Source organism: Nelumbo lutea, chromosome 8 (assembly GCF_056320005.1).
Source record: "Nelumbo lutea isolate HS-2025 chromosome 8, American lotus-T2T, whole genome shotgun sequence".
In the NCBI taxonomy this organism is placed as follows: Eukaryota; Viridiplantae; Streptophyta; class Magnoliopsida; order Proteales; family Nelumbonaceae; genus Nelumbo; species Nelumbo lutea.
In genome coordinates, this window is record NC_142691.1 from 12,550,302 (window position 1) to 12,694,480 (window position 144,179).

At 37.4% G+C, this 144,179-nt stretch overlaps 3 protein-coding genes across 9 annotated transcripts; 2 read left to right on the forward strand and 1 right to left on the reverse strand.

Annotated features, from left to right (window-relative positions):
* Positions 1-249: 249 nt before the first annotated feature.
* LOC148842770 (N-terminal acetyltransferase A complex auxiliary subunit NAA15-like) lies at positions 250-53,033 on the forward strand. Of its 2 annotated transcripts, XM_088957201.1 has the most exons (27): positions 250-468; positions 3,642-3,720; positions 13,063-13,145; positions 13,254-13,403; positions 13,664-13,734; positions 15,040-15,155; positions 18,248-18,353; positions 30,552-30,623; positions 30,725-30,840; positions 37,583-37,715; positions 40,790-40,867; positions 41,023-41,076; positions 41,209-41,279; positions 43,498-43,549; positions 43,644-43,739; positions 45,895-46,023; positions 46,193-46,275; positions 46,933-47,163; positions 47,705-47,837; positions 47,918-48,028; positions 48,181-48,312; positions 51,184-51,240; positions 51,338-51,435; positions 51,522-51,580; positions 51,690-51,801; positions 51,918-52,018; positions 52,223-53,033. In XM_088957201.1, the coding sequence occupies exons 6-27, from the start codon at positions 15,046-15,048 to the stop codon at positions 52,384-52,386; spliced, it is 2,298 nt and encodes a 765-aa protein (XP_088813327.1). In that variant the 5' UTR covers positions 250-468; positions 3,642-3,720; positions 13,063-13,145; positions 13,254-13,403; positions 13,664-13,734; positions 15,040-15,045; the 3' UTR covers positions 52,387-53,033. The 2 variants fall into 2 exon arrangements, with proteins under 2 accessions (XP_088813327.1, XP_088813328.1); XM_088957202.1 differs by lacking the exon at positions 13,664-13,734 and having other exon boundaries at positions 257-468.
* A 5,588-nt stretch (positions 53,034-58,621) lies between these two features.
* Positions 58,622-71,011, reverse strand: LOC148842771 (SPOC domain / Transcription elongation factor S-II protein). 5 transcript variants are annotated; one of them, XM_088957415.1, is made up of 6 exons: positions 70,799-71,011; positions 63,217-63,272; positions 61,291-63,116; positions 61,049-61,169; positions 60,065-60,124; positions 58,622-59,945 (listed from the first exon to the last, which is right to left on the reverse strand). In XM_088957415.1, the coding sequence occupies exons 3-6, from the start codon at positions 63,009-63,011 to the stop codon at positions 58,842-58,844; spliced, it is 3,006 nt and encodes a 1,001-aa protein (XP_088813541.1). In that variant the 5' UTR covers positions 63,012-63,116; positions 63,217-63,272; positions 70,799-71,011; the 3' UTR covers positions 58,622-58,841. The 5 variants fall into 5 exon arrangements, with proteins under 5 accessions (XP_088813541.1, XP_088813540.1, XP_088813543.1 ...); XM_088957414.1 differs by adding an exon at positions 63,513-63,819 and having other exon boundaries at positions 61,291-63,272; positions 70,799-71,004; XM_088957417.1 differs by lacking the exon at positions 70,799-71,011 and adding an exon at positions 70,548-70,628.
* Positions 71,012-138,585: 67,574 nt separating this feature from the next.
* Positions 138,586-143,846, forward strand: FATB (fatty acyl-ACP thioesterases B). 2 transcript variants are annotated; one of them, XM_088960098.1, is made up of 7 exons: positions 138,586-139,222; positions 139,958-140,609; positions 140,794-140,927; positions 142,254-142,367; positions 142,534-142,705; positions 142,804-142,872; positions 143,287-143,846. In XM_088960098.1, exons 2-7 carry the CDS (start codon positions 140,103-140,105, stop codon positions 143,554-143,556), a joined length of 1,266 nt encoding a protein of 421 aa, XP_088816224.1. In that variant the 5' UTR covers positions 138,586-139,222; positions 139,958-140,102; the 3' UTR covers positions 143,557-143,846. The 2 variants fall into 2 exon arrangements, with proteins under 2 accessions (XP_088816224.1, XP_088816225.1); XM_088960099.1 differs by lacking the exon at positions 138,586-139,222 and adding an exon at positions 139,231-139,458.
* The last annotated feature ends 333 nt before the right edge of the window (positions 143,847-144,179 follow it).

Genomic DNA, 144,179 nt, shown 5'->3' on the forward strand with positions numbered 1-144,179 from the left:
GTGCGTGTGAGGAGTCTGTGGGGCGCCAGGTGTGAGGATCAGATCCGGTCTCGCGGGATCGATACCCGTCTTCACCCGGGATGGGATGCTACTAAAGTAAAATTACTGACATAAAGTCATCAACTAGGGGTATGTATGTAAATTATAAGAATTAAAGGGGGTTGCTGAGAATTTTGGAAATTGCGCATACTCCCCACCCCAGTGCACCACCGCAGGCCTCGTTTTATTCGGAGTAGCCTAAAAACGAGTAATTTGTTTTGGTTTACACATTTCTTCTCGTTTTGGTTTACTACTCTACCTGCTGTTGGGGGTAGGGTTGCAGCTTATAAAACACCACCTCGCCTCCGGTTGCGCAGCCATAACCTGTGCACACGCAACCTTATCCTGCGCTCCTCTCCATCTCTCTGCATCGAAACAATGGGGGCTTCTCTCCCTCCAAAAGAGGCTAACCTCTTCAAGCTCATTGTCGTAAGTTCTTCTCCTCTTCATTCGTCTTCTTCACTTGTTTTGTAGTAACAATCATCAGGGATCCTAGCTCCTTATAATTTTTATTCTCTGGCTCTCTCTCTCTCTTTTTCATGTTTTCGTAATCTTTCCAAGTTCCCTTCCCACTAAAACCCTAGTTTCTTTAGGTTCTTTAGCTCATACATTTCCTTGAATCTCTGATTCGGTTTTTTTTCCCTGCTTGTTGTGTCCGAACTCTGAATTGTTTCGTTCAAGTCTTATGACTGCTAAGATGGTTGTAAAATGTCTTTGATTTGTTATTGTACGTCGCCTTTGGGTTCTGGAATATTGGATTGCCATATCCGATTAACTTTTCGATGGAAACTTATGCGCTCTCACTGATCACTTAGATTGATCCAAATATGTTATACTGATTACTCGTTCTTTGACATTGTCTTAAACTCTAAATTAAAAATTAATTCTTCTAGTCATAGCTCGTTCGGTGTTTCATCTTTTTCAAAAGCTCAAAACTCTGGTCTTGACTTATTTTCTTTAATGATCAAAATTTTCCTTTTGTTGTTTAATCAGTCAACATCCTTGTTTAGGAAGGTAACTTGTAATTGCAACGCATTCTGTTCGCCTGGGTTTAAGTAACTGATTAATACCCATCTCTCTCTCTCTCTCATGCTGCTGCTCATCCGGACCATGCATAATGATTTCAGCTAAATTAATATACAGTGATCCGTGGTTTTTTCATTACATGTTCAACCATTTCTGTCATCCTTGAGCTTTATAATGCTGCAATTATTCCTCTCATGGTTGTTTGATAGTTTTTTTTATACAATCAGAAATGCATCTATCAATGATAAAAGGAAAAGGGATACTAAATTGAAACTCTAGTAGCGTGGAACATAACAATGTAAAATACAATTCGGGTGCAAATTGGGCACCTGACTTAAAGACTTTCCACTGCATCTGGCTTGGGCCCCTTCAGAATTTAACAATTGTTCAACCAAGGCCCACCGTCCACCCAAGTTGTGTTTTTTTTGATAAGTCACCGCCCACCCAAGTTGCAGCCCTAAATACAATACTTCATGAATATGGACAAAGGAAGGAAATAATTCTATAAGTTATGCTAACCAGTTTTATCAATGTTGAGGTGATGATTAATTGTTTTGGCCTATCTAATTAGTGCCTAGGTGCTGACTAGTTTTTGAAAGAAAAGATATGTTCTAAATTTAAGATGTTGTCACAACCTTGTAAATGGTTTAATGTAAACTACAATTATGGAAGGATGGAATGATATTTGACATTTAGCTTACGGTCTTTGTTTTGCAAGCATAAAAGAAGTGAGGCTGGATATTCTAGGAAAGGAATTACAGCTTTTATGCTGGTAAAAAAAGGAATTACAGCCTTTATTCTCCAAAGAAAGTCTGCAGCCTTGACTAATTGATATGCCCTTTGTTTGTGGCAACTTCATACCATTACCAGTACACTAATAATTGCAAGAAAACTTGAAAGAACTCCACTACGTTATTTTTTTGTGTCTATGATTTTTTTTTTTCTATTTTATATACCACCATCACTCATGTTCTATCACAAGTATTAAAGCAATAGTATGAATATAACAAAATGCAAACACATTTGGTATTATTTCAAATAATTAGAGATACCGACAAACACATGAAGCATTAAAATGGATTTGTGGTTAACTAGGGTGGTTAGTTGGCCTAGTTGATGCTTAGTTGTCCTAGCTCCTAGGTAGCTACATAATGAATACTGACCAACTAATCAGTGATGTAGTTGATCTGGCCCTCAAATTATTAGACGGTTGATTAATCAATGGCTAGTTGAGAGTCGACACTTTGATAACATTCCCCCATTCCTTCTTCCAATACAAGGTTTCATCTTCCGACCACTTATCTAACAACTTATTTGGATGAGGCATTAGCCAATCTAGGATTCCAGAACAAGATGCTCATGATGGAAGATAAAGCCTTTGCATACAAGCAAAATTCTGAGGGTGCATTCACCTTCCTCAGTTGAAGACTTCCAATTTATCACCACTTGGCACTTGGCAGTTCCTTTCTATCACCATGCTACTCCAACCTAAAAGGAAAACCATCTTTAGCCTCGGTTGTTCAAGGCCAATCTGAACAGTTGTTGGTGATTATTTTAAGTTTTCCTCTACTTGTTGTGAAGTATACAAGAGCAAAATAATTTGTTACATAGATGTCATTCTTACTTAATAGGTAAGAAAATATGCTATGATGTTGTTTTCTAAACTTTAAGAGTTAAAACCACGTGATAGAGTGAACTCAAGTAAAATTTAAACTCAGAGAAATTGCAAATGATTCTAATAGATCAACCAAGTCATTTATCGTACAATGAAAAGTAAGATTTAATTTCATGTTTGAACAGAATTTTTAGCTAGCTCAAGGTGGTAATAATGTCCATTAGGCGATCAATAACACTGCTAATCCACATTTAAAATATTATACTATTTCTTGTGCCCCATATGACACTGGTAGTTTTCGTTGGGTATTATGTCTATTCAAGTAATTTTGTGTGTTGGTGCCTGTGGAAATGGAATATGTTGTCAAAATATTAGGAAATGTATGGACATTTTAAACCATGCTTATATTTATGTATATGTGTATCTACCAATATATGTATATGTGTGCATGTATATTAGTTTTTTGATCTCTACTTAACTGGTATAATTACAATTTGCTACAATCTGTACTCAAAACTAAATGTCTCATTTGGTTATTGTTGTGACAACACATCAAAATTAAATGGATGTAGTTAATTTTAAACCATTCACAGTGAATGGTTAAAAACAAAGCAGGTGCATCAATGGTTATTCATGGGCATCAATATGCATCTATGATCTTCATCTCCTCCTCCTCCTCCTTGCCTTGTTTCTAAGGCTATTGGCTGCTAATTTTTTGTCCATATACAAGCTCCAGAATTCTTTTTTATGTATTGCTTGGAGTTGAAATATTTGTATAGCACTGGGTCTGGGTCTTACCAAGAGCACACACATGAATATAGTGGTGGGTGGTGGCTTTTCCAATAAAAATAATTCATTTTTCTAGAAAGAAGACATGCATTGAGTGTAGTAGCTAAACCCAAATCTTCAGATAGATCAATATCTATTGGAACATCCTTCTCACATATTTTAACATTTGCAGAAATCATATGAAACTAAACAATACAAGAAGGGACTGAAAGCTGCAGATGCTATATTAAAAAAGTTTCCAGATCATGGAGGTATGCAGCTTTAGTAAGATATGTACATTCCATGTAGTTGAGTTTCATCAATTTGTTCACTGCTAAGGCTTATGGTTTGGATGTATTGTTTTATTTAGATTTTATCTCATGTTTTGATAGTCAATGGTAAAGGTATTTCATTCAATTCAAAACCAATTCCTAGAGTTGTCAATGGGTCATGTCTACTTGGCAGAGCTGTACTGATTATATAGTCAATAATACATAAAAGGGTCATGGTTTTCTTGTAATTTATGTTATATATTGTGTGTAGAAGGGTAAAATTCATAGACAGTGTAAACGACATTTTTAGTTAAAAACACTTATTTTAGCAACATACTAAGCAGCTTACTTTACTCTCACTTTTTATTAAGGTTATATCAAAATGAAGTTCCTAGTTGTTATTATCATAGGCAACTATAGATGCCATGTGTAGTCTGGTCTGATGATTATCCCCATTAATAATTGGTTTGATTCTGGGTTTGCCATAGAGAACTGATTAAAAATTGGTTTGGGACTGGTCCACCCTGTCCTGATCCAGACCTGATCCATTAACAGTTCTACCAATTTCCCCTATTCACAACAGTGGATGGTAAGATACAAAATCAGCAAGCAGCTGATCACTCTTGTACAAATAAAAGGAAGTCCTTCACACTGTCCCACCACCAGATTCGCTCTAGTGACTCCAGCCTTAGCCAAACTATCAGCCAAGCCATTTGCCAATCTTGGGATCTACCTGAATGAGCAGTTCAGTTTAGCATTTACTGCCCTTGTTCCCTTACCAGAAACCTTAGAACCGAAGGTACTTCTTGGTCAGATGTCATCTGCTTAACTTGACAATCCCCTTCCATTTGTATTCCTGTCTTTCCAGTTAAAGAGACAAGTTTCAATCTTTGTGGCAGAATCATTAATTTTGATGTCAAGCATTTCCAACCCCAGCAGGTCCTCAGAAGCTAAGAATGAAGTTGCCTCTATCATCTATGATCACCCCTCCTATACCAGATTCTCCTGGACTGCTTAAGCTGCATATGTCAAAGTGTGTGTGAGTTCTATCAGGTCATGCACATTTTGTTCTTTGTTTTCAAAGATCCTTGCATTCCTTTGTTTAGATTATATTTGAATAGTGTATAAACTAATTCGCTATTTGTTTCCCATATTCCATATGTAGAAGCATGATATAGGATACCTGATCTTGGACGGCTGGACTGTCTAGTAACTGTTCGGACTTAAATTTTGTTGCTCTGCATAGATGAATTCACACACCTTGAACTTTGAAATTTGTTATTGTAATACATCATAACTTCTCTCTAAAGATGATTTACTATCTACTATCTGAGGTTTGGGTTTATACATGCATGAAAGATTGGAAGTTCTATTTAAACATAAAATCTTCATTTAGTGCCCATACTCAATGGTTTTCCTACATAGAACTGATTTAATAAATTGCATGTTCTTATCTTAAAGTGCTTGTGGCCTCCACTTCTGATCCTGCTGTTAACACTGTGTGAATCTGGATAATGTTGTCAGGGTACTTGTTAGTTTCTTCTATAGACATAGATCAAACTTTTCTATTGTGGATACACAGTGCTGGAAACTGTGAGAAATACAATAGTAGGTACTATGAGTTGTGAACTATTTGACATTTTTCATTCTGATACCTGGTGCGTTTTGAAATAATCAGAAATTATATGATAAATTTCACTGTATTTAGGTAATTTGGAAATAGGAACTAATTTCCAGATAATGCATTGTAACTTTCTGAAACTAGAATGCTATTGTTTTTTATTCTTTATTTTTGTTTCCTTGATAATGCATCATGACTTTTTACCAAAATGGACATTCAAGAATTGTTTTAAAGAGGATTCTTTCACTTCAATCCTCTGTTTGTTGAAATCTGTGATTAGGGGACAAAGGCATCAATGCTATTCACCTGGTGGATTAGCAAATTATATTAGGTGGGGAATATGAGCTGTTGGCTTGGTTGATCGTGGCATGCTTTACCTGTGGTCATGACATCATGGCCTGCAAGCCAAATATTATTCCTCTAATATCTACTATAGTGACCTTAAATCATTGTTCTATGGATGATTCTGAAAGGATTTGATTAGAGACTTGTACATTATGATCTCTGAAGACTCCTTATTCTCAATGGTTACCCAATCTGCATCTAATTAAAGTTTAAATTTACCAAGCCTTCATTTTGTGGGGCCCAAGGCAAGGAGACAGCAGCCCTATGGGAAGAAACAGCCACCACCAAATTCAACCCTCTGAGTATGCCTTCAATAGTAAAAGGTTCAAACATCTTTAATGCTTTGATCCAATACACAACTTTCACTTGGGTGCCCTCTTTTTGATATAACCATTCATTTTTATTAATTATGAAACATAACAAATATGTATTTTAAAGACCCTTTGGAGGGGTAGAAACTACTACCTCTCCTCTTTCTTTTTAATTAAAATTGTGCCCAAAATTCTTGAAGTCCCTACACCCATTGCTTTGCTAGTTCATCTGTCATGCTGTTGGCAGCCCTCAACACCCATATGATTCACTTTAATGTCTCGAGTCAAGCCATCTGATTTTTTTTTCTTTTTTTTTTTTAAATTCATTTCTTTATTGCCATAAGACGGTTTCTCTATGTTGCAACCATCCTGTCACCAGATGTGAGTCACCTTCAATCACTAAGTTCATCAAATTCATATTTCTCACCCATTGCACTCCTTCCATTACAACCATAATCTCAGCCCTTAATGAATCTCCTATCCCAATTGGGCTTGGGAATAGAGCTATGACATTTCCATTTTCATTCTTGAAAACACTTTCCACTCCTGATGGCTGGATTCCCTTTACTACTTTCATCAAAGTTAAGCCTAATAAACCCTGTTTCTGGTGGGATCCATTCTCTATACTCGGTGACCTTTTTGCTTGTTTCCCGTTCATTGAAATCTCTTGCATTACCCAAATAAATGCAGCCCTGGTCAATGATTTAAAAGGCGCGCCCAAGGTTTGAAATGTTGGCCATCCAAATACAAGAAACATGTCGGAAAAGTCAGAAATATCGTATGGAAACATTGTAAAAATTATAGACATAGTGGAAGCATTGTAAATATGCAAAATATAGAATGATATTTTATGAAATGATAAAAGAAGCATAGGCACACCCTTTTAAATTATTATCTTGTTCCAAACCACTAAACAAAGCTAACAAGGTTATAGACAAAATAATACGTTCATGAGTTTCTCTGTAAACCTTAAGATTCATAGCTTCATGGCAGAATGAGTTAAACCAAAATTTAAACTAATAGAAATAGATCAACCAAATAATCTATTACACAAAGAAAAACTAATATTTAACTTCATACTTGAAATCAGTGTTTTAAAAGGTGTGGGAGGTGTATGGATGGAGGCGGGCCTCCAATCAAGGTGCCCCCAAAACACCCCGAGGTGTATGCCAGAGGCGTTGACACCTCTGAGGCGTATGCCTCAGGTGCAAGAGGCGTACACCTCATACGCTTTTTTCATGAGGCATATGCCTCATGTGCCTCATGCACAACTCATGTAAAAAGACAAAAAAGAAAGAAAAAAGAAAAAAAAGGAAAGGAAGGGAAATGAAAAGAACGGGAAGGGGAAGAAACGGAAAGAAAGAGAAAAAAAGAGAAAAAGAAAGAAAAGGAAAGGAAAGGGAAGGGAAGATAAGGGGAAAGAGGCTTACGCCTCCTTGTGTTCAAGAGGCTTACGCCTCTTACGTTCAAAATTACACCTCGTGCCTCTAGATAGTGGAATGCCTCGTGTCACACCTCCGTGTTTTAAAGCATTGCTTGAAATGAATATTTAGTTAGCTTAAAGTGGTAATGGCAAACAATAATATTGTTACTCCTTATATCTACAATATTATCACCAACTTATGTTATAATACAATCTCTTGCACTTCATATAGTGTTGGTAGTTTTCTCTGGGGAATATGTATGTCATGGAAACTATCTATTGTACTCCACATCAATGTTTTAAAATGTGGAGGCATGACGCGAGGCGTTCCACTACCTAGAGGCGTGAGGTGTAGTTCAGAACGCAAGAGGCGTAAGCCTCTTTAAGAGGAGGGGGGGTTAGGTGGAGGATGAAGAGGAAGGGGGATCTCATTTTTTTCATTATTTTAATAAAAATCTTTTATATTAAGAAGAATAAAGATGCATAACATTAGTTGAAAGCGGGGGGGGGGGGGTCTCGCTCGCTCGTTGAAGGGGCAAGGGGCAAACCACTTTCTTTCCCCTTATATTTTCTTTCCTTCCCTTCCCTTTCCTTTTCTCTTTTTTTCTTCTTTTTCTTTTTCTTTTTCCCTTCCCTTTATTTTCTTTTCCTTTCCTTTCCTTTTTTTCTTTTCTCTTTTTTTTTTTTCGTTTTTTTTATATCGAATGTGCATGAGGCGTATGCCTCTAGCACGCCTCATGAAAAAAGCGCAAGAGGTGTACGCCTTAGAGGTGTTAGCGCCTCTGGCATATGCCTCAGGGCGTTTTGAGAGCACCTCGCCTAAAGGTGCGCCTCTAGGTGTACGCCTCCCACACCTTTTAAAACACTACTCCACATAGTGCTGGTAGTGTTAACTGGGGACTATGTCAATGCCAGTAAAATCGCCTCCATGCGTACGCCTCCCATGCCTTTTAAAACACTTCTCCACATAGTGTTGGTAGTGTTAACTAGGGAATATGTCGATGCCAATAAAATTTCATGTCGCTACCCATGGAAATGGAAATATGTTGTGGAAATATTAGGGAAATTAGGGACATTTTAAACCATGGGCGCGCCTAGGTGCATAGGCGAGGAACATTTTAAGGTATGCATTTTGCCTAGGCCCCAATTGGAGAGATCAAATGATGATCACCTTAATTTTGAAGAAGTGGTGATTGGTAGGCTATTGGTGGATCTAGGACAAAGGAGGAAGTTCGATGTGAAAGCTTTGGATGCTGCAGTGGTAGTGATCACCAAGAAACCTCGGGGTTCAAGAATTCACCAATTGGTTCACATTACTAAAGTCTTCTCTCGGCTGAAACTTGGGTTGGTGGGGGTAGGACCTACTAAGAATTTCAAATATGTGTATGAGAGAAAAGGTGCGAAGAAAGTTGGGCTGACTGTTGACAATGGATGTGGGGTTGGGTCTCAGGTTTTTGTCAGATCCGAGCCTCAGGAACAAGATGAGGAGAAAGATGCTATAGGGTCCTTGATTCTGTCAAGGATTTGTTGGTTCTGAACTCTAACAAAAAAGGTGGCAAGGGTAGGAAGGCCATCAAGGAAATTGTTGAAAGAGACAAGGGAGCAGAAGGTGGCTATGGTTCTAGTGGAAGGCTTAGAGATGGTTGGATAGCTCAAAGCATTTGTCTCTGATGCAGCAGCTAAAGGGAAGCAGATTAGATGGAAAGTAAACTTCTCGGTGACAGGCAGAAGGTATGTAATGGAGAGCAAAAGGCATGTAAAGGGATCTTTCATTTCTTTTTCTGAATATTTTGCCAAAGGAAGGAAACAACTGGTCTGTTTCCCTGAAGGGAAAAATAGTCAAGGATGGAAAGGGGTGGCTGATATTTTAACAAACTTCCTAGACAGAAGGAAACTGGAGAAAAGGGAGATGGCAGAAAAAAGTAGTAAATCTCCAGGGTTCATTTATTAACAGTCCTCTCTTGTCTTGGAGGTGGAACCTAAGCAGGATTTCTTTGCTATGGCATACAGCAGTAGTAATCCCTCTTTGATAGCAAATATGAAGAAAGGGCAGTGGGATAGCATGCTAGTGGTTGAAAAATGAGAAGATGGTTCTAGATTGGAGGAAGGCTACTGATCTCTTGAAGTTTAAGCTGAGACTACTGAATACATTTATTTTAACTCCTTTTGATAGTGTTGAGGCAGTGCTGGACCCTCTTGAAAACCTGGTAGATGTTGAAGCTTTATGTATTCAAGATGATTTGGGGACCTTCTGACTATTTAAATGGTCTCCATCTTCCAACTCAAAATCTTTCTCAGTTGAAGATAATGTGGTAGTCATGGTAGTTGGTCTGCCTTTCCATCTTTGGAACCATGAGGTAGCAAATTCCATCGCTTTGTTATGTGGAATTCACCTTGATGGTGAGTTCTGGGGAGATCTACGTTCTGCAGCTCTTCTGTTGAGTGGAGTTAAACCAGAAGAGATGCCGAGGAAGGTGACTATTGGAGTTGATGCATTGTTCTTACCAATGTGGTTAGCCTCCTCCATTGAAGCTGCTTTATGGAGGGAAGCTAGATAGGTTGAAGAAATTGTGCTACATGATTTATCAAAAAAAAGAAAAAGAAATTGGTTCTATGTGGCAGCTTGGGGCCAGAGAACCAAAAGAGTTTGAAAACTTCTACAAAAATAGAAAGACAACCTTTAAGCAGTCCAAAAGAACTGGATTTTGAGGATAGTCAAAAACATGAGAAACAAGGAAAGGACTTGAGAGTCAACAAAACATTTGCACTTGTATTATCTTTTGGTGTCAAATAGAGTTGTTCAAATGGTTTAAACAATTTAAATTCCAAGGGAAGGGGTTCTTTGTTTAGAGTGGTCGAGCCACAAACTAGGGGAGGTAAACCGTCGAGGCAGATTGGGGAGAGTGTAGTTGTAAATAATCATGTGCCTTCCAATTTCACGACTGATGGGCCTTTAAGTTCAAGGTCTGTTGTGCGCCCTGATAGGCCCAACACTAATTTAAATGGGCCAAAACCAATTGACCCATCTGTTAAGCAGGCACACCGCACATGATGTTTTAAAGAAGCACGTGATGGGGAATTTCTAAGGTAGATGGGAAACAACATCTAGCATCGTCTACCTTGAGCTCTGCTAGTCATTCGAATAGCTAAAACCAGACTGCTTGCTCGTTACAGTGGATTCCCTCAAAGAAACTTTTGTGACTCTCGCCGAATCATTGTAATCCAAGGTGTGTTAGCGTAATGAGATAGATAATCTTGAACCAGAGATGTTGATAGATGATGAAGAATGCTCTAATTCAGATACTGGAGAAACCCTTTGCCTAGGAAGCATTTATCTACAAGATGCAAAGGATATCTTTGGTAAAAAGGCAGCTTGTAGAATCAGTAATGCAAAATGTTTTACATCACATTGGCTATTTGGAATAATGCAGTTGGGAAAAATAAAGAGATGGAGAGTTTTACATGCCTGAATGTGTTTTGTATGTCTATTTTATTTTTAAATTTTCATTTGAATATGTTTCGCATGTGATGTTTATGTATTTGAATTTTAGATAATAGACTTTTTAACATTTATTTTAAAATTTAACTTTTTAATTTTAATTAATATTATGTTTACTATTTTATTTTATTATGCTTTTTTGCGCCTTGCTTCAAAAAGACGTGCACCTCAGGTTTAAATTGTCCTTTGCACTTTTTTGCTTTCCTTAAATCATTTCTTGTGATCTTTCTTTTTGCTTTGTAGGAATTGTTATTTCAGCGCTTTAACATTTTAGCCAGTAGAAGAAACACCAATATGTGTTACTTGAGTTTGCTCATTAATTTAAAAAGTAGAACTTTTTTTTTTTTATCAATAACTGTAGTGCTTTATTAGAAATTCAAATCATAGTACAACCAGCAAGGAAGCAGGAGCGATAATCTTTCTTAGCTCTCCCAGTGAATTCTCATTTCAGCAAAACAACTTGCACTTCTTTTAACCCAATGCAATTTTACATCTATGTCCTGTTTAGCCATTTAAATTTCTTCCTTTCATTGTTATAGTTCCAAAGTCTATTACTAGAAAAAGTGGAATATATATTACTACTAAAAAACAGTTTTTGTAAAATATGGAGTACTTGAAACCAAGGTTCAAAATATCGATACGCCCAATATGCCGGTAGTGGCGTATCGGGCAGTATCAGTTGCTTATTTTATTTTATTTTATTTTATTTTTATTTTATTTATTTTTAATCTTGTTCAGAGGGGCCAGTTTAAGGTCTGGCCACCATCTGAACCGGTTGGGACCCCGAAACACCCCCTGTAGGGGCGTATTGGGAAGCCCCAATACAATACGTATCGGCCGATACAGCCCGATACTTTCAACCTTGCTTGAAACTAGCTACTAAAACCAGTTGTCTTGTTGACTACTATCAATGTTTTCAACCTGATATTGACCTGGCCAGTCGTACGACTTAGAAAAACATTAACTGAGTCAATGGCGCAGTGACCCGGCTGGTCAAGCCATTCAACTGTTTGATTTAGTCAGCAGTTCACACCGTTAGAAATTTACTCTTATTTCTGTAATTTATCCATTTCCATCATTAACAACAACAACAATTCTCATTTATTACACATATTTTTGTTTAATATGATGAATATATAATATTACGGACATGCTCAATTTTCTGCATGTTATCTATTTTTTATTTTTTATTTTTTATTATATGGTTTATGATGTCACAGGTTGATCCATTTTGACCCAGATGGTTGAACCAAATGACCTGCCACCCAGAGGGAAAAGTGGTTCCATTTCTGGAACATTTTTTAAAACGTTGCTTGTTATTTTAAAGGAAGCAATAATTTGACAATGGCAGTGCTCTTGTTGCCTCTTGTCTGACTTTTGAAACCGTGAATATTTGTCTTCTGATGAAAAATGAAAACCTGTGGTACTTGTACTCATTTTGCTCAGATGTATCCATATCATTGTGAGTTTATGACATGACATAGGTGTTGGTATAGGATGCCATTGTGAGTATGGTCATGCATCCGCTTATCATGCGCAGCATATAAATTGTTAACTGACTAAGTATTCTACCTCTTCCTTAGACACTTTACATCTTCTCTCTCTCTCTCTCTATTTTTATGAATTCATCATTATCTTAGCTTTATTGCTTATGCTTTCTTTGTTAAATATCAATAGTGAAGGCATCTAAACTATTTAGAATAATATTATTTCCCTACTTGGAAATTGTACATATCTTTATAATACTTATACATGCACAAGTGACTAAATGTATGATCTGTCTGTGTACTTGAGCCTAGTTGATGGACCCATTGTAGACAAATCCCTGTATCCCAGTATTTTAGGACTTTGGGTCAGATAAGTTTCATTCCTAATACAGATTTGTGCACTCAAAAGTCAAACCTTTGTAAGATATCAAAGCAGTTTTCTAGGGAAAGTTTTGGAAGATTTATTGACCAAAAAAAGTTTTGGAAGATTTGCGGGTAATTGACCTAAAGCAAGATGTGCAAGTCTTCATTGTGCTTTTAAGTGTTTCCTCACTCTTCTCTATCTCTCTCACTTCCCCCTATCTTATTTTAATTTATTTGATTTTCCTGAAAATTTGATGGTCTAATTTCTTTCATTCCTTGTAATGTATTTCTAGAAACTTTATCCATGAAGGGATTAACGTTGAACTGCATGGACCGCAAATCAGAAGCATATGAACTTGTTCGGCGTGGATTAAAGGTTAGAATGCTTTATATTTTAGTTTGATGTAAGATTGTTTTTCTGTCAACTTTGGGACTTGATTTATTTGGACAGTATAGATGACTTAATTTCTCTGGTTTAATGCAGAATGACCTTAAAAGCCATGTTTGCTGGCATGTTTATGGTCTCCTATATCGATCAGATAGGGAATACAGGGAGGCAATAAAATGCTACAGGAATGCTTTGAAGATTGATCCAGACAACATTGAAATTCTTCGTGACCTCTCTCTGTTACAGGTTGATATACATTATTCAGTGATCTATCTTTTATCCTTAAATGGTCTTGTAAAATGTATTAAGTGCAAATGGATGCTACTGCACTTTTGTCCATGAATGTATGCACTTACTATATTGTGGTCAAAGAACTAAACTGATGAAACAACAAAAGTTATTTAGCCTTTCTTTACTGTAAGATGCTATAGTGATAAAACTGCCAATATGATAAATAAAAGTCATTTGCTCATGACTGAGAGTCTCTCTTATATTGCTCTGGCCAGGTTATCTGTTCATAAAAGAAATGCCACAGTGACCATAGCAATCCACATTGATAATACCGATCAGGAGCTCTGTAATTTTATTCCCATCTTTGGCACGTTTTATTTAGCTTATTTTTTGCATGTCTATCATAAATATGCTGTTTCTTTTGATTGGAAATGGTAGCTTCATTTCTGTAAAATTAAGATACAATTGTCAACCCCTAAGATAGGAGTTGGGCCCAAGTAATTTGAATTACAGAACTGCCCAGAACAAACTTTCCCTCACTGTCCCTTGTTTGGCTAAGGTATCTTAAATCTGATGTTACAATTACACATCCAAAAAAATCACAATCAGAATCATGGTTCTTAGGGAGTTCATGTCATTTCATATATAGAAATATCTGTTAAACATCCACTACCTTTTAGCTAGAATGTTAGTCTTAAATAATCACTATTTCTGCCTGACTTGTTTTGTGATGCAACTCATCATTGTTGTTTCACACTTGAAGTATATCCTTGACATTCCTGTGTGATTACTGAAGATTTTATGACTTATTGTCTGGTATGAGTTTTACAATGATAGGAGCTTCCTTTGACTTGATTTAGAAGACAGTGGGAGAACTCAGACCCCTTTTAGCTGTTTTCTTGCTTGCTTGAGTTGCTTCCTTGTTTTTAATATTTTTTTTTTGTAATTTGTAACTTTTTATGTTTTTTTGAAAATTTCAAAAATTTTGTGCCTCACTTCAAAAAGCATGCCTTGCCTTGTGACTTGGGTTTAAAAAGGCCCTTGTGCTTTTCTCACCTTGCACATTTAAAACACTGATTTGGGTTGGGGTCATATTGGACTCAGCCTGACACTTTTCCTGTTCTTTTAAGCTCTCACAAATTTTTGGTCTTTGACTACCTAAACTCAAATTCTTAGTCTTAATCTCTCAAAAAATATTTATATTTTGATATTCATTGTAATTAGTAAGACGAAAACAAGAATAATTGAACAAACACTAAATAGGTGATAAAGGTTGTAAATTCCTTTGAATAAGTAGAGTAGTAGCTAGGTTTGAATAAACACAAAAAACAAGATTATTCAATAAACACAAAACTCGTTTACGCATAGTAGTAACTAGGTTTCTTATGTATTTTTGGGGTGTGGTGGGGTTCATTAGATAGGTTTGTTATGGTCTGAGTACCTTCCCTTTCATTACCTTTTTAGAAAAGATTTTAATTTTCAAGTAGTTGATTTCCAATTTGGTTCCTGTTGTTAACCTTTTTAAATAACATTTTGTTCTGTTTCTTTATTATGATACTTCTTATAAGAAATCTTGGTTTTTTATGATAGTGTAGATTGAATTAACTCTTTTTTTTAATTTGTTACTAATGTCTTTTTGCTATCGTGACAGGCACAAATGCGGGATTTGACTGGTTTTGTTGAAACAAGACAACAACTCCTGACCCTGAAACCAAATCATCGGATGAATTGGATAGGTTTTGCCGTTGCCCATCATTTAAATTCTAAGTATGTCTAGAGCCTGCCAAATGGAACTCTTGATTTTGACAAATACATATTGATCTATGCTATTGCTAGCTATTGTTAGACCTGTTATGGTGAAGCTATGAATCAAATTAACTAATGTGAGATCCTCTACTCTGCTGGATTCTATTTTATTTTGTTTGAAAACTTTTGTTTAATAAAGGATGTAAAAGATAGACAAAAAGATTAAAGAACACACATAGAGTAGCACCATCTGCCTTGGATAATTTCACTAATACCTGCTGCACTGGGGGATCCCCAGGGATCCTCCATGGAACTACCATCACATTGAATTCCATACAATGACTGGGGTTTTAAGGACTGATCTTATAGGGAGCTTAAAATGTGAGGATTGGGGAGTTTCTTTCTAGAAGATTTCTGTTAAGATCAACATGGATAATGCCTTGAAACATATTACAGGAAAGCATCCATGACTTAACATGGATGACCTTCTAAGGGCTTCAAGGGGAGTAACCTTATTCTCAAATATTTTTCTATCGTGTTCTTCCCAAAATGCACAATGTGATTACATGAGTTACAGCTTTCCTGTTTAAAATTCTTTTTGATTCCAAATTCCTAGTTGTTTATTGATTAAGAAAATCTCTAATATTATTGGGAGGGCCCAATTATAACTGCAGCCTCTTTCCATGTCAAGTAAAAACTGCTGAGGCCTTCTAATGATGGCATGATTAAAAAAGGTGAGTTTGTTTTTTGGAGTGATTCTTTTGGTTGTGATGTTGAGGGTTTGGGGTTGAATTGTGGTTGGGTGTAGGGTTGTTTTCTTTCTTCTTTAAGGTGACTTCTCACCTTATGGACCATTTGGGCTGAGAGGAACAGTAGAATCTTCAATAAGAAAGGCAAAAGTCCTGAAAACACCATTCAGAGAGCTGTGGGCAAACTGATTTCTTGGTTATCTGTATCTGAGGAATTTAAAAGTCTGAATTTGTCTTTTTTTTATTGTTCTGAGTTCTAGCGGAAAGTGTAACAGCTGTGGTCTTCAGACTGCCCTCTTGGGTCTGATCCCAGCTTGTATGTTTAATTTTTTTTTTGAGTTGAATAAAATTACTTTACCTTTTCCAAAAAAATAAAATTTTATTTTATTTTGAAATTGATTAATAAAAAGGTCAATGATGGTGACATACTATTATTCACTTGATTAGGCCTGTCAATGATACCCAAAATTCTGTGGCCCAATCCAACATCCAATTTGATTATATTATAATATTTATTGATTTTAATATATAAATTTTATATAATTATATTTAAAATTATAAAAGATATTTATATATATTATATTCTATATGAATATATATATATATATATATATATATATAATTTCAGTATGCTATATTTACATTAATTTATTATATAAAAAGTTGAAAAGTAATTAACTTTTTATTTTTATTTTTTGTATTTTAAAATATTAAAGTGGAGTTGGATTAAATCCGTATCTAGTAGGATTCAAATTCGAAAACAAGGTCATCCGATTGGATTTGTATGCAAGTTTCTTTTTTTTTTTTTTGATCAATAACACTTTCATTAATTCATCAATAGAAGATTTACAAAAGGAAGACAAACACGCTTATCTTCCAAGAGCAACAAAGAACCTCAAGAAAAGGAAAAAAAGAAAAAGAAAAGAAAGAAAGAAAGAAAACACACTACAGTTACAGCTTGGCCCAAAAAAGTGAGTCCCTTTCTGCCCCTTGTTTAGCTAAACCGTCAGCTAGGGAATTAGCCGATCTTTTAACCCAACATATCTTAACTTCCATCTCCCGCACCAGCCACTTGAATTTCCTCCTCTCATTATTGTACTTCCATAAACCATTGTGATCTTTAAGCAGCCACCCTATCACCACTTCTGAATCCCCTTCAATTAAGAGTTTCCTGATGTCCAACTCCTTAGCTTTTTGGACTCCTTCCATAACTGCAAAGATCTCAGCTCTAAGGGAGTCACCCACTCCAATTGGGGCTGAGAACATGGCAGAAATGACCCCATTTTCATCCCTAAAAACACCCCCAATCCCTGATTGTCCCAGATTTCCCTTGCTACACCCATCAAAGTTTAGTTTCACGAAACCACTAGGTGGAGGGGTCCAAGCCACACACATTACTGACTTAGTTTGTGTGCAACTTGCAATTTCACCCCACTTCCTCAACAAGTCATCCACAGTGTAGTCTGTGAAAAGCTCCAAAGATTTGTATGCAAGTTTCCAATAATCAGATTCAGCACATCTGATTACAGCCCTACACATGACTGTCAAGTGGTGATTTGCTTGATGGTAGTCACTTTTGGTGCACATGATGATTCCTTGACCACAAGAGAGGCTTGAGTCCTTGCTTCCAGGTTGAACATTTCACCCCTTGTGGTGTGTGGGTTTGCTGGTGCTTTTGCTGATGAGTTGGTGAAGAGTGGGTTGTGAGAGGAGTTTCTTGGGAGTTTTCTGGTCCGTGCTTGTTTATTTCTGGTGTTGCGTGAGTGTTGTTTGTATCTTCTTCATCCCCTTTTTAGTAAGTGTTGTTTTCCATTGATTAGAAAAGGTGATAGTATTTCTACCTCCTTCCAATATTGTTGATGAATTTAATTCAGTCCACATACATTGAAAATACAAAAGGATAAAGACCAGTAGCAAAAGTGGAACAACTTTTACCCAAGAAATAACCTATTTTACTTCTCCTATTACAGTAATTTTCTTATTGTCCTATTAAATTTGTTTCCATGAGTATTTAGTTACTTTGTACTTCTCTATCCAATTATCAGTTTTTCCCCTTAGAATTAGTCATTGTTGCTGAATAAGTTGTATGCCATTGCATGCATTTTTTTCTTCTTTTTTAGAGGGGGAGTAATATCAGAAAGATAATATTGTTTGCAAACCTCCCATGAATTTTGATGACTACCACCTGATTGGTTGCCACATTTATGATAGTGGCTGATTGGTTAAACTCTTCCTGTATCATATCTTTCCAGCATCATAGTCAAGCTTATATATAGATATTTGAATCAAAATTGTACATTTTCATTTTTGGTGCATCTTTATTATCATCTTTTGTTTTTTGCTTTTTCTTTTTTCCATCTTCAGTGGCTCAAAAGCAATTGAAATCCTGGAAGCGTATGAAGGGACACTAGAAGATGATTATCCTCCAGAGAATGAACGTTGTGAGCATGGAGAAATGCTTTTATACAAGGTTTGAACTATGCTGCATATCTAACATGCATAATCATGCTTGCATACCTTTTTCAGCTGCAGTGAGGTTGTGGAATATTTAGTTGTTTTTGTTATTCTGTTTGTTGAGTATTTCTTATAGTGAATATTTGACCATTTTATTTGACTTAAGATAATTCAAAATTTTAATCGACTTCTTGGTATGCCAGAATTTCTTATAGTTGGAACTTTATACCTTTGTTAACCTGCATATGGCTAACCACTTGCTGAATATAGTTCTATGGATGAAGGCATTGTTACTTGATTGTGGTTTGATGTGTGGCCTCCCATGAATTTCTTTTTTGATGTTGAGATCCTTGAGGGATATGATGACCAAAAGGAAGAAGAAAAAGAAGGAAAAAAGAGATACTATGTTTGTTTCAATGTTATAAAACGCAAAGGCATGGTGCTAGACATTCCATTATCCTATGGCTTGAGGAGTAAACTAGAACGCAGGAGGCATAAGCTTCCTGAACATGGATTTTAATTAATAAATAATTATGTGAATGAATAAATATAGTAAACTTCCCAAAAATAGGAAAAATTATGAGAAATTAGAAATTTCATATTTGTAATTTCTAATCATAAGACCATCATGTTTACATATAAAATTAAAGTATCATTACATAGAGAATCATCGTATATAAGTGCCATTTAGCTTGGTTAATAGCTTGTATAAGATCATTGCAAATGTGTTGTCTTTGAGGCTGAAAAGGTTTTGCCAGATATCATTGCACACTACCAAGGAGCTTTTGTGAATGGAAGACAAATCACTGATCAGATTTTAATTGCTAATGAGAGTGTGGAGAACTTTAAGAGGGATAAAAAGAAGGGAGTGGTTTATAAGTTGGACATGGAAAAGGCTTATGACTTGGTGGACTGGGAATTTTTGAGGAAAGTTTTGACTAAATTTGGGTTCGGGGCTAGATGGTGTAAGTGGATCATGGGTTGTGTCCGGAATTGTCATTACTCAGTGCTAGTGAATGGGACAGTGGTAGACTTCTTTCCACCTAGTAGGGGTATAAGACAAGGGGACACCCTTTCTCCTTTCTTGTTCATTATAATTGCGGAGGTTTTGGGGAAATTGATTCACAGAGCAGATTCTAAGGGGTTCATTAGAGGCTGGAGAGTTGGGAGGGCGGAAACCCCTCTTACTCACTTGTAATTTGCTGACGACATGATTCCTTTTTGTGAAGGCGGTAATGTGAGCTTTATTAGGAATTTGAAGTCGGTGATACAACTGTTTGAGCAAATATCCAACTTGAAAGTTAACATTGAGAAAAGTTGTGTTGTGGGGGTGAATTTGGAGGAGGGAGAGATCAGGGAGAGTGTTGAAGTATTGGGGTGTGAAGTATCGGGCTGGCCTTTGAACTACTTAGGGTTGCCTTTAGGGGATAATCCCACGAGGGACAGCTTTTGGAACCCGGTGGTGGAAAGGTTCGAAAAAAGACTAGTGTCATGGAAAAAGAACTACCTCTCTCTTGGTGGGAGATTTACTCTTATTAAGGCCACGCTTGCTAATTTACCTATCTTTTTCCTGTCGGTGTTTAAAATCCCAGTGAAGGTTGCTAATAGATTGGAGAAGTTAATGAGAGATTTTCTGTGGGAATCGGGAGAGGAAAAGAGGGATCATAGAGTGAGCTGGGAGATAGTTTGTAGGAGTAAGACTTGTGGTGGCTTGGGGCTTGGGAATATTAGAAGGAATATGACTCTGTTGGGAAAGTGGTTGTGGAGATTCTCATTGGAGAAGGAGAAGCTATGGGCTAGAATAGTGGCAAGTATTCATGGGCTGGAGCATAATGGATGGGACGCTGGAATCAGAGCTATGACCACAAGCAATTCTCCTTGGAAAGCCATTCATGACCTACTACCGGTTTTCTCCCCTAATATCAGGTATGATTTGAATTCCGGTAAATCCATAAAATTTTGGGAACAAACCTGGGTGGGGAGTGCCCTTTTAAAGGATCAGTTTCCTTCTTTGTTTGCTCTTTCTGATTTGAAAAATGAGCCAATCTCGTCTTTTACCACCCCGTCCTCTTCCATTTCTGGGATTGTGTGGAACTTGGGTCTAAGAAGGGATTTGAGGGACTCAAACTTTGGCATTGTTTTGAGCCTTATTGCAATTCTTGATAATGTTGTCTTAGACCCCACTAGGGTGGATTCTAGAATTTGGACACTTTCTCCCAATGGCATTTTTACTTGTGCTTCTTTCTTCAGTCTTAATTCAGTCCACCAGTCCTACCTCCTCTCCTTTTTCTGTTGATGAGGTTTGGTGCAGAGCAATACCTCCTAGGGTTGGTAGTTTTTTATGGGAAGCCTATCTGGAAAGAATCAACACTGGTGCTTTACTCCAAAAAAAGAGATCCAATACTTGTTTGTCACCTCAGTGGTGTGTTCTTTGTAAAGTGGATGGGGAGACTGGTTTTCACCTACTGGTGTCTTGCCATTTTGCGAGGTTAATTTGGGAATGGGCTTTGTCCCTATTTGGTTTTTGTTGGAACCCCCCATCAGACTTGCAAGGCCTTTTTTCCCCTTCTTTTTTCAGGTGGCGGATAGAAAGGGGAAAGACAATGTGGAGAGGACTAAGGGCTGCGGTATGTTGGACACTTTGGGAAGAAAGAAATTCTAGGATATTCTCAGAAGCTCAGAGAGGACCAGCAGATCTGAGGGCTATCATTCATATTAGGGCGGTACAGTGGCTGTAATCGTTGGAGCTTTTCACAAATTACACTGTGGATGACATGTTGAGGAAGTGGGGTGAAATTGCAAGTTGCACACAAACTAAGTCAGTAATGAGTGTGTCTTGGACCCCTCCACCTAGTGGATTCGTGAAATTAAACTTTGATGGGTGTAGCAGGGGAAGTTTGGGACAATCGGGGATTGGGGGTGTTTTTAGGGATAAAAATGGGGTCATTTCTGCCATGCTCTCAGGCCCAATTGGAGTGGGTGACTCCCTTAGAGCTGAGATCTTTGCAGTTATGGAAGGAGTCCAAAAAGCTAAGGAGTCAAACATCAGGAAACTCTTAATTGAAGTGGATTCAGAGGTGGTGATAGGGTGGCTGCTTAAAGATCACAATGGCTTATGGAAGTACAATAATGAGAGGAGGAAATTGAAGTGGCCGGTGCGGGAGATGGAGGTTAAGATACGTTAGGTTAAAAGATCGGCTAATTCCCTAGCTGACGGTTTAGCTAAACAAGGGGCAGAAAGGGATTCACTTTTTTGGTTTCTTTTTCTTGAGATTCTTTGTTGATCTTGGAAGATAAGCGTGTTTGTCTTCCTTTTGTAAATCTTCTTTGATGAATTAATGTAAGTGTTATTGATAAAAAAAAAATCATCGTATATAAGTATTATCAACTATCAATATATGATTTGCAAAGTGGTGGCATTGTATTCAGGACCTATAGGGGTAGGCGACTCAACACAGGCTGAGCTACTAGCACTTTTACAGGGACTAAAACTTGCCAAATATGCAGATTTTAAAAACTTGGAGATTGAAGGGTACTCAAAGCTGGTGATCTCTTGGGCTAACAACAGGGATATTGCTCCTTGGATATATAGACACTCCCTGAGAGAGATTGAAAGCCCAACAAGGGAATCACATGGATCAGAAGGTCTGCAAATGGGATGGCTGACTCTTTAGAAAAGCAGGGGGTTTACAGGCAACAACTTTTCTAGGCCTTGTTGTAACGCATAGTGAAGGAACACCTTGTGTTCTGCTTTTTGTAATCCTGTATCAATTTTGCTTGCAATTATTAATAAAATTAATCTTTCCATGCCTGATATAAAAACATCACTTGCAAAGTTGCAAATCAAATTTCAAATTTACAGTGCACATAAATTACATAACACTAACATAAAAATGTGTCATCTCATATTTGAATGAAAGCAATCAAAGAAACTTTGCCTCTACTTCTATTCATAATATTTTATTAAGTTTTATAACAAATGAGGATTTCCTCCTCTGTATTCATAATATTTTATTATACATAATAACAAATAAGGGTTTCCTCTGTATTATGCTAATATTTAATAATTGTAATTAGGAACAAAATGAAATGGTATGCCTTTCTAAGCACAACACATGTGTATGCCTTTCTAAGTGTCTCTAGGCTAGGAGCTTATGCCTCAAGTGTGTTCTCTGCATCTCTCTTCTTTGCCTCCAATCATTTCCTTAGAGCCTTGCACCTCCAAGCATGTGCCTCCAGCTCTTTTTCATAACACTGGTCAGTGGAGGCTTATGAAGATGGGCCCAAAGTTAATACTTTGTGTTGGCAACCTATTTCGATCTGTGATAGGATAGGCCTTTCTTGCATGCGGAATGGCGGTGGAGGAAAGCTTTAGGCTGGCGTGGAGGTGGGGAAAAGATTCGAGCCTTGAAACGAAGAGATTCATCTTCGAGCAGGGACGAGCAAGGGGTAAAGAGTACCTGAAAGTTAGGGAAGGTAGTAGGGCTACGGTCCTTTTACCAAAGGAAGCCTGTTTCTGGCTGAAAGGCTTCATAAATGGAACAATTAACTCAATCAAGACAGAAGGGAGGAAAAATTCTTTCGGCTACTCTTGAAAAAGATATGAAACGGTTCTGAAGAGGAACGACAGTGGCTGGTTTTTTACAGTTTCTGAAAACTTTGGCATTAATAAAAAGTAGATGATTTTCGTGCTTGAAGGTCTAAGGAAACTAGGGTGGGCCTCCTTTGCTGGCAGTCTTCAATCTTTCCTCTTGAAAGTTGAGAGTGAGGTAGCAGAAGAATCACCGAAGGGAAGTGAATAAAAAGTAGATGATTTTCGTGCCTAAAGTTCTGAGGAAACTAGGGTGGGCCTCCTTTGCTGGCAGTCTTCAATCTTTCCTCTTGAAAGTTGAGAGTGAGGTAGCAAAAGAATCACTGAAGGGAAGTGACTCCTCTTCCCAGTGGTTACCTAATACCAACCTGGACCAGACCCTTGTCTATCAAGAAGTAACGGTAGCAAGCTCAATCGTACGTCGGAGATTAATAGTTGAAGAAGGGAGGAAAAATTGGGAGCACAAAATGGTTCTAACGGTTGACAGGGAAGTAAAGGATTGGACAAAAATCCTAGATGCAGTGGCACAAAAGTTAAAGTTGGAAGGTGATGCTATACTATTGCCTTTCTCTGAGAAGAAAGCTATCCTGGAAGTTGATGTTCAGAAGTGGAGCATCAACCCGATACAGATCGATGGCGGATTGGTACAGGTACAAAAATGTGTCCCAATCTATAATGAAATTGAACCAGAAGAAGGCAGTTTTCGGATTAAGTTGCTAGGACTTCCTTGATTCCATTCCCAGTCCAGTCTCAAAAGCCCATGAGAAGGAGGCCACACTGAGTCCTCAAGGAAAAAAGGGGGAGAGGTGAGGATGGAGGGAACTTTAAGGGAAGAAAGAATATGGGGAATCATTGAGAGCGTAGTGGGTGAATTTGAGAAAAATGAGCTACAAAGGAGAGTTGCAAATGGGTCTGAGCTGGTGTGCAATGAGGAGGAGGTTAGAATGGAGAGTACTAGTTATGGAAAGAACAAAAATGAAAAAGGGAAGGAGACTAGGAAGGATGATTCAATAGTTGAATTTGTTGAAAGCTGGGGTGTAAGCTGAAGAATCTAAATGATCTAAAAGTTTCCCTGATAAAAAGTAAGGAGGAGAGCAAGATTAAGAAAAGAAAATTGAGTGAAGTGGAGAGATTAAAGAGAGATATCGAGGGGGATAATAAGTTTGGGGTGAGAAGGGATAGAAGGAAAGGATTCAAATAGATACCTGGTGGTTTTTTAGGGTTAAATTCTAAAGTTGAGATGAGAATTCTAAGCTGGAATGTGAGGGGATTGGGTAATGCAAGGAAGAGAGCAACTATCAAAGAAGTAATTAGGAAGTTTAATCCAGATGTGGTGTTAATCCAGGAGTCCAAGAGAATGGACTTCGATAGTAGATGGGCAAGAAGTGTCTGGAGTTCTAAAGGGATAAAGTGGGTGGGTACTCCATCTTGGGGAGCCTCGGGTGGGATCATAACATTGTGGAAGGAAGATGTGGTGGTAGGTTTGGAAGAACTAATAGGGGATCATTCAATTTCTATGAAATTCAGGCAGGTGGAAGATGGTTTTGAATGGGTACTAACAAATGTATATGGCCCCAGTGACTATAGGAAGAGGTTATGGGAAGAATTGAGTGATATTAGGGGCCTATAGGAAGGACCTTGGTGTGTGTGGGGGGGACTTTAATGTAGTAAGATTCACAGAGGAAACCAACAATCCCAGACAGAGAGTGACAACCAACATGAGAAATTTCAATCAATTTGTGGATACTTTTGAGCTTAAGGAATTCCCGATCCAAAGCAATATCTACACTTGGTCCAACCTTCAATCTAACCCAATATGCTCTAAGTTAGATAGATTCTTGTTTTCAACAGATTGGGAGGAGCATTGGGGGAACCTAAATTCTAGAGAACTCTCTAGACTCACTTCAGACCATTGGCCTATAGTGTTGTGTAAGGACTTAAGAGGAGGTGGACCTGCTCCCTTTAGGATTGAGAACATGTGGTTGATCCATTCGGGATTCATTAGAGAATATCAAAGAATGGTGGGAACAACACAATCCATCAGTTGAATGGGAGAGGATGAGATTCCACAAAAATATTCAATTCCTAAAATCTCAAATAAAGGAGTGGAACCGTCTGGAATTTGGAAGAGTGGAGGAAAGAAAGAAGATTTTAATGGAGCAAATTGAGGAACTGGACTTGAAGGAGGAAAGGGGTTCTTTTGGAGAAGAAGACAGAGAATTGAGATGGAGGGTTAGAAAGTAGTTGGAGGATCTCTTATTGCAGGAAGAGATAAGTTGGAGACAAAAGTCTAGATGTAAATGGTTAAAGGAGGGAGACAGAAACACTAGATTTTTTCACTCTGTGGCAAAAACTAGAAGAAGGAAGAATATCATTTATAAGCTAGAAGTTGATGGAGCTGTTCTTTCCCAACCAACAGAAATAGCAGAGGCTTTTGCAATCCATTTTAAATCAATTTTTGGAAGGCCTCTAATTGAGAGGATTTGGGTGGAGGGGCTGGAATGGCCAACTCTTAGTTTAGAAACCAGAGTGGGGTTGGAGAAAAACTTTGACTTAGAGGAGATAAAGGAAACAATATTTTCAATGGATAGAACGAAAGCTCTAGGTCCAGATGGATTTACAAAGGCATTTTATCAGGGTTGTTGGGATATTGTGAAGAAGGACCTAGTGTTGGTTTTTGAGGAGTTCCACAGGAGGGGAATCATTAATCCGGGTTTAAACTCCACATTCATTGCATTGGTCCCTAAGAAGAAAGAGGCATCACATCCAAGGGATTTCAGGCCGATTAGTTTGGTGAATAGTCTGTACAAGATAATTGCAAAAGTCTTGTCTCTAAGAATTAAGAAAGTTCTTCCATCCATTATCACACCCAATCAAGGAGCTTTTGTGAAGGGAGGGCAGATCACTGGCCAAATTTTGATTGCAAATGAGAGCTTAGAGAATTTTAGGAAATCCAAGAAAAGGGAGTGGTATGCAAACTAGACTTAGAGAAGGCTTATGACCTAGTTGACTGGTTCTTCTTGGTGGAGGTAATGAAAAGTTTTGGTTTTGGAGACAGATGGTGTAGATGGATCTAGGGTTGTATCAGGAGTTGCCATTACTCGATATTGGTGAATGGAACTGTGGTGGATTTCTTTTCGGCCATGAAAGGAATAAGACAAGGTGATCCACTCTCCCCCTTTCTCTTTACTCTGATTGCAGATGTCCTGGGGAGAATGATACATAGTGCTGATTCTAGAGACTTAATAAGAGGTTGGAGAGTTGGAAGGGGGGAAGTACCACTTACACACTTGCAGTTTGCAGATGACACAATCCTATTTTGTGAGGGTTGGGATATAAGATGGATAAGAAACCCAAAACTGACAATACAACTCTTTGAGCAGATGTCTAATCTTAAAGTGAACTTCGATAAGAGTTGTGTGGTGGGAGTGAATTTGGAGGAAAGGGAAGTAAGTGATTGTGCAGGTGTGTTAGGGTGCGCTATCTCAGAGTGGCCTATCACTTATTTGGGCCTCCCCTTAGGAGATAACCCCAAGAATGAAAGCTTTTGGAACCCGGTAGTAGAGAGATTTGAGAAAATGCTTGCATCTTGGAGGAAAATTATCTTTCTCTTGGGGGAAGAATCACCTTGATTAGGTCTACCCTTTCCAACCTTCCTATTTACTTCAAAGCTTTTGGAACCCGGTAGTAGAGAGATTTGAGAAAATGCTTGCATCTTGGAGGAAAATTATCTTTCTCTTGGGGGAAGAATCACCTTGATTAGGTCTACCCTTTCCAACCTTCCTATTTACTTCATGTCAGTGTTTAAGATTCCTACAAAGGTCTCAACAGGATAGAAAAATTAATGAAGGATTTTTTATGGGAACCAGGAGTGGAGAAGAAAGACCATAGGGTGAGGTGGGAAGTGGTAAATAGGAACAAGAAGCTAGGGGGGCGCTTGATATTGGGAATATCAGGAAAAGTAACATGGCATTATTGGGGAAATGGTTGTAGAGATTCCCATTGGAAAGGGGCAAATTGTGGATGAAGGTTGTAGATATCATACATTGGTTGGATGAGAATGATTGGGATCTTGGAATTTTGGCAAGGACTACTACCGAGTCCCTGTGGAAAGCCATTCATGATCTGCTTCTAGTTTTCTCCCCTTGGATCAGGTACGAATTGAACTCCGGTAATCGAATAAAATTCTGGGAGCAAATTTGGGTTGGGGACCTACCCCTGAAAGACCATTTTCCATCATTGTTTGCTTTGTTAGATTTGAAAAATGAACCCATTTCCTCCTAATTGGTTCCTTCTGATTCTTCTTCTGGGTTTGGGTGGAATCTGGGGTTGAGAAGGGCAATAAGGGATACAGATTTGGGGTGTATGTCATTTTTGCTAACCATTCTAGAAAATGTTTTCTTCAACCCTAGTAAGGGAGACACCAGAATCTGGACCCCTTTTTCATCCGGCTCTTTTTCTTGTGCTTCGTTTTTTGAGACATTAGTCCAACCTACTACACTGCTTGGGCTGTCATTCCCGGTGAAAGAGATTTGGAGCAAACCCATTCCTCCTCGGTTTGGTAGTTTTTGTTGGGAAATTTTCCTGGAAAGAGTTAACACAAATGACTTGCTTCAAAGAAAGAGGCCCAACTGCTGTTTACTTCCCAATAGGTGTATTCTTTGTAAAGCTGATGGGGAAACGGGTTATCATATTATGGTTACTTGTCCAGTTACTAAGACTGTTTGGGAGTGGGCGTTTTCCCTCTTTGGGTATACTTGGATTCCCCCTGGGAGTGTGCAATGCTTGTTCTCTCATTTCTTTAGTTGGACTAAGAGAAGGGGGAAGATTATGTGGAGAAGCATTAGGGCTGCAGTGTGCTGGTCAATATGGGAAGAAAGAAATTCATGAATTTTTTCAGATAAGGAAAGAACCACAGAAAACCTAACAGATTTGATACTTTCAAGGGTTGTTCATTGGCTGAAATCAATGGAGGTATTCTCTGAATTGTCTATGGCAGACATGATGAGAAAGTGGAAAGAGGTTGCTACTGCTGTTATATATAAAAGGAACTGTAGTCTCACTTGGACCCCCCTCCTGCCGGGTTCATAAAACTGAATTTTGATGGATGTAGTTTAAGGAATCCAGGGCCCTCTGGGACAGGGGGTGTTTTCAGGAATGAGGAGGGGTATATTACTGCCATGTTCTCTGGGCCAATTGGAGAGGGTGACCCTCTTAGAGCCGAAATTCTAGCAGTTCTTGAAGGAATCCAAAGAGCAAGAGAATTAAGCATTAGATACTTAGTGATTGAGGGGGACTCGAAGGTGGTGATTAGGTGGCTGAAAGGAGATATCAGTGGCTTGTGGAGCTACAGCAATGAGAAGAAAAAATTTAATTGGCTGCGTAAGGAAATAGAGGTGCAATACAGCTGGGTGAAGAGAAGTGCTAACTCAATGGCTGATGGGTTAGCTAAGCAAGGGGTGGCTAAGGATTCTTTGTTTTGGGCACATTTTTAGTATTTTGTTGCCATTTTGATGTTGGGGAGTTAAGATAGTTTACCTCCCCCTTTTCTGTAATTAATTTTCACAAGTATTATTCATTAATAAAGATTTCTGTTATTGATAAAAAAAAAAGATGGGCCCAAAGTTTACAATATCTACAATGCAATCCAAAGAGGGTCAACCTAGATTAGGTGTGAGTGAGCACTCAGAATTAACCAAAGCTTTTTCTTTCCTTTTTTTTCAAGTAGGGAAAGCAGTTATCGTCTTCTGCAACTTATCTTCCATAGGACCTTTCTATTTAATTTTTGAATAAGCCACAATACCCTGGATTTTGTGAAACGGAATGAATAACAATTTTGCTGCGAATATGATATTTCTTAAATGTTGACCCTCTACTCAATTATCTATAGTGGAAATTATGATTCCATGAAGGTTCATATTGTCCTTTTTATACTGTTAATTGTCCATATTTTTTTAAAGCCAGTTAATTGTACACATGCATTCTCCTAATTTTCACTATTCTTTGTGGATCTGTTCAGTCCTGTGTACTTCCTTTATTTCCTTAAGTCTTCATACCTTTCCTTGTAAAACAATCCAAATAATACAGATTACTTTACCCCCATAGAGTTTATTCCTGAATGCAGTTCATTTCTGTTTACTTCATCTTTGGCCATTGTCTTTGACAATGTATTTGCTGATATTTGGACCAACCAGAATGTATCAAGTGTAGAGTTGAGATCTGACCAAAGATTTCACTTCCCTGAAGGGTGCATGAGTGAGGTTATATCTTAAGGCAACCAGATCTGACCAAAGATTTCACTTCCTTGAAGGGTGCACGAGTGAGGTTATATCTTAAGGCAACCAGATCTGACCAAAGATTTCACTTCGCATCTACCCTGCCAGTGTTTTAAAAAGGCATGTCTAGGTGCACAAATGAGGCTCATATCTTAAGGCTAGCAGGTCAGCTCAGAAACAGTAATGAGTCTCTCACCTTGATCATTTCTTAGCACTCCATCGGTCCATCCTAAATTCCGTAGGTTTCTCAAGCTACAGCCTTCGAAATTCAATTTTTGGGGGAGGTGGCTGGGACGGTTTTAGGAGGGCACAGTCTCTAGAAGTTGAAGTAGAAAGCAATATATTGCCCTCCTTATAATAATGGGTTCTTCACTTCTTCCTAGTGTTTTAAAAGTGCAAGGTGCAAAAAAAGCGCAAGGGGCAATTTGCACCCGAGGCACAAGGTGCAAGGCGAGGTGCGTGCCTTTTTGAAGCATGGTGTAAAAATAGAAAAAAAATGCCAGTAAATTCAAAAAAATGCAAAAAATATTAAACATAAGATTAATAAAAATATAAACTTAAAATTTAAAGTAATAATTTTAAAAAACCTAATATCTAAAACTAAAATACATAAGCATAACATATAAAGCGCATTCAAATGAAAATTTGAAAATAAAATCAAACGCAAAAAACATTTTCAAGCATGTAAAACCCACAATCTCTTTTTTTTCCTCGACTGCATTACTTCAAGTAGCTAATGCGATGTAAAACATATTGCATTTCCTGATTCTACAAGCTTCCTTTGTACCAATCCCTTTGAGGCAATTCCAAACAAGTCCTTGGTAGGGTTTTAAATTCTTAATTCTCACACAAAAAAATAACGATATTATAATTTTAATTGCCTTTTAAGAAGATGCTTTATTAGGATGAATGAAGAACAACATTAGCAAATAGGGGTTCTCCCCCGGAGCCCCTGGCCCAGCTGTTAGGTTAAAAAAAAGTGTAAAATTTTAAAACGGCACACACCTCGGCTGAGGTGCAAGGCGCATCAGGCATACACCTAGGTAAGGTGCATACCCTAAAATGCGCCTCACCTGTGTGCCTAGGCGTGCCTTTTAAGTCACTGGTTCTTCCTGGGGATGCTAGGAAGTTTGTTGTCTGTTTTCAGGCCAAATGTTGGTATCACATGCTATTTTGGGGGATACTTTAAAGAAATGAATCTAATGTCAGTAATACTGAATATTTTCTGAGCATGCAGTGTCCAAAAGCCATGCAATTTTCTTGCTATTAAAGGATGGAGTTTTTACTTGTGATGCTATTTTATTGAGAGTATTTCTTAACTTTTTGCACATTTGATACTATCATGCAGGTTTCTTTGATGGAGGAATGCGGGTTTCTTGAAAGAGCTTTGGAGGAATTGCACAAGAAAGAGTCTAAAATTGTAAGCACATGTTTCAAAATGCTAGTAAAGATGAGATGGATTGTAATTTTTTACTATAAGGATTTCAGATATCATCCAGTTCTCTGGTAACATCCTTCCAGGTTGATAAATTAGCTTTCAAGGAACAGGAAGTTTCCTTGTTAGTAAAGCTTGGTCGTGTAGGGGAAGGAGAGGAAATCTATAGAGCTTTGTTGTCTATGAACCCTGACAATTATAGGTGCACTGCTTCTCTTTCTTCTTTGTTCCTTTGTTGCTGTAGAAGTATTTTCTATTGTACATTGGAAGATGGTTAGGACTGATAATAAGCAGGTGACAGGATAGGGTTTGTTTGAAAGATTATAAGTCGATATCATTCATCAAAAAATGAAAGATTATAAGTTAATGGCCTTGTTTTTACTACCATAAACAATTTGGAATCTTGTATTTGATATGTCTTGCAATTTCTCAGCAAGCTAGCTACGGTCTGCAATGACATCTTGGTTCTTTAACAAGGAATTTCTAATGTTCAGCAAATTATTGAAGTGCATTTATGTTTGTAATATTTTCATCAGTTCATACCAGGACAAGGCATTATTGAAAACTTGGGAAGTGATTGTATGTGAACAGCATGTCATGGCATGATATTGCTTGGCACATGCCATTACAGATATCAGCTTTGGACCTGCAGTATATGGTGTGCTGAACAAAAAAATTGAATGTCAGATGCTGCTAATAATCATCAATTACATTATCGTCATGATGGTTATTAGCAGCATCATATTGCTTGGCACATGCCATTACTGATATCAGCTTTGGACCTGCAGTATAATGGTGTGCTGAACAAAAAAATTGGATGTTTGATGCTGCTAATAATCATCAATTACATATCATCATGATGGTTTATCTTACTGATGTGCTTGGTGTTCCATGCTATTATAAACCTTGACATGTCTTTTGTGTGGTGACCCTTTGCATATTTTTCCCTTTTTCTTCTCTTTTTTGGGTATTGGTTGTTGTTTGGAAGTTGACCAGTGAGCCTTTATGTTATGCTTTAATTATTTCTATATTTCTGTGTTGCCATGTCCTGTGTTTGGATTTTTAGAAATTGATAAAGGCATGTCTTGGGTGCATCTAGGCTCTCAGGTGAGGCTCATTCTGTGGGGTGTGTCTCACCTGAATCCAATTGTGCCTCATGGCCCTCACCTGGTTTCTTGGTATGTGTCAGTCAATTTTGAATTTGATGTTTTTTCCTGGGAGGTGAGCATCAAGTCTTATTTCTTCCTTCTAAGCATATTTTTATAACCCATATCTTCCTTGAATAGGTAATTTTGCATTCTGTAGGTTGTAGCCATTATGTCTAGAGTTTAAATAATTTAACCTTTGTAGGACTTGGACGTAAAAGGCTTTGGCCTCTGTATTAATAACATGATGCTCTAATCTTTGGGTGAGGGCAGTAGAGCTGTTTTCAGACTTAACACTTGATGACATACTCAGAAATTGGAGGGCACTTGCACCATCTTCTAAAACACCAAAAATCATCAAGGAGTGGACAGCCCTAAGTAGAGGATGGTGGAAGTTAAATTTTTTATGGGAGCAGTTTGGGCAACCCTGGGCCATCTAGTGATGGGGAAGTGATAAGGGATGGGAATGTAAGTAGACTCAGTAAGGGCAGAGATGAGGGCAGCAACTGTTGGGGTGCAAAAAGCCAAGGAGATGGGAACAGAAGGATTGATTGTTGATGGTGACTCAAGGTGGTTATCAGTTGGTTAATAGAAGGAACGAAAGTTGTTTGGTGCTTCAGAAATGAAATCAGGTATTTAAATGGTTTTCAAAGGATATGCAGATTGTAGTTCAATGTGTACAAAGATCAGCCAATGATGGTTTGGCAAAACAGGGAGTTTATAGGCAACAAATTTTTCGGGTATGCTGTAAAATGCAAGGTTTGGGTGGGACTTGGGAGAGCAGAGGCTATTTTGTTTTCTACTTGATTGTAATCACAACCTCTTGCTGTACTTCATCTGCTTTCTTAGTAATGAATTAATTTACCCTTCTTGTTGCAGATAAAAAATGACACTCTAATCATTTGAGCTAATAACATTTTCGAAATATTATATTTCTTTCTTAGTTTTTAATAAATGGTGTCTCACTTCATTCAGCACGTGCCTCACCTTGTGCCTCAGGTTTAGTAAGCCCATGTGCTTTATTTGTGCTTCTTGCTTTTAAGACACTGATGCTGATGGTGCTGGACACCTCTTGATGCTTGGACACATGCTGTTGCGTGTCTAGGTGACACTGGGTTTTGTATTAACTCAACTTGTTGATGAGAATGTGTGCTTAATCACATTTATGCTATCTGAGTTTTCTGAAATGTTTGGCATATAGACCAGGTTTCTTCTTTTATTTTTGAGAAAGATAATTTTTTATTCAGAAGGGTTCAACTGGGGGGGGGGGGAGGGTTCATAAGGAGGACCGATAAAAAAGTCTCTAATTCTGACAACAGAATCAGTTCTATTTCCTCTTTCTTATGTGTATCTGGATATCATACCTGCTTTTATTCCAAAATTATTTGACTTCTATCTGCTTTCTACTGTTTCTGGAAATCAGGAGTTCAGCTATTTTATTTTAACCATGCTAGGTAAGTCTTTTCCAATAAGCCAATCATCTTGCACATTAGCACCAGTCTTGAAGTGATGAGAAAAATTCTATTTTCAGGCCTTTTTTGGGGAGAAGGATTATATAAGCATGACAGGTTCTTTTGCTTTTGGGATTATATAAGCACTAATTTAGAGGCCATTTAGATTTTGTTATGATGTTGCAGATGATACGTTAATCTTCTTGGATGGTTATGATTGGAGTGGGAGATATTCAGCAAGCTGTTTTGGAGGAATGTGCTGGAGCCTTGGGATGTTTAATTGGGGAATTTCCTTTCTCTTACTTGGGTCTTCCAATTGTGGCTAGGGCAGTTGCTTCTTCCACTTGGCAACCTGCCCTAGATAGAATTGATCAGAGGTTGGCGGGTTGGAAGGAGAAATTTTGTCTTTTGGGGGGAAACTAACTTGAACTAAGAGTGTTCTTTGAAATCTGCCAATTTATTTTCTCTCCCTTTTAAAGGCACCTTCTACAGTGGTAGGAGAGATTGGGAGAATGCAAAGGGATTTTCTTTGGAATGTTATGGTGGAAAAAAAAGAAGTTTCCTTTGGTTAAGTGGGACTGTGTGTAGGCCTAAAAGATGGGGGCTTGGGAGTGAGAAGAGTGGGTGTATTTAACAAAGCTTTCTTGGGGAAGTGGGTTTGGAGGTTGGGAAGGTGAGGGATGCCTTTTGGAGGAGAGTGGTGGCTTGTAAGTATGGGTGGTGAACTTTAGGTGGGATGTGCAGGATTGGAAGGTTGTGTGATTTATGTCCAAGATAGTATATTTTATGTGAAAAGGGACTGCCTATTTCTCACTGCTATGAGGTTAGTAACGGTCCTGTGGTCTGGTGCCCTGAATTTATATGACCTTTGTTAGATTGGGAGTTGGAGGAGTCCGTCTGGCTAAGCTTCAAGAGTTTCAGATTGATCCATCGCCATCAGATGTCAAATGGTGGAAAGATGTAAAGATGTGAGACTTACAGTCAAATCCATGTATAATGCTTTAATGAGGAACCAGGTGGTGGCTGGTGCAATTAGGGGTGTTTGGGGGAGACTTGTCCCCCCAAGAGTTGAAGCTTTTGTGTGGCTGATGTCAAGAAGCTGCATTCTTACACAGGACATGTTGAAGAAAAGAGGCTATCAATTCCCATGTGTGCCATGTCTTGCGGAAGAGGAGAATATTATGCACATTAGAATAAAAAAAGAATATTATGCACATGATGGTTCAATGCAACTTTGTGAAAAGGATCCAGTTCTTCTTCAATCTCTTTAAGGTGACTGGTTGGGCACCAGTGGACTCTGCTGGAATCTTTGGTGACTGGTCTAGAGTTTTGGGAAGTACTAAAGCAAAAATAATCTGGAGTTGCATTCTGTTTGCTTGTCTGCTGGGAGGTTTGGTGGGGAGATAAACAAGAGGATTTTTGAAGGGAGATTGAAATGCTTGGAAGAAGTTGGGGTAGCAATCTCTTCAATATCTGTTGGCTGGGCGTTGGTACTTCCAGAATTTGATTGACTAAAGAAAGAAGATTTGGGTTCTTACTTTTGGCATACTTTGAATGTTTAAGATTGTAGGCTTGGTTCATGTACTCCATTTTTTGTTTTATGAGACTTATTTTCTGTTCGTTGTTGTTTTGTTGGGGTGACTCCTGGTCGCCTGTGTTGGATGTATCTTTTATTCAGTAATAAAATTTTCTTTTTTATTTATCTTCAAAAAAAAATGTTGCGGAGTTGTGAGAGTGGCAAGATTAAGGGATAGCATTGGATTCAAGTGCATTATTTGGAACCTTGGAGGTCCCCTGATTGTAAAAAACATGAATGGAAATGGGCTAGGTGGTTATGTGCAAAGAAGACCATCAACTGCAACAGTGAGATTAAGTGATCTGATGCAAGTTGAGGGTTCTAAAATGGCCAGGAGAGGCCAGAAAGGATGTCTGTTAAGCTTTTTTTCTTCCATTATAGTTGTCTTTCTGTTTCGTTTTCTGTTCTTTTCTGCTTTTGCTAGTCCATACAGACTAGATGCTTGTCTCGTCTTCTGAAGACATACACTTGAACAAAAGATGTGGTCCTTGATAGATTGTAATGGAAAAGTGTAGTTGATTGATATTTTTTGGCTTGTCTTTTCTGAAATCAGTATTTCTGCTAGGATTGAAAGATTTCTCGTTTTTCTCCTTGTTGGAAATAATACACTTAGCAAAGGACATGGTGCAAGCTCAATCCTCAAAAAATCCCTTCTAGTGCACCCATTTGGCTATGGTTAGCTTGCCTTGGGACCAATCTTGAATGAGGTTTTAGTTCTTTGGATTAGAGTTCTAGTCTCTATAATGTGGTAATCTAATCTCCATGGGCTTTAAGCCCACAATAGCTTAATAGATGAAAACCTAGCCAATCCCAATCAAACTCAGTGGTTTAGATACTGATGAAAGACAACCTATTGATCCTTACTTGATCATTCCTCTTCACCCTTTTCCTTGATCCTTACTTGCTTTGTCTTTCCTCCTAGTATTCTTGTTCAGGGAAATAGATTGGCTGATTCGTGCACCACAATAGTCCTTTGTGTCTTGTCTACCAGTCTACCTTCTTGTATCATAAGTTCTGGCTTCAACCTCTTCACCTGCCTTTTGTCTACTAATCTTGTCTTACTAGCCATCTGGGAATCATCCTCAATGAGAACCTGAATCTTTGAACCATGGTCAATAATCACTTCCCTAATAGATGTCCTGTACTCATGAGGCCTTAGAAGGTATATCCTTTCTATATTGCTCCTAGAAGCACAAGTAGATTCCAGGGGACCTGGTTTACCCAATTATGCCCAATAACCTGTCAAAGTTTTGATAAGACAGTATCAGGCCAAGGGAAAGAGGCAAATCTCACGTCTTTTCTGTGGAAAGATGACTGCACAACTATGTTATGTGGATACTTAAAGATGGGTCTCATCCGTCTCAGTCACCAATTTCAATTGTTAATTTTGTGCCCTAGACTGTATCTCTATCATATCCTTGTATCTTTGTAATCAATCCTGACAATAAAATTCAAACTCTAGTAACTGATTTTAAGTCCTTATTTGTTATCTCAAGGTGGTATTTTGGTACCATCGTGTTGCTTTCCTGTTTAAGCTTTGGGAGATGCCACATAAGTACCATCTAGACCTTTTCTGCATTGATGGTTATAAATCTATTTGGTACTGTCTGTTCGAAGCAGAAATGGGAACTCATTGCTTTTGCCTTGGGTTTCACATTGAAGCTATGCTGCATAGATTTTGTTTTTTTTTTTTTTATCAATAACTGCAGATTCCTTGAATTAGAAAAATATATGTACAGAGTAAAATACAAAGACTGAGAGATAAGCTTTCTAATCTCTAACCAAACACTTGCTTTTACAGTTGCGCCCAACATATTTTCTCTTCCCACCCCTTGCTTTGCCAACATGTCCGCAGAGGAGTTTGCACTTCTCTTAACCCATTGTACTTTTACTTCCATATCCTTGGCCAGCCATTTAAACCTTTTCTTCTCACTGTTGTAGTTCTACAGCTCCATTTCTTCACTTGTTAACCACCCCACTACCAGTTTCGAATCTCCTTAAATAGTTAATTTCCTAATGTTTAATTGTCTTGCCCTTTTGCACTCCTTCCATCATAGCCATGACCTCCACCATGAGAGAATCATCCACACCAGCTGGGCCTGAGAATAGAGCAACTATCCTCCCCTCAACTCTGAATACACCCCCAATTCCTGACAAACTAGGATTCCCTATACTGCTGCCATCAAAGTTAGGTTTAATGAACCCTGTATCCGGTGGAGACCACAAGGGAATTGTGATGCTCTTTTTGTAGGATGATTCAGCCACTTCCAATTTCTTAGTAGATCATTTATTGTGACAGACGAGAATGTTTCCAAGGACTTCAACCAACGGGCTACTGTAATTGTAATGGACTAAGTGATGGCTGAAGCAGGGGCTTACAAATTGGAAAGCATGTTAGAGTAATTACAGTATGAATGCAATATTTGGTATAAGGCTCTCATCTTGAGAATGGTCATTTTTTGATATAGCAAACATTTATTCATTATACCCTTATTGCTTGTGCATGATGGTTTGTGCCTATACATATCTTCACATCATTTCAAATGCTCAGATGTCATGTCAGAGTAATTACAGTATGAATGCATCTTGAAAATGGTCATTTCTTGATATAGCAAACATTTATTCATTATACCCTTATTGCTTGTGCATGATGGTTTGTGCCTATACATATCTTCACATCATTTCAAATGCTCAGATGTCATGCAGCTAACCTATTTTTCAAGATTCCTCAGAGGTTAACTAATTATATCATCTGGAATTCACTCATTTCAGATATTATGAGGGTCTGCAGAAATGTTTGGGGTTATATTCAGAAAATGGCCAGTATTCAGCTAATGACATTGATAAGCTAGATGCCTTGTACAAATCACTTAGAGAGCAATACACTTGGTCATCTGCTGTCAAGGTAAGGCTTTGGTACTCCAACTTGGATCCTTATTCAGTCTGTTTTGTTTTTGATAAGAACTATTCTAGTACTCCCCCTCTCTCTGGGTGGTGTGTGCGGCTGCAGCATATCAAATCTAACGATCTACACCACCTTATATTTTGGTCAGTATCATCTCCTTCATCTTTGAATATTAGTCAGCAGTTTGGTAAGCATTTTGTACAAAATTGGTTGTACAAAAGAATGTCACTCCTTTCCAGGATCCTCAATGTGTTCTACCATGACTATCAATAGTTAGAGGCTTGTTGAAAGATGTTGTTTCTTACTGACAATTAGACATCTTCTACCTTTAGATAGGTCTAAATTTGTAGGGTAGTTCATAGAAAGTCAACATATGTACTACTAAAGAGTCCTCTTTTTTGGATTTTGAGGGGGGGGGGGAGTTGGTCATTGGGATTGTGAACCCCATTGACCAAGAAACCCATGTTCTTTTTTCATATTTGTGTGGGGACCAGGGAATTTTATTTTCCTAGGTATCTCCCAGGTGGGTAAATAGCTTTCCCACCTGGGGGGTGGGGAGTTGCCAACACTTGGATGGGACAAAAATACCCCTTTTAATAATGGGTTTTTATGGTTAAAATGGTCATTGTCTTATTTACCTGGGAGATAAAAGAACATGGGTAAGTAACTTACCGAAAATGAATGGGGCCTTAGAGTGATGTGAACTTCATATACCCGTTGGAGTGAAGGGGTTTTGAGTGACAGAATAATTTTATACAGTCTGTTTTGCCCATTCTAGGAACTTCAATCTGGCTTAGATCAAGAGCTTCCAAAGGTCAGAATCCTAGGTAAGGACTCATTGAACAATAATTTCAATTGGTCCTGGAATCAGCAACATGGAGGAGAGGACATTAAGAAAATTTTCTTACATTAGCTGTTTAACTGTTACGTTGATTAGTACTGATCAGATCTTTATTGATAAAAGAATCAAATAATAGCACAAAACATTGTATAGGCTTTCCTATTACAAGTAGAAGGGCAAAACTAAAATAGATAGTTAGCCTCTTTGCTGATCTCTGCAAGGCTTTATCAAGGGCTAAGGAATTCATAGTCCTTGACATAAAAGTGAATGAGGTGTGTTCAAACTTGAAAGAAGATAAGACTGGGTTGTGGAGCTACAGCAACGAAATGAAAATTTTCAAGTGGCTGGCCAAGGATATGGAAGTAAAGTACAGTTGGGTGAAGAGGTCTACTAACTCATTTGCTGATGGGTTAGCCAAGCAAGGGATGACTGGGGAGTCTCTTTTCTAAGCTCATTTGTAATTCTGCTTTCTTTTATTTTTTGTTGGGAAGTTTATTATGGTAAGATTAAGACCTTTAAAAGCCTACAAAAGAGGAGACCAAATTGGTGCTTATCCCCTAATTGGTGTGTTCTTTGTAAATCTCAGAATGAGGACTATCACCATTTACTGATCTCTTGCTCCTTTCCTACAGTTTTGTGGAATTGGATTCTTACGTTGTTTGAGTGTAGGTGGAATTTGCCATCTGATACTAGCTTGTTGTTTAGTCCGTTTATTTTTTAATGACACACAAAGAGAGGGAGAATTATGTGGAAGTGTACAAGAGCAGCTTTGTTGTGGACAGTTTGGGAAGAAAGGAACACCCGAATCTTTTGTGAAAAAGAAAGAAGCTTCTTGGAAGTTAAAGAATGTATTCTGACAAGGGCAATTCAGTGGCTGAAAACTCTAAAGATCTTTAATGCATGCTCTTTTGATGACCTATGGAGAAGCTGGTTAGCAGTGGCTAATACTTCTACCAGGAAGGACAGACATGGGGTTGAATGGATGCCACCAGGGGAGTTTATCAAGCTGAACTTTGATGGAAGTAGCCGAGGAAATCCAGGACCTTCAGGCATAGGAGGAGTGCTAAGAAACAAAGATAGTAACATTATATCTTTATACTCAGGTCCTGCGGGTGTGGGAGACTCTTTAAGGGCTGAATTACTTGCTGTTGTACAAGGAATCCAGCTTGCAAATCAACTAGGCATAGAGCATCTAATTGTTGAAGGGGATTCCCAGGTGATAGTGGCTTGGCTGAAGCATCTGGACACTGTGATTTGGAGTTTTAGAGATCTTCTCAAAAGGTTAAATGGTTAACAAGGAATTTGACGATCAGAGTTCAGTGGGTAGGCAGATTAGCAAACTCATTAGCTGATTCACTTGCAAAACAAGGGGTTCTCCGAGATACTTTATATTGGGCTTCAGTGTAATTTCTTTTGTACTTATAATTCTATAACTAGCTTTAAAGGAAAGGTTGCATTTCGTGCCTTTCCTCGGGTTACATGTAACTCTTATTTGCTGGTTTAATAAAATTTCACTCATTTATCAAAAAAAAAGATAGTTTATCTCCCCCTCTTTGTACTTATTCTTTATAATTGATTAGTGAAAGTTCTTGTTATTGATAAAAAATGAGGTGTTTGCAAACTCCAAGCCAAGCATCTTGCTTCTCTTACTTAATTACAATATTGCTAGGGCCTGTTCCCTGGTTTGTCATCCACCTGATGATGACTTCTGAATCTCCTTCCACTTAAACATTCATATATCCTGATCAGCATCCAAATCTTGGACCTCGTAAGAGAGATAAACATTCTGCTTGATTTTTTTTTTTTTTGATAAATCTAAAAGTTCTGCTTGATTAGAATCACGATCACCCTCCCCAACAGAACTTGAATATACCATCACACCTTGGTAGTCTCTAAAGACACGAGCTATTCCTGAATTCCCTGGGTTATCAAAGCAACATGCATCAAAGTTCTGCTTAATGCAAGTCAAAAGACGGCGGAATCAAATTCTGAATCCTTAATGATCTATTTATAAATCTGCAACAACTTGTCAACCCCTTGATATATCAAATGACAGCTTTGTGCATTTTCTGTTAATTGTGATTGCACCTATCTGATACTTTGGATTTTCATATGTTGAACATATATCAAGTAACTTTTAAAAAAAGGTCTCAGAATCCAAAGATTGGGATGTACAAATTATAACTTTTCCCTAATGGATCTTCAACTTTTCTTATTTTGCTGTCCTGCTCAGAGGATACCACTGGATTTTCTACAAGGTGAAAAATTCCGAGAAGCAGCAGATCACTATATCAGGCCTCTCTTAACCAAGGTACATATCATGTTTCTGTGCACATGTTCTATTCTGAATGGTTTCTTAGTGCTTGAGGAGCATTGCTTTGTCCTTTTTCTCCTAAAATGTCACTCATATTTGGATCTAATTTGAGAGCATGATTACTTATATTGGTTTTGGTGCTATGCATTTAGGGAGTTCCTTCGCTGTTCTCTGATCTTTATCCTTTGTATGATCACCCAGGCAAGGTTAGTCTGTTTCCTTTCAGAACACAATGAAAAAAATGGAGATATGCTTTTGGAAGTATTTTTTGTTGTTTGCTTCTGTTAAGAGATTTATTTAATTGTTAATGTATTTCTAGCATTATGTTGCTTTTACAGGCAGATATTCTAGAGCAATTGATTCTTGAGTTGGAAGATTCAATTAGAAAGACTGGAGCATATCCAGGGAGGTAATGTATAATCATTGTCATCCAATTCTTAGTGTTTGGATCTTTTATCATACTGCTGGAAAAGTGGGAAATTTCATCTTTGTTTCTCATAAAATGCTTCAAATTTTTCAAGTTGGATTGGGGTTGAATGCTTTTCAATTCGTCACCATATTGTATGCTTTTAATAATAAGATCTTTTCCCCAATCTTATTTATCTGATCAATCCTTGTTAAGCTAAGTTAAGTATCTGTTTTTTCTCCTCTTATGAACTTTTAAAAGCAGGTCATGGTAAGTTAATATTTGATATACCTCCTAGAAATGGAAAGGAAAAAGCATACAATATGGTGACGAATTCTGTTTTCTCTAAATGTCAGCAAGAAAAAGTTGCTCGACAACATTTTTGAGGATAAATTTGCAATTGGCTACCAACAATAAGTTTTTTTTTTCTTTTCCTTTTCTTTTAGCACTTACAGAGTAATACTTTATCTTTCCATTGCTACCATGTTTCCTATTAATCTCAAAATCCAAAGATTTGATTACTCTTTTTCAATAGCGTTTGGCACATGGTTTATCTTAGGATAACAATTTAATTCCCTCGAGCATGCCAATCAGATGTTACTGGTATGCATATAATTGGAGAATGATAATATGTTGTCAACTTGCCATATTATATTTATCACATTACCAGAAGAATGTGGAAATAGACTACTTCTATCTACTTCTCTGATTCTCTTATTTTGTGTATTTCTATGCGTGTTATACTTTTTTTTTCCTTCTCTTTTCTGAATGTGGAAATAATGAGGTATAAGAAATCTCTAAAGGGAAGAGGAGACCAAATCTGTGTTCTTGCAATATGGAGAGAAAGCATAAAATGATAGAATCGCTCTAATATTAAATATTTTGTTTTGTTCAAGCTTGTCACTTTCAAATTTGATTTGGAAGAACATGATTTGTCTCTCTAAATTCTATCAATCTGTCGAAGCAATGACTAGTCATTTTAGTGCTTTTGTCAATGCAATGACAAGAGCGCATAGGCATTGACTAGCTGACAAAACAATAAGTTTTAAATTTAATATATTGATGCAATCCAATAAAAGGAATGTCATTGACCATCTAGTTCACAGTTTTTATTTTGCAAACATAAAAGGGTTAAGCTGGATAGGTTAAGATAGGGAATTACATCCTTTATTTTTTAAAGAAAGAGTGCAACCTCAAGTGTTCAATGTGATGTGGCCTTTGTTTGTGGCGACTCATACCAGCTGACCATTCATTAGAAGAAAAGTTAAAAGAAATTTTCCACTGTTTTCTTTCGTTTTATGCCTTTTTGTCTATTTTATATTCCATCAGCCCAATCATTTTCTGTCAGTTATTTAAAGCAACAGCATTATATAACAAAATAAAAATACATTATTTATTATTAAGTAATTAGAGATACAAATAAACAAGCTTTAAAATAAATTTGTGGTTGACTAGGTTGTCTAGTTGTTAAAATAGACTAGTTGGTGATTTGAGATGCAACTGTCTGTAGTAGGCATCTTGATACCCCTAACACTTGGAGATCTGGAACTAGGCTACCGACATGTCAGAAAGTTCTGCACGTTTTGACAATCAGAGAATTTGATACTAGCAATGTAAATGTGCTTCCAGATTTGAGTTGCAAAATTGCAAAGAATAGAGAGATGATTCTGTTGAGCTTTGGGCTGATATCGCTTGTTATTTATTTACATGGCATAGTTAGGGAGTTATTGGGCCCAAGGTCCATAGTTTTTGTTTAAGTTAAGAGTGTTTACTTAGATTTTACAAGTGCTAGCAGCAACCATTTGACCGTTTAGTTAGGGATTTTACCCTGATCAATGACTGTTTAGTTTCTAGTGCTAGCAGCAACCATTTGACTAAGTTAAAACCTATCACAATTAAATAATCTATTTCTGGAATCATGTGAGGATCTAAGTTGTACAATGGTTTAATATTCTGTTGTGTATCAACTTAGTTGAATGACCAATGCTTCTATGATGCTTTTAGTCCTAGTTCAGTGACTACTCAACTCTGTTGCCTGAATATTTTTTGTTTTTACCTTGATGTTGAATAATTCTATGAAGTTCTGTTTATTTTTCATATCATGAATCTCAATCTCTCCCTCCCTCCTTCCCATTTCTCTCTCTCTCTCTCTCTCACTCCCCCCCCCCCCCCCCCCATTTTATACTCTGACTGAAATGGAAATATTTCATCTTGCTTGCAGGGCTGTGGAGCCGCCTTCAACGCTAATGTGGACTTTGTTTTTGTCAGCTCAGGTTTTACCCTGCAGTTGTCTTTGTTGAAATTTTTTAAGTTCCTATGTTCACTGGTCTTTTTATCAGGAATATTCTTGTTGAATCTCTGATGCAGCATTACGATAGAAGGGGCCAATTTGATATTGCTCTTACTAAAATTGATGAAGCTATTGATCATACTCCTACAGTGATTGATCTATACTCTGTCAAGGTTCGTATGACTGATCCATACTTGTCATTCCATTATAGAAAGAGCTTTAGCCCTCAGAATGAATGCTTTGTTCAGGTCAGGTATAAGATCAGCAATGTTCCAGCTGAGTCACTGGCTAGGGATGGGATAGAAAATCCTGTATTGGGGTTCTACTTACCAGGGAAAACTCTAGGGCATATATGTGTCTGCGTTCTGATATAACATCCTTCAATGTAGTCAGGCTTTGTGGCTTCTGTACATTCTTTCATCTTTTGATAAAGCTGCCTTTTTCTAATCTCTATGACTGATCAGAGAAAAAAGGAAAAAAGGGAAAGCTCTGCAAACATTGTTTGTATTTTCCATTTTCTAATTTACCCATGGTGTTTATACCTCTTAATACTAAGGTCTTCCTGTTCTACACTCTCCATTTTCTAATTTGCTTTGGCAATAGCTTTATTTGAGCTTTGCTTTGTTTAACCTTGTGTTTTTTAAGCTCTGGAATTGGAATCCCATTCCCTTTTCTGGTGGAATGGCATTCCTCTATCTGAGGGAATGGTCATTCCCTCCCCCTCCCTTGGGAATGAGAATTGATTCCAGCTGATTCCGATTGCGATTCCCGTTTGAACCAAACAGGCAGGAGGAATATACCATTCCCATTCCAAATCCAATGGATTTTGATTCTGATTCTGAAATTTTTTGTTTTTTCCCACTTCATCCAATTTCCCCAACCAACCCTTCATCCGCTCTTTAGATTGCTTCGGGGTACATCACATCTAAATCTTGCTTTGATAAACTTATCATTTTGCATCTCTATAAACTTTTGTGCCTTTGGAATATGGCATGTAATGGGTGGATTAAGGAACAGCCACTATATTCCACTTATTTATCAAAATGCTCTCTAATTTTGGTCATTCAAGTTCACTTATTGAATGTGCATGTGTATTTTTAGGCTTTTCTTATTTGGTAACAACAATTGTTTAGGAGATTTGTTGTTTGGTTCCGATATTCATGTGAGTATTATTTGTATTTTTGAGTCTTGTTGTTCTGTTTTTTAAGCAATGTTGTTGGGTGTCTTTTTCTACCTTCTCAGATTCTGGGGTTCATATTTTACCCTTTTGAGTTCTGCTTTCTGTAATTTTCTTTATATTTATGAAATATTGATGTGTAATCAAATGTATTTAGTAATGTGTAAGTACAGACATGTCAGAAGGGCCTTGCAACCTACCTTTCAAATAAAAAACAATAAACTAAATACAAAATTTGAGACTAGTGATATATATAAATGTGTATGTGCATGTCTTTCCATTCCTCTTTCTGCCCTTCTTTCACAAACGTAAATCTTAGCCCCTATACCTTGCCATATGTTTGGAATTAGTTCATTCCATGGCACCATTTGTTTTATGTGAAAGTTGAAAGTTTTGGGTGGCTATTATTACTTGTGCAGAATTCCTATATAAGGAGGGGTGAAGGGCTGTGACATGTATCGCGGGAATGAACATTAGCTGCTCCAGATGTTCCCCATATGATGGACCTTGAGACAGCCTGTAGGTTGAGTTGTTGTGATGAGAAAATAATTTCCTAAACGAGATTTTACATTTTTGTGCTTAATATATGAAGTATGTTAATTAAGAAAACTTCCAACCGAAGCAGCCATTCTCTTCCATAATCTCACTCTTCTTTACTTTTCTTGTTCCTCCTTCCATGGCACATATCTATGCCTACCACTTTTCTCTTCAATTCTTGTGAAGCAAGATCTATGTCCACCATTTTCTATCTCTTGTACAAATCTATATTACCTCTGCAGATGCCATCCATTATTCTAGATCCCAGTCTCTCTTAGGCAACAATAACAGTTATATAGATTCAAAAGGGTTTAGCTATCATGTTGACATTGTGTAAGACGTAAATCCCCTAGTTCTCAACCCTAAAATCCAATGGTTGAAAAAAGGTTTTCTTTTCCTTTTTTTTCCCTTTTATTTCTTTATATTTTAGCCATGTTGCATTTCAGGAAGATGCTTTGGTCACCTGTTCTGTTAATTCGACCTCTGCAGATTTATTGAATCTCTTTTTTGACAAATTTATGCTTTTGTTCATTAGCAGTACTATTCTTCTAATGTACTTTGCTATCTGAAGGTGGTTCTATCCTTTAGTTATTTCAGAGATTATTTGGTTGCAGGGGAGGATATTGAAGCATGCAGGTGACTTGGTAGCTGCTGCAGCTTCGGCAGATGAAGCTAGGTCTATGGACCTTGCAGATCGCTTCATAAACAGTGAATGTGTTAAGCGTATGCTTCAGGCTGATCAGGTACATCTTCATGTTCTGCAACAGTGCCCCCCCAAGAAAAGGCAAAGCTCTTGCCTTAATTTTTTACCAATTCTACGCTTCTGTATTTGTATTTTCCTTGTTGTTTTCCTATGTTCTTTTGTTCTTGTGAAACTGATGACTGATGATTGTTAATTTGTTACCCCCAAAGGTTGGATTGGCAGAAAAAACAGCTGTGTTATTCACAAAGGATGGAGATCAACATAATAACCTTCATGACATGCAGTGCATGTGGTACGATCCCTTTTCTTTGAATAGTAGCACATATAGTTTGACTGTGTTAATTCTTTGGTTTTGTATAGTTACCAACAGTAGTGTTGTTTATACATCAATTAGTTAATGGCTGATCATTTCAGTGCCACACTGATGGTGTCATTCACTACTCAGCCAATACTCATGACCCAATTGCTTAGGATGATTGATTGTTGATTAAGTAAACTAACTGTTAGTTTTATATAGTTCACTACGAAGCTATTTTTATGTCTTGTTACTGTTTATGTCCAATCATTCAAAATAGTATTTTATAATCCTTTGTGATGGCATGTAGCTAATAAGGTATATATAATAGAAATAAAATAAAAGAGGAAAGTGGGTGAGGAGAACCTTCAAAGCATTTTTCCAGCTGGTCATATGCTGGTTTAGAGTTGCCTCAAATAAGGGAACTACCAATTGTTCTTTCTCTCTCTTTCTCTGGTGGTTGTGTGCATACCATCTCTAAAGTGTTGTTTAGAGGCTTTTTACTCTCTTCCTCTTTCACTAACCCTAGGCCTCATTAGTTAAAGCACTGCATAGGGATGTCAAAATGACTAGTGATCTCCTTGTTGCATTTACAATATTGTCTAACAATTGCCCATAAGCTGCTAACTTTGTTGGCTTATGCATCCTGAGAAGGTATGAACTTGCTTCTGGTGAAAGTTATTATCGACAAGGTGATCTTGGGCGAGCTTTGAAAAAATTCTTGGCTGTGGAGAAGCATTATGTGGATATGAATGAAGATCAATTTGATTTCCATTCATATTGTTTAAGAAAAATGACTCTTCGTGCCTACGTGGAAATGCTGAAATTTCAAGATCGCTTGCATTCACATGCATATTTTCATAAAGCGGCAGCTGGAGCTATCAGGTGATTTTTTTTAATTCTTTGTTTTATGTTGAAATTTGTTTTGAGATATTTGGTTGAGTGTGTTCCCCACTTTTCTGGCCATGTGTCTGCATGCTTCTAGTGCTCAATGCAAATAATGTGGGTTAGTCTTATTTGGAAGATTTACTTTTGATGCAATGACCAAGTTTCAAGGGCAATGCTTTAAACCTCAAGTCAAAGCTGACCTGGTGATGGAGCGGCTTGGCCCAACCTAGCTGGGTTGGCAGCCTGATTGGTTCAGCCTACCATTTAGTTGATCCTTGAAGCAGTTTGATTGTCAGTTTCACTGCCTTATTCTGGGCTTTGCACATTCTCTGATTTGGAAGTATGACTGGGTAGTTGAAAGGACCGATTTCTAGCGTGTTTTAATCAATTAATGTCTCCTCTATAAAGATTTTCTCCAGAATACTGGGGATACCGTGGCTGTAATATATGACAGAATTTGTCATTTGCTAATGTCCATTTTTTATCAAATTGCGACGAATTGTGTCATGATTAAGTTTATTCGGTTGTTTGAATACAGATGCTATTTAAAATTATATGATTCTCCATCAAAATCAGCAACTGAAGAAGATGATGAAATGTCAAAGTTGCCACCTTCTCTGAAAAAGAAAATGAGACAAAAACAGAGAAAAGCAGAAGCCCGTGCTAAGAAAGTATGGTATTCTTTTCTCCTATCATCTCTTGGTGGTATTCTTATCTAATAGACTAGAGATGATATCTTGCATTTATGTAGGAAGCTGAAGAGAAAAATGAGGAGTCAAATGCTGTTAGTGTCTCTAAATCTGGAAAGCGGCAACATACAAAACCAGTTGATCTTGATCCCAATGGAGAGAAGTTGTTGCAGGTGGTTTTAGATTCCTGGTTTATTTCTTTTTCTGGCTTTCATATATCTTACTTCTATGTGGACATTTTAATGCTGACACCATGTCAACCAGAATTTTGCAAACTTTTTGGAGATGTAACTGTCATTCTGTGTTCTCTTATACGATGGTACAGGTTGAAGATCCATTATTAGAAGCTACAAAATATTTGAAGTTACTCCAAAAGCATTCTTCAGATACCTTGGACACACACTTGCTTTCTTTTGAAGTTAACATGAGAAAGCAGAAGGTGTTGCTTGCCTTTCAGGTACTTAAAATTCGACTTTGTCCTGTGTACCCTTATTTTTAATCATTTTTAGTTTTAAAAGTCTTGGTGTACGTGCATCTAGCTGCTGGCATTTAGAACATATGAGGAAAATTTATCCAAATTTGTTGGAAATTGATATGAAGAATTTTGTAACTATTTAGTTTCACATGTTATGGTGTCTTTAAGGGTACAAATTGAAGAGCTCTGCACATGGTAGTCATTATATTGTTCCTAGTAATGGTGAATAATCTCTTTTGTGGTCATTGCCTTTGCTTTCTTGTTTCCGTGGTGATAAAATGTATACAAGAATGAATATTATACATATGCCATTCATGGAGTCAGAACAAAATTCACATTATTTATTGTTTTTTACACCTATTTAGATAGAAAAACACATTAAAAGGAAACATTAGTGTCAAATGTACCTTCCTCACATTCTTTATAGTATGCAAACCTATCTTCTCAGTTCTGGCAGTAAATTAGGGAAATATTCCTATTAGTGGAGCACTAGCATTCAATTTTCATGTGGAGGTCACCATTGACCTCTTTTTTTTTTATAGCACCCCTTTCCTTTTTGTCTTTTTTATGAGCAGTTCAGAACATTTTTAATAGAACAGTGAAACAATTATTTATTCTGCAATGGGGTCTTGTACTCTTGCCAAGAACTACAAATATAATTATTTTATGAGATTTAGTTGGAACCTGTTAGAAAAGGTGAAACAATGAGTGTATTTATAAAACTGGATACAAAAATCGGCTTCACAAATCGTGTTTTGTTCACAAATTACAATGCTGGCATTACACATGACAACTTGTCATTGTCAACTAGATGTCTATCTTCATAAGAATCTAGTAGTTCTTCATTGGAACAACTAAATGAGTTATTCATCAAGAAAAAAAAAACAACCAAATGAGTTTCTTCTTGTGCTTAGAGAACTAATGTGTGTTATGATGCTGTCGAGAGGCTTGAAAGGATACTGATGAAAGATCATGATAACACAGAGAGAGGCTAACTAATTCAGAAATGTGAAGTTTCATGTGGGACTGAGGGATGGAAAAGGACCATCTAATGAACTCAGAAATGGTGTCCAGGAGGGCACAAAAGATACTGATAAAAAACAGAGAGAGAGGCTAGAAAATATCATGTGAAGTTTCATGTGGGATCTGGGGGATGAAAAAGGAATATCTAATTAATTCAGAAATGGTGTCCAGGAGGATTAGGCCTGGAGAGACTTTAAGTTTAGGAATTCGTCTCACTGAATTAGTTGCAACACATTGGATACAGGACTGGCAAGAACAAATTTGTCCTCTTAGGTGTGATCCGGGGAAGGAGTTTACTCTCCAAACTAAAGCTTTCAGATTGTATTCTATATTCTCTTCAAAACTGTCCCATTTCCTTGATATTTCCGTTCCTGGTATTTCATGGAATTCGGGATTTTGGAGAGGTATGAAGGATAGGGAATCTGAAGATCTCATAACCCCCCCTCCTAGACATCTTAGAAGGGGTTCTGTTTTATGGTAATGGAAGTTGTAGTAGGGTCCAGTCAATTGATACGAGTGGAACTCTTTTCTTTTTGTGCTTCCTTTTTCAAGGCTATATGTCCTCTTGTTCCTTTTGTGTATCCAATCAAAGCAGTTTTGAAAATAAGGGGGTTCTTTTGAAAGTTTTTTGATTAATTTCTTTTGGAAGTTCTGTATTAAAAAATTAATCTGTGAGGTTACTTCAAAGGAGACCACTTTGTGCTCTTACACCTCATAGGTGTTATCTCTGCGAAGCTAATATAAGATCACTTTATATTTGCCAATCTCCTGTAACGTCCAAGAGGGAGAAGGATCATGTTCTGACTGCCAATGTACTAGGGTTACATTACTGTGGTCCATTTAGGAGGAGAGAAATCCCTGATTATTGTCAGATAAGGACAGAATGTTGGAGGCATTGGTTACTTGTTTACAACAAGAGTAGCTGATTGATTACAGATATGAAGAATTCAAGGATTTCACTACTGATGACATCATCAAGAACTAAGGGTTCATTTGGTTGATGGCCAGAGTCGGAATCGAAATCCCCTAGAATCATAATCAGATCCACCTATTCCCTGTCTGTTTGGTTCAGACAGGAACCAGAATTGGATTCCATAAGATGGAATGAGATAAATAGGATTTGGGGTAAGCCGGTAAAGGTGCATAGGATTTGGGGATTTTTTAAGTAACTTGTCTTTTTTTTAGCCCAGATGGAATGAGATTCTCATTCCCAAGAGGGGAGGCCAGAATGGCCATTCCCTCAAATGAGAGAACGACATTCCATGAGGAATGGGAATCAGAATCCCATTCCACCCAACCAAACGGATGGAATAGGAATGGCCCATTCCGATTCCGATTCTAGTCGCCCTGCAGAAGATTCCTTAAACTGCACCTGATGGTTGCTGTATCAACAATTTTAGGAGATCAATGGACAGAGTAGTCAGAAATCATAGTGAAGATATCATACCAGTGGTAGTCAGGCCCCATTGCAGTGTGGACTGCAATAGAGGTAGAACTGTTATTCATGCTTCAATGTCTGAGACATTGTTCTTCTCTAAACCTTTGAGGTAGAGACGTGCTGCTAATGCACTGGCAAATGAAATAATAGAGACTTTATTCTTCTGCACTCTTATAATTTTTCTGAAATAATAAAATTTTTACCTTATCATTAATGATTAAAAAAGCTAACCAAATTTCCCAGGAAATGTGATTGGTCAGTTAAGCATTGTGTAAGCAAATTTACAATCTTCAGACATTTAAATTGATTATTGAAATGGAATAGTTGTATTTTTTTTTATTCTGCACAGTTTCATAATTTATTGATGGATATAATTTCTCATTTCTTTTCAGGCTGTAAAGCAGTTGCTTAGGTTGGATGCAGATAATCCCGACACTCATCGATGCTTGGTATGCCAACTCTCCTGATATGATAAACGAGGAATTAAATGCAAATCACAAACGATCTTATTATCATCTTCATTTGCTAATCTTGGACCTACTGCAGATAAGATTCTTCCATAAGGTGGATAGCATGGCAGCTCCAGTGACTGATTCAGAGAAACTCATTTGGAAGGTCTTGGAAGCAGAGCGCCCTGATCTGAGGTTCCTCTTGGCATATCATTTTCTTGATATAAATTTGTTTAATTCTTAAGACCTTGAAATATCAATAGTGACTTTGTTCCTTGCAGTCAATTGCATGGGAAATCTCTGATTGAAGCAAATAGTTGCTTCCTTGAGAAACATAAAGGTTTTTATCTTCTTTCCCCATCCATATGGACAGACACAGTATGACAGTACTATAGTTGAAAAGTTTTTTGCTGATTCTTTTATTCTTTTTGCATTTTTATTTTCCGAAGATTCCTTGTTGCATAGAGCATCGGCTGCAGAAATGTTGTTTGTTTTGGATCCTGAAAAGAAAACTGAAGCTATAAAACTTGTTGAAGATTCAACGAACAATCCGGTGCAAGCGTAATGTCTCTTTCCATGATTTATGCAGTTTATATTGTTTGAACTGTTTTCCCAACAGATCCAATAACTAAAAAGGGAATCACAAAGATTGAAGCGTTGGTTGTTTTGCTAACCAGAAACGGAGCATTGAGAGCAGTGAAGGAATGGAAGCTCAAGGATTGTATTGCAGTCCACAAACTCCTTGAAACAGTCCTCAGTGATCCCGATGCCGCATCTAGTAAGTCTCATATATCATCTTCCACTTCCATGTTTGACACAATACTGTGTCAAAATACTCAAGCCCATCAAACTCAGTTGTATCATCTTTGTTGGAACATCATGTCCATTCATAGATTGGATGTATTCCCTCTGTTCAATTGGGAATCAACATAGGTCAGGAAACTGTTTGTGCATGTTACTAAAATGGCCATTTCTCTTGCAGGATGGAAAACACGATGTGCTGAATATTTCCCTTTCTCAACATACTTTGAAGGTACACGCAGCTCAGCCTTCTCCAAATCTGCTGACCATCAAGAAGCTGGCATAAGTGGAGATTCTCACTCCTTGAATGGAAAATTAGAGGATTTCAACAATCTAACCATTTAATATCACATCTGCACCTTACTTACCTTGAAGAATTATAGATCCAAGAGAGCATAGAGAAAGTGCCACAAAAGTCTGAATCACGCTGGGCTTGGGGACAAAGGATGTGGTACCCGACGACTCCTAAGGAGGGAAGCTCATGCGGAAATATTTGTCCTTCGAGGTTTTGTCAGCAAATGCTATGAGACTCTTTTCCTGATGGCCATTTCTTCCACCCGGTTGCTGGATGGATTCCGTTTAAAATGTGTATACTTTGTTAGTTGGTTGTGTTGTGAGGGTTGCTGAATCGTATACCCAACTCTGTTGAATCAGAATCCTAGATAGTGGGGTTATAGAACGTGCAGCGTTTCGACTTTCGAGGCTATAAATGTTTTAAGGTCAAGGAGAGCGTTGATACGTGTCTTGGGTACTGGTCCTGCATCCGGTCATAATGTTGAGCAACAACATTTTGCCCTGATGAGCCTATCTCCAGTGTTTGTTGTACTCAACTTTTGATTTTCTTGGCCATTGTCTCAAGTTATTGTACCACAGAACATGGAAAATTTTGGCATGATTTCATATTGTACCAATTGAATTTGCAGCGATGATCAACAAACAGCGTTGGGAGTGAAGAGAAATAATAAGTTAACATTTTGTTATTGTGTGATCAAGTCTGTTCTGTCTCTGTAGGGGTTTCCTCGTCTTGGCAATCTGTTACTCGTACCCTTCTGTACCAAGGCATGACCCTACTATTTCAATAAAATCCCACTGATTCAAAACTGTTAAAATTCTGCGTATTTCATCAGGCATTCATGAAGAGTCATGTTGCAGGTGAATGTGCCTTAAAATCCTCTTCCGTAAGATGTACATCTTGGGGGCCTCACACCCAAAAACAAACACTGAAATATCAAGGTCTGATCTCTGAGAAAATTCATTCCAGAACACTTTGAGGCAAAGGCCCAAGGGTCGTGTTGTTGTAGGAGTTATTGGTGCTAGCGTGGATTTTTTTTTTTTTTATTATTAATTTAATGCTGTCTGGTTTGAAGGAAAAGGTGGGGAAAGGAATGGAAAGGTGGAGAAACTTGTACAAACTACAAACCTTGTATGGTTTCCCTACTTTTCCCTTTGCCTTTTCCTTCAAACCAACACAGCCCAAGAGATTATACTTAAATAAGGCTGTAGTGTAGTGCTGCAGCAAAGTCAAAAACCTATTCTAGAGCTAGAAACCTATGTTTTTTTTTTTTTTTGTTTTTTTGTATATTGCAATGTAATTACACCTTTGGCAAATAATGCTTGGTCCATGCAAGGCGTGATTGCCATTCAACTGGAACCTCACTGAGCTGATTCAAGAAATTTCCTCTTAATTGTCAATGAATTTCGTTGAGATCATTCTTCCCGTTTAAATTACATCTCCTGTAATGCACCGATTCAATGGAGTTCACTGGATGTGGGTCATGTGCCAAGGAACCTATTTGTTTGTAGAGATCATAGTTCAATTCTCTTCTATATTGAGCTCCATGGAATACATCCTTTTTGGGCTAATACGTTAGTGGGCCACTCCACTTGGTCCCACCCAAGAATCTTTCATCTTGATGGGCCCAACATGTATACGCTTGATGGGCCCAAGCAAGGTTCAAAATATCGATACATCCGATACAGCAATAAGGGTGTATTGGGTGAATTGATACTATTTTTTTTTTTTTTTGAAACCGGTTCAAGGGGGCCGGTTTAGGGCTCTTCTACCCCCTGAACTGGTTAGACCCCCGGAAAACCCACTATAAGGGCATATCGGAGGGGTCCCGAAATGATACGTATCGATACTTTGAACCTTGGGCCCAAGTGCTTACAGATAGGAATCAATCCTGAAAGCAAAGCATGAGCCCTATTTGACCCTGTGCAAATAATGGGCAAAATTGCATCAACCATGCGATTTCGCCTATTATTAAAAAGCAGATAAAGCAAAATGCTGGGAAACATACGATTATGTGAATATGGCGGCAGGTGGAAAATTAGAAAAAAGTTGTGGATCCAATAGAATCTGAATTTGGTGCTATTTTGGAAGCCCTTTATTCTTGTTATTTCTCAATGATGGAAGGGACTTAAAAACCGTCATAGAAGGATGCAATGCAATGGTTCAACATCTATGGACTTTTTTGAAATGGCTTCACAAATTTTTATGATTTAGTATGTGTTTGGTATAGTTTCTGTTTACTAAATAAATGTTTATACTTGATTTGTCTTCAAACCTGAGAAAAATACTTGGTAAATTTTTTATGGATAACTAGGTGCTACATCAGTGAAACAGTGAATAAATGCTCAACCTTTGGGGAAGTGTTAAAATGAAGATTCCTCCAATGGTTGATGTATACATAAATCAAAACTTACTTTTGTGAATATCAATGCATACGGATAAAAACGAAGAAAAAATGCTGATTTGATGATGACATAACAATATTTTGATAAATGCCTATCACAAAATGCCCACGGGACAAAAGCTTAATGTTTGTTAAATTTGTATACAAAAGACCTTGAGTTAGACACTCATACCGTTGCACAAAAAGCTAAGTCTATTTGGGGAAAGATTAATTGTGTGGAACTTTGCCCCGCATTGGGCTCTGCCTTTTGTTTGTAATCCTGTTAGTGTTTTGTAATAAGTTGCAGACCTTCAAGCAAGCAACTAGTAGCTACCAAGCAATTAACGGTGCTGTTAAATTTGTTTACAAGTGCAAAAAACGTTTTGTTTGTAGTCCTGTTTAGCGTAGGGCTGCAAGTTGGGCCAGGTTGGGTTGGGCTGAGTTGATGATCAGGTTAGGGTTGAAATTCTTGAATCCTACCTTAGTTCGGGTTGGGTTAGGGTTGACCCCTCGGGCAACCCGACCCCCTATAGTACTAGACTATTAGTCTACAACTCTACTACACATCATATATATATATATACAATGATTTGTTTAGATGTATGATAGTTGTATAGCCCCCCTACATACTATCATGCTTTTCTTTAAGTTATTCACAGGTACTTGACTACTTGTCTCTTGTAATTTTTATGTGTGACCTATTAAATGGATTCAAATTATTTGTTTGATCCTATGAATTATTATTAGTGATTTTATTTCCATAATTTTATGTTTCATTATTGTTGATTTCATAAATTTATATTTTTGAGAAAAATTCTATCATAAGTCATAATTCATGATAAATAATTACTTATATTTCTACTAGATTTTAAGGGATGGGAAGATTGAGTTGGGTCCAACCCGAGCCCAACCCAACCCGAAGTTGACATCGGGTTGGGTTAGGGTTGAAGGAATTAGTTAGGGTTGAGTAGGTCGGGTTGGGTTAGGGTTAGGCTTAGGGGTTTAGAACATCGGGTTGGGCTAGGGTTGGCCCCAACCCGACCTAACTTGGCCTGACTTGCAGCCCGAGTTTAGCGGTTCAGCCCCGGACTCATCACTCACCAATACTCATACAAGCGGCAGTGGCACACCCAGTTCTTGGGCAGAACAAGTTCACCGGTCCCATATTAGCAAGCTTGTCAAATCTTTTTGACTCTTTTATGCTTTTTGGGAAAATCTATGATGCGGAAAAGATATGGTATGGGAAGAGTTTTAATCAATCAAAACTCACCCATGAATTTTGATAAATAACACTTGATCGGGTACAACGTTTATCATGGTTTTTAAAACTGACCTAGAGATCGAACCAGTTAGGGGTCCGGTTACCGGGTCGAATGGTCGGCCCGTTCTGACAAAAAAAATTAAAAATAAAAAACGAGCAAAATCGTTCGAACGGTTAACCGCCCAAGTCAACGGTTTGCTGACCAAAATCAATGGTTTTTTGGGAAATCCCGGTTTTGGGAAAAAACGGAACCGGTCAACTTACCAGTTCCCGTTTTTCCAGTCCAATCGTTCAGTCCAGTCCGATTTTGAAAACCATAACGCTTATGATTCCAGTTGATTGGTTAGAAGTTTTTCAGATATCATATTTTTTTCATATCATAGTCGAACCGTTTTTATGCTTTGTGTATATTGGGTAATGTTTGGAGCCGGTATCTTCCTCCACAGTGCCATTTTGTGAGAAAGAAGTGCTGCAATGGTATGCCGTTTTTTGATTTGTTTGCTGTTTGAACCGTAGCTGCTGCCATATAGGCATTTTTCAGTGCCACATCAGAACTCAGACCACACCTTTTCTCGGTTTCTAAGGTGTGATCTGAGAAAACGTTTTTCTAGAAAATGGCACCAGTTCCAAACATTACCTTAGTAGACAATATAACCAACTGGCCCATCTTTTTTACTTTTTTTTTTTTTTTTTGAACCGTGCATAGTTGTACTTTCCAACAGACTGAAATGGAGGATTCTTGTATTTCTCTGTTTAGTCTTGAGAAATTGTGCTTGCTGGATCTGATCTATTATGGAGGATACTCCCTTTACCTTAGCTTCCTTGTGTGGAATAATAATGCAGTGCGTGCTTGTTATGAACGGAATTGGTGTTCGAGTTTCCTGGGCGGGTCATCCAACTGTAGAAAAACTTCGGTACCATGGTTGGTTACTGGGATTTCAGATAAAACACTTCACTAATTATCAGTCTACCACCAAACTAAACTATGTAAATCTCTATTGCAATTAAATCAACTGCAAGCTGCCAAATTCATCATTGAAATGCATTGGTATTTCCATTACTAAATCTAATTAGGTTTCGAGAAGATTGTTGTTGAGAAGCCAGTTATTGCTCTTGCCAATTTCTGAATCGAACAACTGGTTCTGATTCATTTAACTATGACAATTGACAACCATTAATTTGGATAAAATCAATCTCACTAAAATTATCAGTTTACATAATTACATTCTACTACATTTGCTCGATGCTTGTTTGCTTACCGTAGAGATCCATCGTCTCAATAATCTACTTCACTGATATGTTCATTAATCCATGCATCTAAATAATTTTCATCGAGTATAAAGCGATCTCGTTTTCCTCGTCAATGAATTCCCGAGCTTCCCTTCCCCTCAGCTATTGGATGTAAACATGTTATAGATTCTATGCCTACGCCTATTCCACTGGTTAGCTTCCGCACGACCATAATTCACTTGGTAGTTGCTTCTTTCGATTACAGACAGAGACAGTTCATTCCCAAATACCAGACCAGAGTATCGTCCATTCTGTTGGTTAGTCTCTTTATATGAGAGTTGGCCCAATTGTGTCCCAGGGGCCGGGGTGAGATTCTTTTGGCTGTGTTTGGTTGCAGTGCAAAATTATGGTAGTGCAAATGTTTTGGGCACAAGTTTTGATTTATTTTTGTTTCAAATTTTAAATTATTTTGTTTGATTACAATAAAAATGAAATAAAATGAGGCCAAAAAAAAAAAAGTAAAATCCAAAACAAAATTAAACTATTTTTTTTTATTTGCACTCTCATACATTTGTACTAGTGCAAAGAAAATTACACTGCAATCAAATACAGCCTTTGGGCTGGAATCCGCTTACGATGAACACAACTCTGAAATTCTGACCCCTGAGAATTCTCGGTACTGAAGACAAAATCCCAACATCATTTTGGTTAGTTAGTTTGTTTATTTGTATGAATCTGATCCAAATATATTAGAACTACTTTTTAGAAACTATTTGCTTTGGCGTTAATAAGCTCCAAATTCATCGCAGCTTCTTTCTCCTTGTAATAAGACTTGCTAGAAGCCTAGAAGGACGCTTCATGTATATATGGAACCTTAAATATATTTTATTAGAGAGTAATTAAATTCAAATTATATTTTATATTTTATTTTTATAATTAAAGAAAAGTTAAATTAAAAAATTAGGATATTTTAATCAAATAAAAGTTTTACACTCTCATTCACACTTTTACTACAAGTCAATACATATCCGGCCCTTAGTAGCCAATGTGCCTTTGTATATCTTTTTTGTCTGTTTGGGTAATGCATGAAGGTTACTATAAAATATAAATTACCAAAAAAGAAAAGCAAATGAGAGAGACGCACAAACCAAACACCGAGGTTATCTTTCAAACCAAACACAGCATTAGGGATATATGGATCTGGGGATTTTGTCAATGGATGATAAAGAGGTGCCTCAGGTCAAAAACAAGGTTTTGGAATGATAATGAGGCAGAAGTTTAACTGTTTTTTTTTTAACCTATTTTACCGTGAAACAAACGAAGCTAGGGAAGGATAGTCATTTGTCCTGTGTAGGATTACAAAGAAATGACCTTTTAAATTTTAACAGCATCCAAACAAAGACCACCAACAAAATACGACATAAAAAAAAGTCTTATTGATAAAGCTACAAATGGTCAGAATGCACATTTCCAATATCAAAAACTTGGACCCCATGTGCTGACCCACACGGCCACAACTACCTTTTAATTGTAAGCTGAAGAGCAAGATTACATAAAAATTATACATTCACAGAACTGGGCATCTATCTAATATTAAGATGCTGCCTAGCTACAAGGAATTTACACATGGTAACTCAAAAACCTCTACTTCTGGAGGTATCTTGTCTCCAATCCGTACTGTTCTGTGCAGCTCCAAAGCTGGGTGGTGTCCCATAAAACTGGCCTTCAACCAGCTGCCCAGCAAAATGTAAGGGTTGTACCGTGTCAGTGCCTTGGACAGAAAGGCCCTGGGATCCAACCCACCACACCCCTTGCTGCCACATGGGAGCAGGAAATTGCTGGGTTTGGCCTTGCATCATATTCATCGGGGGCTGTAGAGGCTGCGTAGGCATTTGTGGTGACACACGCGGTCCCATAGGCCGAGAGGGCTGAACGGAAGCCTGGTTAGATTGCATCAACACTTGGTTTACCATATGTGGAGGCATCAGTGGCTGCTGGAAGTTGTTCACTGGTTGTGCCACTGGGGAAGGCAGCTGCTGCTGTTGTAGGGATTGTGGCTGCCATTCAGGGATGTCGTCATCATCATTCCAAGGCTGAACCTCAACCCCTGAACGACTGTCCACCCAATTGCCAGAGTTGGCACTTAGTGCGGTCTGGCCATAATTGTGTACCAGTTCTCTCATTTGCTCAACTGGACGAGGTACAGGTTGAGAGGGGGCAAGGAAGGCGGCCATGCCAGAGCCACGTGAAAGTTTGGGAACCGAAGAGGCTGTTACGTTTGTGCCTCTAACGAAATCAAATTCTGGGAGGTCATCCTCGTCCCTGCGAGCTGCCGGGCCAAAGCCGGGCGGTACATCGTCAATGGGTTCATCATCAGGTGGAGGCTCAGGATCAGTGGGAGGTGGTCCCGAAGGTAATGGAGGTGTTGAAGTTGCATTGGTATTGCCATTTGCATTAGCATCCTTATCTTGTCTCCTTAAAGTGTATTGCTGCTTTTTTGAACTGTGTTTGTGATGGGAAGATGAATTGGGTGATATAGAGGAAGTTAAATGAGCCTTCTTCCATACTACCACCCCAATTAGGCTATTATCTGTACTACAAAGTGCCTCTGCTTGGTCCTTCGGCAAGAGATTGCCAAGAATTTCAACCATTCTTGTGTGAGGTGGGCAGAAGTATAGTTCAACACCAGGTAGCTCGGCAAACCCCACTCTCTCGTCCATAACATACGAATCAACCACCTTTAAAAGGCAGACAAATAAACAAAGATTTAGGGTTAGATCAAAGATAAAACTTAGAAGCAGTGCAGAAAGAAAAAAAAAAAAATATATATATATATATATATATGATTAGTCATCACCTCAGAAAGATTTGCACGCCCACTCTGAGAGGAACCCTCCTTCCAACAAAATTGGACGACCTGCAGAGGATGGAAACTTCATGAATAATGGCCATGATGGAAACAGATTCATCCTTCAAAAGTACACAAGAAATATCACAAAATGCATAGTCTTCTGGTGATTGGTGATTGGTGGACATACTGATTTTAAAACCCAGATACCCAAGTGAGGCCAGACCAACGCAAGGGTCCTCCAAACCCCCAAGAGTAGTGGGTGCAGGAAATGATGAAAGCAAACAAAAAGTGGAAACGACAGGCTCCCCATCTCTGGAACGCCCCCTGGCCCACCACACAAGCGTTTCCTTAGCTCCCTTGACATTTCTGGAACACCCCCTGAGTCCCCCCAAGAGTCCCAATGTTCCCCATCTATATGGACATAATAGTATTACATGCCAGTTCTGAAAAAGTGAAAATCATATCCCCGTTTCTACAGGCCAAACACCTAAACCATTTACTATAAAAATTATGTGCGCCCCCATAAACTAAGAACCACCACCCATTTATATGATTGAGTTTTGCTTGTAGGATATAGGCATATGTTCCTCTATATCCGCATCTAAAATCCACCAGATATGCGGGAATGAATTTTTTGCAGGAAATCGCTGACAACAGCTTTCTGAAATTGTAATATTTTGTTCTTTTAAGGTTTATAGTTCTATACACAAAGGCCAACGATGCTTCAAATTTTTTTTAGCTTTCGACCAAGATAAAATACTGAGAAATTTAACAAAGGAAACAATTAAGATATTTTCAAAGATCATTTCCAAAGCCTAATCACCATCCCCATTAATCAAAAGAATATGTCATTTAATGCATGATCTAACATGTGGGTACTTCAGATGAGTAGATCACAAGGCTCCACACTGCAATGGCAATAGGATTAGTAAGGACTGACATGATATACAAAATTAATCAAAATAATGAAAAGTAAGGACTATGAGATACCATAATTGCACGACTCCGGGACATATGGAGACCTTGGAGGAATTTCTCAAATGCATTGAGTCTGACCCTCCCCTTGATCTCAAGAAAGTTAGGCCACTCCTTTGTAGATGTTTTTTCACCACTGTAACAAAATCAGATCAGAAAGTACCAATTAAATGGTTTTTTTTCACAGATAAAACCATAATCTAGAGTAGAAAACAAGCAAGACAAGCAAAAAATTTAAACAAAGATAAGATTTGCACCTTTTAAATAAGCCAATAACTGTGACCAAGGTTGAGACATTCAACTTTAGTGTACCTTCCCAGATATGCTCGCCCTTGGATGCAGCACCAGGAGGGGAGGCTCTCATGTCTTTTAGAATGTCATTGGATTTCACATTACTATCTGTCCTTTTGTATTTTGCATCCATTTTCTCTAATTTACTTGGGGTGGTATCTACAGGATCTACTGAACCAAGATCTGAAGAATCCAATTTGGTGCCAACATCAGGACACCTCTTCTCACCTGAGATAGTTGCATCCTGTCCAGAAGCTACTGGTAAATTTTCAGATGGTGGTTCTGAATCAAGAGATTCCATGAATTCATCTAGGGAGACTATTGGGGGAAGAAACTCTGAATCCCTCAATTCATCCACCATGAACCCTTGCATATAATCAGTTCCATCGTGCTGAATAGCACTTGTGTTACTTGGTGGAGTTTTGTCTTCTAAGATATTCTTCTCAGGCTTAACAGCCATTTCAGATGTTTCAGTAGCACTAGGTTTAGATGGAAGCTGAGCATTCATTTCAATGGTTTTGGGTTGAATTTGAGAAAGTGAACTTGCCCCAACAGCAACCTCAACTGAAACACTATCATCTTGTTCAAACTCCACTTGAAACTCACCTTTATGTGTTTTCCTCACCAATCGTCTAATGTCGACTTCTGTATCTGGCAAAACTACCATCTGTGCAAACTCTTCTGCTTTGGCAAGTCTCCACTGAGATAGCTCTTTTGAAGCAAGTTCCTCTGCAGTCATAGAACAGAGACGTTCTGGGGTAATTTCTCCAGACATCACTTTTTCTCTCAGCTCTGGATTATTACGATCTTTCAAATTGAACAAAAGAGACCTGCCCTTCTCCTTGTACTTCTTATTAACACCTCCAAATAATTTGAAGAGCTCAGCTTCAATTTTGAAGGCCAATGTTTGTAGAGTTTCACATGCTTGTTCTACCCCATCTCTACATGCTTCCTCATGTTCTAATTTGGGTCTTTTGGCAGGATGACATTCATCTGTTTCAGCAACTTCTACTTTTAGGTCTGTTGCCCAGCAAAGCCCATTGCCCTGTAAAAGCTCGTCTTTGATGAGAAAACTGTTGATGAATGAAGCATCTTCTTCAGGAAAGACCTGCTTCAATTGGAATTCTTGTCCATCAACCTTCCAGATCTTTGATGCATTTTCTGCATTTTCATTAGACAAAACTTCTTGAGCAGAAGTTTGACCATCATTGGGTTCATGAGCAGAACTGAGATCTTGTAGAGGAAGGGTCTCCAAATGCCTTTCAGGTACATGACCTGATGCCATATCCACAGTTGCTGAAACAGACTCAGCTGGCTGAGAATCTTCATGGACCTGCCTTGGAACATATGCAGCTTCATTCTGTGAAGTCTTTCCCTCATCTGACGGTTTATTCTGCTGCTGAGAAACCAAGGCCAAGGCAGCGGTTAATGATTCTCTCAACTTTGACCTGACTGATTCAAATGACTCAGTTTGGGCCTTTGGAGATGGTTCCATCTGAGCTGTTCGCTTGTTTGGTAATGACAAATGTTGTGACCCTGCTTTAGTGGGCATAGTCTCTATTCGTACAGTTTGCTTTGATATTGAGAATTGGCGTGTCATCAGGTTGCTGGGCATGGGCTCCATTTGTGCTGGCTGCTTGTTAGCTAATAAATGTGGTGAGCCCAGGTAAGTGGACCTTGGTTCCATTTGAGCTGTTTGCTTGCCAGGTGTTGGAAACTGTTGTGGTGCCACATTGCTGGGTATGGGTTCCACATTGCTGTAGCCCTGGACTATTGGACATGATCAAAACACCTACCAGCAACACAATGTATGTACATATGAATATCAAGTTCACTTAGTACAGTTGCAAAGATAATAGGTATGAAGTGTCCCCAGCTCACACCAACAATACCATGAAGGCCCGTATGAAGAAGGATTAAGATGTTTCTGAACAGGTTCTTCCAAGACCTACATTGCAGAAAGATCAATGCAGAAAATAGGTTAGCCTCCTGAAACACATAGGTAACTAGAAAACACAACTTCACCTCCAAAATCAAGTTTTCAGAACAGAGATTAAATTGGTACAATGGTTAAGCAGTGGGCACATTACATGGCATTTATAGGGAAGTTAAAGGAAGAAAGATTTACAAGAAACCAATTAAAAAAAATCATTCTCTAAAAAAAAACATCTTCTTGGACAGTACTTACAAATATGTAAAAATTTTAATCCAAACCATCCATCACATGGGGACATTGTGGAGTGGTGGCTTGCACTTTTCTCCAGTCCATACCAGCCTCATATCTCACCACCTTGTTTCAGAATTCCCCCAAGTAACATTATCCATCAAATGTAATGATTTTTTCATTTACAAAAGGTCCATTAAGAAGTGCTTAGTCTTCATATACACAGCTATGATTTTTAGACTGAAATTTGCGACATTAAATTGAGGGAGGAGAAGCGCCTCTGGTGTAGGACAAGTAGAGTACCCTGCAACTTTCAGATCTGGTAGTGGGCCTTGTAGAGTGAAAGAAGATTGGGTGATCAATTATGAAGAATAGAAATGAAAAGATAAACAGCATGCTGTCCACCAAAGAAGAGGAGATTAGAAAAAAAGAGAAGCTTTACCGTTGTGAGCAAAAAGATAGATCACTTAGAAGAAGAAACAAGTGTAAAAGAGGAAAAATGGAAAAATACTACGCTACAACCAGAATTCACTAAACCAAACTTTCATTCATCACTCATCAGACATACTCTTCTAAATTTCAACTACCACCACTGTTTATAGACTCGGCATAGGGCTCAGATCTTCCTTTAAAGCTCCAAACTCAACTTGGGAACAAACCCATAAGCAACCCATGGGGTCATTTAAACTTCTTCCAATCCTGAACCTCTTGCTTCACTTAAGCTACAAGCATCTTGGTCCAGTTCTTCTTTCTTGGAAATCCATCTTATTCTTCCAGCTTCCTCTTGCTACGATTACAGTTTTCCTTATATCTTTCTCTCTTTTTTTTTGATAATTGAAAGAATTTTATTAATCTCAAAGGATAAAAAAGTACAGCTTTCCTATTCACTAGAACAAGTTACAAGGTAGCACAACAAAAAGATCTTCCCTAGAAACCCCAAGTTTGGCCAAAGAATCAGCCATAGTATTTTCCAACCCGTTCACCCATTTAACATCAACTCTCATATTATTGGTTAGCCACTTCCCCCTTTTGAGGAGGTCTCTGTATTCCCAAATGGCAGCATCAGTGTTAGAGAGCCAGCCTATTACCACTTAAGAATCCCCTTCTATCAGCAGATGTTCCACCCCAAGCTGGTTGACAATCTGAATCCCTTGTACAGCAGCTAGTATTTCTGCCCTTGTAGAATCTCCCACTGGTCCTTAGAAGAAATAAATAATGTTGCTGCCCTTGTTCCTCATCACACCCCCTATACCTAAGGCCCAGGGTTACCTTGGTTGCTCCTATCAAAGTTTAATTTGACACCTTCTGGAGGAGGTTGCCATTCTATCACACTTCTATTCTTCTTAGTGGAGGTTAGCCACTGCTGACCAGTTCCTCTAAAGGTAATCAAATAAGAAATCAGCAAACATACCCAAGGTCTTCAGCCAATGGATTACTCTTGTCAAAATACAGTCCTTCACTTCAGCCAAGCTTCTTTCCTTCTCTAGGTATACTCTAGCATTCCTTTCCTCCCAAATAGTCCATGAAGTAGCTGCCTTGAGACATTTCCACATGGCTTTACCTCTTCTCGTATGCCACCCAAAAAATAGATGGATTAAATAGCAAACTTACATCAGATGGCTGAATCCACATAAAACCGAATAAACTAAAGCTCCATCTCCATAAAGCTGCAGCAAGAAGATATCAATAAATGGAAACAGTCCTCATTATGGACCTTACACAAGAAACACCAGTTCGGAGAGAGACAAAGAAGTCTCTTTTTTTGCATGTTTTCCAAAGTCTGTTTTTCCCATAGTAAACTTCCCAACAGAGTACAGCAATTTTGGGGAAATAGGGCTTACCCAAACTTCTTTAACAGGAAAAACTCAAGGGTTGGGGCTGGAACTTAGGGATTTTAGAAAAGAAGCACAGGTAAAGATACCTTTAGGCAGGGGAGTCCAAACTCTGTGATCAAGTCTTGTAGGGTCCAAATAAACTGACTCAAGTAAATAAAGCAACTCAGTAACACAAGTTAACTCATCATCCCTTAATCCCCTACAAAAGCTAAACTTCCAATTTAAAGACAAGGGAAGAAACGGATCCAGAAGACACTTTGAAATTGGCTCATTTTTGTAAAGGGAAAGGGAGTATAAGGAAGGAAAACGATATTTGAGGGGTTGATTACCCACCCAAACATACTACCAAAACCGAAAAGAATTACCAGAGTAAGCATCAGACTTGATAAACCTAAGGAAGGAAAGGAGGATATCATGTATAGCCTTCCAAGGTGTTGTGAGGGTAACCCAACAAGATATCCCAGCATCCCAACCATCTCTCTCTCTTGAATCCATCTTCATAACCACTTCCCTAGGAGGGTTTCATTCTTTTGCACTAAGTTCCCTATCCCCAAGCCCCCTTCTTCCTTAGATTTAGTGACTATCTCCCATCTAAGTAGATGATCCTTCTTCACATCTCCTGGTTCCCACAAGAAATCCCTCATTACCTTCTCCAAATTCTTAGCCTCCCTTGTGGGAATCCTAAGGACTGAAAGGTAATAAGTTGGAAGGTTGGCGAGTGTGGCCCTAATCAGTCACCCTACCCCTATAGAGATGTAACTCTTTTTCCAGGCTGCCAAGTATTTAGCAAATTTCTCCATAATATGGGACCAAAAACTACTCTCTTTAGAGTTTGCACCTAAGGGGAGACCTAAGTAAGTCAAAGGCCAAGAGGAGATGGCACAACCTAAGAACCCTGCAATAGACTCTACCTCCAAATCCTCCAAGTTTCTACCAGCCACACAGCTTTTATCCAAATTTATCCTCAAGTTGGAAGCATGTTCAAAATCTCTTATTAAGCTCTTGAGGTTGTCCACCTTACTTAAATCATTCCCTTCACAGAAGATAACAATATCATCAGCGAACTAAAGGTGGGCTACCAGTATGCCTCTTCTCCCTAATCTCCATCCCTTTATTAGGTCCTCAACTGCTTTGGAAATCAATCTATTGAACACATCAGCAACAAGTGTAAAGAAGAAAGGAGAGAGTGAATCACCTTGCCTTAGGCCTCTATTGGCTGGAAAGAAGTCCTTCACCACACCATTAACTAAGACTAAGTAGTGGCAAGAATTTAGACAGCCACTTATCCAGTTACACCATTTGTTCTCAAAGCCACGCCTTCATAACACCTCTAATAAGAAACTCCAATCCACTAAGTCATAAGCCTTTTCCAAATCTAGTTTGCAGACAAAACCTTTTTTGCTGGATCTCCTCTTCTCCTCCACACTCCCATTTGCAATCAAGATCTGATCTGTAATTTGCCTATCTTGTACAAAATCTCCTTTTCCTTACATCTTTCCCTTTTGTAGCTTCATTTTCCTCTTTTGACATCTCCCCTCTTTGACTGTTATGCAAGCTTTCACAAGGTGCTTAGAGAATCCCTTTAAATTTTAAAAGATTAAAACCTACCCTTCTCCTTCTCTTCCTTCAAGGAAAGAAACCAATTGCTTTCTTCCTTGCCTGAAAAATTCAAGCAATGCAATGAAATTACCTCTACCATTCCTCCTCCAATCCTTCTCTCTACTTTGTATGTTCTTCCTTACCTCCTTAAAACTCTTCCAATCCAAACTTTTATCCTTTGCAAGGTGTCATCAACAAAGTTCTGGTATCAAGCAACAAACTCAAAGCCTACCAAAAAAACCCACAACTTCTTTAACTCCAAAATCTCAAAGATACCTTCCCACCTACTTTGACCTCTTCAAATAAGAGAATTTTTTGCTTCAAAATTCACTAACCTCCTCATGGATGAAAATTCTCTTTCTCCATTGATGATATCCTTACTGGTTTCATCCTTCACACTTCACTACACCAGATTTACAAGATACAGGATTGCAAACTAGATTTTCTATTCTCAATTAATTAAACACTATTCTCAATAGACAATACTATTATCAATTAATTAAAACACAATTCCCAAAGTAATAATATAATGGTGATCGCGATTCTTGATAACTTTCTTCCAAAACATTTTTATTTCCTTCCTCAATATGGTGAAAATATTCATCAACACAGTTAGAGGCTGGAGAGAAGTCTTGGAAACCAACAGAAAAGGTAAAGGGGTAAAGAGTGCAGAACTGCTAAGACATTATTGGGGGGGGGGGGGGGTGTCAAGCAATGCAGATAGCTCCATTTTTCCCAATCCTGGATTGGGAAGTGGAGTTTAGTTCACTGTTGTTAAGTAATAGCTCCATTTTTCCCAATCCAGGTTCACCGGACAACAGATGGTGGAGAGGAAACAAGGACGGGAACTTCTTGGCAAATCCTATTCCCTCCATTTGTTGGCCATGATTCAAACGAAGTTCCATGGAAGTGGATCTAGAGGGCAAGTGTCCCATTCAAAGTAGTATTTTTCATTTGAGCAGCTAGTCTAAATAAAATCCAAACCATTGACAATCTCATGGCTAGAGCGATGTTGGTGTTGAATCAATGCACCTCATGCAAGAGTGATAGGGAGTTTTCCAACCATTTATTACTTCATTTCCCATCTGCAACTATTCTCTACTTGGCCTGTAAGTTTCTTTTTTCTTTTTTCTTTTTTCTTTTTTTTTGGATCAGTATTGGCCTGTAAGTTATTTCAGCAATAGATTATATCTATGGCATTCTCCCCCCCCCCACAGTAATCTATTGGATCTTGTGGAGTGAGAGGAATAGTTGGATTTCTAAAGGCATGTCCTCCCACTGGAATTGGTGATAGGCAGGGCTAAGAGGTATTTCATCAAATGTGCTAGCCTCAAGAAAGATTTCACTGGCCTCTCTTTTCAATTATTTTGTGACCAATGGGGTCAAAGTATTGGGACAAATAGTCCTTCTGATCGTATCTTTTGATTGTAAATTCCTTCCATGACTCTGGTGTCCATAGATAATATTGTTGGACCCTTTTCATCTTGAAGGGGTTAGCTTTGTATTTAACAGGAATTTCCCTCTTATCATTAATACAATCATTTTATTTTACCTTTCAAGAGAACACAAAAGAGAAAGAAACATTTGAAGAGTCACCTCCATGTAATTAACAAGATTCAAGAAAAAGGAATTTGCAATATCTTTAAAAGGGGATAATAACCCAATGCCCTGCATATTCTAATTCTTGATTCTTGGAAGATTTTAAATACTTCAAGAATCAAACTAAACATTCCGTATGAAACAATCAATTATTACACGCACCAAGCACCAAATGAGCTATAAAATCAATCAAATAAAGTGATAAACCTGAGACACAAGCTACCACTAATAAAAATGTGAAATTTAGTTATACACCTAGAGATAAATCCAATGCTTTAAAAGCGCACAAGGGGCTTTTCACACCCAAGGCACAAGACGAGACATGTGCCTTTTACAAGAAAGGCACAAAAAAAATTCAAAAAATATGCAAAAAATGCAAAAAAAAATATTAAAATAGTATTAATTCAAAAAATACAAACTTAAATTGTAAAAGAAATTAAATGTTTTAAAAAGCCTATTGGAGCAAATTAAAATACATAAACTAACATACTAAACATATTCAATGCATGGTCCCGAATCCTTATCTTTTAAGATTAGAAATCAAATGTTGTTTGATGAAGAATGTCTTTATTAAGAAGGATAAGAAGGATAAGTGCACAACACTTGCTCTAGTCTTACACTGTTACCTCATCCTTCTTAATACAAGGCATTCTTCATCAGACAACATTTTATTCCTGACCCTAAAATATAATGAATTATAACTAAAATTACAAAACCAATTTCTTTATATAAGAACCATGAATTTAGGACCCCAGCATTGACTTGTTTGAGGTTGCCTCAAGGGTCTTGGTCAGGGGGCCAAGGGCGAAATCCCCACTCCCCAGGCCAACCACTTTGCTTCAAAAGCTACACAAATGAGCTGAGGTGCAAGCACACTAGGCATGCACCCTTTCAAAGGGGCTGCACTTGGGCCTGAGAAGGGGAACACCTTCTCACCTCTAAAAATCCTTATTTTTTATAATGAGAAAACAATAGATGAAAAATGGGATACTCTTTTCCCATGTGCAGCAATCAACTGGGCTGAAACTCACCACATGAAAAAGGCTGAACCTGGAGAAAAATTCAGACTCCATTCCAGCTGTCACTGAGTTATATGTGGAAAATTAAATAAATAGTAAATAAAATAATATCATAAATGGAATCAACCTTTTTTATCTACACAGCACCCTAGAACTATCCCTGTGGGCAGATGTGAGATGATACAGACAAGGTAAAACTCATGTTTAAGTTAACCAATGTTCAATAAAAGCTATAAGCTCAGATGAAGCAATTACATTGAAGGCAGCTATCCAATTCTGGCCCCTAACATCCAGCACATTTTGCACTAACTAGCTGTTCTTAGACATTTCATTGTTCTCAGGCTTGTCAACCTGAGATTTAACCAACGAATTATTACATACGTAATAAGTGGAACTATTACATACGTAATAGCTCACACTTTCGTGAAATGTTACATAAGTTCACATAGAGAGGTTCGCCCAGGCTACAGAACCTGAAGTTAACCACTCAGCCTAAAGAATAGTGCTACGAAGATAGAAATCTGAAGTTAGCTACTCAACCTAAAGAATAGTGCTACGAAGATAGAAATCTCAAGTCTGGAATCGATAACCTAATCTTAACAGCAACCAGAAACGCACAGCTGAATTCAATCATCCTGAATGATTAAAATCTTTCTAGGAAAGCACGACCAAGGTTCCTCACACAGAGGAATAACAAATCGGTATAAACACATGCGAAAGTATAAAAAGAACAAATTGCACAAGCCGCAACGATCAATAGAACTTCGTTTAATTTATTCTACTAAACAGAACAATCAAGCGCACTGACTGAACCCACCTAGCACAACGAATGGAGAGAGAGAAAGAGAGAGAGAACTAAAATCACTATACAGAAATAACCCAAAAAGGACAAAATTATCAGAGAGCTCTACAGAAGCAAAAACCCTAACCCCAACCATACAAGCTATCCTCATGTAACGGAAGAAAAAAAAATCAATTATTCAAGTAAAAACACTTGTTTCGCTAACCTGCCTTCATATTCAGTCCTCCTTTCTATAATTTCCTGGAATCAAGCTAGCACGCAGTCACGAATGCTCAGAACTTTAACAGTTAACTAAACAAAACAAAGTAAATAGAGAGCAGAACTCACCGAAGCACTAAATGAAACCCTAATAAACCAGAGTTTTAACAAAAAGATTCAAAATTTTAAGGCACAAGAAAACAGAAAGAAGGAAAACAGAGACAATTTAATGGAAAATGCTGTACAGAAAAAACGCACCACTAAATGAAAAATGGCGCCTCGAGGAACAATGAACAGAGAACAAGTACTACTAACAGCAGCAGAAGAGAAACGAACAGGTTGAGATTCCACAAGCCTTGAATAACAACCCTCAATTGCTCAGATTTCAGAGAGACAGGAGAAATTCAACGTCGCCTGTTTGTGTTCACATTACATGTAATGTAAGCTCAAATCTACTCCAAAACGAGAAAAGAGAGAGTAGGGCAAAGTTTGGTCTATATACGATTTGGCTTTACCTGTTATCACTTGCGAAATTACCGGATTACCCTGCCTGTCTAGAGGATCAAATCATCGAATTAATTGATTGACGTGTCACGCTGTTTTAGCCCTTTCTGTAACCCCAGTTGTCGACGTGGCAATAAACCTTGAATGGATTGACGTGTCATGCCAATGAAACTCCCCAACTGTCCAAGTTTTTCCCATATCAGATGAATCCTCCATGAATTCCTAGGGCACATTCCTGTCCTGTGAATTGGAAACATCTCCCCATGATAATATCAGAAATAATGATGTCACACGTTATGGGGGAGTACTCTTGTAGGGTATGAATTGAACTCAGTTTTTCCTGAATTTGTTACTCGCACCAACCTCACCTCACACTGGAGTTCAAATCAGCCTCCACAACGTCTCATAGCACCTAGTACATTCCCGTCATAAAAATGGTAATATCATCATTGGAAGATGTTTTCAATACATGACAAATATGTGTTGTGAGAAGTTGTGGGGGGCTGATTTGAACTCCTCACACCTATAACATTTCTCATATTTATATGTTTATATATGTTGTCAACTATAATAAAATCAGATCTAATTAAATAATTCTGGCTTAAATTCGATTTGACTTGATTTTCATCAAGTTAAAATCTTTCTATAAAAAAAAAAAAAAGATTTGTATCAAGTTAGAATATTCAAGTTCAACCAATAAAAAGTTGGGATTTTCGAGTGAATTCAAATTAATTAAATATTTAATTAAATTGAGCTTGAAACAAGAAATAAATTTTAAAGTGAATTCAAACTCAAACTCAAATTTAATAATATTTTAATCAAACCAAACCAAGACATGCAAAAGATTGACTTTGGCTCTGTTCGATTGCACCCTTATTCATGGATCAGGATTTATTCCTCACCAAATGTGTCCCACACCAACTTCAAAATCAGGCTTATCTTCCATACTTGTATAATGTCATTCATACAAGAATATTCCCAATGCATGACTGCAAAGTATTATGAAGTCGGTGTAAAGAATAAACCCAAATACTTTTCCTTGCTCATTCCAATTTTAGGAAAGTGCCACGTGTTATATTACAATAACCACCCACAAATCAATGATAAAATGGAGGGAGCCACAGATCTTTTCAATGGCCAAAGAAATCACAAATGTTGGGTAAGTTAAAATGTAGCACCTTGTTATATGTGTTCTAACTAAAAAAAAGAGCAACATCGTCCAAGCCTTATCCCAATTACACGGGCTCTCTTATACTTAATGTCATATCTACTGTTAGATTATTAGCGTTCAAATCATTTATTATTTATTACTAATTCTGCCCAAGAAAGGATTGTCGTCACTGTTTTGACATTCCTTTTTGTTTAATGTCGTATCCATTGTAAAATTATTCACGCTTAAAGCATTTATTTACCAATCCGAGCAATGTCCTTAAACTTGCAAAATCACATCTTCTTATGGGTGCTATAAAAGGTCTTCCGTGCACAGCGCACATTACTGAATCATCTATGTCTATTTTCTTTAGTTTTGTCACCTTTTGGAGTTACTTAGGTTTGCTCATATGACTTTATTTTTTAGTTTATCCATTTGTATTTTTTTTTTTCATTCATCCAATCGCAAACATTTTTTTGGATATGTTGTTTCATAATTGTTGAACACTCCAATCAATATGGCATAACTAGTTCTACAATTCTTTCATAGAATTTTTATTTTAACACAAGAATTATTCACCAATCATATAAGATTCCAAACACACCCATACATTGTGCTTGTCTTGCTCTAATTCTACTAGCAATATCCTCCTCAATCTCTCCATTGTTATGAAGTATTGAACCAAGGTGCCAAAACAATGTTATATTGAATTCTCTCTTGGTTTTTAATCGTAAACAAGATTTAGCTGAATGCTTTAGTTGTTCATCAGGCTGTGGAACCAATGATAAGGTTTTACGTCCGTCTTAAATACATGGGGCCCATGAATTTATTACTGGCATAGAACCTCATCATTGGTTCCACAGCCCGTTGAACAGCGAAAGCGTCAGCTAATTCAAATTCTTTAATCCTAGAACCTAATTTACACTCCTATTATTAAATTTACATGTCATATATAATGTTTTAGTTTGATTGACCATAGACTTCTTCTTCAATATATCTAGTCAATTCATTTTTTATCAGTGCAAATAAATAAGGAAAAGACCCATCATAACTTTAAAATCTTATGCCTATATACTCATTCTAAATAGGTGTATTCAAAATCCACCATATTGTCTCTCTAGACATTCTACCGTATGTTTTCTCTACATTAATGAATGACATATAAAGATCTCTAGCTCCGATTGTCAATCTCATGGCATAAACCCAAATTGATCATTTAATATATTTGTTTCATGTCATAACATTTATTCAATTATTCTCTTCTAAAAGTGCATAATGTTGTTAATGATTTTAATCTCCAAACAGCTACTGCAATTTAACATATCACCTTTGCACCAAATCACTCTTTCTCCCTTCATCTTACAGTGTTTCTTTCATTAAACTATTTAGTTTAGTTATTGCCTCACACATACCTTTCCACGCTTGTACTAGAATACCACCAAGTCCTAACATTTTTCCTTTTCTTCATCTTATTTAGTGTCTCTTTCATTTAAGTAGTTCTAATCTTATTAAAGTACAAGTTATTTTGGATTTTAAGTTTCAAAGAATTAATGTGTGTGTGTGTGATTCTAAGGAAAGACTACATACAAACTATTTTAGGCATCAACATTTTAGCTAAGCCATCTCCAAGAAAGGTATTTTCCTCTGAATATGGCCACTTGTCCTAAACCACTTTATTTAGCATATTAGTGTCCCTAAAAACCAATACATATCAGCTGATACATTTTGATATTTTTATCCTTGTTTTGTTTATTTAATAATTTTTTAAAATAGTTTTTTCATCTTTCATTGAATTTGTCATCTTTTAGGAATATCCTTCGATCTTCATTTTTTAATGCATTTAAAATGCATGATTTAAATCTTTGTATTTTCTTTTTCTCATTTTTGTTAATTCCTAAATTCCTTTTTAATGCCTAATTTATGATAGAGCTTACCATATGCATTAAATTTAACTCCACCTACTTTCTTTTTAACTTCCTCTTTTGTAGTTTTATATTTTTCTTCTTTTTTTTTCATTTCTAATCTTTTGTCGATCTTTGTATCATGCTCATTTTAATTTAGTTCTACTCCATGTAAAAGGAGCCACATCTTGTGTTTTTTTTAGATAGGGTAAATTTCTAAACTACCCTTATGGTTTAGCTAATTGACTAAGTGTACCATTACTGTTTGAAAAATGACTAACACTACCCTTACTGTTTCTAACAATTGACTAACTCTACCCTTGTTGTTAATGTCCGTTAATGCTCCGTCACAATCTATGCACATGTGGTCCCACGTGACCTATACATTTTTTTTAAAACCCAATATTGCCCTCGTACCCTGAGCCCCCACTCTCTCTCTTCTAAGACTTCCCCCTCCGCCAGAGTCTCTCTCTCCATTCTCAACCTCTCGTCTCTCTCTCCCCTCTGCCCCTTTGTTTTCGTTAGAAGAGGGCTCATTGCCGCCACTAGAGCGAGAAGGGGGTGTCCTAGTTCGCCGTTGTGTGCAGTTGTACCTTCACCTCTGCCTCTATCTCTCTTTGGTCTCTCTCTCTCCATTCTCAACCTCCCATCTCTTTCTCCTCTTTGCCCCTTTGTTTTCGTTCAAAGAGGGCTCATCGCCGCCATCGAAGCGAGAAGGGGGTGCCATTGGTTCATCATTGTGTGTAGTTGTGTCTTCACCTCCACCTCGTCCCTCTCAAGACGCCATTAATGAAGAACTTAAGGTGGGTCGAGTACAGGAGCTCGATGCACATGTTGATGAAAGCTCTGATTGCAACCACATAAAGCTCTGTGTACTTGAGCCTCCTATCGAATCCCGATACAGGGTTCCAAACCCTAACCCTGAACCCTTTTGGGTTCTTTATGTACCTTGGCTTCGAGCTCCATATGTGCTAGATCCCAACCAGAAGAAACAACATCCCTAACAGAACGTAATCCTTGAATGATCCCATCTCTCCAACTCACCCACTTCAACCATTGATAAACTTTGATCTCTAAGCTTCTTTATTCTTCTTTCCTACTCGTGATGGAAGATCAAACACCCCTATTTTCTATAGCCCAACTTCCGTCGTCTATTTCTCGGAGTGTTAATCCAAATTTTCCTGTTACAATGGCAAGGATTTCAAAATTTATGCTCTCTATTTAAAATCATAAGTGACCGAAATTTTCAAGAATCGAACTTCTACCTTAGATTTTAAACCGAACATAGGAACAAAAATTCGAAAATCCTTTTGCTCTATTTTCTAGTTTTTTTTTTTTTTTTTTTTTTTGTCATGAATACTTTGACCTCATCAAATTTTCTATTTGAACGCCGAAGAAATCACCAAAAAAAACAATGTCTTTCCCCTTTCCTCCATTTTATTTTGAAAATTTGAAGAAGAATAAATGATATAATAATTTTTTTTGCCTTTCTATTAACGGACGTTAACAACAGGGGTAGAGTTAGTCAATTGTCAGAAACATTAAGGCTAGTGTTAATCAATTTTCAAACAGTAAGGGTACACTTAATCAATTAGCTAAGCCATAAGGATAGTTTAAGAAATTTACCCTTTTAGCTTAAACTTAGCATGGTAATAACACCTACCTTGAAAAATTAGTGTGTTGTGTTAAATACAAAAAAAAAAAAAAACTTATCATGGTCAAGGCTTAAAATGAGCGTATCGAGTCATATCGATACTTTTTTTTTTCAAAACTGGTTCAGGGTGCTGATTTAAGACTCCTCCACCCCCTGAAATGATACGTATCGGCCAATACGTGTCGATACTTTGAACCTTGATTATAGTAATGATGTCAAAGTTCAAAATATCAACACATATTGGCCTGTATCGCCCGATACGTATTGTTCCAGGACCCCTCCATACACCCCTACAGTTGGTGTATCAGAGGTCTGACTGGTTCAGGGGTGAAGGAGACCTAAACCAGCCCCCTTGAACCGGTTGTAAAATAAAAAATAAAAAAAGTATAAAAATGCAGTATCAATTCGCCTGATACGCGTATCGATATTTTGAACCTTGCCTTCGGTAATAATGGATAGCATGGCTTTGTTATCCAATGGCTGAAAGAACATTTCCTCCTTTCCAAAATGAGCAAAACTAGAGTTATTTGAGAGGACAATCTCTGATGGACGACCTATAAATAAAGCATAAGAGTCACATTTGGCCAAGGAGCCATTTTACAGTTTGGACCTCCAATTTTGTTGAGACCACGTGCGCTCAAAATTACCTCAGGGGATAGTGAAATGAACACAGAACACACTACTGCCTCAAAAAATAAAATAAAAACAGATACCTTTCATTGCGTCATAAAGATCTCAGGTTACATCAAAATAAATAAGATTTGAAATACAGGGTGGTGGATCACCCAATCCAAGTACTATCTTCTATAGTCTGAAGGGCAACCTTAGCCAGCTGGTGGGGTACCTGATTTCCACTTCTACTACGGACAATCGGACGTGAAACACTGGGAATGAATCGAAAGGAAGGAGAAGCCTCCTGCAGTCTGTCACATACTGCATGTTGCCAAGGGAGAGTGGTGGAAGACTTTTTCCCTTGAACAGGCATTATCATGTTTTCATTTCATTAGCACAAAATTTATCAACTCCAAACTGTATTAAAAGTCACTCACCCTTGAGCTGGAACATTAGTAGTAAAAAATTTAGAATCAAAGAAACCATCCACAAGATGCTGAGCTAAAACAGAGGAAAAAAACGACCAATTTTGTTCAAAGGCTTGGGGCATTTATTTTTGTGAAGGCCCCTAGTAATTTGAATATTGTTTTAATTGCCTACTTCTAAGAATCGAGGCTGCACAACTCGTCCAACATCGCAAGTTTGCAATTGAACTGCGCAGTGGAGCCACTGAAGCCATTAAATACATTGATTGGATCTCTGCTAAGCAACAACATTTCTTTCGTATCAACAAAGAGAATTTCAAAGACATGAGATGGACTCAGAACTAATCCTCCAATAATATAAGCATTTCAGGCTAGAAAAACCATTCAATACATATGTACTTACCAACGGAGTCCAGATTTCACGATTATAACATATTGCCCCCATACGCTTCTCAATCAGCCAACCTATTACCCAACCTTCTCTCACCCAGGCGATGGCTGGCAGCCAAAGGCAAACCTCCACTGCCCTCCCCAACCTCACACTTGCAAAGGGGACACAGCGCATTGATCTTCAACCATTTATCCACACACTCCATGTGAAAGAAATGGGAGCAGGGCAACTCCCTTAGCTCCTCATTGTCTGCATATCTTGCCAAGCAAATGCAGCAAACCTGCTCAGGATTGAAAGAAACAGTTAATGGGTGATGTTTGTCATTCATGGAATGCGAGAGTTGACATAAATATCGACCCACTCTCACATCTTACCACAGAGAGGAAAGAAAACCGCAAGTCATTGATTACAAATTGATGTGTTGTTCTTATCTAGAAACCACTAAACCAAGGTATCTAAGCATTAAACAACTTTGTAAAGCTTACCGCATCTTCTCCTGAGATCACACGCTCCTTTTCTGTTCCTGCTGCCAAGACCCCACCTTCTCCTGCTCCTTCTGAGCTGATAGTTTCTCTCCCATCTCCATTTTCATTTTTCAACTTAAACTTGTAGGTTGGAAGGGCATTGATGGATTCAGGGGTAGCTCCTCTAGTTTGAGTGAGATCCTCCCTGAAGCCCAGGATGGAAATTATACAAGGCAAGCAGCAGCAGATTGTTGCACAGAGAATGAAAGGCATGGCATATCCAATGCAGCTGAAGGTAAGGAACACTATACATAACCTGCAAAAAGTCCGAAAATCAGGTAAGCTCTCAAACTGGGTGAAAGCAAACAGAAAATGTGATAGAGGTCATAAATATCATCATGCCTGTACAAGTTGGGAGCATCAGAAGAAGAGGAGTGTCCACCAAATATCCAGACATTGCCAACAACAAACCACACCGCAAAGAAGCAGTCCAATGCCATTTTGAAGTGGTCAACTAGCACATTAAACCTGCTCAGGCAAAACCATAGCATTTATAAATTGCAGTTCTGTAAAGCTTTTAGAGGCCCCAAAACAACCAAAGTATGCAGAAGAAATAGATTGAATGAATATGTAGACTAAGAAAGTAATCAACAAGATTTAGAAAAAATGAGATAAAACCTGAAACTAAAAAAGTAATAAAGCCTGACAAATGTAGAAAAGTAATTAAATTAAGGATGGTTCCATAATTTCCAGTCTACTACTTATCAGTGGCATTTTAGTTATTGTTCAGCTCTTTTACATAAATGGATTAGAGGGGTTGAGTGCCCCAAGCAGTTTAGCTCAATCCTTCCCTTTTCAGTCTACTACTTATCAGGGGTTCTATAAATGGGTTAGAGGGATTGAGTGACCCAAACAGTTTAGCTTGATCCTCTACTCTTCATCTAGGCGTTTGTTCTTTCTTCATGACTGTTTTTAAGTCTCTCTCTCTCTCTCTCTCTCTCTCTCTCTCTCTCTCTCTCTCATCACATTTCATATCCAAGCAATGCTCATCTACAGATCAGAGCTTAAGGGGAAGCCTGATTACATCTTCAACAGGCCCATGACGTTAGAGGGGCACTAGGCCAATGTCATGAACTAGGGAAAAGGACGTTGCGGGCTGCTGAAGGTTCTTCTTAGGGATTTTTTTATGAAGAAACAGAATTTATTTGAATCTGTTTTCTATTTTTCCAACATTTTCTGGAGGAAAAATCACAAAAATTACTAATTGAGGTTTCATGTTTGATGTGATGAGCAGGGGATTAGCTTCAGATTTGGGCCTTAGAGTTCACTCTAGGGAAAATTTATGAACCCACAAGAACAAAACTCACCTGATTTGGACATGTATTGAGGCATTGGTGGTCAACTTTTGCTTGGAAATTTACTCCCCAGGCCTGAAGTTGATACTCCTTTATGTGTTTTTGGAGGGACATGTGCAGCATACTTGGCAGCGTGATTCTTGATATCAACTGTCATCTGGGGCTTTGTTAAGTTTTTCTGCAACATGTGGTGCCTGAATAGTGCTCCTCATCCTTGTCTTCCATCATTGATTCCTCTCTGGACTAGCCACTGTTGTATAACTGAGAGGAGAAGTTTTCTTTTGGGGATGATGGAAGAGGAAGATGTTATCTAACATTGGACAGGAGGTGAAACAGACCATACAGTCTAGTTCTATCAACGGTAGGGCTGGTGATAACACAATTATTTAAATGATTATAGTAAAACTTGATGCAAACAATTTCTTGGAATTGCCACAATTTTCTAAATTTTACATTTGTGGCAAATGGAAACTTGAACACTTGAACTGGAAATTGAAGCAGACTATGGAGGATCAAGCTACTTGAAGTAGAAACAGGAAGACTCCATAGCAATGTGACGTCTCTTTCCTCTGTAAAGGAGAAATCAGTTGCATTGTATTTTTCTTATCCAGGCCTATTGGAGGAGATAGACCATTTGGAAGTGGTTCAATGGCATTGTTCTGAGGATTCTAAGCAATGAACGTGTTTGGTTGGCAAGAATTGTATGTTCAAGTTCTAGCCCAGACTAAATTCAGAGTGAGATTTCTTTTTTTTATTTTTATTCAGTTATTACTGGGTAGAACCATAGAACATCCTTAGTGGCGATGGCGTGAGTCTTATACAAACCTATTCTCCAGTCCAAGGAGAGGAAAGTTAGAGAGCAGCCACGCTTCAGCCTACAGGATTGAATCATAGTATCATACAGCCCTAGCTACCACTAAGTGCAATAATGGAATCTTAAGAACAATTTAGGTGATGATGCACTGAGTAGGTGATGATTGCTTCCAGAATGTTCAAGAATCTTCATTATTGACTAGCTAGATTAAAAAAATAATAAGGGGAATGCTAATAATGACCATTACTATAGTAAAAATATGAGTTTTGATTCAAATCTTATTCTTGAATCATTATTTCTTTAAAAAAAAACTAAGACTATTGTTTAAATCATTCAAATCAATTCTATTGAGACGTAGTTCTCTACTTTCGCATCCTGTTGCTTCTTGAATCTTTTTCCAACAGGTATTTGTTTTTAAACCCTTACTACCAGTATTTTAAAGGCACAATAACCATTTAGCACCTGAGGTACAAGGCAAGGTGCAAACCTTTTTGAAGCAAAGTGCAAGTTAAAAAAAAAAAAAAAAAACACTCAAAACAAAATAAAAAACAATAATACCTAAAAATCCTGAATTTTGAAAAGAATTAAATGTTTGAAAAGCCCATTCACTCAAATTAAAATGCATAAGCATATAAAACATATTCAAAGTGAAGATGTTAAGAATGTGAAATTTTTAATATGTTTATTTATCTCCTAGTTGCATTATTTCAAATACCTAATTTAATGTTGTTGGGGAAGTTACACTATATTAGCATAAATGAGTGTAAAACCAATACCATGACAGCAAGAACTTTTCCCCTAAGTTTGTGTGTGAAAATGGGTATACCAACAACAATGATAACAAGTAAACAATTCAACCAAGTAACAAAAAAACATATAACAATCACCACACAATAGCACACCAGAATTTTTACGTGGAAAACCCCAAAATCGGGGAAAAACCACGGGACCTATGGTCCGTAAAAGTCTTCCACACCAGAATTGCAACTAGAGGCTTACAAACATCAAGGAAATAATCCTTGACTCACAAGAACAGCATTAACATCGCCAAATGCAAGGTGAATACAATACAAACAGAAGTTTAAATCTCACCAAATTGCTGTAAATCTGAACTAAGAAGTAGAGAAAGGAAGAATCACCAAATCTGAACTGGAGTGGGATTCTTAATTCCAGCACTTAATATCATCAAGAACGGGCTTGAAACACCTCCAAGCTTGGCCTTGAATGGAGCAGAAAAATCAACTCTCTTCTTTTCTTCTTCACAAACTCGAAAAACCTAGAAACCCTCGGTTCTATCTTTTCTTTTCTCTCTTGTTTTTCTCAGTTCGGGTGGTTACAAAACTTGATGCCCAAAAACAGAAAGGTGGGAGCCTTTGGCTTCCACTATACGGCTCCTTTTGGGAGCAAATAAAGGTGGGTTGCACCCACACCCAACAATTCTACCCCTCCAGCTCTATGGGGGGCTTCACCAAGCCCGCAACATCTTTGCAGAATTCAAATTTGTCTCTAGACAAGGGCTTTGTTAACATGTCTGCACCATTCTCATCAGTATGAATCTTCTCAATGTTCAACAACATCATATCCAACACATCCCAAATCCAGTGGTACCTTACATCAATGTGTTTGGATCTTGAGTGGAAAGTTGGATTTTTAGAAAAATTAATAGCACTCTGACTATCACAATAGAGAGCATATCTTTCTTGCTTCATGCCCAATTCTTGTAAGAACTTCAACCATAGGATCTCCTTACAAGCTTTTGTAGCTGCAATGTATTCAGCCTCTGTATTGGACAATGCAACACACTTTTGAAGTTTGGATTGCCATGAAATTACTCCCCTTGCAAAAGTCATTAAGTATCCCGAAGTGGACTTTTGGGAATCAACATCACCAACTATGTCTGCATCAGTGTACCCATCCAACATGACTTTACCATTCCCGAAGCATAAGCATATATGAGAAATACCTCTGAGATAGCTGGATATCCATTTTACTGCTATCCAATGTTCTTTGCCGGGGTTAGAGAGAAACCGACTAACTATACCAACAGCATGAGCAATATCTGGCCTCGTGCACATCATAGCATACATTAAACTGCCAACTGCTGAAGCATAAGGCACTTTATTCATTTCAGATTTGTCTTTCTCACTTGTAGGACATTGTTTAGTGTTGAGCTTGAAATGACCTACAGGAGGAGTAGTCACTAGTTTTGCATTGCTCATGTTGAACCTCTCAAGAACCTTCTCAATATATTTTTCTTGAGATAACCATAACTTTCCATTCTGTCTATCTCGAAAGATCTTCATACCAAGAATTTGTCTAGACAGTCCCAAGTCCTTCATTGCAAAAGACTTGCTAATCTCCGTTTTCAACTTGTCAATCTTGTTAGAAGCATGCCCAACTATCAACATATCATCAACATAAAGCAAAAGAATAATGAAACCACCATAAAAAAAATTCTTTACAAATACACAATGATCTGAAGTGGTCCTAGTGTACCCACGATCAACCATGAAGGAGTCAAATTTGTTGTACCACTGCCTTGGTGTTTGTTTCAACCCATACAAGCTTTTCTTTAACCTGCACACCAAATGTTCTTTTCCTTTTTCTTTGAATCCCTCTGGTTGCTCCATATAGATTTCTTCTTCCAAATCACCATGAAAGAAGGTAGTTTTCACATCAAGCTGTTCAACTTCCAAATTTAGACTTACAGGTAGTCCAAACACAACTTGAATAGAAGACATTTTCACCACAGGAGATAATATTTCTTCAAAGTTGACACCCTTTTTTTTGATTGAAACCCTTCACAACTAGCCTTGCCTTGTATTTTAGTTCTGAGCCACTCATCAGATTTCAATTTATAAACCCATTTGTTTGAGTGCCCTTTTCCCCTTTGGTAATTTCACCAAATCATAGGTGTGATTCTCATACAAGGATTTTAATTCCTCTAGCATTGCTTTCAGCTACTCATCTTTCTTGTCATGTGACATAACCTCTTGATAAGTCTCTGGCTCTTCCCCATCTGTCAACATCACATATGTGGAGGATACCTAGTGGAAAGTCTTCTCTCTCTATTTGATCTTCTAGGCTGAACTTGTGGTGAAGGAACTGGATGTACCAGTTCATTCTGTACTTCCTCTATATTTTCACAGGAGTTTCATCACTAACTGTATCATCCTATTCATTTGATACAGCTTCCCCGTGATCACCATCAACTGTAGGTGGGAAAACCGGATCCAAGTTAATTAGAACATCAACAGAGAATTTTGGCTTCTCAATTTTCTCTATATCTTCAATTGTCTGATCCCCAAGAAATACATCTCTACTTCTTATCACTTTCTTGTCCACTGGACCCCATAACCTATACCCAAACACTTCGTGCCCATAGCCTGAAAAGATGCATTGTTTACCCTTGTCATCAAGCTTGAATTTTTCATCTCTAGGAATATGAACAAATGCCCTACAGCCAAACACTTTCAAATGATTATATGATATGACTTTCCCTGTCCAAATTCTTTCAGAAGTATTTCCATTCAAAGGGACTGAAGGAGAAATGTTGATGAGGTCAACTGCAGTTCTCATAGCCTCACCCCAAAAGGATTTAGGTAACTTAGCATGAGAAAGCATGCATTTGATTCTGTCAGTAATTGTTCTGTTCATTCTCTCTTCTAATTGTGTTGAGGAGTCTTAAGAACACTTTTCTCAAACCTGATACCACGGATCCTACAATATTCTTCAAAATGACCCCTATATTCACCACCATTATCAGCTCGGATGCACTTCAACTTATTCTCTATTTCTCTCTCAACCTTGGCATGAAAATACTTGAAAACATCCAACACCTAATCCTTAGATTTCAAGGCAAATGTCCACACTTTTCTGGAGTAGTCATCAATAAATGTCACAAAATATAATGCACCACCAAGAGATCTATCTTTCGTGTAACAAACATCAGTGTGAACTAAATCTAAAACATGAGGCTTTCTAGATGGAGCAAATTTATGAAATGCAACTCTACTCTGTTTGCTACCTAAGCAATGTACACATGTTTCAAGAGGCATACCTTTCACATCAAGAAGAATATTTTCTCTGTAAAGTATCTGAAGCCCTTTTTCACTCAAATGTCCAAGCCTCCGGTGCCAAAGCTCAATGGATGAATCATGAACTGCATTCACCTCTTCTTTGCTCAACCTTGCTTGCATCACATAAAGGGTATTGTGCTTCTTTCCCTTTGCCACAATGAGTGAACCCCGATTGAGCTTCCATTTTCCATCACTGAAGGTATTTGCATAACCTTCATCATCTAACCTGCCAGTGGAAATCAGATTTAGGCGGATATCAGGAACATGTCTAACATTCTTCAAAATTAATTTGCAACCAGTATTGTTATCTAGACAAATGTCTCACATGCCAACAATCTTGGATGCACCGACATTCCCCATACAAACATGTCCAAAATCACTCGTAATGTAAGTTGTGAAAAATTCACCATGGGGAGTAACATGAAAAGAAGCACTCGAATCTAGGACCCAATCACTGTCTGGGCATGCAAAGTTGACATAATTATCATCACAAACAATAACGACATCACCCTTGGCTGCAACAGCTATAGTATATTTTTCTTCTTTCTTGCCTTCACCTTTCCCTTTGGTTTGTTCTCTTTTCCAGACTTTGCATTCATTTTTGTAATATCCCGGTTTATTACAGTAATGACAAATGATATTGTTCTTGGACCTGGACCTTCCTCTGGATTTATCATTTTTGTTACGAGGACCTTTACTCTTACTTCTTCCCTGTCTTTCTTTCTTTTCTGTCACAAGTGCTTGAGATTCTAAGTCTCTTGTTCTTTCCTCCTGGACTCTTCATTCAACAAAGCATCTTTGACTGTGTCAATGGTTACTATACCATTAAGGGCTGAATTACTGACTGAAACCACCAAGGTTTCCCAACTGTCAGGCAATGAACTAAGTAACAACAAGGCCTGCACTTCATCATCCAGATTCAATTTCATAGTAGTCAATTGATTTATCAAAACTTGAAAATCACTCAAATGTTTAGACATATTAGTCCCATCTTTATATCTCAAGTGTGCTAGTTTTCTAATCAAGACAACCTTGTTTAAACCCGTTTTCCTTTCATAGACTCTAATTTTTTCCATAAAACATCAGCCCTAGTTTCTTGTGCAACATGGTGAAAAATATTGTGGTCGATCCATTGTCAGATTTGGCCTACAATTTTCCTATGCATGATTCCCCATTCATCACTTGACTTGTCACTTGGGTTTGCTTCATCACCTCTTATGGGTAGGTACAAATCTTTGCAATAAAGAATGTCTTCTATTTTGAGTTTCCAAATGGCATAATTCGATGAAGTCAATTTTATCATAACACCTAAGGATTCCTCCATTTGTACCAACACAAACAATTAATTTGCCAGCCTGGCTCTGATACCACTGTTGGGGAAGTTACACTATAATAGTAGAAATAAGTGTAAAACCAATCCCAGGACAACAAGAACTTTTCCCCTAAGTTTGTGTGTGAAAATGGGTATGCCAACAACAACGATAACAAGTAAACAATTCAGCCAAGTAACAAAAAAACAAATAACAATCACCACACAATAGCACACCAGAATTTTTACGTGAAAAACCCCAAAATCGGGGAAAAACCACGGGACCTATGGTCCGTAAAAGTCTTCCACTAATTCAGAAATTAATGGGTACAATAGTCTTCCCTATTTGCAACTATAAGCTTACAAACATCAGGAAAATAACCCTTGGCTCACAAGAACAACATTAACATCACCAAATGCAAGGTGGATACAACACAAACAGAGGTTTAGATCTCACCAAGTTGCTGTAAATCTGAATTAAGAAGTAGAGAAAGGAAGAATCACCAAATCTGAACTGGAGTGGGATTCCTAACTCCAGCACTTGATATCATCAAGACGGGCTTGAAGCACCTCCGAGCTTGGCCTTGAATGGAGCAGGAAAATCAACTCTCTTCTTTTCTTCTTCACAAACTCAAAAAACCCGAAAAACCTTGGTTCTGTGTTTTCTTTTCTCTCTTGTTTTTCTCAGTTCGGGTGGTTACAAAACATGATGCCCAAAAACAGAAAGGTGGGGGAGCCTTTGGCTTCCACTATACGACTCCTTTTGGGAGCAAATAAAGGTGGGGTGGGCCCCTCATATGGGCTGGACCCACACCCAACAAATGTTAAATATCTTTCATTCCTAATCATAGCACATCGGCCATTCACCCCCATAAAGGCCCCTTGAGGCAAGCCCAAGCATGTCCATGTGGTAGGGGAGAGGGTTAGGGAGCAGGACCCCTGACCTAAATTTTTGGCCTGTAATATAGAAAGGAATTGATTTTGTAGTTTTAGTCAAAATCCATTCTATTTTAAGATTAGGGATCAAATATTAGTTGTATTGTTGTTACTTCTTTAGTGGAATTTTTGTTATTTGTGATCCTATCTGCAAGAACTAAGGCTTCAAGTATTTGAAAGGTCTTTGTTTTTGTTTACTTTAAAAGTTGATAGACCATCACAGAGCTGGTAAACCATTACAAGGTATAAAAAAATATAAGAATCTTAAAAAAAAAAACATATTTAAAAAGAGTGCACTTCTAGGTTGAAGTGCACCAATCATGCACCTTGGTAACTGGATTCAGGCAAGGCATATGCCCTTAAAATACGCTTCATCTGTGCACCTAGGCAGACCTTCTAAAACATTAGATCCAGCTTCTTTAATAAAGCTAGAGAACTAAAGGTAGTGCTGTAAATGGATCAGATTCTGATTGGATCCACCCACATATGCACCTGACCCAATTATAGAACCGTAGGATCCAAATCCAACCCAAAATCTGATATATGGAACTTGATCGAACTCAGATTTAATCTACATCTAACTTATTGTGTTTAAAATAACCAAAAAAGTTCAAAAAGTCTTAAAAACTACTTGTTTTTAACTTACACATGTATACAGCATGTACATAAATATAAAATATTAAACTTATCAGTTATAAACTCTATATAATTATATATAATATCTACATATAGACATAATTATACTACATATATAAACTAATATTTTTTATCGGACTTGAAATTTAATTGGATCTATTGGGGTTAAATCTGCATCCAATCCAATTATTAACCGGATGCAACTTCTAACATCCAAGTCCAGAATAATTGGTCGGATTCGGAGTCTAATCAGGTCTCAGACTTTCGGATTCCATTGATAGCCATATAAACAGGTCCTAATCTATGTGCTTTCTTGTTCACTGTCAAACATGACAATCTTGGACTCAGAGGAGTTCATTAACTTGTTCAGGATGACTTAATATTTCCAGGAATCTGTATTAGTGCAGACTGCAAATAGAAAATAAGGCAATAAAGAGAAACAACTGCAAAGACTTCAGTGCAACCACAATTATCAGAAACAAGAAAAAGTAAGGATGTAGAAAGTTGCTTAAATTACATCCTATTCCGATTAGAACCATGTTAGGAGAGTTTCTTAAAAGTTCAACTTGTGCACAAGCAAGCTTGGTTAACTAAATCAAGCTTTAAACCACACCAGTCACTATTTAAAAATAAACAATACTTGAATGAAAAATTTAACAAAAACAATGCAGTAGTAAGTACAAGAGTAGAAAACTATGATACCCGGATAACTGTACAAGGGTGCCATATTGTGTTAGATACTTATATTTTTAGTGTGCACTCTATATCCAACACTTGTCCAGCTGTGTCCTTGCTGTATCTGGGTAACATAGGAAGAAATGTTGCAGAACTAGAACTAGAACTAGACAACAGACTGTAAACCAAAAAACCATACCTTGCACTTGGTGTTCCCACATTTTGACCATTCCAGGCAGCTGAAACTGTTGAATGGCGATCTTCATCTTCTGAGGCACGAGAAACAGAGATTGCTGTGTAAGAAGCAGGTTCTGGAGTAGAGTTACTTTGAGAAGAACCATTATGTTGTGTTGAATCATGCTCAACCCCCTGACTGTTGCGATGGCGATAACGCCAATAAAGAAGAGGAAGAGTTGCAACACATCCAGATGCATAACCTACAACCCATGCAAACAAAGGGGCTTGGGGGTTCTCGTGTCTTGACAAAGACAAAACAACAATAGACGCAATAATCTGGCTCACGGTTACAACTAGCTCAATCGAAATCCACAATCCAGAATTCAAGGGGCTCCTACGGCGACGGCCATATCCATCACCTCTCCTAATGAATGAGGCATTCCTGGTGTTTGATCCATTTGTGGAAGATGAGGTAGATTGAGAAGTGGGTGCTTGAGTGCTACTTGAAGGTCTGTCATCATGCTGAGGCAGGTCCAGACCAGGAGAAGGATCACCATGAGATGAGCCTGATGTGGAAGCATCATCACCTCTCACAATGTCAATAACATGCTCACGGTCATTATGGTTATCAGGGTGTTCCATTAGCAAAGGATATCTGTCAGTTTGGCCTTCACGATTTGGTTCCAGCGAGGGAACGGCCATCTAAATACACTGACAAGGTTTCACAAAAAGAAAGCATAGAACAACCAGTTATAAGACTGCTGTATTTTTTAAGCCTCTGAATTGCTTTTCTGAAAAAGCTCCTGTTATATGCTAACCAGATAAACCAGCAACCCCTGGACCCCAATATCTGGAGTATTTAATAACTCTTGTTCTGTTTAAGAAACAAAATACCATAGCATTAGCATCATATGATTCCAAAGCATCATTTCTTTTTCTTTTTCTTTTTCAAGAAAAAACAATCTAATAAGAAATAGCAGGATTGATTGAACTTGAGCAGAGAATGTAAAGATACAAACAACACAATCTAGCTCTTAGAGAAAACTAGAAAAAATGTTATACTACCACATATTCTATTTGCTAACCGGGGACCTAAGATCCACTTGGAATGGAATAATTCCATTCTGATCGTTCACTACACATGAGGGCATAAGTTTATATCTAAAATGGATAGTTGTACTTGTTTTCATGCACGTTAATAAAATTCTAAATACAATAATTTCAGGATTTTAAGAAGCACCGAATCATATTCTAACGGTAACAGCTAGTTCGTTCGTGGGTTTACAACAGCCAATTGTAACCTCAAGCATGAGGATGAGGCACCCATATTTTACCATTCTCTTGTAAAAGCTAAGAGTTTGATTTTGAGAATTGAGAATTGAGAGTCAAAGAGGCCTCCCTTGCCTCTTGGGCAAGTGAATACCCAAATCTTGTTGTTTCTCCAATCTCCATGTAATCAATCTCTTCATCCATAAAACTTCATCTAATTTCCTTCTTCTTTATTTCTTTTTGGGGTTTTTTCCCAATTTCTTCCTTGTTTAATGAGCTATGTCAGGTGATGAGTTTGTGTTTGTGGGTTCAAATACATTGAAAAACTATAAAAGAAATCATTTCACTCCACACGACTTCCAAATATCCCATGAATAAATATGCCTACCTGATTGCGCTTCAAAACAAATAACTACTCCAACACTAAAAACATTAGCAGAGCCACTTAACCCACAGTAAGGATATCACTACTTAAAACACGAACAAAATGATCCAGGTCATACATGACCACTGGATTTGTTCAACAGTGGCATTAGATGATAGATCCCCAGGATGGCACCAAATTCAGAACTCCACTGGTTTATTCCAAAACTTAGCACGATACTGAAATTCGACAAAGAGGGCAACGGAAGATTGATCCACGGCATCTAAATTTCAAACAAATACCAGCCCTCAAACATGAATAAGAACATTTAACAAGGACCGACCTCGAAGCATGCAATAGCCCACCGACCAAATGAGTATCGGAAAACCCAGGCCTATTTCGACCTTGTAAACAAACCCAGAATCCATTTTCAGCTCTTTAGTCCACGCAACGGATCATACCAAAACCCTAAACTCCCAAAAGCTTTACTGTCCTTAAAGAAGTCGAAGACTTAACCGATCGAGCACTGACACAAAGCAATCGATTCAATCGCCACGTTCAAATTCTCATGTAAATTCAACCCAGATTATACAACGTAAACACCAAACCGGGACCGATTAAACAGAAAAAACAAACAAAAGCCCTAAAGGAAAGAGGATATGATGATTCTGTTGGCTCCAGAAAAAAAAAAAAAAAAAAAAAAAAAGATAAATAAACACAATTTAAAATAAATAAAACATACCAAATTTCACAAACTTCCAGTTGCCATTAAAGAACAGTTGACACAAGAACGAAAGAGGGCTCGTAAGTCCCACTCTATTATTTACCCATGCTTTCCTTTCTTGAGAAATTGCGCCAGCTTTCGACCTCCATTGCTTGGCTGAGTCGTCTTAGAATATAAGTAAGACAGAGAGAGAGAGAGAGAGAGAGAGAGATAAGACGATATTTTTTCTGATTTACATTTTATATTTATTCAAGAGAAGCAATGTAGTACTATTTACTACTACAGTTTAGTGTCTTTCCTTCTTGTGCACGCAATTCTCGACCGCTCGATCGGACAAAATGACGACCTATCTGTCAAATATCTTTAAACTGATGCCTGATCAAGTGTTGTGAAAGCGCTTTCCGTACTTTAATCAGGGTGTTTAATTATAAATTGAGTACAGTAACATTAAATTTCAACTTATTTATTTATTAGTTGTGTGTTTACTTTTTAGAGGTGAGACCGTGAGAGTGATGAGAGCATGAGTGTAGCTAGAAAAGGTTGGGTTCTGTGTAGGAAGGGCGGAGGTAGGGCTACTCGGTCTCGGTGTACACCAAAGACAAATTCTAATCTCCCCCCACACAATGCGCCCCAAAATGGACTCACATGCACATCTCAGCGTGCATTGAGAACACTCTCGCGTTTGTCATTAGTAGATGTTCTCAATTCACGGTTAGGATGTGCTATGAGACGGTATTGGGGTGCAATATGTGGGTTCAGATTTGAACTCACCAAAGACCAAACTCCTTTTTAGTCCTTTCAGTTCCAGTTATGTCTGAGACGTTGAGGTTGGCGCGCTACAAAGTGCGTGCAAACCGATCGGATCCAAATCTAAATTTGATTCCTTTTCGTCGATATTCAAATTTGAATCGGATCTCCTCTTTCAGATTTGAACCGGATAGACATGAATACAATTATCAAATTTAGCTAAAAATGATTAATGATCACACATATTATATTTAACTAATAACAACTAAGAAAAATAATTTAGTATTGTATGTCATAATTAAAATGACTTGAAATTTTTTGTCAATGCAAATTTGTTCAAATAGAAAGATGCGCTTATATAGTTGTGTTTTGTTTTTTGATAATTTATGAAGTTGTGTGCATTAACATGATACGGCATTATATCGGTGTATATCGTAATGTATCGGTGGATATGACCCGATACTTACCAATACAAAGGCATATCAGACCCTAATTTGACGATATATTTAAATCTTGATTTAAATTTAATTTTCTCTAAAATTTTAATAAGAGTTGAAAATTATAAAATTAATTTGTTTTCTTTATATTAAATGATTTATATATTTTATTTTACATATAAATTATTAAATAAAAACATATTTATTATTTAAAAATATAGAGTTGTTATTTACATAAAAATACTAAATAAATAAAATTTTCCAAAAAAATAATAAAAATTGTAAGTTATAATTATAAAAACTGAACTAAATAATTTAAGAGTTAAGTTCCCTAAAATTGTAATAAAAATTGAAAATTATAGAAATAATTTATCCTATCTACGTTAAATGATTTATATGTTTTATTTTAAAATCATATGTAAAATAACAATTGTATGTTAAAAACAAAAAAAAAAATTATTATTCAAAAAATGGAGATTGTATATATATAAATGCTAAATAAAAAATTTTCCCAAAAGTTACTAAAAAATAAAAATTATAATTATAAAAACTGAAGTACAGTGATAATTATTGTATGATATGCACATCTTTTGGAGTCCTGGAATTGTTGATCGTAATGTTTCTCTTCATATAACATATTAAATTGTGCATTTTTCATGTACTTAAATTTAGTGATATTAACATAATTATGTGATTTGTATGAATTTCCTACAGTATCCAAGAATTTTTCAATTCTTTCGTCCATATCCATGCGATTTCAAAACGTATCTTTGTCCAAACTGTCCATGTGATACTTTAATCATTTGCTGATTGCAAAAACAAATCTCAACCGTGAAATGAGCCTATTTTACATTGTTTAATTTTGAGTTAGAAGTTTGATTACTATTTTGAATGCAATTGAAAACAAGTTTCAAATTTTCGATAGACTTATATGAGTGTACCATATATTATCATGGGTGTGATTGATGGACGGCCACCCCTCATGGAGAGTTTACAACTTCCTAGTGCTTGAAAGAATTTACTAGAAGCTGAAAGTTCGGGAACCTCTACTATGGGTGTGATTGATGGAGATCTGTACTGTACTGGAAACATTGATGGAAACATACTCTTATTACTCCTCGTGTGAAGCTTTTTGTTTGGAGGGCTATATAAATGACACATTACCCAGTAAGGTCAGCTTAGCTAAGCACCGGGTTCTAAATGAGATGCAGTGTCCCCTTTGTGGTGAACATGAGGAGAGCTTGGAATATGTACTGTTCTATTGTCCTGTTGTTACGCCAATCTGGTTTGGTTCCACTCTATGTTTGCGTATGGACTATGATTTAAGTAAAAGTGTAGCGTAGAGGCTAACTGATTGGTGCAAAATGGACCAAACCCAACAAGAAAGACATGTCCTCTTGAGGGTTGTTGTATTGATGTGGTTCATTTGGTGGCATCGGGACAACAAGGTATCTGGACATCAACCGTTCAGAGCGCAAGCCCATATCAACTTTATTTTTCAGTCAAGCCGAAAATCATCTCCTCCACTAGTTGAACGGTAGCTGCCTGAAAATGTAGATGGAGCAGCTACTGGTGTTGGTATTGTGCTCCGTGACCATAATGGTTCTCACTTGTTTTCCCGAGCAATTCCCCTGTCTCCATGCACACATCACTTGAAGCGGAAGCTCAGGCTTTCCTCTATGGATTGGAGTTTGCAATGGAATTAAATCTTCACCAAGTGGTTTTAGAAGGTGATGCTTCCGTTATAGTTTAGCTTCTATTGGTGGTCACAGTATAACCATAGTGGCAAATCAGCTCTATAATTGCTAACTGCAGAAACTATCATTCATGCCTTCCTTCTATCTCAGTATCTTTAGTTTGGAGGACTGATAACAAAATGGCTCATTGCTTAGCGCGTTGAGCATTATCTTGTAATAGACCATGTACTTGGTCTCTTTGTCCTTATGTGGTTACCTTTTGTATCCTCTAATATTTCTGATTCGAGATAATTGAATTGATGCAATGGCACTTAAAAAAAATATATATTATCATGGGTTGATCAAAACATCTTTTTTAAGGCTTAATGGATTGATTCTATCCGATTGATTGAATTTAACCGAGTTGATTATGTCTAGTTCCATAAGTTTGTCTTGATTATTAATTGGGCCGGTTCCAATTCTTGCATGTCTCAAACCGATTCAGACCGAAACCATATAATATTGGTTTAAATGTTTAATTTATTGATGTATAAATAATTTAACACTTACTATCATTTTTATTGAGATTATATTAACAAAATTTAAATTTTAAGTTATTATATAAATAAATAAATATAGTTTTCAATATAAACAACCAGGTCTATCCTCGATTATTAATTGGGACGATTATGGGTTTGTGATTTTGTCCCTATTAATTATCAAATTGTGATTGGGACCACCTTGTCCCAACCTAGACCCAATCTATTGACAGCCCTAAGTAATTCCCGATGAAATTTTCAAAGTAAGATAATTAAAAAAAAATACCCGAGATGCATGTTAGAATACATAAGGTGTATTGATACTTTGAACCTTAATTGAAAAACAAATTTAATTTCATTTACAATATAAAAATGCATTATTACCAAACACCTACAAAAAGTCAAAAACCAAACCGAAGTGCAAATTCCTACTAAATACATAAGCTAAGCTTTAGAACACCTTTACTAATAAACGCATATTAATTTTTTCCAAGTATAAACATAATTGTTTAAATATTATCATACTGAATTGGGATAGATCCATAATATGATCCAATTATTAGTAGATCAAATCCAAAATACTTCAATTAGATTGAATTTGAAATTCAAATTTGGACCAAAGGAGACGGTTTGCAACCCTTACTAAATCATTCAAATCGATCATATAAAGTTTAGAAGACTATCATCGAAAGAAAACAAATGCATGTAAATGTAATGGTGGAAATTAGTTATGGATAAAGTTGGGACTAGCCAATCCAATACATGAAAAATGTAGTGTCCATTTGGGATCGCTTTCATCCCTCCGAAATGGGCCCTTGGAATATAGTTGGCTAGTCAATACCATTTTGTTTTTGTGTTTGTTTGTTTGTTTTTTGCTCCAATGGGTTATATAATGGCGATAGTCCATCCCCCAAACCCATAAGCCCCCCAACCTAGGTATAGGTGGGATTTAATTCCAAGTCTCTGTTACAACCAGCAAAAGACATTATCAACTAATCAGTTGACACCTTATGTCAATACCATTTTGTTGAACAATGTAGGCTTGAAAAGGTAGATAAGGATTGGACCTAATTGAGAAATGCCCAGCCTCAGAAACCTACAAAAGGAGTTGGTAGAGTTGCCAAACTCCCTATTAATGTAACTGCATATCCAGCTTTCTTAATAAAACTTGCTTTTTATTTGCATATGAATGTAAAAATTCTTAGAGATGTTGATTTTCAATATAATATACATAGAATATTAACCTCTTATAAAATTCCAATAATGTTTTATTGAATTGGACTCCTTTGTATAAAAAATAAACTAGAGTCATCACCATCACCATCATCATCATTCTCATAAATAGCTTTGTTATAACTATTATCTATGAGATCGGCTACATGAATCTGCAATTCTATTCCATTCAATTTCACATGATATAATCATTACATAATAACTTACATTAGAGTGGAAGAAATACCTAATATCAAACCCCATATAAAATCAGCATAGATGGGATAAGGCATAGCCGATCCCCTATATATAATTGGAACAAAGACTTAGATGATGTAAAGATGATAGGTGAGGTAAGGCAATTAATAGTGTGTACTTTGTTTTTATAGGATTTTCATTCTATGATTAACGGCTCTATTTCAATAAGCTTTGGCTTTTTGAGTTTTTTTGGCTATTATGCTGTGTTTGATTGCAGTATAATTTTATTTGTATTAGTACAAATGTATGAGAATGTAAATGAAAAAAATGTAAATTTTCCTTTAATTTTATTTTGAATTTTATTTTATTTTACTTTATATCTTAGCTTACTTTATTTGTACTGAATCAAACAAATTAAACTAAAACAAAATTGAGCAATAAGTGAACAACAAAACTGCTATAAAGACATTATATACTATTAACACCAGGGTTTGAGGGATTATGGGTATGGGACGGGCTACCCCTGGGATTTCCTGCACTCAATGTTGATATATGTAGGGGTGCACTTCCAATCAAATTGGAACACATCAAAGGTTTGCATGGCACCACGGATCTTACATGCAAACCATTTAAATGGCCCGTTTGCTGTGTTATTTTTAATATATATATATATATAAGACTTAAAAAATAAAAGTAGAAATAAAAAAGAGATTCTATGAATACTCAATTCAAGAGATGAAAAAGAGGGGGCAAAACAGAGAAAACTATTACATAGCAAACCCTACGCCGGGGTGGATGCCATTAGGATATGTTTGATTTAAGGAAAAGATAGAAAAAGGAAGGGAAATATAGCGAAACTCATACATTTGAAAGAAAATGTAGGGATTCTTTCTCAGTATTTCTTATTCCACAAATGAGAATTGAAGCAACGACAATCTTGTTTGTTTTGATCTTTAAATTATAAATATCTTACCTTCAAAATGGAGTCATTACCGAAACCAGTCCACACAAGTACATGGATTGCTTTAGATGTTTAGGCTATGTTTGGTTTGAAGGAAAATGTAGGGAAAGGAAGGAAAAGGTAGGAAAATCTTTACGAACCTTGTATTGATTTCCCTATCTTTCCCTTCCTTTCCCTATCTTTTCCTTCAAACTAAACATGGCCTTAGAGGAAAGCAAAGCCCTCAGGAAGAAGAAGAAGAAGAAGAAGAATCAATGGGCACCTCAAAAGATTTCTTGTAAATGGCTCCCGCCCCTATTTGGTCTGTAAACGTTCACATTATGTTTGGTTTGAAGGAAAGAATAGGGTAAGGAAGGGAAATGCAGGGAAACCTATACAAGATTTGTAACGGTTTCCCTTCCTTTCCTTTCCTTTCCCTACTTTTTCCTTCAAACCAAACTGATGAGGGCAGATTTGACCCTCCAATGACATTGTGACACCTGGCACCTTGTGACAATTAGGAGCAGCCTCGTGACAACTAGACAGCTCGCCACTTATAGGCAGCTCGCCACAGGCAACTCACCATCGTGTAGCCTGGCAACTTAGACAACTCGCCACCTCATAGGCAGCTTGCCACCATGCAGCCTGACACCTTACAGACAACTCGCTTCCTAGTCAGACTGACCACCGCATTACGACCCCAAGGAGCTCACCACCGTACCCTGCATTTTACGGGATTATGACTTATAACAGCTATATTAGCTCACCCACTCCCCGATTCAAGCGAAGATGGGCAACCTTACCAATTGGTGGCTTTACCCCCACCTAACACAAAAGCAGGTCCCATCACAACAGGAATCCAGGAACTGCTCCACCAAACCCACGAGGACTCTAGTATATAAAGACCTCACCCCCCAAGGGCGAAGGTAGGCAAAAAAGAGAGAGATGGTAACCCCTGCTCTCTAGCTCTCTAGCTCTCTAACTCTCTGATATCGTCTTCAAGCTCTCTACTACTACTATTGAGTGTTGACTTAGCCATCAGAGTGACCTCGCCGGGTATACACCCCCAGGTTCTTTGATTCAGTTCATGTAGATCAGCTTCTGCAGGGAGGATGGGTTCCTCAGTTTCCGCCGTCTACGAAGATGAGCAGATCATCTCCAACAGGAAGTTATTGGTTCAGTTCCCGTCGTTGTTGGTACCTAGATCACCTCCTGCAGGGAGTAGCTGGGTTGCGCTATGCTAGGGAGCTCCACTTCAGCCTCTAGGTCATCGGCCACCTGGGAGCAGACAGGATGATGAGGTACTTAGCCAAAAAAAATGATACATGACTAGAAATCGTCGCATCACAAACATAGCCTAATGGTGTCTGCCCAGGTTAGGGTTTTATTTGCAATCGCTTTATTTGGATTTTAATATTTATGGAGATATGTGAAACCGAGCATGTAGCCTGATGAAGGGTGATTTGGCGTGACCTAGCGAGAAGGGGACACGTGGACACGATCAGCCTGGCAAGCCTAGTTTGCAATGTTTGAGCTCGGGTGTTCGGTCACCTCGACGTCGGGGCACCTCGACATTCAATCCAGTTCGGAACTAAAGAACCAAAGTATCAGCTCGGGGCTAACAACCCAAATCGCTACGTAATGACTCCAGAAGTTTCGCCCACGAGATCACGTCACGTAATGACAGGCCTTAACTTCTCCTCGCCCAGATCGGGCAGAATTGATAAACTTTATTAACTGATGCGTTACTCCCCGATTAAAGCAAAAACGGATCCCCTCAGGTCGAAGATCCCAAAACCAATCCGTGAAACCCGCGAGAGCTCAACTATATAAGAGCAACAACCTCTCTAGGGCCTAGGTACGCGTGATTTCTCTACTCTCTAGCTCTCTAGCTCTCAAACTCTCAAACTCTCAAAGTATTCAACTCGCACCATAGTATACTAACTTAATCATCAGAGTGACTTCGTCGGGTTAGCCACCCCAGGTTCTCAGATCCTCTATCTTGCAGATTCATCTAGCTTGCTGCTCAATTGGAAGCCAGATCACCTTCCAGCTGGGAGTAGTCAGATCGCGCTACATCAATTGGCATCGTCTGTGGGAAACGCTACAAGAAGCTAAGTTCTCACCTTCTAAAAGGCTAAGTCCTCTTCTTCTAAAATGCTAAGATCTCACCTTTTATAAACTAAAGTTCTCACTTTCTAATTTTCATTTTTTATGAACTCAAAGGCACTTATGAACAACATCAACACCCAGAACGAATACCAATTACTGGGGGGCAAAAACATATATGATGAACCTGGACAACTCCCCTTTGACAAGCAAATAAGTTCAGGCAGCATCCTTAGTGCCCCCGATAAATACACCGCTACTATATATGAATGCCCCTCTCCCCGCGATAGAGCTATCATTGGTTCTCGCCGGTATTGAAGCATAGCAGTTCTATGAGATGAAGCATGAATTTCCAGATTTGAGCATGGAAGAAGCCCGATGTAGACAACAACAAAACATCCTCAACTCATTCTCAACAGTAGTCAGCTAGGACGAGGCCTCATCAACCTTGTTTCGCGAGGTCACCTCTAGAAGATGAGCTCTTCGTAGCTTCCGCGGGAGTTGGCAGCCAATGGACTACATGGAAGCCCTTGCAGGTCGAGCCTTCCAAGGCTCCCGTGCGAGGTGGTGACCTAAAGTTAGTAGTGTTGCCCCCGTAGGTCAAGCTCCTAGTGGCTTCTTGTAGGAGTGGATGACTGGCGTCACTAATGAGGCTGATGCAGTGTAGCCATGGCAAAGAATTGCCGACTTACACCAACAACAACATTATGCCCTCGCAAGGGGGGCAGAACATGTACGTTGTGGTCTTGCAAGCACTCACCCAAGAAGATAACCCCACAGGATGACGTAGAAGCAGCCATATGAGAAGTTACAACAGAATGACCACCAGCTTAAGCGGAAAGGTCAGGTCGCACGTCGTCTAAATAAGGATAAGGAGAGTGGACCGCGAGTTGCTCCCAGAGCCCAAGGGCTAAGGTGCCGAGCTGATAATTCGACCTGGAGATTGTGAAACTCCAAAGACTCTTTGAAGCTTTTGATGGCGCGCTCTCTCTCCTCAGCTCGTGCCTCCTAGATGGCGGTATCGAAGATCTCGGTGTGCTCTTTGATCATCGCATTGAGGTTCTCGTTCTTGCATTGGAGCATCTCCTTCTCCTCCGTCAGCGCCATGTTTATCTCTTGTTGGCTCTGAGCTCATTTCTTAGCTCGAAGAACCTCACCCCGAGCTAAGTCCAGCTCGCGGTAAAGTTTCCGAGCGTTCTCCTTGACTTCCTGAGCTCGCTTCAGGCAGATTTCGGACTGGTAGAATAACGAATGAATGACGGATTTCACCTGGGAAAAAAAACCAAACGTAAATACCCTTAAAAATGAGCAAGGAAATAGAGTATAAAGGTAAAGTACTCACCACCATATAGTAACTTGCAGCCCGGCCTCCAAGCTGACTTGTGGGCATGTCAGCCCACTCCGTGACTTCGCGCGGGAAAATGGCGTCCTTACTTTTGACAAGCCCGAGCCGAGGGGTCATTATGCTCTCCTTCGAGAGCTGAGTCTCGGGCACAGAAGCACTCTCCGGCTCACGAGGCGGAGCTCCTTCGTCCTGGTCTTCATCCAGGTCCATGATAGGAGGTTGGGGACGGACCTCCTCCTCCGAAAGTTCGGTTGAGATCGGCTCTGGCATAGCGACCTCGAGTGGGACGGGGGCAAAAGGACCAGCCTCCCGGTGAGACTTCTTTTAGGCCTTACTCTTTTTCCCTCTTTGGAAGCTCCTCAAAAGGTTTTCTGCATCGACCTTCGGCATAGCTATTGCAAGAGAAAAAGGAAGAGGTTAGTCGTGAACTGAAGTAAATTCAAAATAAAAAAGAATATGAGTGTCGAGGTGGAGGCCTACCAGGAGGACTCAACCCAGCTCGCACAAGCTTCTCCTCGTCCAATAAATCTCTCATCTCTAGACCAAGGTCCCTCCAGGAGTTAACGACCGCCCTGGTCTCCGCATCTATCCACACCCCGGGGTCTTTAATGGCCACCCACCAATGAGTATTCGGACAAAAAAGTATCTCCTCTTCAAAGTCGGTATTTTGTTCGGGCTGCCGAACAAGATTTTGAACCCGGGGTGGGGAGAGATGTAGTAACTTTGTCGGATATCCCCGCGCAGGCAAGTGGAGTTCTTTTTTATCGAATAGATCGAGCTAAAAATATCTAAGGATAGATGTCGGTTATACTCGTGGAATAGGGAGATTGTACCTACTATAGTTCGAATGGAGTTCGGGTGTAATTGGTCGATGGTGATATCAAAGAACTTAATAATTTCTACAATGAATGGGTGGAGAGGGAAGCGTAGCCCAGCTATGAGTCGTTCTTCGAAAACCGCGAGCTCATGGTGACCATGAACCCAAGGGTAACGACCTAAAGGAATACTGAAAACTAGGTTATCGGAAAGATGATAACAGACTACCAAGGACAATAACCTATCTGAGGTCATAGTGGAAGGACCGAAGTCATCTGGATCCTGACCCCGAGAAGAAGACAGGACCCCCTCTCTAGAGGTCAGTCCCTCCTCCCGAGCTACAGGCTCCTCAGGCCGAGATGGCCCGACTTTGGGTAAAGGAATTTCTCCTCAAGGGCGAGGGGAGGAATTGCCTGGCGAGGAGCTGACCTCGCCAGCAGGAGCCGAGGACTGCACCTCGGCACCCTCAGGCTCACTAGAGTCACTGAGAAGCCTATCTATACTAGCACTAGACATACTAGGACAAGAAAATGAAAGGATAACAAACTAACAAAGAGAAGACGAACTCACCAAAAAGATGAAAACAACCTCGGAACACAAGGGAAGAAGTGGCGAGCTAAAATACTCCAACGCGACCTTGGGAGAGCTCAATCACAAGATTTTTTGGCGAAGAAGAGGGGCCCCTTGGCCCTCTATTTATAGTTCACCACATGGCGATCAATGGCTAAGACCTACTCGATCCAAAAGCGTGACGTCCGCGCGTACTCGGGATGCGATCTAGGTCATTTTGTTGTTGAGTCGGACGGTTGAATAGGCCCGATCAATGGTTCGCTCTTCAGATTGTCTAGACCATGCGCCAAATCCACTTAGATGCTCCATGAACTTCTCGCACTAGGTTGGGACCCCTGGCACGAGGGGTGTGATGGGTACAATTGCAGATAGGGAATCAAAATTGAATTAATTTTCAAATTCGTTTCGTTTGTGTTTGGACTTTAAAATGACTTTCGAGTTAATGGCAAGAGCATTTACTGATGACCGATCCTTAACCCGCGATGAGATTGAATCGTAGCTCTCTCTCTCTCTCGCTCACTCAACAGATGCCGGAACTGATTGATTTTAATGGCAATGGAATCTAGAGGCAACGAAGTTGAAGTCGGAATCGGAGTCGTAGATGAAGACGGAATCGGAATCAAAGACAGAATTGGAGCCCATGATGGAAGATGGAATCGGAATCAGGGATAGAATTGGAGTCGGAGACGTAGATGAAGAGTTTCTCCATCGACTGATAGTTGGAGCGGAGGGGTTGCAGCGGTAAGTGGAGGGTAAATATGCAGACAAGCAGCTAACACTCTTCGCTTCGTGGTTTTCCAATGAAGTGATTCGGAAACAGTAGAAAACTTGGGTGACTGAAACAAACACTCTTTGCAGTGCAGGGGGTTTTCTTTGGTGGGATAAAGAAAAGGGAAAATTTAATCAAACATCATCATCCGAACTGTTCATCAGTTGGATTTTATTTTAAATTAGAGGAATAGTGAAGAGTATATTTAACATTTAATTTTATTTGTTAACACTTAATGATCATGTCAATTTTTAGAACCTGTGTACTTTAAGACAATATACAAATAATAAGAATATAATTAATCAATTTATCAGTAGAAATAATTTAAGAAAATTGCCCAAAAAAACATTAATAAATACATCTTCCCGTATAATTATTTATCTGGAATTAAACACACCCACCCACTGATCAGTAGTGAGTACAGCGAACGGGACATTATTGCAGATGAAGATTAATGCAATCACCCATGAACGACCCAGTCAACTTATGTGGAAAAACTCTGATCCTTGAATGGACACATGTCCTTATGCACTCCACTAATCAACACGTAATCAATATTGTACAAAAGTCTGAATTTATCTTTCAGCCTGATTCAATGGATGGAGTAAAGAGAAATTTGTCAACTGTCTAGACGATCTAAAAAATCTTCCACATGGCAATTTTGGGTCCATAAGTTATTTATTCGAGTAAATGTAATTATCCAAGTAGGTGTTTTTTAGGAAAGAATTATCTCGTTAAGTATATTTATTTATATATTTTTTATTTTTTATGTAAATAATGTAATGACCATTTTAGCCATAAAAGTGTTGGCAATTTTACTTTAAGGTGGAAAAATTAATTACCATATAAGATATAGGTAAGGAAAATAAACTTTCCTTATTTTTCACATATATCTGAAAAAGGAACATGGGATTCTTGGCTCATTGACTAATTTTCCTCCCTCTCAAAATCTAGAAAAAGAACACCCCTTGAAGTTGTATTTGGTTTAATACAAATAAAAAGAAAGCTGAAAATTGGGGGAAAGTTCCTGTCATCATCCATTAACCATGAGCAAACTTTAAACAAAAAAACCTTTGCCACGTGTTCAAAAACACCGTGTATCATTTGTAATTTTAGATTTGAAAATTTAAGCCATTGATGATGTGGACCAAAGAAAATGGATAATCAGAAGGCTTCCATTTCAGTGCAGGTTAACTTTGGCTGTTGGGGCCCAACAGCATAGGCTGTTGAGACAGTTTCTGTGCTGGGCACGTTTTGGGCAGTTTACCTATTCACGCCCATGATTTTATTTTTAGTCAAAATAAATTAAGATGTAATTACTAATTTAATCATTCTCATGGTCATATGGCATTCCTAAGAATTCTCTCAACCGCATAGGCTGTTGGGCCCCAACAGCTAAAGTTTTTCCTGGCAGTGCATGGTTTCAATACGCGATCATCCCACTCCAGAAATAGGCTGGGCTGTATGCATGGGATTTATAAGTAGGGTTGCCCGGTTTAAAGAATCACAATCACAACTACATTGGGCTCAAGGTTAGGGTTCAGGCCCATTGAAATTTGACAATTCTCAACCCAACCCATGTTGCACCCCAAAAACTCCTTAAAATACTCTGCAGACGTTCATTGAATTTAAGATACATGGACAGAAGATATTCTTGATGTGCGATTGGATTCTATGTTATCATATGTTTTGTTTTTAGAAAATGTGGACTCCCAACGCGACAATTAAATGTATATCTTGGTTACTTAATTTGATGGGCTTTAAATGAGCATTCATGTGCTGCTTTGTCCTCACCCCTCACCTCCAAGTTGGGATCTGATCACAACAAAATACTTTTAAAACAACTTTCAACACGGTATGTATCTATAAGAGTGTCAGTAGACCGGTTTTGAATTGGACTCTGTCCAAACCAAAATCAAGTTGAATGGACCAACAAGACATATTAAATTGAACCAGTCCAGAATTAATGGTCCAAAATATTTGTTGGATTGGATTGGACCAGGTCCATCTATAATTATTTTTAATTAGATTGGGTTGGATTTAGCCGATATCTGGTCCATTGGCAGAAGATAAGATATAGGTGTCAATGGACCAGGTCTGGGTTAAAACTTATCTAGATTAAAACAAATTTGAATAGATCGAACGATCCAAACATTAAATTGGATCGATTTAAAATGATCTAAAATACTTATTGGATTGAATTGAATCCGATCCATTTATAATAGACTTACAGTGGATTGGATTAGATTGGACCAAATCCAGTCTAATTGACACCCCTCTGTATCCACCCATCTTGTAAGGTAAGATGTGTGAATACATGTGGTGTTAGAAACTTGGTGGAATCGGCTAAATTTGACTGAACTGAGATGATTCGATGCTTCATTCTTTATCTCACGTGTAAAATCTTAACGGGCCGTACTTCTCTTGGGTGGAGCTCGAAATTCAGTTTAGTTCTTGGGTTGTACAACAAAAAGCAGAAAAGCCGGGTGAGTTGGGCTTGCGCTTCGGCCCAAGCTAACTTTGTCCTTCCTCTTGTCAGCAACGCTTAGCTGATCCAATAGGCTTTACTTCTACAAAAGGAATAAAATCATCCTCGTCCTCTCGTGATAATGATGATCATAAAGCTTAACTGGTCCACTGGGCTTGTTTCTACAAAACTTCTATGTCCACTGTTTGATAACAGCTGAAGTATTTGAGCTGAAGAGCTTATAGCTTTGTTTTTTAAGTAAATTAATAAGGAGGTTGTAAGGTGAGGTTTGATAAATCTAAAATCTGAATAGTTAAAAAGATATTAAAAAGGTCTGAAATATGAAAAGATATATTTTTGTTTTATGACCTTTTAGAGGTTCTAAATAAAGAAGGTTGTTTGTGTTGAATCAAACCTTCAATATCTAAAAGATATATTTTTGTTTGTGTTGAAAGACCAAAATTTGGTGTTTCTTTGTTTGACAATAAAAGATAGAAAACCAGAAAGATCGAAGTCCTAAAAAACTCATGAAAACCTAAAAATGACCAAAAGTTTATTACATCTTTTGGCCATTTGAAATTAAGATATCCTTTGGCAACTCTTTCTGCACGTATCTTGTCACAGCTTTTAATTACCAAACAATTTTCAGTCTTTCCAACTTGCCAAAACCCAAAGAACCATACGAAAAGACTTGCAAAAAGCCACCTAAATAAACTATGTGATGTCTTTAACCCGTTCTTTTATTTTAATTTAACATAATTGATTAAAACATGAGGCAAATGTTCATTTCTGCATCATATGATGATTGATTGAAATTGTACATATTGACATGTGCTGATGAACTAGCTGCAATGAAAGCTTTGTTATTCACCATAATATTACTTCGATGAGGATTAGTTCCTCTCACCTAACCACCCCAGTACATCATAGCTAGGGATGTGGCACTCGAGCAGCTGAGGAGTGCTACAAACAACACCGCAGAGTGCAACGCGTGCACGCATCTTTTCCAATGTTTCAAGCAATGCGTATGCGGCACAAACAGTTCCACCCAACGTTCCTTTCAATAGCTTCTATTATTATATTTCTATCATTCTCTTCAAAGCAATTTGCCGAACTTTGATATCGTTAGCTGCCTGCGTGTGGTAGGGCTACGTGCGTGTCGAAATCACGTTCCCATGGGTTAAGTCACCAAACAAAGCATTCTTTTCCCACCTCCTTACACGTAGCATGAAACAAATAAATATTTCAGATTCGTGGTGTACAAGGGGTGGGGTCTGGTTCGGGGCACTGTGGGTCAGTTCTGAATCCATATATTATATATCTCGTTTGTAGTTTATATATGAAATTTATTTCTTTAGGCCCAGCTCGTTTTTTTTTGATAAATTTTTTATCTAGGTAAATATAGTTATTTAGGTAAACTTTTTTAGGTAACATTTATCCGGGTAAGTGCATTTGTCCGTGTTCTATTATTTATTATGTAAATAAGGTAATGGCGGTCATTTTAACCATAAAAATCTTCATTATTAAAAGAGGTATTTTTTGTCTCATTCGAGTGTCGACAACTTTTGGATAAATACTTATACGTAAGAAAATAAATTTTCTCTGATATCTACATAAATCTAAAAAAGAATATATAATTTTTAATTAATGGAAACTAAAATCCCATTAATCAATTTCTCCCTTCTCAAAATCCGAAAAAAAGAATACCCCTTAATGTGTGGCTGAATTCCCATAATTTCACAATGTCAATAGGGTTGACAAGTAATATTATCAAAATCCACGAACAAAAGCTATTGCTGATGTAAGAAGATGAGATTACGTAAATGCAGTTACGCCATGAAAGAGGCAATACCGGACACCCTTGAAAGGACTCTTGTTCACCGAACCCTGACCTACGCATTTATGCGTAACCCCAACCACGACAGGGTATTATGAATCGAAGAAGAAGAATTCAGCTCCCCATGCATAAGAAGGACGCATGAATTGAGGTTGTTCCAGTAATTATGCATAACGTAAGCTTTCAAATAAGGATATGAACTCTGAATTCATTAAATGGAGGCAAGGGTGGTTGTATTTAGCTTTCAAAGGAAAGGAAAAGTGGTTGAGGGTTTGATTTGTTTGCATATAAGGCACCGACCAGCTAGGGGCCGACCTTTCCAAATTACGAGTCGTTTGGCGTCTATATCATGCGTACTTCTAATTAAATCACTCAACTGTCCCAATTTTCCCAATTTATGAAAGCAAATCAATGATTTCGAGTTATTCAGTAAGCGAAAATTGGATCAGTGTGCGACCAAAGAATTATGAAATATACATGTTTTGGATTGAAATGTAAACAAGTGCTCAAAAATCAAACTAGTCTTCTCAACATTATTTTCATATCAAACTAACTGGGGGTAAATCGGTGCGCGGGAAGAATTGTGTCAGTCTTGATGTGATTTTGAATCCTGCTATTATTATCCTTATAAGAAAAAGAGCTATAGGAGTGATGCTGTACTGTTTACATAAAAGAGTATGATATGATCCTTATAAGGGTGTGAGATAGTAATTTATACCCAAACATTATTTTCATATGATATTGGAGGGTAGTCAGTAATGTTAATAAAAGTAGTTATTGATCGAGGTATGATCATATTAATGCTAATGCATCCGATTCCATCAAAATTTCAACATTATTTTCCAACCACAATGGGTGGTTGCGAGTTAAGATAGCTAGGAGTGTGATCACATTAGCATTAATGCATCGGATCTCATGAAAATTCTAACATTAAGTGCTTCCAATATAGTAATGCTAAGATTTTTCTTTCTGTTTTTAGCATGGTTTTCAAAACCGAGAACCGGTCAGTTCTATTTTTCCCAAAAAATCGTTGATTTTGGTCAGTAAACCGTCGAACCAATCGATTAACCATTCAAACAGTTTTAACTGTTTTTCAATTTTTTTATCAAAATGGGCCAGCCTTTTGGGTTGATGATCGGATGTTCGAACCGGTAATCGGACCCCTGACCAGTTCAATTTTAAAAACCATATTTTTTAATTCAATGAAACTACACAAGAGAACTCAGATTTCCTATTCACTTACTCTGCCCATGCCCTACCTATAGCAAATTGTAGCCAAATATTCCGCAATACAATGTTGTGATGTATGGCTGCAATTCAAGGCAAGTAGAAAGGTATGGGCAGGAAATCTGGATTATACACAAGAAGAGATAACCCATCCCTCAAACCCATAACCTCTCAACCTTGGAGGAGACGGCCGGTATTCAATCCCAAATTTCTTCGCTACAATCAGCCAAAGATATTATCAACTGAGCCAGTTGGCACCTTCATAATAATAAAATGAATGGTCTTAGAAGTCATTTATATTGCATCCCTCAATTTTTTAATTATCATTCCTTGCCGACTCACTTGCAGGTGCATCATATCCATCTGGCTGTTGTTGTTAGTTAACAAAGGTTTATTGTTGTGTGGTTTAGTTGCAGCTTTGAATATGGCAATGAGACTCCACACACAGCCTTTTCTACATGCATCGTACTCTCCCAGTTTTCTGTCCACATGCGTCTAACCACTCTTCCAAACACTAAAGCCGCACATGATGTATTTAAGAGATCGGCTTTTACATTCTTGTATGGGGAATATCTCTGCGAGATCGGCTTTTATCAGGACAAATCTATGCTTATACCGTTTCAATAACTTTTTTCTGTCTTGCATTGAGAATATCTCTTCATGAAATAAAACACACAAATATGAAGATATTCTCAATGCAAGGCAGAAAAAGCTGTCCGAATGGGCCTTGTCCTGACTGAAGCAGAACTTCATCTGCACTTCTGTGCTTTATTTCACGGGAAGGTATTTCTAATATAAGATTACAATAGGTGTTCCAACGAGCTTTACACTGACTGAATCTGGTTCTGTATTTAGTATGTTGTTATTCATCTGGCCATAGGTGAGATTAGAGCTGTCAATGGACCAGATATTGATCAAACCCGACCTGATGTTATTCACAGCAGTTTTCACATCCATCCTACTCTCCCATCAATACAACAGAGATTTTCTGCCCACATAGCTCTACCCACACTCTTCCATACGCTACAGTCGCACATGTACCTAGTATATTGTCATTTGATGTGGCCACGATAGGTGATATTAGGGCTGTCAATGGACCACATATTTGTCCAACCTGACCTGTTGCCCTATGATATCAATTCACAGCCTTTCATCAATACAACAGAGATTTCCTGACCACAAGTCTCTACCCGTACTCTTACATAACACTTGGGATTACCAACTCACTTTTCCTATCCACTTTCTACTCGCTGTGAATTGGAGCCACACATCTTTATGTACCTTGTACGTAATCTGGGCTCATGTACCTTGTATATTGTTATTGATGTGGCTATAGGTGAGGTTAAGGCTGTCAATGAACCGGATATTGGTCCAACCTATCCTGATTCAATATGAGTCCATTATAGATGGATCAGGTTTAATTTAATACGATGAATACTTTGTGGACCATTCTAGATCGGTCCAATTCAAGGTTTGGACCATCCAATCTGTTCAAATTGGTTTTAATTTAGATTGAATCCAACACAAACCTGGTCAATTGACATCTATACTTCAATCAATGGACTGGATATTGGTTCAATCCAATATAAATCTATTATAGATGGATTGAGTCTAATCCAATCTAAAAAATACTTTGGACCTTTATGTTTGGACTGGTCCAATTCAATATCTTTTAGGTCCATCCAACCTGTTAAAATTAATTTTGGTTTGAATGGATCCAACCTGTTAAAATTAATTTTGGTTTGGATGGATCCAACCCAAACCCTGTCCATTGATGAGATCCCAAAGATATGTAGTTGTAGTGTATTGTGGGTAGAGTGTGGATAGATTTATATGGGCAAGAACTACATCAAAACTCTTTGAAGAGTGGATCCAAAAACCATCGTTTGGATAAAGGAAAGTTTAATCACTTCCCATTAACAGTCTTTAAGGCTGTGTTTGGTTTGAAGTAAGGTTTAAAACCAGGCTAGAGAGGGAACCATTATGGGGTCTGGTTCCTGGGTCAAATGATCCAATCGTCCAATTCGAATGGATTGCATGTTCTGACAAAAAAAACTCAAAAATCGGCCAAAAATTGTTCTTGGGTCAAACGGTTCGACGGTTTGACTGTCCGAATCAGCGGTTTGCTGATCAAATCAACGGTTTTTTGCCAAATAAAGGTTTTGGGGTAAAACGGATTCGGTCAGGTGAACAGTTCCCGATTTTTCCGGTCCGATTTTGAAAACATTGATTTAAAGGACAAAGTAAGAAAACCAATACAAACCTTGTATTGTTGTTTTAATTTAAACAATGGCTTTACATTTGTATAATAACCTGTGTAATTGTTGTTTAATTACTTATTCAGTCATGCCAAATGGGTTTTATATTTGTTATTTTGGTTAAAAAATTCAAGGGGAACGGATGTGGACCCACAAGACTGCATTTGCATTGGTGGTAATGCAAATGGAATTGCATCGTAAACGAATGGAGCCCTGAAATCTTTCCAGTCAAGAGAGTGGATTAGTTGAATGCAATGGCTGTATAGTAAGTTGTAGAACCAAAAATAATGAGTAGAAATCAGCCCCTCACAAAATAATTTTCTACAATGTCCCACAGCACGTACCCATCATGTATTGGGAATATCTCTCATTGATGCCTCATCATTTTTTATATTATTATGGGGAGATATTCCCAATACATGGCACGGCAGGGATGTGCTGTGGGATGTTGTTGGGGGCTGATTTGAACTAAAAAATAACACCCTACTCCAGTTATAAAACGCGTATGAGAAACCACTCAATTTTTTACTTGCGCTGTGTTTGGTTTAAAAGGAAAGGTAAGAAAAGGGCGTGGATTTGGCGTTATCTTTGATTTCACAGCCCGGTACACAGTCATCGTATTCAGCTAATCTGAATTACTTTTCAGTCAGAGGGATACATTTGCTTTGTGATGAGATCATATTTCATACACAACACAACTAATAGTTAATTAGCTGAGGATACGGCCCACAAGGCTAGAACAACTCATCCATTTACTGAATGTTGCATCGACCCTTATTCTTGTCTGCCAACAATCGAGTCCCCAGGAGTACCCAGCACATGGCAGAAGCGATTTTATTTTGTTTGCATTGAACTCAACAATTTGGAATTAGTATTGAGAGAATCAAATACAATATGAAGGATATAGGGCCTACATGTATGAAAGGGAAGGCAACAAACAGGGAGGATTTTGACTCTATTTGATTGCAAGAAAAAAAAAAAAAGGAAAATGAATGGGTTTTTTTTTTTTTCTAAAAAATATGATATCATACAGGTTGTGGCTGGTTGCCCCAAAAAATATCTATGAAAATGATTCAACCATGATATCGGAAAACGTACAACCAATCAATCGGTATCATAAAAAAGATGACTAACGAAGAGATAAAATCAGGAATGTTATCAACTTCTTCCTTTGAATTTTATTTTCCAAGTAAATACAAATTGTTCATTTTCCGTTGTTTTACGTGCACAGACTTTGATGAGCGATTCGGAATAGCCAACTGATGCAACCTGTTGGAGGGGAGATGGTGACCTGTGATTGTATTCTTTTTTGAGTTTGGCTATATAAAACTCTACTTTACCATTCACTAACACTTTGTATTGCAGATCAAGGATGAGAACACTGAATGCTATTAATGGGAGAAGAAATACAACCACTTATAAAACCCTAATTAATAGAATAGCCTAGATTGACACAAATAAAAACCCTTTAGGATGGGTTTATTCAAATTTTGACAAAAGCTCAATTCAAATCTGTCTATGTTTCATCGATAATCCTAAACGATGAAAAAGTGCATAACCACTTATTTGATGTAGTTAATGAGTCCGGATCTGTTATCCACATACTATCCACAAGACATTATAGTTACATATGATGTAGAACATATTTTATACTTATATGTTATCATTTCACGTGAAGATATTCTCAATGTACAAATTTAATGTCTTGTGGGTAACGGATCCAAACTCATATAGTAAACACCTAACGGTCTAGAGCTCCCCTCTCAATTGAGATGAATAAAATCTACCTAAATGTGACATTTTGACTGAAATATGAAACATTGTCTAAGCTTGCCCACGGAATGTAAAGAAGTCTAGATTGGGACGTAAACCTGACTACCAGAGTACATGACTGACCCATTTTAATTATGTGAGTGAAGAAAACTTTGCTGTCTATATAACTACCTTGGACTGGACAAGAGAGATATTCATCAATTAAGGGATTGACAAGTATAGAAATGTAGCTTAATCAGCTTTCTTCTTGACCCCAACAACTTCTGTCCCCTATTAATTTATGATTTATCAACTTCACTTAATTAATTCACCAAATAAAAGAAACAAATAAAATCTATAGTGTGAGCAAACCATGTCATACAACAGGAAAAATTCCATAAAAAATCAGAATCTCTACTATTAACATAATTGACCAAATGGCAGGATAGATGACAGTCCACATGCTCGTTATCTAGTATTGATTGTATTGATTAGATGGCATTTAAGTTAAATTGTCTAAGGGTCTGGTATACAGTTGGCATGTCCTACTGTGGTTCCCACTTGGAATATATATCTTTATAATTTATTTATTTTAGACCAATTGGGTGGCTTAGGCTGTATAGTGCAAGGTTTAAAGTATCGGTACAAGTCGATACACTGGCACTGTATTAGTTCTTTTTTTATGTTTTATTTATTTATTTTTAAAATTGGTTCAGAGGGATCGGTTTAAGTCTTGACTACCCTTCTGAATCATGGTCTGACCCGATACAATCCCTGAAGGAGTGTATCAAAAAGCCATCGGCATGATATGCATCATATGATACAGCCCGATACTTTGAATCTTGATCTAGGGGTATAACTTTGGCATACTCGGGTTAGGATTTTTGTCAAAATTTAAATGGTCCTGGCTCGAAAACTAGCGCCGGATGCAATGTAAAATCTTCAAACTGGGTACATGACGTGCATTTTTAAGCTATGCTTGGTTAACATTCTGCTCCAAAGAACCATTATTAAAGCTTTTCTTTTTTTTTTTTAAGTTAGATTTGTCAGCTTCAAAAGAATCAATTCTTAGAATGAGTTTTGATCTGGAAAAAAAAGAATTGATTCTGACAATTTTCATTAATTCAAACTTAAAAAGTGATTCTCTAGGAGAATGTCGAATGGAGGAATAAGACAATGGGAAAGTACTTTTTTCTTTTTAACCTTTTTATTTTCTTTAAAAAAGTGGAGAAAATAAAAGAAAACAGTAGAAAGTGGGAGGAAGTCAAAAAGCACCAAATATAATAACATTTTATTTTCTTTTACTGTAGATCTATAAACATTCAAAAAGTCAAATATCCACATCCGCCCCTAAATTGACATCAATTCCAAATTGGCACCTACCCCAACAGTACTTTGAGCCCATAAATTATTTTCTTATCTCTCATTTTCAATACAACCAAAGACAATTAATGGAGTGTTCAGCAATGTGTATAATTTTGTTTGTGTAAACAAAAATAATTGCTACATAACCAAACCTTAGCTCTGGAGAATCTCTGTACAAGCTTGCTAATGGGGAGATAGCCCATCCCCCAACCTAGGTGAAGATGAGATTCAATCCCAAGTCTCCACTACGACCAGCAGGAAACCTTACCAACCAGCCGATTACACCTTGCTCCCACAAGGTTTCTATTTCTCTTTATAAAAAAGAAAAAATCGGACCTCAAAATATATGAAATGTGATTTATATTTAAATATTTTTGAAAATATTACTTTTTTTTTACCCCAACCCTAATGAAGGTTGGGATTTTTAGCTTTTTTTTTATTTTTTTAATGAATGAAGGTGATGATTTGAACTCATGTTTCTGCCGAAAGTAGACGAGAGGCCTTTCCAACAAATTAGCTGCCCCCCTCTTTTTAATCCTATACCTTTCTTCCTTTATCAAATAAGCAAGAAACAATCAAAGAATTCTTAACCACCCATGAATCTCTATGTAATAAAATGGTTTGAACAAGGTTAAAAGTACACATGGGTGTACCGCCTGTGTGGGTTTTTTTTTTTATGTTTTATTTATTTTTTTAAACTGGTTCAGAGGGCGGTTTAAGTTCCAAGTATCCTCTGAACCATGGTCTGACTTGATACAATCCCTATAGAGGCGTATCGGGAAGCTATTGGCATAATACGTTTCAGCCAATATGGGCCAATATGTATCGATGCTTTTGAACCTTGGGTTTGAATTCTAAAAAGGACTCCTGCATGTTTAATCGATGAGTAGAATCAAAATTCTATTGATAGGAAGTGCCAGTGGCCAGGTTAACCCACACCCAACCCAAAAAATTGGGTTGGGTTGGATCATATTGAATTTTGGATTAGGGTTAGGGTTAAAAAATATATATTGAACTTAAACTTCAGGTCAGGGTTGAGGCTTTGGCCAACTCAGCCTAATCTGATCTGACATTTCTTCATATTTATATAAATACATATGTATATAGGTAATAGGTATATATGGATATATGCATATAATTGTGCATAGATTAATCCATGTATCAAAAAAAGGCACTACGTAACCAATCAAGAATGAACAAACTGGTGTTCTATATACAAAATGTGTGTCCCCATGTGTAGATAAGGATATTATATTCACTCTTATTTGGTTATGCAGCCCATTTTACATGTCTGTTTGATTTAACTTCAAACAAGTACTTTTGTTATAAGTACTTAATAAAAGTGTTGGGATCGCACACTAAGTGGAAAATAAGTACTTGTGGGTGTTTGGTAAAAAAAGTATTAGAAAATTACTTATTTGATAAATAAGTACTTATTAAAAAAGTCACTTGAGAGTTGATTTTTTTAAGTACTTGTTAATAAGCGGACTTGTGAAAATTTTGGGGCTAAAAAGTGCCTATTTATTTTTTAAATATCCAGAATACCTCTGTCTCTCCTTAAACCCCCTTCTTCCTCACTCGAACAGGGTCGAGCATACCAACGGTGGCACCTTCCTTAAGAGCGACCGGCGACCAACGATCGTCACCTTCCTTTGGACTTATATATATGTGAGTAAAGTGAGGGCTAAAATTGATATATATATATGTGAGTGAAGTAACTTACCAAACATCCCCCATCCCAATAAGTGTTTAAAAACATAATAAGTGATTTGGCAAGTGGATCACCAAACAACCTTAAGTGATTGCAACAAGTACTTCTTTTAACAACCACTTAATCATCAAATAGGACACACATGCTATTGTTTGGAATTGATCCCACAATTCTATATCATTTCAGGGAAAATATAGTTGTCCATGTCACACTCCTCATGTTGCTTCTCAACACCTTTAAAATTTTGTTTGTTTTTAAAATTAAAAAAAAAATATATATATATATATATATATATATATATATATATATATATAGGACTCTTTTAACTTCTAAGTTCACCCACAAATCACAATCAATTCAATTAGGAAGTAACGAAACAATGTCACAAGGGCATTCTTTTAAAATCACATATGCATCGCACGAGTCACTTCTAGTATATTCTTAAAACATCGTAACTTTATCCTTGTACATGTACCTTCATTAATGGTGCAACAAGGGTGAGTTTAGGTTGGGTTTTGTTCTCAAATTTTGAACATATCAAACTGAATGCCGCTATAGATGATGTAAAATATTAATTCAGGCCAGCTCAAATTGTGCCTCTAAATTAATCTTAATTTACCATTTATAAGGAGTATAAATGCAAATATGTAGAGCGTAAAATTTTATATTTTGTATTATTTTGTATAAATTTATATTTGTAGCTTTATAATATTTCCAAATTGAGCCAAGATTTAAAAAATAAGAATGTTTTAACAAAATAAGGTCAAGACCTCGAACACCCCAAATCCAAACCCATCATTAATCCAACTGGACTCTTTTTTAGTTTTAGTTTTTTTTTTTTTTTTTAACAAAAGGACTATATTATATGCCCACAGGCCCAAAATCTACAGAGTCCGGCAGCCAGATAGGCTGGTGGTCAAACAAAATGAAGTTGATTGAGTTCTACTGCGCCACGGCATGCGCAGGATTATTCAGAGTTCTGCTAATATATACAAACTTTGTAAAATTAAAGTTGAGCTTTAAGTTTAGAATATAAAAAAGAAGGTTCCGAGTCTGCCAAGGAAGGAAGATCTCCGACCCATTGATACTCCTAATTGCCGATGAGTTATCCGAAACAATACACCATCTGGTTTCACCAACCGGATTTGCTCGTCAAATCTGGTGCCTCACGTCGACCTTACATATACATCTTATCATACATTGTAAATATTTTCCGTATTTATATTTCTCTCTCTCTTTATATATATATTATCATATATATATTATCATGCATTGGAAATATTTTTCGTACTTCTCTCTCTCTCTCTCCCTATATATATATATATATATATATATAAACTAGTTCTGCCATGTCAGCATGTCTCTCCTTTGAGAGAAATTATTTATCTTTTTTTTTAATTTTTAATTTTTTTAATTTCATGTCATTTTTTTAAACAACCAATGAGCCAACCATCCCCCAATTTCTACAAAATTATGTTTAATTCTTATTTATCTTCTAAATTATCTCTAATTCCTATTTATCTCCAAAATTATCTCTAACTTAATAGAGAGTTTCTCTCATAAATTATCTCTAATTCCTATTTATCCTCTCCCATACTTTTTATCTATATCTATCTAAAGAAAGTTTGGATTAAAAAATTTAAGAATTATTTAAATATTCTAGCAAAATTATAAAATAACTTTAAAATATTTATTAAAAACACAAAAAATAATTTTATATTTTTACAAAATATATCACAAAATTATATACTAACAATTTAAATTATGCTTTTCTGGATTATCAATTTAAATGTTTTTTAAATATTTAATAATATGTAATAGCTTTAAATAAATAAAATTCAAATAACAAAAAATTAAATATTTTATAGATTATTTAAATATTTAAATAACTAAGTATTTATCATAACTAGATTTTAAATAGTTAAAATAACGAAATTATGTAATAAATTTAAAAAATTTCTTCAAAATAGAAAATAATTATAAAATAATATTTAAATTAATAATAATTTAATATATTACAAATTTAATAATGAAATTATGTAGTAATAGTATAAATTATGATTTTATGGAAAATTAAATTCAATAAAATAATTAATATTTTAAAATTTAAATATTTTACATATTATTTAAGTATTTAAGCAACTAAATATTTTAAATAACAAAATATTTAACATAAATAGATTTTAAATAGTTAAAATAAATAAATTATGTAATAAATTTAAAAAATCTAAAAAGTAGAAAAATAATTATAACATAATATTGAAATTAATAATAATTTAATATTTTTACATAATATTGTAAATAATTAATTTCACTTATATCAAGTAATAATTCAAGAAAATAACTTTCAAAAAAATAATATTTATTAATAATATTTTTAAACTCTTAATCTATATTTATTACATAATTATATATAATAAAATTAATATTTATTGTCTTTTGCGATAAATGTATTTTCAATAAGTATGTATAAATATATTTTGTTAAGTTATTTAATAGAAAACTTTCAATAATTATTGGAGATTAAATTACTATTATTGAAATTTTTAAATTTATTTTATTGTACTTGTTGTATTTATTGTGTTTTTGTTATAAGATTGATTAATATTTAGTAGAGATTAAACTTTTATTTTTTATTATACTATTTATTGACTAAGTTAATATATTTTTAGTACTTATTGTATTTTTGTAATTTCTATAATTATTGTAGTTTTCATTATCAATATATTTTCAATAGTTGTGTATTGTTGCTATAAATTTTCAATAATATGGGAAATTAAACTATTGTTATTTATTAGATATAAGACTATTAATTTAGCTGAAATTATGAGTGTTCATGAATTCGTTCGGTGCAGTCGTAGGCTATTTGGCCAACCAAATTGACCTAGTCAGGTTAGGGAGTTAGTTAGCTGAAACCAACTAACCTTTTGTGAAAACCGACCCATTCAAGTTGTATTGGTTTGGATCGATTTTTGGGTTTGGTCAGTCTGTTCAAAAGATTTAAACTTAAAAATTTTAATTTAATTTTAAAAGTTACAGTGCGATTATTAAATGATAAATTTAAAAATTAGATTCATGATATAAAACATTTTAGACTAAGAAATATGGGAAAATTCCCACTTTTTCATATTAAAAGTTATATTTAAAATATAAAATATTAATATATCTCCATGGTTAGGTCGTTCAATTTTGATTGGTTTACAAATGGCCAAAGTGGAACTGATCCAAATTGGTTGAATTGGGAAATTTTTTAACCAAAGCCAACTTAAAATACTAGAAAACCGACCAACTCGGGTCGAGTTAATTGGATTGGTTGGTTTCATCAGTTTGTTAAATAAACCTAACTGAAATTAATTATTGCTATTTTTGTATTATAAAAATTTTATTAAAAGTAGTATATAAAATATGAATAATTATTAATTATTTAAAAAGTTAAAAATATAAAACAATTGTATACTCATATGTGTTTCTATTAGGGTCATTTATTAGAACACACTTTTTGGGATGACAATTTTCCCCATCCTTGACGGGACCCGACTTCCCCGACCCAATGGGGCTGGGAATGGGGATTGTTTTGGTGGAGTGGGGGCGGGGACAAGGATTAATAGGAATCCCTAATTAAGGTTGGGGTTGAGGATGGGGATTGAGGTCCCCGCTCCACTGTTATTTATATTAAATATACTATTATATTATTTATATTATATATATCAAAACACATTTAAAACGTTATTTATAATTTAAATTTTTTATTTATTTTAAAAATACTATTATCTAAAAACATTTTGGGGATTCCGGTCCCCATGAGGAACCCATCCCCGTCAGGGATCAGGGATGGGGATTAATTTCAGAATCAAGGTCGGGGCCTTAGACCCACGATTTCATTAAGGAGTGTATGTTTTGCCCTTAGGCCCATGCTTTTTTATTCCAAAAATACCCCTAACACTTTTTTAGTATAAAAAAATTTAAACAAATGTAGCCAATAGAGTGGTTGCCCATGACTTATTAAGGGCAAAAATGGTATTTTTATTTTTATTTCTTTATTAAATTTATTTAAATGAACATTAGGGTCAACACTGTCATTTTCCACTATCATCTAATGGAAGATTTATTAGATCCATTACAAATTATAAGTGATGTTTTAATAAAATGCTAACTATACGATAGATTTTAGTAAATCCATAAAACTATAAGGGATATTTTAGTGTATGAACCTTTTTATTATTTAACTTTCTCTTAATAAATCCTGAGGCTATTTTTAGTTGAGTTAGGTTGACCCGGAGGATGAATATATACATGCAACCTTCTTGATCAGTTGATCCAGTGGATGGAGTAAACCGGCCACATCGTCACAGTGCGTGGTGGGAGTAGCATAGTCATGTTGGACAACTCGACCACAAATTCAAGCCTTTTATAAACAAGTAATATATTCAAAGCAAGTTGTCATACTTTCCCTACTCAATCCTTGACGTGAGTTTATTCCCAATGGCTACCCTCGTCGAGAAGTTGACAATAACGGGATTGCCACTGGTGGTTGGCCGTGTGCGGTTCCTTGCTTTCTTCTCCAGTGTCCACGTGGCAATGTAAAATCTAGAAACTTCCAGTGTTTTGACATTCAAGAGAGATAAAAGGTGTAGATTCGTCTAAAACGAACCGCTAGTAGGAGATATTTTACTAAATATTTCAGTTTAGTTATATTTTACTACACTCGTCGAGATGCTGACAATAACGGGATTGCCACTGGCGGTTGGCCGTGTGCGGTTCCCTGTTTCTTTTCCAGTGTCCACGTGGCAATGCAAAATCTAGAAACTTCCAGTGTTTTGAAATTCAAGAGAGACGAAGGTGTAGATTTGTCTAAAACGAACCTCTGGTAGGAGATATTTTACTAAATATTTTAGTTTAGTTATATTTTACTAAAATCCCTAAAAATGTCCATTTTATTGGAGAAATTTTCTTTGGCCAATGTAGGAAATTCGCAAATGGAGAGTAGATTCAGGGGTGTAAACGGATTGGAATCAAATCAAACAACATTTGAATTCAACTAAATATTCAATTTTTCAATTTGTTTCAAATTCGTCGATTAATTATTTTAAGTTTTTAATTCAAATTTTATTTATGTTAAGCATGTAAATATATAAATTATTTAAATAATGTATCCTAAATATTATATGTATTATATGTATATATGAATTAGTTAAAATATTTAAATAACTTATATATTATATATGAGTTATGTAATTAGTGGAATTCAGATATTTATTGAATCAAGTAAAATCATATCAGAATTAGATTCAATTATGCTGAATCTCGAATTCGAATTCAGAATTTTGAATACATTTGACACCCCTAGATAGATTATAGGAGAAGAACAGAAACCAAAGGTTAAGATTACGTACAAATAATAAACAATGAACATAATTTATCGGGTATAGCTATACTAAGGGACATTCTCCAACACGAATTGTTTTTCTTATTGTCGTGGCTCCAAAAACAACCCAAAACATTTTCTTGATTGTATACGTGTTTTTTGTTTACTATGTGTTGATGGGTGAAAATTTGTTTTTTCTTTCAGGAAACATAATTTTATAAACAAAGCGATCTTGATTTTTACTTCCCAATTATATATATATATATATATATATATATATATATATATATATATATATATATATATATTTTTTGTCTTCTCATAATCATGCTACATCATTTATCGGAAGCAATGTGCTATATCTCAACCTAGGTATAGTGTCAAATGGACAAAAGTATATTAAGACATTAATTTAATGGTCTAAATACCACTAAATGAAAAACATTATTCATTTTGTGACCTATATAGATGGAATAAGGCTTAGACAACAACTGATGACGATTTAATTTCTCCCAACGTGATTCTAAAATTGTCGATTTATGACAAGTGGTTATAAGGAATGTATGCAATCATGGTTGTAGGTTTAAGGTTCAAAATATCGATACGTCAGATACATTGGTAGAGGTGTATAGGGTGAATCGATACACATTTTTGTGCTTTTTTTTTTTTTTTGAAATCGGTTCATGGGGATCGGTTTAGGGCTCCTTCACCCCCTGAACTGGTCAGACCCCTGATACACCCACTATAGGGGCATATCGGAAGGGTCCCAAAATCATATGTATCGACGAATACGTATCGATACTTTGAATCTTAAGTTGCAAGAGATTCAAAGTTTTGAAATAGAGGTTACAAAGAACTCAAGAGAAGTCTACAACGGTCATAATGTAGGTGTTTGGCATAGATGCATTTTATTCGTACAAGTTTGCCATGTCAGGAGGAAAAAAAAGGGAATACTATTAATTGTGTTTGGCAAGATTTATTCTTCTTCTTTTTATTTTTATTTTTTTGAAAATTATTGCTACAATGATTATGTCTTGGGATTCATGAGAGGTGATTATCGAATTGAAATTTCTAGAATCATCATAGTGATGTGGCACATTGAAAATGTTATAATAATAAAGTAAAAACACTTTAAAAACAAGCATGATTTGTGGCACATTGTAGTTGTGGTAAACAAATGGTTTATTCAGTTAAAAATCGAATTGAATAAATCAATTTTTTTTAAACTGAAATTTTAAATGAAAACCAAACCGAAACCGAAATATTGAAAAATTGAAATAATCTAAACCAAAAATTTTGGTTTGGTTTTCAATTATTTCGGTTAAAACCGGATTTCAACACTACATATTTTAATATATTTTATATATTAAAAAATCATTATACATGTATATAATAAATTATATATTTTAATACATATTATAATATATTTTATACATATTATATATGCATTATATGTTAATATATATTATAGATAATAAGGTTCATTAAACCGGTTTTTTCGATTAACAAAAAATTTCTAAACATGAAAACCGAAATAACCAAAAACCGAAAAAAATAAAATCGAAAATTTCAATTTGATTTTTCGGTTTTAACCAAATAATGTTCACCCTTACCAATGCCATACAGGTTGAAAGATTTATATGTGTGAAGCATGAAATACCACCACATGGTTAATAGTTTAATACTAAAATATGTTGACGTTTGGTGTGGCTAAGTAATTCAACAGCCTCAATTACACCACCAAAACTGCTACATTTATCTTTTGGTATGAATGTTGTAACAGCCTCAATTACACCACCAAAACTGCTACATTTATCTTTTGATATGAATGTTGTAATAGTCACAATTACACCACAAAAAACTGCTACATTTATCTTTTGAGATGAATGTTATAACAGTCACAATTACACTACAAAAAACCGCTACACTTATTGTGACTTCTCCACTTCCCTATTTTCTTCTATAAAAGGGGTGCCTCCTAGGGGTAGTATGTGTATGGAGAGAAAGCATTAGAAGGCTGAAAAGATTGGGAGAACTTCATCACCATCTTTTGACAAGATCTGCTCCTACTTTTTTTGGATCGTTCTTCTTCTTCTCTGCTGCCATTAAGGGTTTCTCTCACACTAGCTCAAAGTAGTCATCTATGCCATTTTTTGAGTGTTTCAAGGCTTTGTTAAAGGCATTTCGGCACTAGTAAAGTGGTCAATTTGTAGTTCTCTCATCAAGGACATGAATAAACATGTTTTTCTTTCTTCTCCTGTGGATGTAGGTCTTTTTGATCGAACCACGTAAATCTGGTGCCATATTTACCTTTCTTTTGCTCTTATTATTTTCTTTATAATTCACATATTCCTCAATTATTTTTTCTTGTTTGCCATACTAATTAATCGGTAATTCAGAGTTTAATCCTAACAAACTGGTATCAGAGCATTGTTTTGGGATTATTTAAAGATTAATTTTGTTACTAATGGCATCAATGTAGTTTGACATCGAAAAATTTGATAGATCTGTGAATTTTGGTCAAAGGAAGATCAAGATGAGAGCAATTCTGATTCAGAACGGCTTGGAAAAAGCCTTGGTAGGGCAAAAGAAAAAGCCTGAATCCATGTCCGATGAAAAGTGGGAGGAGATTGATATGAAAGCCTTGTCGACTATTCATTTGTGTTTATCGAACGAGGTTCTTCATGAAGTTGCTAAAAAACCTCTACAGTAGAACTGTGGCTCAAGTTGGAGTCACTCTATATGACAAAGAGCGTGACCAATCGGCTTATGCTGAAAAGCAGATTTAAGGACCTTCGTCTTCGGGAAGGTAACTCGATTAAAACCTACCTTGATGAGTTCTTCTCGATTGTCATGGATCTACAAAATATTGATGTTTTAATTGATGATGAAGATCTGGCTATCACTCTTTTATGTTCTTTACCTGCATCATATAAGCATTTTAGAGAGACCTTATTGTATGGGCGTGGGGAGATTACAGTTGAAGATGTAAAGAATGCATTGTTACAACGCGAACTGATTGATAATCAACTGACCAATAACCCAAGTAACTCTACAGTCGAGGGTCTCATTGTTCGTGGCAGGCCACCTGAAAGAAGTGGTAGCAGTAAGTCAATGGGTCAGTCTAAGTCAAAGCATCATAATTTGACTTGCAACTATTGCAAAAAGAAAGCTCATGTTAAGGCTGAATGTTTCAAGTTGCAAAATAAGCAGAAACATCAGGAAAGTGGTGACACAAAGAAAGATCCTCATGCCGAAGCAAGTGTTGCGGCGAATGAGTCAGAGAATGATCTTCTGCTAATTGTAGATGTAGTCGCAAGGAAGGGTTCAAAATGGATTATGGACTCAGGATGTTCTTACCACATGCGTCCCGACAAAAATGCATTATCCACATATGAAAAATTTGATGGTGGAGTTGTTTTGATGGGCAACAACGCAGGTTGCAAGGTTGTCGGTAAAGGGACCGTCCGAGTGTGTATGCATGATGGTATTGTGAGGACATTAAATGAATCCTGCCATGTTCCTGATCTAAAGAAAAACTTGATTTCTTTGGGTACACTCGACTCCAGGGGTTGCAAATATTCAGCCGAAGGTGGAGTTCTTAAAGTAACCAAAGGTGCTTTGATAGTTATGAAAGCTAACAAGGTTGGTAGATTATATGTATTGCAGGGAAGTACTGTGATAGAATCTTTTGCTTTGGTCTCGTCGTCCATGTCCGAGGAAGATCTTACAAAGATGTGGCATATGAGGCTCGGACATATGAGCGAGAAAGGGATGACTTTTTTGAGCAAGCGGGGCTTACTTTGTGGGCATGTCATAGGTACTCTTGAATTTTGTGAACATTGTGTGTTTGGTAAACACAAAAATGTTAGCTTTGCCAAAGGGATACATAGGACCAAATGTACACTTGATTACATCCATTCAGATTTATGGGGCCCTTCTCGTGTTTCTTCGAAGGATGAAGCAAATTATCTTCTGCCATTCATTGATGATTTCTCCAGAAAGGTATGTGTGTATTTTCTCAAAAATAAAAATGATGTGTTTGAAGTCTTCTTGCAGTGGAAAACTATGATCGAGAAGCAGACATGAAAGCAAATTAAAAGGTTGAGGATTGATAATGGGCTCGAGTTTTGTGAGTCTGACTTTACAAATTATTGTTTGAAGGAAAGTATCATTAGACACCGCACCTGTGTTGGTTGATCACAACAGAACGGTGTGGCAGAGCGGATGAACCGCACACTCTTGGAAATGGCTCGTTGCATGTTGTGCAGTGCAAGTTTGGATAAGTCCTTTTGGGCCGAGGCAGTTTCCATGACAGCCTATTTGGTGAACCGATCTTCGCATTCAACTCTCGAGGCTAAGACTCCATTTGAGATTTGGTGAGGTACTCCTGCTGACTATTCATCATTAAGAATATTTGGTTGTCCTACTTATACTCATGTTAACGATGGAAAGTTAGAACCTAGAGCCAAGAAATGTATTTTCGTGGGCTATTGCTCCGGTGTAAAGGGTTACAAGTTGTATTGCCCTTCGAGCAAGAAAATTATTATTAGTCGTGATGTTATATTTGATGAATCACACATGTTATCTCCAAGGAAGGAGGATTCTGTTGCTGGTGATTCAGGTACATCACATGATTACCGGATGCAGGTGGAGGTGGAGCCCAGTCCAACTTCACAGCCTTCTCAGTCTATTTCAGATGAGCCAATCACATCGGATGATGTTCAGCCCAGTCAGGAGTCGCATACTATTGCCAAAGATAGACCGAGGCGACAGATAAGACCACCAAGCAGATTTGATGATTGTGTGTCTTATGCATTGATCGTCGCTTGTGAGGTAGATAGCACTACCAATCCGACCACTTACGATGAAGCCATATCCAGTCCAGATAGTGGTAAGTGGTTAATTGCCATGGAAGAGGAGATTGCATCCCTCGAAAAGAATGGCACATGAGAGCTTGTATCACCACCACCAAAGAAGAAAATTATTGGGTGCAAATGGGTCTACAAGACTAAGGAGGGTATTCCTGGTGTTGAGGATGCTCGACACAAAGCAAGATTAGTGGCACAGGGTTTTAGTCAAATTGCAAGTATTGACTATACTGAAGTCTTCTCCCCTGTTGTTAAACATTCTTCTATTCGTACCTTGCTTGCTTTAGTAGCTATGCATGACATGGAATTAGAGCAGTTAGATTTTAAAACTGCATTTTTGCATGGTGATTTGAAAGAGAAGATTTATATGAAACAACCAGATGGTTTTGTTGTAGAAGGAACGGAAGACCATGTTTGCTTGTTGAAGAAGTCTCTGTATGGCCTTAAGCAGTCTCCAAGGTAGTGGTATAAGCGCTTTGATGCTTTTATGACTTCTAGCGGTTATCCTAGGAGTGCCTTTGACAGTTGTGTTTATTTTAGGAAGCTCTCTAATGATTCTTTCATTTATCTGTTATTATATGTTAACGACATGCTCATTGCTTCTAAGAGTAAGTCTGAAATTGTGAAGTTGAAGTCTCTCTTGAACAGTGAGTTCAAGATGAAGAATTTGGGTCCAACGAAGAAAATTCTAGGTGTGGAGATTATTCGTGATCGTGAGAACGGGAAACTGTTTCTCAGTCAGCAGAACTATATTGAGAAAGTTGTTGATCGTTTTGGCATGTCAGATGACAAACCTGTTTCCACTCCTCTAGCAGCTCATTTCAAATTATCGGCAAAGCAGTCACCAAAGTCTAATGAGGAGAATGTCTATATGGCTTGTGTGCCTTACTCTAGTGCTGTTGGTAGCATCATGTATGCTATGGTATGCTCTCGTCCAGATATTGCTCAGGTAGTCAGTGTTGTGAGCCATTATATGTCATGTCCGGGGAAGGCTCATTGGGAAGCCATGAAGTGGATCCTTAGGTATTTGAGAGGTACATTTAATTTTTGCATTGAGTTTGGAAGATCCACAGAGAAGCTTGTCGGCTATTGTGATTCTGATTATGCTGGAGATCTTGATCGGAGGAGATCTCTCACTGGCTATTGTTTCACTTTGGGGAGTACCTCTATTAGCTGGAAAGCTTCACTTCAGTCGACTGTTGCTTTGTCTACGATTGAAGCTGAGTATATGGCTGTGGCTGATGCCGCTAAGGAAGCTTTATGGTTACGAAATTTGGTTGGTGAACTCATAGGTAGACAAGAGGCTACAGTGATCTATTATGACAGTCAGAGTGCCATACATTTGACTCATGACCAGATGTTTCATGAGAGGACCAAGCACATTGATGTGCGTTATCACTTTGTTCGTGATATTGTTGAGGATGGTCGTGTTTTGCTCAACAAAATAGCTTCCACTGAAAATCCTGCTGATATGTTGACAAAGCCATTACCATCATCCAAGTTTGATGCTTGCATCAACTTGGTGGGTCTTGTCTCATTTGATGCTTGATGCCCTTGAGGCATTTGGAGAGGGAGATTTGCTGTTAGAATTATCGCCAAGGTGGAGATTGTTGACGTTTGGTGTGGCTAAGTAATTCAACAGCCTCAATTACACCACCAAAACTGCTACATTTATTTTTTGGTATGAATGTTGTAACAGTCTCAATTATACTACAAAAACTGCTACATTTATCTTTTGATATGAATGTTGTAATAGTCACAATTACACCACCAAAAACTGCTACATTTATCTTTTGAGATGAATGTTGTAACAGTCACAATTACACTACAAAAAACCGCTACACTTATTGTGATTTCTCCACTTCCCTATTTTCTTCTATAAAAGGGGTGCCTCCTAGGGGTAGTATGTGTATGGAGAGAAAGCATTAGAAGGCTGAAAAGATTGGGAGAACTTCATCACCATCTTCTGACAAGATCTGCTCCTACTTTTTTTGGATCGTTCTTCTTCTTCTCTGCTGCCATTAAGGGTTTCTCTCACACCAGCTCAAAGTAGTCATCTATGCCCTTTTTTGAGTGCTTCAAGACTTTGTTAAAGGCATTTCGGCACTAGTAAGATGGTCGGTTTGTAGTTCTCTCATCAAGGACATGAATAAACATGTTTTTCTTTCTTCTCCCATGGATGTAGATCTCTTTGACCAAATTACGTAAATATGGTGCCATATTTACCTTTCTTTTGCTCTTATTATTTTCTTTATAATTCACACATTCATCAATTATCTTTTCTTGTTTGCCATACTAATTAATCGGTATTTTAGAGTTTAATCCTAACAAAATATGCTCTGTTTAAAGGTTCTCGTCAAAACACATTAAAATAAAAGTTATAAAACAAAAGACAAATAGAAAGGAAGACAAATCTGTGTTTCCTTAGAAGGTTTCCCCTAAGGCGATCTTGCCAAGAATTTAGGAGCTCATGATAGATAAATACGGTTTTGATCTTGAAAGCATGATTAAGCTAGTAAACAGAGAACTAAAAAAATGGAAAGCAAGGTTGGAGAAAAGAGAAGAGAGAGAGAGGATTGTTTGCTAGATATAGTGATGGCAGTGATTGGAATGGAAACTTATCACCCCTTCCTTTCTCTCCGGTTTGGTCATTGATAACAAAGAAAGAGAGGAGACCCATCTCTCTCTCTCTCTCTTCTTCTTCTTCCAACACCCCTCTGCCCCTATTTTTCCCTCTTTTGTCCATCCAATCTTACATATGCAATTATTTCATTCCTCTGCCCCTGATCCTCGGAATGAAAGATTACAAAGAGGTTACAGATGAGTTCAATGGCATCAAGATTTCATAGTCTTTCAACGAAAACTCTACCACCCAGGTTTCAAATTACCACTTTTATTCTGCTGCCGATGATAGCTTTCTACACACATTCCATAAAGCATCGCCCAAAACTTATCAATGGCTCATTTTTTTAATGAATTTTAAATTTTAAAAATTTTGGGAAACAAGGAAACAAAAGTAATTTCATGCTCGTTAAATTGTTCATGCGTACAAATCCTTTAACCCGTATGGCGTTGACGTGTCTCACTTTAATAGGTTGTGCAGGGGAATGTGTATGAATAAATGTGCAAGATATCCAGACTCGTGAGGATGGTGTAAGTTCATGAGGACAAAATCCAAATTTTTTAAACACCTAGTTAGCATGTATCTCCACCAAATTAGTTCTTTTTTTTTATTTTTTTTAAGAAAGGAATTGCATTATTGATTCTTGGTGAAACAAATCACTTGTGAAACACATTGTTGCTAATGTTGTGTTTGGTTGCAAAACAAATTTATTTGCATTGATACAAAACCATGGTAGTGCAGTTGATTTTGGTGCAAATTATGATTTATTTTTATTTCAAAATTTATCTTATTTTGTTTGATTGCAGTACAAATGAAGAGGAATAAGACTTAAAGTAGAATAAATTGAAACCTAAAACAAAATTAAACCCGAATTTGCATTTGCACTTTCGCATTTGTACTAATGCAAATAAAATTACATTGCAACCAAACACAGCCTAAAGACCATGAATTATTAGTGTATGCATTTCATTGCAAGTATTATAATTGGTATCATGTTTAGATAGGGGTATATTTAAATTCGAATCAATGAGAAAATCAACAAATCTAGATTTGATTCAAATCTTTTCGATATGTTAGTTGCCCTATCTGAATTCAATTTGATAATTAAGACTAGTGGATATTTACTTTGAATTTGTTTTGATTTGATTAAGGAGGAGGAGGAAGAAGAAGAAGAAGAAAGGGAAGTGGAGACTAGTGGTGAATTGGTTCTCCCTTACTCGCAAGAGGAGAGAGAGAGAGGGGCAGGAGAAGAATAGAAGGACGAGAAGAATGAGGAGAGTGACTGAACAAAATGGTGTCACCTTTGCACATCAATTTATATATCAGTATGATAGGGTTGCTTTTGCTGTGTTGGGTTGCCGACAATGAGTCGAAAAAGTAGCAAGTAAAGCTACACTTGGCATGTCTAAGATGTAAAACTCAATTTTATAGAAGGTTGGGCTTAGGCATATTGAAGAAAGAGAGTACAAATCCGTGCTTCTCCATTCATAGAGCAAAGGGAAAGACCAAATCTTAAACTACCCCCACAACTTAGCTAATTGACTAATTCTATCCTTAACTATTGTCTTAAACCACCCTACTGTTTTCTGATATTTGCCATCATCGTTAAATCTTGACGGAAATTGTAAAATTCCAATTTAGCCCTTCGATTAAATGTTATCTAAAAGGAACTCTTGCCGCTGCAACTCCGACCAATGATGGCAATAGTGAACAATCAAGGAAAAGACATCGGAGGAGTATTAGTTATGATGGCAAAATCCATCCTCTGCCTCATTCTCTTCTTCTTCTTCTTCTTCTTCTTGGTTACAAAAAAAAAGAAAAAGAAAAAAACTATGCCTTTTTGGTTATGGCCTGGCTTTGTTCACCAACAACGACAAATATAACTTCATGCCCTTCATTCACCTCCCTGCCTTCCTTCTCTTTCTCCTCATCTCCTGGTTGCAGTCACCCTCATTCCAGATCCTATGCTCTTCCAACCCCTCCTTTTATCTCCATCAACAATTTATTCTTCATTCTCCTTCATCACAACCCCAACTCTAGCACCATCATCCTCTCTCCCCAGACTTATGTCTCTGACCCAACTCATTAATCATGCCCTTTTGCTTCTCTTCCCGATTGAACAATCGATCTCTCGAGTTCCCCATCTCGATTCTCCAATGCTCTGTGTGCTAGACTCTGTTCTTAGGCAATGTAGCATTTCTAGCCTCCCAAATTGCAGTTGTTGTCCGTGGGACTACAAGCTACTCAAGAGCCTAGTATGACTTTTAAAAAGCTACTCTTCCAAGCATCGTTCATCTGAATAGGGACGCTAGCTAGATGTCTTGGACGGCATATTTGGGTTCAACTCTTCTCACACTTGAAATCCATTTCGTTGGTTCTCCTCCCACTCTCTTAGGAAAAGACAAATCTGTTGTAACCAATCTTACCCACGTGGCAAGCAAATTGACAAGTGGTTATCGCACCATCGACTGTGTAATGTGTATATATATATATATGTAAATTGGAAATAAAAAATAGTACAAAAATCCTTTTCATTTCAGTCTATCGGTTTGTCTCATTTTTTCATGGTATCAAATCGTCCGATCCTTATAGTTGGCCGCATCTCATCGCACTTCCACGCGAGTTGATTTCCTCATTGCACTTTGCAGTGGTGCCAAAATTCATCATAGTTTTTTCTTCCTTTAAGAACTCATTGCACTTCTAAGCTTCTGCCTCCCTGTTTCTAGTTCCTGTTATTACTTGAATCTTTGATAGTTCCACTGCATATCTCATCATGTCTGATCATCAAGATCCAAGTTCACCATTCTATCTGCATCCCTCAAACAATCCTGGGGCAATTCTAGTATCCTGTCCCTTAATAGGGGATAATTACTTTACATGGCAATGAGCTATGTGAAATGCTTTGAAGGCAAAGAATAAGTACGGTTTTGTGGATGGATCACTCCAAAGACCTGCACCTGGTATAGTAGAAGATCGATCATGGTCAAAATGCAATTCCATGGTCTTCACCTGGATCTTTAACTCTCTTGCTAGCAAACTACACTAGAGCATGGCTTACATTGAACTTGTGAGAGAGATCTAGCATGACCTTCAAGAAAGTTTTGCTTAGAGTAGTGCTTCGCGAATCTATAAGTTGAAAAGGAATCTTTCATTTCTCTACCAATGAGAGGATTCAATGGCCTGTTACTTTACGAAGTTGAAGGAGCTCTAGGACGAGCTTGAGACTTTGGCACCAATTCCTGACTATACTTGCAGCATTGCTAAGGAAATAATTGTAGACCACAAAAGAGATAATTTGAATCAATTCTTGATGGACTTAGTGGAAATTTCAACAATGTTTGATATGGTATTCTTGCTTCTAATCCCTTGTCAAGCATAAATCGCGCATATGCCTTGGTGATTGATGAAGAAGAACACCAAGCCTTGCTCTCATAGAAGGGATCCATGATTCTTAATGATGTTGCCTTCCATACTTCATTGCAACGATCGAATACTTGTAACGATTCCAAATTAAAGTACAAATGTGACCATTACGAGAAACAGGGTCACACCAAAGAATGTTGCTACGAGTTAATCGGCTATTCGGAGGAGTGGAACAAAGGCAAAACGCCCAAGAATTAGTCTATAGCAAATTATGTGCAATCTGACCCTCTCACATGTACATAGGGGTGGAGCTAGAAATTTTTTGTGAGGGGGGTCAAAACCTAAAGTGAAATGGGGGAGGGGGGAATAAGTATGGATGAGACCAGGGGGGCCAACCATTGGGGTGGAGAGTTTAGGATGGGGGGAAATTTACATGGAATGCTCTATTTCCAAGTAAAGAATTCTGGACCGGGGGGGGGCATGGCTCCCCTAGGTTCTCCCTGCCCCTACATGTACAAAATCAACTTCAATGGCAGACCTCCTTCTGGAGTAGTATGCTCAACTTTTTAAATTCTCATTGATAACTCCACCAAGGCACATTTGGCCATGGTTAATATGGCTAGTAAGAGTTCCTCTCTCAAATGTTCAAACACTTGGATCTTGGATAGTGGAGTGTCCGATCATATGACCTCCAACAAGGATATGTTATTAAATCTTGAACCACTAAATATGCAACCTTTAATACATTTGCCTGATGAATCAACCTTGAATGCTACTCACAGAGGTTCTCTATTCCTTTAACCCGATTTGATCATCATGGATGTTTTTTATGTGCCAAAATTCAAACACAATTTGTTATCTGTCAGTAAATTAGCATCTCAACTACATTGTATAGTATCGTTCTCTTCTGAATACCGTGTGATAAAGGACCTAGTCTCTCACAATGTGATGAGTAAAGGAGATCTGCACAATGGCATCTACTGTTTACAAATACCTCATCACAATTTCCTTGCTATTGCTCTTTATTCCTATGGTAGTGGAGACTATCAAACATGGCACAACCGCTTTGGGCATGCTTCTGCTCAACAATTGAATCTTGCTTTTGAAAAACTTTCACCTATAATAAATGATGCTTGTGATGTTTGTGAACAAGCCAAGCACGTATGTGTTCCGTTTCCAATAAGCTCCTCATGAGCATCAACATCGTTCGACCTAATACATTGTGACATATGGGGAGCATATAGCACTTTGTCTGGTGCCAGGTTCTTTCTCACCATCGTTGATGACTTTAGTTGTTGTACTTGGGTATTTCTCATGAAAAACAAATTTGAGGCATACTACATACTTGTATCATTTTACAACATGTTATCTACATAGTTTGACTACAATATCAAGAAGGTTAGATCGGACAATGGTAAATACTTTTTCTCTAGTCTGCTTCTATGGTTTTTTTCTGCACATGGCGTTGTTCAACATCATTCTAGAGAAATCATCACCATCTTTTAGAGGTAGCCCGGGCTCTACATTTCCGTGCTTCCCTACCCATTTTTGTTTTGGAGTGAATGTGTGCTGATAGCCGCATACATAATTAATTATCTACCATCTACGCCATTGCATGGAAAAACTTCCTTTGAATTACTCTTTGGTAAGAAACCAACATATGACCACTTTCAAACATTTGGATGTCCATGTTATGCCCAAGAATTTCCTGTGACAAATTTGCACCAAAGGCTGTTTGTTGTCTATTTGTCGGTTATCCACACGGTCAAAAGGGATACCGAGTATACAATTTGGCCACAAGACGGGTATTCACCTCTCGTGATGTCACCTTCTATTAGACCACATTCCCATTTGCATCTTCTGATCTACCAAAGTTAACTTAAAGATGATCCTAATAACTTAGTCATACCCCTCCCACAAAATGATGATGGCATTGATGACTCACATAATCAACAAGTTGAAGTTGAGCCTACTATTATGGTTGAAATAGCCACAGATAGACCTGATATAAACTCTGCATATGATGACTCTAATACCACTACTTCTCATGAGTTAAATAAATCCAAATCACCAACTCAACCTAAGCCCACTCGAACTCGAAGGTCACCATGTTATCTTTGAGATTACATCTGTCATGGCATCAGTCTAATGGCACACAACTTTCTTCTATCATAGAACCCACATTATACACTCAGGCCTATAGAGATCCAAATTGGTGTCAGGCCATGCAAGAAGAGATTGATTCCCTAGAACATAACCAGACCTGGTCTATTGTTGACCTTCCTCCAAGTAAACGCCCAATTGGCTCCAAGTGGGTTTACGAGCTCAAATATAAAGTTGATGATACCATTAAGCGCTACAAGGCACGTCTAGTTGCCAAAGAGTATACTCAAATTGAAGGTTATGACTATCATGACACATATGAACCTGTAGCAAAGTTGGTTACTCTTAGATGTCTTTTTGCCATTTCAGCCGTCAAAGGATGGAAATTGCATCAACTTGATGTCCACAATGCCTTCTTAAATGGTGACTTATCTGAAGAATTTTACATGAGTATTCCACTAGGGTTTCCCAATCATGGTAAAAATAATGTTTGCAAGATTCATAAGTCATTATATGGGTTGAAAAAAGCTTATCGTTGATGGTTTGAGAAATTTGCCTCTGTCCTCAAAGGAATTGGCTTTACACAATCCATTTCAGACTATTCCCTTTTCACATCCATTCAAGGGGGTTCTTTTGTAGCCATACTTGTGTATGTTGATGATCTAGTCATCACCGACAATGACACTTCTTAGATTCAAGCTATCAAATCCTATTTGCATGGATGCTTTCGCATCAAAGACCTTGGATTTCTCCACTGCTTCCTCAGCATGGAAATCTTGAGGACTTCCTTAGGAATTTTTGTTTGCTAGCACAAATATGCTATTGACATAATGACTGAAATGGGTATGCTTGAATGTAAACTTGTCTCACATCCCATGGAACAACAATGACAATTCACTGATGAATCCAGTCCATTACTTGAAGATCCAACTCAATATAATAGGTTGGTGGGCTGACTTGTCTATCTAACCATTACTTGTCTAGAATCGAGCTACAAAATTCATGTTCTTACCCAACACCTCAGTGCTCCCAGGGAAGAACATATGCAAGCTGCCAAGCACGTCATCCGATACATCAAGAGTGCAACATCAAGGAATACTTTTCCCTGCCTCAAATGATCTCTCACTTCAAGCATTATATGACTTAGACCGGGCATCTTACCCCATCACTAGACGCTCAACCACATGTTACATCACCATGTTAGGGCATTCATTTATCTCATGGAAAATAAAGAAGTAAGTATTAGTAGCAAGATCTTCTACAGAGGTCAAGTATCGTGCCATGGCCCTTACCACAAGTGGAGTTGTTTGATTGATGAATATACTTCAAGATCTTGGGATTCAACTTCCACAACCAGTTCAGCTCTTCTGTGATAGTCAAACAGTCATACACATTGCTACCAATCCCGTATTCCACAAATAAGCCAAACATATTGACATTGACTGTCATTTCACTCGAGAACATGTCCTCCACAAGACCATTTTTCTTTGCCACATCTCCACTACTTCACAACCTGCTGCCTTGTTAACAAAAGCATTGGGAGCATACCAATTTTGATCTCTTTTGGGCAAGTTGGGCATTACCCATGCGCCAACTTGAAGGGGGTGTTAGGAAAAGACAAACCTGTTGTAACTAATCTTGCCCACATGGCAAGCAAATTGACAAGTGGTTATCACACCTTTGACTGTGTAATGTATACATATGTGTGTGTGTGTGTGTAAATTGGAAATCAAAAGTAGTACAAAAATCCTTTTCATTCCAGTCTGAAGTTTGTCTCATTTTGTCACACTCCCGAATTTCGTCACTAAGGGTTCGTCAAAGACTCAAGCTCTCTTGTGCACCATTTTCATCTTTACATGCCTGTCAGTTGTCATCACACTCACTACACTGATCTTATAACTGACTGAAATCATATGCCAACAAAGAGGACCCGACTACTCTGTTCCTCAGTCGGCATAGATAAGCTAATCTCCTCCCGCCAACGTTCACTTATGAAGAGCTTGAGTCTTTGACGAATCAATTCAACCCAAGGAACAAGATTGGTGATGGTGGGTTTGGCTCTGTCTATCTTGTGCATCTCTATGATGGGCATGTTGTAGCAGTTAAGGGTGTACAATTGGTCGGTTTGGTTCAAATTGAGGACCTAACTGACTATTCGGTTTCACCATTTACTCTAATAGAAACGAATCAAATTATATTTTAGATCCAAACCGACCCTAACCTAATTTAGTTCGGTTTGGTTCGGTTGGACCCTAGTTCCACATAAATGACAAGCATTTAATAAGTCTTATTAATGAAAAGTTAAAATGGCCCCAAAAGCATTCCCAATGGTTTTAATTAATTAATTATTAACTATTATCAACTAAAAGTATTAAATATTATCAATTAATTAGCTATTATTAATTAAAAGCTAAAAATGGCCTAAATCCCTATGCCAATGTGGAATTGGCCATTTTCAAAAGTAGTTAATGATTAATGAACAATTAATAACGAGTCTATGTTTTAATTAACTATTATTAATTGTTCATTCGAAAATATAATAATTAATTATCATAAAGTATTAAATACAAATTAAGGTTTAATATACTTAATTAAATAACAACATTAATTCAGTTTTCGGTTTGGTTCGATTGAAAATTCGATTGAACTGGAACTGGAAATCAAAATTTTTAAATAAAAACCGAAATGAATTAGCTTATTTGGGTTGGTTCAGTTCGATTTTCAGTTTATGAATCAAATTTGAACACCCCTAGTAGTAGTGAAGAAGCTCCATGGACAGCATGTTGCGGGCGCAATGATCAGCCAAGCCGCCTCAATGAAGTCATTCTGCAATGAGATACTAATACTTTCTTCAATCGATCACCCAAACCTCGTTAAGCTTCACAGATACCATAGTGACCCGAAGGGGCTCCTCCTCGTCTACGACTACATGCTTAACGGAACCCTGGCTAACCATCTCCATTGGTCAAAGAGCTTACACAAAAAAGGGTCCTTGATGTAGCAAGTAAGTGTTGATATAGCACTCCAGTTTGCGATCAGATCGGTGATTGTTCATAGAGATATATAAAAAAAAAGAGTTGTCACATGTGTATGAATTTTGAAAAAGAAATGAAGGTCAATGTGAGAGATTTTGGGATTTTGAGGCTCTTAAGGGATGATCTGGGTTTTTGGAAGAATAAGAGGAAGAGAGAGAGAGAGAGAGAGAGAGAGAGAGAGAGAGTAATATTGGACTTAAAAAAAATTTATACATCACCTGGTGTCACATGTGTATGGATTTTGACAAAAAATTAACAGATGCTAATTACTTGGGTAGAGCTAGTCAATTGTTGGAAACAATAGGGACAATTTAAGGCAACAGTTAAAAGGGTAGAGTTAGTCAGTTAGCTAAACAATAAAGGTAATTTAAGAAATTTTTCCAAAGGGTAAATGTTAGTTGTAGGTGATAGGGTTTGAGCTCCTATTGCTAATAGATTTTTTTTTTAATAAAATCATGTTAATTACTATAGAAACATAAAAGCTTAGGTATAAATGTATATGTATGAAATCAAATAAAATAAACTAACATGCAAAATTGATCCAATTTTTATTTAAATCTTGTTTTAGAAAATTCATTTAATTATAATCACATATTTTATTAAAGCCAGCGCCTTTAATATAGGATGCCAATAATAAATTCGTCCTTTTGAAGGTTCGTCTAATAAATACATACATTAATATAAATCAGTATGGAGAGTGGGTTGGAATACGGTACCTCCCTCTTGTATTCATCATATTATATTTAAATAGAGTCTTGTTACACAACCATCCGAGCATTATTCCTGACCTATTTCTGCTTAAAGCTTTAAACTTGGCGAGAATGCACTAGAAATAGTCTCCCATTTGCAAATTAAACCTGCCGGTCGATTTCGGATTCAGTCCTCACAGAAATTGTGCTTACATCGTACTTACAGCCTTTTGTAGCGATGGATGCATTGAGAATATCTTCCCATAAATGAAAAGATATAAGTAAAGAGATTTTTTAAAATACAGGCTGTCAAGTGTTGTGGGAATGGCGTGGGAACAATTTTTGTGAGAACTGATTCCGGTCTCAAACTGGCTGGGTTTCAGGTTATCTGTTTTGCTATGCAACCTGCCTCCATGGAGTCCAGATGTGCAGTCAAAATCAATGGGCGGCTTGGCTTATGTGTAGCTCTATGTGGAAACGTTTTTATTCTCTTTTTCTACGTGGAGAAGTTTTTATTTTCTTTTCTTCAAAAAGACATTGTGAAAAGTAAAAATTGTGCACCTGCCCGTTCAATAAAGAAATCCTGAGAGGAATGTGTATATGTTAGATGTTTGTACTGAATTTGCCACCCAACTCCATCAACCTTCAGGAAAGACGGTCGTGCAATTAAAAGTTTTCAAAGCCTTGTAGTGTATAGCAAAAGAAAATAAATCTCGGTTCAGAAATGCTTTTTTGTTTGGAAAGGGTATAAATAGAAATACCCAAGGTTTTTAAAATCGATCAAAACAACAAATTGGCCAGGGGTTTGGTTTCTGAGTTGAATGGTCCGATTGTTCGAACTGAATAATTGGCCCATTCTGATAAAAAAAAGAAAAACGGTCAAAATTATTCAACGGTTCGAATGGTTCAACATTCTGATCAAATCAACAATTTTTTTTTTTGCAAAAATCTGATTTTGAGAAAAAATGAAACCGATCATCTGACTGGTTCCCAGTTTTTCTGGTCCGACCATCCAGTCCAATCCAGTTTTAAAAACTATGGAAATATCTATCTATCTATATATTATAAAACTTTGTATTTGTATTTTACATATTTATATTTGTACTCTTATCAGATTGGGGAAAATTCAATTAGGGAAGAGCACAAATACATAGAGTGCAAAAAACCGTTACTTTGTGTTATTTTTTTTATACATTTACACTATACATATTTGTATTTGTATTCCTTCCAAATACAAATACAAATACAAATTCAAATATTTATACTATATATATTTGTATTTGGAAGGAATACAAATATAAGTATATAAAGTACAAAACTTTGTACTATTTTATATACATTTACACTATATATATTCGTATTTATATTCTTTCCAAATAAAGCCATGTGATCCATTTAGATGCAACCGGTCCCTGTCTTGTATGTGGGTAATTTTGATCCAGTGGGTCTAGTACCAAAAGTTGTGACCCGAAACCAACCCACGAGACCCATACCCAATGCCTTTGGACTTTGATACGGTCTGGGATATACGTAGACTGGCCCAGACATAATTAGGGTACCCGAGCGAGGATAGGGATGGGAAGTGATATCCCCACCCGTATTGACGCTGATTATATATTAGATGTTATTTATATATATATATATATATATAATATTATTTGTTTTATATATAAAAAAATATATTTTTATTTTAAATAAATATTTTCTCGAAAAAACACTTTTAACTAAAATATTAGATGATTCAAGTCTCCGAAGGAAAACCCATCTACATTGAAAATCCTAAATGAAACTTTTCTTCTCAATGAAAATCAGTCGAGAATGAGGATAGGAGTATCCGAGTGTGGTCCCAGCCCCAAACGTATCCCGTTGCCATTCGGAAATTGATGCCGGTCATACACCCAATTTAGGGATGATGATCATGGACCGGTCTGGGTCCTGGTAATTATTGGGTATCAACCGCATTGGGCCTGCCCGGGCTGGGCCAGATATCCAGGATGGTTCCGTATGAATTAGTAGTTTTATATTTTACGAAAATAAAATTTTAGTTTATAATAAAAATAAAAAAATATACTTCTATGATTTATCATGTATATATTAATATATTATAACCATGTTATTTTTTTTTTGTTTAGAAGAGAAAAAACGCGATTTTTTAAAGAAAAAATATATAAATTAATTAATATAGTTCCACTAACAATTTGACCATCTTGGATTCGTGGACGTGGACCACCTCATCAACTCGGGGAGTTCTGTTTAGCTATAATGGATTTAGGTGAGCTACTTATAAAATCCAACGGGCTATAACGTGCAACGCGTCTACATCAAACCCAATTAATTGATTGAAAATAGACAAATCGGCATCAAAATTAGAAGCCCATTAATGGTCCTCATGGGCCTTAAGCCCAAACGCCATTGGTGATTACTGATTAGAAATTTAGACCAGCAAACCAGGGTATTTAAGTATTTTGCTAATTTTGAGTTGAATCCAGTAAAGTAATGGCGTCTGCGTGTCTGTCAAGCGTCAAGCGTCAAGCGTCAAGCCAGCGGAAACAAAAACCCAAGCGTTTGGGTCGCGGACTCACGGCCACGCCCACGCGTGGTTTAAGGCTTTAAGTGTGTCGAGTTTCCTGTTGGAAACAAACACGACCTTACTGGCATATCCACCATGTCAGACGACGAGACCTTCTCCTGGGCAAGATCTCATCCGCAGAGGCGGCCGTGGCCCCCACACAACCTAACAACTTCCAGTTGATGGATTTAATGCTCGTGAGTGTTGGAGTGGTGATCGGTGGGACTTAATTCTATATAGTGAGGGCATGATTGTAACTTCCATTGGACAGCGTACGGAGGCTAAAGTCGAAACTTGAAACAAGGTAGAGGCGGGAGGCCAGGTGGCGGGTATAAAAGCGAGGCGTTGGACAGCCAGAACTTCGCCAATCGCCACCCAAAAAGCCGCTGGACCCGCAACGCAACGTCCCCTCCCCCCCTCTTTCTCTCTCTCTCACTATCTCACTCTCTCTTCTGGTTCTCTATTTTTCTCTCTCTTATCAGAGGGGAAAAGTGGAAGCAAAATTTCGATTTCAAAAAGAGCGAACGAAACCCTAGGAAGAAGAAGAAGTTGAAAACTCTGGAAGGAGCGAAGCAGTGAAAATTTGAAGGAAAATCCAAAATTAGAAAACCCGACGCGAATCACTGCGATTAAGTCGGGTGCATTAATCAGTTGAGTTGTTTCTTCTCTCTCTCTCTCTCTCTCATTATCTCTGATATAGGTACGGAGATTCTTCTTTTTTTTTTTTTTCGATGGGAGATTAGAGATTCTCTGTGTAGAAGTTTCGTTTATTCATTTTTTTTTCTCCTCAGCGGCTATTTGATCTCCAATGGAGGTTCAATGAGGAGTAGATCAGGATCTTTTTCACGGTTTTTCTTGTAGATCGGGTCGTTTCTTCTTTTCTAAGGTCGTAATGAGCTAAGACTGGAGCCTCTTCTTTCTTTTGTTTTCTTCTGGTTTGAAATTTAGATCTGGTGCTGTTGTTGTGTTTAGTATTATGTCAGTTGTTTTGTGAAATTTATCTTTGGTTTTTCGTTTCCCTCTCTCTTCTCTTTTGCTAGATTTAACGTTTTCTGCTGTCTAATTATTCCTCTGTTTTTAGATCTGTATAAGCTTTTTTTCTATTTAGATTATTCGATTTAAAGTTCTTTTTTTCTCCGTTTTTTATTTTACTTTTCCGGTTCCGGAAACCTCCTGCATTTTTCTATTATTAATGTATTTCGTGTTATTATAAAGTTTTATGCTTTTATTGTTTTTTCTTCTTGCTTTTTCTGGGAATTGTTTTCTCGAAAATGAATGTGTTTTCTGATCCATCGTAAGGAAATGAAACGGAGATTCCTGGTTGGTAGTTGGACATATGCAAGGATATTGAGGATTTTAAATGATTTTTACATTTTCTCTTGCAGATCAATACCTCGGAGTGTCGTGCATTTTCGTGAAAATTTATCATTTTCTCTGCAAGTTTTGGTTGCATGAGTGGGGGGTTATAAGCGCAAGTGCTCTGATATTCGGATTCGCATTGATATATCCGGCTGCTCCCACCTTGTCAAAATGGTTGCCACTGCCGCCACCTCGGCTTTCTTCCCCGCGGCGTCTCCATCTCCGGCTTCATCGAAAACGTCAATGATGCTTGGAGGTTCGGACAATTTGGATACCCGTGGTATCAATTCAAAATCTGCTTCTTCTGGTGGTTTGCAGGTTAAGGTGAATGCCCAAGCTCCTCCTAAGATCAATGGGACCTCTGTTGGTTTGACTTCACCGATGGAATGCTTGAAGACTGAGGATGATACACCGTCTCCGCCACCAAGGACGTTTATTAATCAGTTGCCTGATTGGAGCGTGCTTCTTGCAGCCATCACAACCATCTTCTTGGCAGCTGAGAAGCAGTGGACGCTTCTTGATTGGAAGCCAAGGCGACCTGAGATGCTTGTTGATGCATTTGGTCTCGGGAGGATTGTACAGGATGGGCTTGTTTTTCGGCAAAATTTTTCAATTAGGTCATATGAAATAGGTGCTGATCGGACTGCGTCTATAGAGACGGTGATGAACCATTTACAGGTTGAACCGAATATCCATTGTCCTTTTATTTGATTCCAGAAAAATCGTTTCTTCACGGTGTGGGCAATAAAAATTATAATTATGTGTCATTGCATACACCATGCATATATTTTTTTTTCTTCCTTACTTGTTTTGCAAGTGAAAACATATTTGGCTTCTCATGTTTGGGCGTGACCGTGGACAGGAAACAGCGCTGAATCATGTTAGGTCTGCGGGACTCCTTGGTGGTGGTTTTGGTTCAACACCGGAAATGAGTAGAAGGAACCTTATATGGGTGGTTACTAAAATGCAGGTTGTGGTGGAACGCTATCCTACTTGGTAAGATATATGCCTGGATAATTGCTGGTTCAACATGTTTATTGTCTTCTTTCTCCCTGTATTTTTCTTTTCTTGGTCTAAACATTTGAGCCCCCCGTCCCTCTGTTTAATCAGTACTGAGATTCAAGGGATTCAATATGAGGAATCACTTTAGGATGGATTTGTATGTTCTGTCTGTCCATCTAGACTTATAGGGGGATATTTTTTGCTTGCTGTCCTCCATGGTTTGTCTTGTCCTATGTCTTTGTATTGTTTGGTGGAAGGTACAAAATGAAAGCAGCAAACTAGGGTTATTCTGCTGCTATTTTAACTGTATATTGGAGTTTGACCCAACATATCGACTTTGCTCAGTTATGTGTTTGTGATTTTGGTAATTGGTACTCAAGTCCTGGCTTCAAACCTCTCAACTTTAAGTACTGGATTAGCTTTTTAGCTAACTGTTCAAGTAAACTCAAGCCAGTTACATCTCTCTTCCCCTGTTCTCTCCTAGGTAAATTCCACCCATGACAATCTGGATGCAGATAGTTAATTGGATCTCTATTGTTTGGTCGGCAACAACTTGATTCTTTGTTTATTTATTTATTTTTGATGTCTGGATGTGTAGATCATGTAGTCAATAGGTGGTAGCAGTTCCTATATTGGATTAAATTTCTATCGATGTTGTCAATCATCATAAAGCAGATTGTTTGAGTTCCAACTCTCAATTTTTCAACCTGATAAATCTTTTGTTGGATGCTATTCCAGAGAGAGTTCAATGACTTAAGGTTCAAGTGAAATTGTTTGCAAACTTGTATGCATTGTACCACCACCCATGAATAGATTGGTGCACCTAATCAGTTTGAAAGAGTTTTGTAAAGCTTAAGGAAAGAAATAGTGACTATAGTCTTGAGATTAATTGTAAGTCTAGATCTCGCAGTATACACGTTTTCTGGCTTCTAATCAAGCTTGTAATCTTTGAGGTTATATTTTTAATGGATTTATGGGATAAACTGACTTTAATTTATTAAATCTTCACTCAGATGCTATTCCTCGTGATACTATAACCTTTATAATAGCAACATACCATCATTTGGTTGTACTGAACAAATATACTCTTAGATGGCACTATTTTGTACTTCTCGAGTTGCATGAGATATTTGAAGCTTGAACTGATCATTTATATTTTTCTGTGTGGTAACTTCTACATTTAAGTTAAGGATTTGGTGCTAACAACTATCAAATACATAGTTATAACAATCATATCGTAGTTATTAATCGCCCTCCTCTCTATTCTTATTTAAGTAGCCAATGGGATAAGGCTGGTTGTTTTTCTTATGATCTTGGCAGGGGTGATGTTGTTCAAGTGGATACATGGGTTGGAGCATCTGGAAAGAATGGAATGCGGCGAGATTGGCTTCTTCGCGACTCCAGTACTGGTGAAACACTCACACGAGCTACCAGGTTGGGAATTTTTTGAGAGATTTTTGTAAATGTAGTGATATTGAAGAGTTGATTACTGTTTCTCACTAATGATATGTTAGTGCTATCCAAGATTTTAGTTTTAAATGGGGTAGTTGTGGCTGACTTGATATTTGGTGGTTGGTGCTTTTTCTTTGGCTTTATACAGTGTGTGGGTAATGATGAATAAGCAAACAAGAAAGTTATCTAAAATTCCGGAGGAGGTCAGAGGGGAGATAGAACCTTTTTATATTGACTCTGCTCCTATTCTGGAAGAGGATAGCAGAAAGTTACCAAAACTCGATGACAACACAGCCGATTATGTCCGCAGCGGTTTGACTGTAAGTCTGAGATTGAAATATGCACAGGTTATACATAGTTCGTTAATATTCTTCAACTTTGTGCACCTAATTATAACCCATCTTCCAAAAACCTGCAGCCTCGATGGAATGATTTGGATGTCAATCAGCATGTGAACAATGTGAAGTACATTGGTTGGATTCTCGAGGTAGATGCATTTTGTATTTCCATTTATCAAAAAAAAAAAAATTCCTAATTTCCTTTTATCAAGTATATATTTATGATTTCTTTATTGGGAAGCACCGACACACAGTCCTCACATATTTAAGAACCCCATAGAAATTTAGAATCCATGGCTTTGATTTGATTCCACCTAACTGAGAACAAACGTATTTGTTTTTATACTGTGGTACATATTGACGTCCTAGTTCCTACCACATCATGTATCATCAGATGCCTCTGCTGATACATTGATTTCCTCAATGACACAAAAATAACATAGGTCCTTCATTTTCCCAATGCATTCCTTATCTTCCGTAGTCTTTTATAATCTCTACTGCAGTCTGTAGCTCCTTCCATGGATTGAAAATTGTCCACTGAAAGACAATGGTGTGCTTTGCAGAGTGCTCCGGTTTCGATCTTGGAGAATCATGTGCTGTCTGGCTTGACGCTGGAGTACAGGAGGGAATGTGGCAGGGGCAGTGTGCTGCAGTCCCTGACCGCTATCTGCGGGGATGTTGCAGGTGGATCGGCTGATGCTAACGGCGTTGAGTGCGAGCACCTGCTCCGTCTCGAGAGTGGGGCCGAAATTCTGAGGGCCAGGACTGGGTGGAGGCCGAAAAACGCCAATAACTTGGATGATGTGGGCGAAATTCCAGCGGAAAGCGCATAGTGTATTACCATTTACCAACATCGCGGCCTTGATTAGCAAAGTTAATATTAATTTGCTGCATCATATTCTCCTCTCCAATTACCTGTGTAGAATCTTTCCTTGTGACCTCAGATATATATATATATTTTCTGATTGTTTTTTTGTTAATGTCTTTATATTATTCGTCTTTTTTTTTTTTTTTATCAAAAGGCCTCCTCCGGCCATGTAATTATTGCTGCTGGATGTGTTTTCAGTTTCTTCATATTATTTTTGTCAACATTTCTTTATCTAATGGATGCTTTCATTTCTCAGAGGGTGGTCTTTTATATTATTCGTCTTTTAGATTTCTCAGTTTCTTCATGCTAATGCCCCCTCCCCACGGCCAGATGTCTAGTGAAATTGTGGACGTAATGTGCTGGGGAAGTGTCTCCGCTTCTGCCTTTGTCGATTATCAACGAGTAATACAATTACAAATCCTGGTGGTCGTGGTCATCGACTATTAGATATATTCCGTCTGGCCATAGTCGGTCTTCGTATGAAATTTCTCGAGGATACTGGAAATTACTTTCTTTTTCCTTTCTGAATCTTTCGAATCTGCTTTTTCTTTGTTGGTAGCCGACTGGTCTCCACGTCAACGGGTCTCA

Bases quoted from the DNA above. Each gene is read 5' to 3' on its own strand.
- LOC148842770 (XM_088957202.1), top strand. From the start codon at position 418: ATGGGGGCTTCTCTCCCTCCAAAAGAGGCTAACCTCTTCAAGCTCATT. The intron at 18,354-30,551 runs GTTTGAACTATG...ACTATCATGCAG, and splicing joins GAGAAATGCTTTTATACAAG to GTTTCTTTGATGGAGGAATG. The intron at 48,029-48,180 runs GTGGTTTTAGAT...ACGATGGTACAG, and splicing joins ATGGAGAGAAGTTGTTGCAG to GTTGAAGATCCATTATTAGA.
- LOC148842771 (XM_088957415.1), bottom strand. From the start codon at position 63,011: ATGGAACCAAGGTCCACTTACCTGGGCTCACCACATTTATTAGCTAAC. The intron at 61,170-61,290 runs GTGCAAATCTTA...ATTTTGTTACAG, and splicing joins GTTATTGGCTTATTTAAAAG to TGGTGAAAAAACATCTACAA. The intron at 59,946-60,064 runs GTGATGACTAAT...TGCCTTTTAAAG, and splicing joins GGCGTGCAAATCTTTCTGAG to GTGGTTGATTCGTATGTTAT.
- FATB (XM_088960098.1), top strand. From the start codon at position 140,103: ATGGTTGCCACTGCCGCCACCTCGGCTTTCTTCCCCGCGGCGTCTCCA. The intron at 140,610-140,793 runs GTTGAACCGAAT...GACCGTGGACAG, and splicing joins CGGTGATGAACCATTTACAG to GAAACAGCGCTGAATCATGT. The intron at 142,706-142,803 runs GTAAGTCTGAGA...AAAAACCTGCAG, and splicing joins ATGTCCGCAGCGGTTTGACT to CCTCGATGGAATGATTTGGA.